A 144,179-nucleotide genomic window follows, 5' to 3' on the forward strand; every position below is an offset into this window, starting at 1 on the left:
GTCCCCAACCTGGGTCTTTGTTTAATAGAACAACTCTTTGTCCCCAACCTGGGTCTTTGTTTATTAGGACTAGGACAACACTTTGACCCCAACCTGGGTCTTTGTTTATTAGGACTAGAACAACACTTTGTCCCAACCTGGGTCTTTGAATATTAGGGCTAGAACAACACTTTGTCCCCAACCTGGGTCTTTGTTTATTAGGACTAGACCTACCCTTTGTCCCGAACCTGGGTCTTTGTTTAATAGGACTAGGACAACTCTTTGTCCCCAACCTGGGTCTTTGTTCAATAGAACAACTCTTTGTCCCCAACCTGGGTCTTTGTTTAATAGAACAACTCTTTGTCCCCAACCTGGGTCTTTGTTCAATAGAACAACTCTTTGTCCCCAACCTGGGTCTTTGTTTAATAGAACAACTCTTTGTCCCCAACCTGGGTCTTTGTTTATTAGGACTAGGACAACACTTTGACCCCAACCTGGGTCTTTGGTTATTAGGACTAGAACAACACTTTGTCCCAACCTGGGTCTTTGAATATTAGGGCTAGAACAACACTTTGTCCCCAACCTGGGTCTTTGTTTATTAGGACTAGACCTACCCTTTGTCCCGAACCTGGGTCTTTGTTTAATAGGACTAGGACAACTCTTTGTCCCCAACCTGGGTCTTTGTTCAATAGAACAACTCTTTGTCCCCAACCTGGGTCTTTGATTAATAGAACAACTCTTTGTCCCCAACCTGGGTCTTTGTTTATTAGGACTAGAACAACACTTTGTCCCCAACCTGGGTCTTTGTTTAATAGAACAACTCTTTGTCCCCAACCTGGGTCTTTGTTCAATAGAACAACTCTTTGTCCCCAACCTGGGTCTTTGTTTAATAGAACAACTCTTTGTCCCAACCTGGGTCTTTGTTATTAGGACTAGGACAACACTTTGACCCAACCTGGGTCTTTGTTTATTAGGACTAGAACAACACTTTGTCCCCAACCTGGGTCTTTGTTTAATAGAACAACTCTTTGTCCCCAACATGGGTCTTTGTTTATTAGGACTAGAACAACACTTTGTCCCCAACCTGGGTCTTTGTTTAATAGAACAACTCTTTGTCCCCAACCTGGGTCTTTGTTTAATAGAACAACTCTTTGTCCCCAACCTGGGTCTTTGTTTAATAGAACAACTCTTTGTCCCCAACCTGGGTCTTTGTTTATTAGGACTAGAACAACACTTTGTCCCCAACCTGGGTCTTTGTTTAATAGAACAACTCTTTGTCCCCAACCTGGGTCTTTGTTAATAGAACAACTCTTTGTCCCCAACCTGGGTCTTTGTTTAATAGAACAACTCTTTGTCCCCAACGTGGGTCTTTGTTTATTAGGACTAGAACAACACTTTGTCCCCAACCTGGGTCTTTGTTTAATAGAACAACTCTTTGTAACCAACCTGGGTCTTTGTTTAATAGAACAACTCTTTGTAACCAACCTGGGTCTTTGTTTAATAGAACAACTCTTTGACCCAACCTGGGACTTTGTTTATTAGGACTAGAACATCTCTTTGTCCCCAACCTGGGTCTTTGTTTATTAGGACTAGAACATCTCTTTGTCCCCAACCTGGGTCTTGTTAATTAGGACTAGAACATCTCTTTGTCCCCAACCTGGGTCTTTGTTTATTAGGACTAGAACATCTCTTTGTCCCCAACCTGGGTCTTTGTTAATTAGGACAACTCTTTGTCCCCAACCTGTTTCTTTGTCTAATTGGACTAGAACAACTCTTTGTCCCCAACCTGGGTCTTTGTTTATTAGAACAACTCTTAGACCCCAACCTGGGTCTTTGTTTATTAGGACTAGAACAACTCTTTGTCCCCAACCTGGGTCTTTGTTTATTAGGACTAGGACAACACTTTGTCCCCAACCTGGGTCTTTGTTTATTAGGACTAGGACAACTCTTTGTCCCCAACCTGGGTCTTTGTTTAATAGAACAACTCTTTGTCCCCAACCTGGGTCTTTGTTCAATAGAACAACTCTTTGTCCCCAACCTGGGTCTTTGTTTAATAGAACAACTCTTTGTCCCCAACCTGGGTCTTTGTTTATTAGGACTAGGACAACACTTTGACCCCAACCTGGGTCTTGTTTATTAGGACTAGAACAACACTTTGTCCCAACCTGGGTCTTTGAATATTAGGGCTAGAACAACACTTTGTCCCCAACCTGGGTCTTTGTTTATTAGGACTAGACCTACCCTTTGTCCCGAACCTGGGTCTTTGTTTAATAGGACTAGGACAACTCTTTGTCCCCAACCTGGGTCTTTGTTCAATAGAACAACTCTTTGTCCCCAACCTGGGTCTTTGTTTAATAGAACAACTCTTTGTCCCCAACCTGGGTCTTTGTTCAATAGAACAACTCTTTGTCCCCACCTGGGTCTTTGTTTAATAGAACAACTCTTGTCCCCAACCTGGGTCTTTGTTTATTAGGACTAGGACAACACTTTGACCCCAACCTGGGTCTTTGGTTATTAGGACTAGAACAACACTTTGTCCCAACCTGGGTCTTTGAATATTAGGGCTAGAACAACACTTTGTCCCCAACCTGGGTCTTTGTTTATTAGGACTAGACCTACCCTTTGTCCCGAACCTGGGTCTTTGTTTAATAGGACTAGGACAACTCTTTGTCCCCAACCTGGGTCTTTGTTCAATAGAACAACTCTTTGTCCCCAACCTGGGTCTTTGATTAATAGAACAACTCTTTGTAACCAACCTGGGTCTTTGTTTAATAGAACAACTCTTTGTCCCCAACCTGGGTCTTTGTTTATTAGGACTAGAACATCTCTTTGTCCCCAACCTGGGTCTTTGTTAATTAGGACAACTCTTTGTCCCCAACCTGTTTCTTTGTCTAATAGGACTAGAACAACTCTTTGTCCCCAACCTGGGTCTTTGTTTATTAGAACAACACTTAGACCCCAACCTGGGTCTTTGTTTATTAGGACTAGAACAACTCTTTGACCCCAACCTGGGTCTTTGTTTATTAGAACAACTCTTGGTCCCTAACCTGGGTCTTTGTTCAATAGGACTAGAACAACTCTTTGTCCCCAACCTGGGTCTTTGCTTATTAGGACTAGGACATAACTTTGTCCCCAACCTGGGTCTTTGTTTATTAGGACTAGGACAACTCTTTGTCCCCAACCTGGGTCTTTGTTTAATAGAACAACTCTTTGTCCCCAACCTGGGTCTTTGTTTATTAGGACTAGGACAACACTTTGACCCCAACCTGGGTCTTTGTTTATTAGGACTAGAACAACACTTTGTCCCAACCTGGGTCTTTGAATATTAGGGCTAGAACAACACTTTGTCCCCAACCTGGGTCTTTGTTTATTAGGACTACCCCTACCCTTTGTCCCGAACCTGGGTCTTTGTTTAATAGGACTAGGACAACTCTTTGTCCCCAACCTGGGTCTTTGTTCAATAGAACAACTCTTTGTCCCCAACCTGGGTCTTTGTTTAATAGAACAACTCTTTGTCCCCAACCTGGGTCTTTGTTCAATAGAACAACTCTTTGTCCCCAACCTGGGTCTTTGTTTAATAGAACAACTCTTTGTCCCAACCTGGGTCTTTGTTTATTAGGACTAGGACAACACTTTGACCCCAACCTGGGTCTTTGGTTATTAGGACTAGAACAACACTTTGTCCCAACCTGGGTCTTTGAATATTAGGGCTAGAACAACACTTTGTCCCCAACCTGGGTCTTTGTTTATTAGGACTAGACCTACCCTTTGTCCCGAACCTGGGTCTTTGTTTAATAGGACTAGGACAACTCTTTGTCCCCAACCTGGGTCTTTGTTCAATAGAACAACTCTTTGTCCCCAACCTGGGTCTTTTATTAATAGAACAACTCTTTGTCCCCAACCTGGGTCTTTGTTTATTAGGACTAGGACAACACTTTGACCCCAACCTGGGTCTTTGTTTATTAGGACTAGGACAACACTTTGACCCCAACCTGGGTCTTTGTTTAATAGAACAACACTTTGTCCCCAACCTGGGTCTTTGTTTAATAGAACAACTCTTTGTAACCAACCTGGGTCTTTGTTAATAGAACAACTCTTTGTCCCCAACCTGGGTCTTTGTTTATTAGGACTAGAACATCTCTTTGTCCCCAACCTGGGTCTTTGTTAATTAGGACAACTCTTTGTCCCCAACCTGTTTCTTTGTCTAATAGGACTAGAACAACTCTTTGTCCCCAACCTGGGTCTTTGTTTATTAGAACAACACTTAGACCCCAACCTGGGTCTTTGTTTATTAGGACTAGAACAACTCTTTGACCCCAACCTGGGTCTTTGTTTATTAGAACAACTCTTGGTCCCTAACCTGGGTCTTTGTTCAATAGGACTAGAACAACTCTTTGTCCCCAACCTGGGTCTTTGTTTATTAGGACTAGGACATAACTTTGTCCCCAACCTGGGTCTTTGTTTATTAGGACTAGGACAACTCTTTGTCCCCAACCTGGGTCTTTGTTTAATAGAACAACTCTTTGTCCCCAACCTGGGTCTTTGTTTATTAGGACTAGGACAACACTTTGACCCCAACCTGGGTCTTTGTTTATTAGGACTAGAACAACACTTTGTCCCAACCTGGGTCTTTGAATATTAGGGCTAGAACAACACTTTGTCCCCAACCTGGGTCTTTGTTTATTAGGACTAGACCTACCCTTTGTCCCGAACCTGGGTCTTTGTTTAATAGGACTAGGACAACTCTTTGTCCCCAACCTGGGTCTTTGTTCAATAGAACAACTCTTTGTCCCCAACCTGGGTCTTTGTTTAATAGAACAACTCTTTGTCCCCAACCTGGGTCTTTGTTCAATAGAACAACTCTTTGTCCCCAACCTGGGTCTTTGTTTAATAGAACAACTCTTTGTCCCCAACCTGGGTCTTTGTTTATTAGGACTAGGACAACACTTTGACCCCAACCTGGGTCTTTGGTTATTAGGACTAGAACAACACTTTGTCCCAACCTGGGTCTTTGAATATTAGGGCTAGAACAACACTTTGTCCCCAACCTGGGTCTTTGTTTATTAGGACTAGACCTACCCTTTGTCCCGAACCTGGGTCTTTGTTTAATAGGACTAGGACAACTCTTTGTCCCCAACCTGGGTCTTTGTTCAATAGAACAACTCTTTGTCCCCAACCTGGGTCTTTGATTAATAGAACAACTCTTTGTCCCCAACCTGGGTCTTTGTTTATTAGGACTAGAACAACACTTTGTCCCCAACCTGGGTCTTTGTTTAATAGAACAACTCTTTGTCCCCAACCTGGGTCTTTGTTCAATAGAACAACTCTTTGTCCCCAACCTGGGTCTTTGTTTAATAGAACAACTCTTTGTCCCCAACCTGGGTCTTTGTTTATTAGGACTAGGACAACACTTTGACCCCAACCTGGGTCTTTGTTTATTAGGACTAGAACAACACTTTGTCCCCAACCTGGGTCTTTGTTTAATAGAACAACTCTTTGTCCCCAACATGGGTCTTTGTTTATTAGGACTAGAACAACACTTTGTCCCCAACCTGGGTCTTTGTTTAATAGAACAACTCTTTGTCCCCAACCTGGGTCTTTGTTTAATAGAACAACTCTTTGTCCCCAACCTGGGTCTTTGTTTAATAGAACAACTCTTTGTCCCCAACCTGGGTCTTTGTTTATTAGGACTAGAACAACACTTTGTCCCCAACCTGGGTCTTTGTTTAATAGAACAACTCTTTGTCCCCAACCTGGGTCTTTGTTTAATAGAACAACTCTTTGTCCCCAACCTGGGTCTTTGTTTAATAGAACAACTCTTTGTCCCCAACGTGGGTCTTTGTTTATTAGGACTAGAACAACACTTTGTCCCCAACCTGGGTCTTTGTTTAATAGAACAACTCTTTGTAACCAACCTGGGTCTTTGTTTAATAGAACAACTCTTTGTAACCAACCTGGGTCTTTGTTTAATAGAACAACTCTTTGACCCCAACCTGGGACTTTGTTTATTAGGACTAGAACATCTCTTTGTCCCCAACCTGGGTCTTTGTTTATTAGGACTAGAACATCTCTTTGTCCCCAACCTGGGTCTTTGTTAATTAGGACTAGAACATCTCTTTGTCCCCAACCTGGGTCTTTGTTTATTAGGACTAGAACATCTCTTTGTCCCCAACCTGGGTCTTTGTTAATTAGGACAACTCTTTGTCCCCAACCTGTTTCTTTGTCTAATTGGACTAGAACAACTCTTTGTCCCCAACCTGGGTCTTTGTTTATTAGAACAACTCTTAGACCCCAACCTGGGTCTTTGTTTATTAGGACTAGAACAACTCTTTGTCCCCAACCTGGGTCTTTGTTTATTAGGACTAGGACAACACTTTGTCCCCAACCTGGGTCTTTGTTTATTAGGACTAGGACAACTCTTTGTCCCCAACCTGGGTCTTTGTTTAATAGAACAACTCTTTGTCCCCAACCTGGGTCTTTGTTCAATAGAACAACTCTTTGTCCCCAACCTGGGTCTTTGTTTAATAGAACAACTCTTTGTCCCCAACCTGGGTCTTTGTTTATTAGGACTAGGACAACACTTTGACCCCAACCTGGGTCTTTGTTTATTAGGACTAGAACAACACTTTGTCCCAACCTGGGTCTTTGAATATTAGGGCTAGAACAACACTTTGTCCCCAACCTGGGTCTTTGTTTATTAGGACTAGACCTACCCTTTGTCCCGAACCTGGGTCTTTGTTTAATAGGACTAGGACAACTCTTTGTCCCCAACCTGGGTCTTTGTTCAATAGAACAACTCTTTGTCCCCAACCTGGGTCTTTGTTTAATAGAACAACTCTTTGTCCCCAACCTGGGTCTTTGTTCAATAGAACAACTCTTTGTCCCCAACCTGGGTCTTTGTTTAATAGAACAACTCTTTGTCCCCAACCTGGGTCTTTGTTTATTAGGACTAGGACAACACTTTGACCCCAACCTGGGTCTTTGGTTATTAGGACTAGAACAACACTTTGTCCCAACCTGGGTCTTTGAATATTAGGGCTAGAACAACACTTTGTCCCCAACCTGGGTCTTTGTTTATTAGGACTAGACCTACCCTTTGTCCCGAACCTGGGTCTTTGTTTAATAGGACTAGGACAACTCTTTGTCCCCAACCTGGGTCTTTGTTCAATAGAACAACTCTTTGTCCCCAACCTGGGTCTTTGATTAATAGAACAACTCTTTGTAACCAACCTGGGTCTTTGTTTAATAGAACAACTCTTTGTCCCCAACCTGGGTCTTTGTTTATTAGGACTAGAACATCTCTTTGTCCCCAACCTGGGTCTTTGTTAATTAGGACAACTCTTTGTCCCCAACCTGTTTCTTTGTCTAATAGGACTAGAACAACTCTTTGTCCCCAACCTGGGTCTTTGTTTATTAGAACAACACTTAGACCCCAACCTGGGTCTTTGTTTATTAGGACTAGAACAACTCTTTGACCCCAACCTGGGTCTTTGTTTATTAGAACAACTCTTGGTCCCTAACCTGGGTCTTTGTTCAATAGGACTAGAACAACTCTTTGTCCCCAACCTGGGTCTTTGCTTATTAGGACTAGGACATAACTTTGTCCCCAACCTGGGTCTTTGTTTATTAGGACTAGGACAACTCTTTGTCCCCAACCTGGGTCTTTGTTTAATAGAACAACTCTTTGTCCCCAACCTGGGTCTTTGTTTATTAGGACTAGGACAACACTTTGACCCCAACCTGGGTCTTTGTTTATTAGGACTAGAACAACACTTTGTCCCAACCTGGGTCTTTGAATATTAGGGCTAGAACAACACTTTGTCCCCAACCTGGGTCTTTGTTTATTAGGACTACCCCTACCCTTTGTCCCGAACCTGGGTCTTTGTTTAATAGGACTAGGACAACTCTTTGTCCCCAACCTGGGTCTTTGTTCAATAGAACAACTCTTTGTCCCCAACCTGGGTCTTTGTTTAATAGAACAACTCTTTGTCCCCAACCTGGGTCTTTGTTCAATAGAACAACTCTTTGTCCCCAACCTGGGTCTTTGTTTAATAGAACAACTCTTTGTCCCCAACCTGGGTCTTTGTTTATTAGGACTAGGACAACACTTTGACCCCAACCTGGGTCTTTGGTTATTAGGACTAGAACAACACTTTGTCCCAACCTGGGTCTTTGAATATTAGGGCTAGAACAACACTTTGTCCCCAACCTGGGTCTTTGTTTATTAGGACTAGACCTACCCTTTGTCCCGAACCTGGGTCTTTGTTTAATAGGACTAGGACAACTCTTTGTCCCCAACCTGGGTCTTTGTTCAATAGAACAACTCTTTGTCCCCAACCTGGGTCTTTTATTAATAGAACAACTCTTTGTCCCCAACCTGGGTCTTTGTTTATTAGGACTAGGACAACACTTTGACCCCAACCTGGGTCTTTGTTTATTAGGACTAGGACAACACTTTGACCCCAACCTGGGTCTTTGTTTAATAGAACAACTCTTTGACCCCAAGCTGGGTCTTTGTTTAATAGAACAACCCTTTGTAACCAACCTGGGTCTTTGTTTAATAGAACATCTCTTAGACCCCAACCTGGGTCTTTGTTTATTAGGACTAGAACAACTCTTTGACCCCAACCTGGGTCTTTGTTTATTAGAACAACTCTTGGTCCCTAACCTGGGTCTTTGTTCAATAGGACTAGAACAACTCTTTGTCCCCAACCTGGGTCTTTGTTTATTAGGACTAGGACAACACTTTGTCCCCAACCTGGGTCTTTGTTTATTAGGACTAGGACAACTCTTTGTCCCCAACCTAGGTCTTTGTTTAATAGAACAACTCTTTGTCCCCAACCTGGTTCTTTGTTCAATAGAACAACTCTTTGTCCCCAACCTGGGTCTTTGTTTAATAGAACAACTCTTTGTCCCCAACCTGGGTCTTTGTTTATTAGGACTAGGACAACACTTTGACCCCAACCTGGGTCTTTGTTTATTAGGACTAGAACAACACTTTGTCCCCAACCTGGGTCTTTGAATATTAGGGCTAGAACAACACTTTGTCCCCAACCTGGGTCTTTGTTTATTAGGACTAGACCTACCCTTTGTCCCGAACCTGGGTCTTTGTTTAATAGAACAACTCTTTGTCCCCAACCTGGGTCTTTGTTTATTAGGACTAGAACAACTCTTTGTCCCCAACCTGGGTCTTTGTTTAATAGAACAACTCTTTGTCCCCAACCTGGGTCTTTGTTTATTAGGACTAGAACAACTCTTTGTCCCCAACCTGGGTCTTTGTTTATTAGGACTAGAACAACCCTTTGTCCCCAACCTGGGTCTTTGTTTATTAGGACTAGAACAACACTTTGTCCCCAACCTGGGTCTTTGTTTAACAGGACTAGGACAACTCTTTGTCCCCAACCTGGGTCTTTGTTCAATAGAACAACTCTTTGTCCCCAACCTGGGTCTTTGTTTAATAGATCAACTCTTTGTCCCCAACCTGGGTCTTTGTTTATTAGAACAACTCTTGGTCCCCAACCTGGGTCTTTGTTCAATAGGACTAGAACAACTCTTTGTCCCCAACCTGGGTCTTTGTTTATTAGGACTAGGACAACTTTTTGTCCCCAACCTGGGTCTTTGTTTATATAGGGCTAGAACAACACTTTGTCCCCAACCTGGGTCTTTGTTTATTAGGACTAGACCTACCCTTTGTCCCGAACCTGGGTCTTTGTTTAATAGGACTAGGACATAACTTTGTCCCCAACCTGGGTCTTTGTTTATTAGGACTAGGACAACTCTTTGTCCCCAACCTGGGTCTTTGTTTAATAGAACAACTCTTTGTCCCCAACCTGGGTCTTTGTTTATTAGGACTAGGACAACACTTTGACCCCAACCTGGGTCTTTGTTTATTAGGACTAGAACAACACTTTGTCCCAACCTGGGTCTTTGAATATTAGGGCTAGAACAACACTTTGTCCCCAACCTGGGTCTTTGTTTATTAGGACTACCCCTACCCTTTGTCCCGAACCTGGGTCTTTGTTTAATAGGACTAGGACAACTCTTTGTCCCCAACCTGGGTCTTTGTTCAATAGAACAACTCTTTGTCCCCAACCTGGGTCTTTGTTTAATAGAACAACTCTTTGTCCCCAACCTGGGTCTTTGTTCAATAGAACAACTCTTTGTCCCCAACCTGGGTCTTTGTTTAATAGAACAACTCTTTGTCCCCAACCTGGGTCTTTGTTTATTAGGACTAGGACAACACTTTGACCCCAACCTGGGTCTTTGGTTATTAGGACTAGAACAACACTTTGTCCCAACCTGGGTCTTTGAATATTAGGGCTAGAACAACACTTTGTCCCCAACCTGGGTCTTTGTTTATTAGGACTAGACCTACCCTTTGTCCCGAACCTGGGTCTTTGTTTAATAGGACTAGGACAACTCTTTGTCCCCAACCTGGGTCTTTGTTCAATAGAACAACTCTTTGTCCCCAACCTGGGTCTTTTATTAATAGAACAACTCTTTGTCCCCAACCTGGGTCTTTGTTTATTAGGACTAGGACAACACTTTGACCCCAACCTGGGTCTTTGTTTATTAGGACTAGGACAACACTTTGACCCCAACCTGGGTCTTTGTTTAATAGAACAACTCTTTGACCCCAAGCTGGGTCTTTGTTTAATAGAACAACCCTTTGTAACCAACCTGGGTCTTTGTTTAATAGAACATCTCTTAGACCCCAACCTGGGTCTTTGTTTATTAGGACTAGAACAACTCTTTGACCCCAACCTGGGTCTTTGTTTATTAGAACAACTCTTGGTCCCTAACCTGGGTCTTTGTTCAATAGGACTAGAACAACTCTTTGTCCCCAACCTGGGTCTTTGTTTATTAGGACTAGGACAACACTTTGTCCCCAACCTGGGTCTTTGTTTATTAGGACTAGGACAACTCTTTGTCCCCAACCTAGGTCTTTGTTTAATAGAACAACTCTTTGTCCCCAACCTGGTTCTTTGTTCAATAGAACAACTCTTTGTCCCCAACCTGGGTCTTTGTTTAATAGAACAACTCTTTGTCCCCAACCTGGGTCTTTGTTTATTAGGACTAGGACAACACTTTGACCCCAACCTGGGTCTTTGTTTATTAGGACTAGAACAACACTTTGTCCCCAACCTGGGTCTTTGAATATTAGGGCTAGAACAACACTTTGTCCCCAACCTGGGTCTTTGTTTATTAGGACTAGACCTACCCTTTGTCCCGAACCTGGGTCTTTGTTTAATAGAACAACTCTTTGTCCCCAACCTGGGTCTTTGTTTATTAGGACTAGAACAACTCTTTGTCCCCAACCTGGGTCTTTGTTTAATAGAACAACTCTTTGTCCCCAACCTGGGTCTTTGTTTATTAGGACTAGAACAACTCTTTGTCCCCAACCTGGGTCTTTGTTTATTAGGACTAGAACAACCCTTTGTCCCCAACCTGGGTCTTTGTTTATTAGGACTAGAACAACACTTTGTCCCCAACCTGGGTCTTTGTTTATTAGGACTAGGACAACTCTTTGTCCCCAACCTGGGTCTTTGTTCAATAGAACAACTCTTTGTCCCCAACCTGGGTCTTTGTTTAATAGATCAACTCTTTGTCCCCAACCTGGGTCTTTGTTTATTAGAACAACTCTTGGTCCCCAACCTGGGTCTTTGTTCAATAGGACTAGAACAACTCTTTGTCCCCAACCTGGGTCTTTGTTTATTAGGACTAGGACAACTTTTTGTCCCCAACCTGGGTCTTTGTTTATTAGGGCTAGAACAACACTTTGTCCCCAACCTGGGTCTTTGTTTATTAGGACTAGACCTACCCTTTGTCCCGAACCTGGGTCTTTGTTTAATAGGACTACGACAACTCTTTGTCCCCAACCTGGGTCTTTGTTCAATAGAACAACTCTTTGTCCCCAACCTGGGTCTTTTTTTAATAGAACAACTCTTTGTCCCCAACCTGGGTCTTTGTTCAATAGAACAACTCTTTGTCCCCAACCTGGGTCTTTGTTTAATAGAACAACTCTTTGTCCCCAACCTGGGTCTTTGAATATTAGGGCTAGAACAACTCTTTGTCCCCAACCTGGGTCTTTGTTTATTAGGACTAGGACAACACTTTGTCCCCAACCTGGGTCTTTGTTTATTAGGACAACTCTTTGTCCCCAACCTAGGTCTTTGTTTAATAGAACAACTCTTTGTCCCCAACCTGGTTCTTTGTTTAATAGAACAACTCTTTGTCCCCAACCTGGGTCTTTGAATATTAGGGCTAGAACAACTCTTTGTCCCCAACCTGGGTCTTTGTTTATTAGGACTAGAACAACACTTTGTCCCAACCTGGGTCTTTGAATATTAGGGCTAGAACAACTCTTTGTCCCCAACCTGGGTCTTTGTTTATTAGGACTAGGACAACACTTTGTCCCCAACCTGGGTCTTTGTTTATTAGGACTAGGACAACTCTTTGTCCCCAACCTAGGTCTTTGTTTAATAGAACAACTCTTTGTCCCCAACCTGGTTCTTTGTTCAATAGAACAACTCTTTGTCCCCAACCTGGGTCTTTGTTTAATAGAACAACTCTTTGTCCCCAACCTGGGTCTTTGTTTATTAGGACTAGGACAACACTTTGACCCCAACCTGGGTCTTTGTTTATTAGGACTAGAACAACACTTTGTCCCCAACCTGGGTCTTTGAATATTAGGGCTAGAACAACACTTTGTCCCCAACCTGGGTCTTTGTTTATTAGGACTAGACCTACCCTTTGTCCCGAACCTGGGTCTTTGTTTAATAGAACAACTCTTTGTCCCCAACCTGGGTCTTTGTTTATTAGGACTAGAACAACTCTTTGTCCCCAACCTGGGTCTTTGTTTAATAGAACAACTCTTTGTCCCCAACCTGGGTCTTTGTTTATTAGGACTAGAACAACTCTTTGTCCCCAACCTGGGTCTTTGTTTATTAGGACTAGAACAACCCTTTGTCCCCAACCTGGGTCTTTGTTTATTAGGACTAGAACAACACTTTGTCCCCAACCTGGGTCTTTGTTTATTAGGACTAGGACAACTCTTTGTCCCCAACCTGGGTCTTTGTTCAATAGAAAAACTCTTTGTCCCCAACCTGGGTCTTTGTTTAATAGATCAACTCTTTGTCCCCAACCTGGGTCTTTGTTTATTAGAACAACTCTTGGTCCCCAACCTGGGTCTTTGTTCAATAGGACTAGAACAACTCTTTGTCCCCAACCTGGGTCTTTGTTTATTAGGACTAGGACAACTTTTTGTCCCCAACCTGGGTCTTTGTTTATTAGGGCTAGAACAACACTTTGTCGCCAACCTGGGTCTTTGTTTATTAGGACTAGACCTACCCTTTGTCCCGAACCTGGGTCTTTGTTTAATAGGACTAGGACAACTCTTTGTCCCCAACCTGGGTCTTTGTTCAATAGAACAACTCTTTGTCCCCAACCTGGGTCTTTGTTTAATAGAACAACTCTTTGTCCCCAACCTGGGTCTTTTTTCAATAGAACAACTCTTTGTCCCCAACCTGGGTCTTTGTTTATTAGGACTAGGACAACACTTTGACCCCAACCTGGGTCTTTGTTTATTAGGACTAGAACAACACTTTGTCCCCAACCTGGGTCTTTGAATATTAGGGCTAGAACAACACTTTGTCCCCAACCTGGGTCTTTGTTTATTAGGACTAGACCTACCCTTTGTCCCGAACCTGGGTCTTTGTTTAATAGAACAACTCTTTGTCCCCAACCTGGGTCTTTGTTTATTAGGACTAGAACAACTCTTTGTCCCCAACCTGGGTCTTTGTTTAATAGGACTAGAACAACACTTTGTCCCCAACCTGGGTCTTTGAATATTAGGGCTAGAACAACACTTTGTCCCCAACCTGGGTCTTTGTTTATTAGGACTAGACCTACCCTTTGTCCCGAACCTGGGTCTTTGTTTAATAGAACAACTCTTTGTCCCCAACCTGGGTCTTTGTTTATTAGGACTAGAACAACTCTTTGTCCCCAACCTGGGTCTTTGTTTAATAGAACAACTCTTTGTCCCCAACCTGGGTCTTTGTTTATTAGGACTAGAACAACTCTTTGTCCCCAACCTGGGTCTTTGTTTATTAGGACTAGAACAACCCTTTGTCCCCAACCTGGGTCTTTGTTTATTAGGACTAGAACAACACTTTGTCCCCAACCTGGGTCTTTGTTTATTAGGACTAGGACAACTCTTTGTCCCCAACCTGGGTCTTTGTTCAATAGAACAACTCTTTGTCCCCAACCTGGGTCTTTGTTTAATAGATCAACTCTTTGTCCCCAACCTGGGTCTTTGTTTATTAGAACAACTCTTGGTCCCCAACCTGGGTCTTTGTTCAATAGGACTAGAACAACTCTTTGTCCCCAACCTGGGTCTTTGTTTATTAGGACTAGGACAACTTTTTGTCCCCAACCTGGGTCTTTGTTTATTAGGGCTAGAACAACACTTTGTCGCCAACCTGGGTCTTTGTTTATTAGGACTAGACCTACCCTTTGTCCCGAACCTGGGTCTTTGTTTAATAGGACTAGGACAACTCTTTGTCCCCAACCTGGGTCTTTGTTCAATAGAACAACTCTTTGTCCCCAACCTGGGTCTTTGTTTAATAGAACAACTCTTTGTCCCCAACCTGGGTCTTTTTTCAATAGAACAACTCTTTGTCCCCAACCTGGGTCTTTGTTTAATAGAACAACTCTTTGTCCCCAACCTGGGTCTTTGTTTATTAGGACTAGGACAACACTTTGACCCCAACCTGGGTCTTTGGTTATTAGGACTAGAACAACACTTTGTCCCAACCTGGGTCTTTGAATATTAGGGCTAGAACAACACTTTGTCCCCAACCTGGGTCTTTGTTTATTAGGACTAGACCTACCCTTTGTCCCGAACCTGGGTCTTTGTTTAATAGGACTAGGACAACTCTTTGTCCCCAACCTGGGTCTTTGTTCAATAGAACAACTCTTTGTCCCCAACCTGGGTCTTTGATTAATAGAACAACTCTTTGTCCCCAACCTGGGTCTTTGTTTATTAGGACTAGGACAACACTTTGACCCCAACCTGGGTCTTTGTTTATTAGGACTAGGACAACACTTTGACCCCAACCTGGGTCTTTGTTTAATAGAACAACTCTTTGTCCCCAACCTGGGTCTTTGTTTAATAGAACAACTCTTTGTCCCCAACCTGGGTCTTTGAATATTAGGGCTAGAACAACTCTTTGTCCCCAACCTGGGTCTTTGTTTATTAGGACTAGGACAACACTTTGTCCCCAACCTGGGTCTTTGTTTATTAGGACAACTCTTTGTCCCCAACCTAGGTCTTTGTTTAATAGAACAACTCTTTGTCCCCAACCTGGTTCTTTGTTTAATAGAACAACTCTTTGTCCCCAACCTGGGTCTTTGAATATTAGGGCTAGAACAACTCTTTGTCCCCAACCTGGGTCTTTGTTTATTAGGACTAGAACAACACTTTGTCCCAACCTGGGTCTTTGAATATTAGGGCTAGAACAACTCTTTGTCCCCAACCTGGGTCTTTGTTTATTAGGACTAGGACAACACTTTGTCCCCAACCTGGGTCTTTGTTTATTAGGACTAGGACAACTCTTTGTCCCCAACCTAGGTCTTTGTTTAATAGAACAACTCTTTGTCCCCAACCTGGTTCTTTGTTCAATAGAACAACTCTTTGTCCCCAACCTGGGTCTTTGTTTAATAGAACAACTCTTTGTCCCCAACCTGGGTCTTTGTTTATTAGGACTAGGACAACACTTTGACCCCAACCTGGGTCTTTGTTTATTAGGACTAGAACAACACTTTGTCCCCAACCTGGGTCTTTGAATATTAGGGCTAGAACAACACTTTGTCCCCAACCTGGGTCTTTGTTTATTAGGACTAGACCTACCCTTTGTCCCGAACCTGGGTCTTTGTTTAATAGAACAACTCTTTGTCCCCAACCTGGGTCTTTGTTTATTAGGACTAGAACAACTCTTTGTCCCCAACCTGGGTCTTTGTTTAATAGAACAACTCTTTGTCCCCAACCTGGGTCTTTGTTTATTAGGACTAGAACAACTCTTTGTCCCCAACCTGGGTCTTTGTTTATTAGGACTAGAACAACCCTTTGTCCCCAACCTGGGTCTTTGTTTATTAGGACTAGAACAACACTTTGTCCCCAACCTGGGTCTTTGTTTATTAGGACTAGGACAACTCTTTGTCCCCAACCTGGGTCTTTGTTCAATAGAACAACTCTTTGTCCCCAACCTGGGTCTTTGTTTAATAGATCAACTCTTTGTCCCCAACCTGGGTCTTTGTTTATTAGAACAACTCTTGGTCCCCAACCTGGGTCTTTGTTCAATAGGACTAGAACAACTCTTTGTCCCCAACCTGGGTCTTTGTTTATTAGGACTAGGACAACTTTTTGTCCCCAACCTGGGTCTTTGTTTATTAGGGCTAGAACAACACTTTGTCGCCAACCTGGGTCTTTGTTTATTAGGACTAGACCTACCCTTTGTCCCGAACCTGGGTCTTTGTTTAATAGGACTAGGACAACTCTTTGTCCCCAACCTGGGTCTTTGTTCAATAGAACAACTCTTTGTCCCCAACCTGGGTCTTTGTTTAATAGAACAACTCTTTGTCCCCAACCTGGGTCTTTTTTCAATAGAACAACTCTTTGTCCCCAACCTGGGTCTTTGTTTAATAGAACAACTCTTTGTCCCCAACCTGGGTCTTTGTTTATTAGGACTAGGACAACACTTTGACCCCAACCTGGGTCTTTGGTTATTAGGACTAGAACAACACTTTGTCCCAACCTGGGTCTTTGAATATTAGGGCTAGAACAACACTTTGTCCCCAACCTGGGTCTTTGTTTATTAGGACTAGACCTACCCTTTGTCCCGAACCTGGGTCTTTGTTTAATAGGACTAGGACAACTCTTTGTCCCCAACCTGGGTCTTTGTTCAATAGAACAACTCTTTGTCCCCAACCTGGGTCTTTGATTAATAGAACAACTCTTTGTCCCCAACCTGGGTCTTTGTTTATTAGGACTAGGACAACACTTTGACCCCAACCTGGGTCTTTGTTTATTAGGACTAGGACAACACTTTGACCCCAACCTGGGTCTTTGTTTAATAGAACAACTCTTTGACCCCAAGCTGGGTCTTTGTTTAATAGAACAACCCTTTGTAACCAACCTGGGTCTTTGTTTAATAGAACATCTCTTAGACCCCAACCTGGGTCTTTGTTTATTAGGACTAGAACAACTCTTTGACCCCAACCTGGGTCTTTGTTTATTAGAACAACTCTTGGTCCCTAACCTGGGTCTTTGTTCAATAGGACTAGAACAACTCTTTGTCCCCAACCTGGGTCTTTGTTTATTAGGACTAGGACAACACTTTGTCCCCAACCTGGGTCTTTGTTTATTAGGACTAGGACAACTCTTTGTCCCCAACCTAGGTCTTTGTTTAATAGAACAACTCTTTGTCCCCAACCTGGTTCTTTGTTCAATAGAACAACTCTTTGTCCCCAACCTGGGTCTTTGTTTAATAGAACAACTCTTTGTCCCCAACCTGGGTCTTTGTTTATTAGGACTAGGACAACACTTTGACCCCAACCTGGGTCTTTGTTTATTAGGACTAGAACAACACTTTGTCCCCAACCTGGGTCTTTGAATATTAGGGCTAGAACAACACTTTGTCCCCAACCTGGGTCTTTGTTTATTAGGACTAGACCTACCCTTTGTCCCGAACCTGGGTCTTTGTTTAATAGAACAACTCTTTGTCCCCAACCTGGGTCTTTGTTTATTAGGACTAGAACAACTCTTTGTCCCCAACCTGGGTCTTTGTTTAATAGAACAACTCTTTGTCCCCAACCTGGGTCTTTGTTTATTAGGACTAGAACAACTCTTTGTCCCCAACCTGGGTCTTTGTTTATTAGGACTAGAACAACCCTTTGTCCCCAACCTGGGTCTTTGTTTATTAGGACTAGAACAACACTTTGTCCCCAACCTGGGTCTTTGTTTATTAGGACTAGGACAACTCTTTGTCCCCAACCTGGGTCTTTGTTCAATAGAACAACTCTTTGTCCCCAACCTGGGTCTTTGTTTAATAGATCAACTCTTTGTCCCCAACCTGGGTCTTTGTTTATTAGAACAACTCTTGGTCCCCAACCTGGGTCTTTGTTCAATAGGACTAGAACAACTCTTGGTCCCCAACCTGGGTCTTTGTTTATTAGGACTAGGACAACACTTTGACCCCAACCTGGGTCTTTGTTTATTAGGACTAGGACAACACTTTTACCCCAACCTGGGTCTTTGTTTATTAGTACTAGAACAACACTTTGTCCCCAACCTGGGTCTTTGTTTATTAGGACTAGAACAACACTTTGTCCCCAACCTGGGTCTTTGTTTAATAGAACAACTCTTTGTCCCCAACCTGGGTCTTTGTTCAATAGAATAACTCTTTGTCCCCAACCTGGATCTTTGTTTAATAGAACAACTCTTTGTCCCCAACCTGGGTCTTTGTTTATTAGGACTAGGACAACACTTTGACCCCAACCTGGGTCTTTGTTTATTAGGACTAGAACAACACTTTGTCCCCAACCTGGGTCTTTGTTTATTAGGACTAGAACAACACTTTGTCCCCAACCTGGGTCTTTGTTTAATAGAACAACTCTTTGTCCCCAACCTGGGTCTTTGTTTATTAGGACTAGAACAACACTTTGTCCCCAACCTGGGTCTTTGTTTAATAGAACAACTCTTTGTTCCCAACCTGGGTCTTTGTTTAATAGAACAAATCTTTATCCCCAACCTGGGTCTTTGTTTAATAGAACAACTCTTTGTCCCCAACCTGGGTCTTTGTTTATTAGGACTAGAACAACACTTTGTCCCCAACCTGGGTCTTTGTTTAATAGAACAACTCTTGGTCCCCAACCTGGGTCTTTGTTTATTAGGACTAGAAAAACTCTGACCCCAACCTGGGTCTTTGTTTATTAGAACAACTCTTGGTCCCTAACCTGGGTCTTTGTTCAATAGGACTAGAACAACTCTTTGTCCCCAACCTGGGTCTTTGTTTATTAAGACTAGGACAACACTTTGTCCCCAACCTGGGTCTTTGTTTATTAGGACTAGGACAACTCTTTGTCCCCAACCTGGGTCTTTGTTTAATAGAACAACTCTTTGTCCCCAACCTGGGTCTTTGTTCAATAGAACAACTCTTTGTCCCCAACCTGGGTCTTTGTTTGATAGAACAACTCTTGGTCCCTAACCTGGGTCTTTGTTCAATAGGACTAGAACAACTCTTTGTCCCCAACCTGGGTCTTTGTTTATTAAGACTAGGACAACACTTTGTCCCCAACCTGGGTCTTTGTTTATTAGGACTAGGACAACTCTTTGTCCCCAACCTGGGTCTTTGTTTAATAGAACAACTCTTTGTCCCCAACCTGGGTCTTTGTTCAATAGAACAACTCTTTGTCCCCAACCTGGGTCTTTGTTTAATAGAACAACTCTTTGTCCCCAAGCTTGGTCTTTGTTTATTAGGACTAGAACAACACTTTGTCCCCAACCTGGGTCTTTGTTTAATAGAACAACTCTTTGTAACCAACCTGGGTCTTTGTTTAATAGAACAACTCTTTGACCAAAACCTGGGACTTTGTTTAATAGGACTAGAACAACTCTTTGTCCCCAACCTGGGTCTTTGTTTATTAGGACTAGGACAACACTTTGTCCCCAACCTGGGTCTTTGTTTATTAGGACTAGGACAACACTTTGTAACCAACCTGGGTCTTTGTTTATTAGAACATCTCTTAGACCCCAACCTGGGTCTTTGTTTATTAGGACTAGAACAACTCTTTGACCCCAACCTGGGTCTTTGTTTATTAGAACAACTCTTGGTCCCTAACCTGGGTCTTTGTTCAATAGGACTAGAACAACTCTTTGTCCCCAACCTGGGTCTTTGTTTATTAGGACTAGGACAACTCTTTGTCCCCAACCTGGGTCTTTGTTTATTAGGACTAGAACAACACTTTGTCCCCAACCTGGGTCTTTGTTTAATAGAACAACTCTTGGTCCCCAACCTGGGTCTTTGTTTATTAGGACTAGAACAACTCTGACCCCAACCTGGGTCTTTGTTTATTAGAACAACTCTTGGTCCCTAACCTGGGTCTTTGTTCAATAGGACTAGAACAACTCTTTGTCCCCAACCTGGGTCTTTGTTTATTAAGACTAGGACAACACTTTGTCCCCAACCTGGGTCTTTGTTTATTAGGACTAGGACAACTCTTTGTCCCCAACCTGGGTCTTTGTTTAATAGAACAACTCTTTGTCCCCAACCTGGGTCTTTGTTCAATAGAACAACTCTTTGTCCCCAACCTGGGTCTTTGTTTGATAGAACAACTCTTTGTCCCCAACCTGGGTCTTTGTTTATTAGGACTAGAACAACACTTTGTCCCCAACCTGGGTCTTTGTTTATTAGGACTAGAACAACACTTTGTCCCCAACCTGGGTCTTTGCTTAATAGAACAACTCTTTGTCCCCAACCTGGGTCTTTGTTCAATAGAACAACTCTTTGTCCCCAACCTGGGTCTTTGTTTAATAGAACAACTCTTTGTCACCAAGCTTGGTCTTTGTTATTAGGACTAGAACAACACTTTGTCCCCAACCTGGGTCTTTGTTTAATAGAACAACTCTTTGTAACCAACCTGGGTCTTTGTTTAATAGAACAACTCTTTGACCAAAACCTGGGACTTTGTTTAATAGGACTAGAACAACTCTTTGTCCCCAACCTGGGTCTTTGTTTATTAGGACTAGAACATCTCTTTGTCCCCAACCTGGGTCTTTGTTTATTAGGACAACTCTTTGTCCCCAACCTGTTTCTTTGTCTAATAGGACTAGAACAACTCTTTGACCCCAACCTGGGTCTTTGTTTATTAGGACTAGAACAACACTTTGTCCCCAACCTGGGTCTTTGTTTAATAGAACAACTCTTGGTCCCCAACCTGGGTCTTTGTTTATTAGGACTAGAACAACTCTGACCCCAACCTGGGTCTTTGTTTATTAGAACAACTCTTGGTCCCTAACCTGGGTCTTTGTTCAATAGGACTAGAACAACTCTTTGTCCCCAACCTGGGTCTTTGTTTATTAGGACTAGGACAACACTTTGACCCCAACCTGGGTCTTTGTTTATTAGGACTAGAACAACACTTTGTCCCCAACCTGGGTCTTTGTTTATTAGGACTAGAACAACACTTTGTCCCCAACCTGGGTCTTTGTTTAATAGAACAACTCTTTGTCCCCAACCTGGGTCTTGTTTATTAGGACTAGAACAACACTTTGTCCCCAACCTGGGTCTTTGTTTAATAGAACAACTCTTTGTTCCCAACCTGGGTCTTTGTTTAATAGAACAAATCTTTATCCCCAACCTGGGTCTTTGTTTAATAGAACAACTCTTTGTCCCCAACCTGGGTCTTTGTTTATTAGGACTAGAACAACACTTTGTCCCCAACCTGGGTCTTTGTTTAATAGAACAACTCTTGGTCCCCAACCTGGGTCTTTGTTTATTAGGACTAGAACAACTCTGACCCCAACCTGGGTCTTTGTTTATTAGAACAACTCTTGGTCCCTAACCTGGGTCTTGTTCAATAGGACTAGAACAACTCTTTGTCCCCAACCTGGGTCTTTGTTTATTAAGACTAGGACAACACTTTGTCCCCAACCTGGGTCTTTGTTTATTAGGACTAGGACAACTCTTTGTCCCCAACCTGGGTCTTTGTTTAATAGAACAACTCTTTGTCCCCAACCTGGGTCTTTGTTCAATAGAACAACTCTTTGTCCCCAACCTGGGTCTTTGTTTGATAGAACAACTCTTGGTCCCTAACCTGGGTCTTTGTTCAATAGGACTAGAACAACTCTTTGTCCCCAACCTGGGTCTTTGTTTATTAAGACTAGGACAACACTTTGTCCCCAACCTGGGTCTTTGTTTATTAGGACTAGGACAACTCTTTGTCCCCAACCTGGGTCTTTGTTTAATAGAACAACTCTTTGTCCCCAACCTGGGTCTTTGTTCAATAGAACAACTCTTTGTCCCCAACCTGGGTCTTTGTTTAATAGAACAACTCTTTGTCCCCAAGCTTGGTCTTTGTTTATTAGGACTAGAACAACACTTTGTCCCCAACCTGGGTCTTTGTTTAATAGAACAACTCTTTGTAACCAACCTGGGTCTTTGTTTAATAGAACAACTCTTTGACCAAACCTGGGACTTTGTTTAATAGGACTAGAACAACTCTTTGTCCCCAACCTGGGTCTTTGTTTATTAGGACTAGAACAACTCTTTGTCCCCAACCTGGGTCTTTGTTTATTAGGACTAGAACATCTCTTTGTCCCCAACCTGGGTCTTTGTTTATTAGGACAACTCTTTGTCCCCAACCTGTTTCTTTGTCTAATAGGACTAGAACAACTCTTTGACCCCAACCTGGGTCTTTGTTTATTAGGACTAGAACAACACTTTGTCCCCAACCTGGGTCTTTGTTTAATAGAACAACTCTTGGTCCCCAACCTGGGTCTTTGTTTATTAGGACTAGAACAACTCTGACCCCAACCTGGGTCTTTGTTTATTAGAACAACTCTTGGTCCCTAACCTGGGTCTTTGTTCAATAGGACTAGAACAACTCTTTGTCCCCAACCTGGGTCTTTGTTTATTAGGACTAGGACAACACTTTGACCCCAACCTGGGTCTTTGTTTATTAGGACTAGAACAACACTTTGTCCCCAACCTGGGTCTTTGTTTATTAGGACTAGAACAACACTTTGTCCCCAACCTGGGTCTTTGTTTAATAGAACAACTCTTTGTCCCCAACCTGGGTCTTTGTTTATTAGGACTAGAACAACACTTTGTCCCCAACCTGGGTCTTTGTTTAATAGAACAACTCTTTGTTCCCAACCTGGGTCTTTGTTTAATAGAACAAATCTTTATCCCCAACCTGGGTCTTTGTTTAATAGAACAACTCTTTGTCCCCAACCTGGGTCTTTGTTTATTAGGACTAGAACAACACTTTGTCCCCAACCTGGGTCTTTGTTTAATAGAACAACTCTTGGTCCCCAACCTGGGTCTTTGTTTATTAGAACAACTCTTGGTCCCTAACCTGGGTCTTTGTTCAATAGGACTAGAACAACTCTTTGTCCCCAACCTGGGTCTTTGTTTATTAAGACTAGGACAACACTTTGTCCCCAACCTGGGTCTTTGTTTATTAGGACTAGGACAACTCTTTGTCCCCAACCTGGGTCTTTGTTTAATAGAACAACTCTTTGTCCCCAACCTGGGTCTTTGTTCAATAGAACAACTCTTTGTCCCCAACCTGGGTCTTTGTTTGATAGAACAACTCTTGGTCCCTAACCTGGGTCTTTGTTCAATAGGACTAGAACAACTCTTTGTCCCCAACCTGGGTCTTTGTTTATTAAGACTAGGACAACACTTTGTCCCCAACCTGGGTCTTTGTTTATTAGGACTAGGACAACTCTTTGTCCCCAACCTGGGTCTTTGTTTAATAGAACAACTCTTTGTCCCCAACCTGGGTCTTTGTTCAATAGAACAACTCTTTGTCCCCAACCTGGGTCTTTGTTTAATAGAACAACTCTTTGTCCCCAAGCTTGGTCTTTGTTTATTAGGACTAGAACAACACTTTGTCCCCAACCTGGGTCTTTGTTTAATAGAACAACTCTTTGTAACCAACCTGGGTCTTTGTTTAATAGAACAACTCTTTGACCAAAACCTGGGACTTTGTTTAATAGGACTAGAACAACTCTTTGTCCCCAACCTGGGTCTTTGTTTATTAGGACTAGGACAACACTTTGTCCCCAACCTGGGTCTTTGTTTATTAGGACTAGGACAACACTTTGTAACCAACCTGGGTCTTTGTTTATTAGAACATCTCTTAGACCCCAACCTGGGTCTTTGTTTATTAGGACTAGAACAACTCTTTGACCCCAACCTGGGTCTTTGTTTATTAGAACAACTCTTGGTCCCTAACCTGGGTCTTTGTTCAATAGGACTAGAACAACTCTTTGTCCCCAACCTGGGTCTTTGTTTATTAGGACTAGGACAACTCTTTGTCCCCAACCTGGGTCTTTGTTTATTAGGACTAGAACAACACTTTGTCCCCAACCTGGGTCTTTGTTTAATAGAACAACTCTTGGTCCCCAACCTGGGTCTTTGTTTATTAGGACTAGAACAACTCTGACCCCAACCTGGGTCTTTGGTTATTAGAACAACTCTTGGTCCCTAACCTGGGTCTTTGTTCAATAGGACTAGAACAACTCTTTGTCCCCAACCTGGGTCTTTGTTTATTAAGACTAGGACAACACTTTGTCCCCAACCTGGGTCTTTGTTTATTAGGACTAGGACAACTCTTTGTCCCCAACCTGGGTCTTTGTTTAATAGAACAACTCTTTGTCCCCAACCTGGGTCTTTGTTCAATAGAACAACTCTTTGTCCCCAACCTGGGTCTTTGTTTGATAGAACAACTCTTTGTCCCCAACCTGGGTCTTTGTTTATTAGGACTAGAACAACACTTTGTCCCCAACCTGGGTCTTTGTTTATTAGGACTAGAACAACACTTTGTCCCCAACCTGGGTCTTTGTTTAATAGAACAACTCTTTGTAACCAACCTGGGTCTTTGTTTAATAGAACAACTCTTTGACCAAAACCTGGGACTTTGTTTAATAGGACTAGAACAACTCTTTGTCCCCAACCTGGGTCTTTGTTTATTAGGACTAGAACATCTCTTTGTCCCCAACCTGGGTCTTTGTTTATTAGGACAACTCTTTGTCCCCAACCTGTTTCTTTGTCTAATAGGACTAGAACAACTCTTTGACCCCAACCTGGGTCTTTGTTTATTAGGACTAGGACAACACTTTGTCCCCAACCTGGGTCTTTGTTTATTAGGACTAGGACAACACTTTGTAACCAACCTGGGTCTTTGTTTATTAGAACATCTCTTAGACCCCAACCTGGGTCTTTGTTTATTAGGACTAGAACAACTCTTTGACCCCAACCTGGGTCTTTGTTTATTAGAACAACTCTTGGTCCCTAACCTGGGTCTTTGTTCAATAGGACTAGAACAACTCTTTGTCCCCAACCTGGGTCTTTGTTTATTAGGACTAGGACAACACTTTGTCCCCAACCTGGGTCTTTGTTTATTAGGACTAGGACAACTCTTTGTCCCCAACCTGGGGTCTTTGTTTAATAGAACAACTCTTTGTCCCCAACCTGGGTCTTTGTTCAATAGAACAACTCTTTGTCCCCAACCTGGGTCTTTGTTTAATAGAACAACTCTTTGTCCCCAACCTGGGTCTTTGTTTATTAGGACTAGGACAACACTTTGACCCCAACCTGGGTCTTTGTTTATTAGGACTAGAACAACACTTTGTCCCCAACCTGGGTCTTGAATATTAGGGCTAGAACAACACTTTGTCCCCAACCTGGGTCTTTGTTTATTCGGACTAGACCTACCCTTTGTCCCGAACCTGGGTCTTTGTTTAATAGAACAACTCTTTGTCCCCAACCTGGGTCTTTGTTTATTAGGACTAGAACAACTCTTTGTCCCCAACCTGGGTCTTTGTTTAATAGAACAACTCTTTGTCCCCAACCTGGGTCTTTGTTTATTAGGACTAGAACAACTCTTTGTCCCCAACCTGGGTCTCTGTTTATTAGGACTAGAACAACACTTTGTCCCCAACCTGGGTCTTTGTTTATTAGGACTAGAACAACACTTTGTCCCCAACCTGGGTCTTTGTTATTAGGACTAGGACAACACTTTGACCCCAACATGGGTCTTTGTTTATTAGGATTAGGACAACACTTTGACACCAACCTGGGTCTTTGTTTAATAGAACAACTCTTTGTCCCCAACCTGGGTCTTTGTTTATTAGGACTAGGACAACACTTTGTCCCCAACCTGGGTCTTTGTTTAATAGAACAACTCTTTGTCCCCAACCTGGGTCTTTGTTTATTAGGACTAGAACAACTCTTTGTCCCCAACCTGGGTCTCTGTTTATTAGGACTAGAACAACACTTTGTCCCCAACCTGGGTCTTTGTTTATTAGGACTAGAACAACACTTTGTCCCCAACCTGGGTCTTTGTTTATTAGGACTAGGACAACACTTTGACCCCAACATGGTTCTTTGTTATTAGGACTAGGACAACACTTTGACCCCAACCTGGGTCTTTGATTATTAGGATTAGGACAACACTTTGACACCAACCTGGGTCTTTGTTTAATAGAACAACTCTTTGTCCCCAACCTGGGTCTTTGTTATTAGGACTAGGACAACACTTTGTCCCCAACCTGGGTCTTTGTTTATTAGGACTAGGACAACACTTTGACCCCAACCTGGGTCTTTGTTTATTAGGACTAGAACAACACTTTGTCCCCAACCTGGGTCTTTGTTTATTAGGACTAGAACAACACTTTGTCCCCAACCTGGGTCTTTGTTTATTAGGACTAGAACAACACTTTGTCCCCAACATGGGTCTTTGTTTAATAGAACAACTCTTTGTCCCCAACCTGGGTCTTGTTCAATAGAACAACTCTTTGTCCCAACCTGGGAATTTGTTTAATAGAACAACTCTTTGTCCCCAACCTGGGTCTTTGTTTATTAGGACTAGGACAACACTTTGACCCCAACCTGGGTCTTTGTTTATTAGGACTAGAACAACACTTTGTCCCCAACCTGGGTCTTTGTTTATTAGGACTAGAACAACACTTTGTCCCTAACCTGGGTCTTTGTTTAATATAACAACTCTTTGTCCCCATCCTGGGTCTTTGTTTATTAGGACTAGAACAACACTTTGTCCTCAACCTGGGTCTTTGTTTAATAGAAAAACAATTTGTCCCCAACCTGGGTCTTTGTTTAATAGAACAACTCTTTGTCCCCAACCTGGGTCTTTGTTTAATAGAACAACTCTTTGTCCCCAACATGGGTCTTTGTTTATTAGGACTAGAACAACACTTTGTCCCCAACCTGGGTCTTTGTTTAATAGAACAACTCTTTGTAACCAACCTGGGTCTTTGTTTAATAGAACAACTCTTTGTCCCCAACCTGGGTCTTTGTTTATTAGGACTAGAACATCTCTTTGTCCCCAACCTGGGTCTTTGTTAATTAGGACAACTCTTTGTCCCCAACCTGTTTCTTTGTCTAATAGGACTAGAACAACTCTTTGTCCCCAACCTGGGTCTTTGTTTATTAGAACAACACTTAGACCCCAACCTGGGTCTTTGTTTATTAGGACTAGAACAACTCTTTGACCCCAACCTGGGTCTTTGTTTATTAGGACTAGGACAACACTTGTCCCCAACCTGGGTCTTTGTTTATTAGGACTAGGACAACTCTTTGTCCCCAACCTGGGTCTTTGTTTAATAGAACAACTATTTGTCCCCAACCTGGGTCTTTGTTTATTAGGACTAGGACAACACTTTGACCCCAACCTGGGTCTTTGTTTATTAGGACTAGAACAACACTTTGTCCCAACCTGGGTCTTTGAATATTAGGGCTAGAACAACACTTTGTCCCCAACCTGGGTCTTTGTTTATTAGGACTAGACCTACCCTTTGTCCCGAACCTGGGTCTTTGTTTAATAGGACTAGGAACAACTCTTTGTCCCCAACCTGGGTCTTTGTTCAATAGAACAACTCTTTGTCCCCAACCTGGGTCTTTGTTTAATAGAACAACTCTTTGTCCCCAACCTGGGTCTTTGTTCAATAGAACAACTCTTTGTCCCCAACCTGGGTCTTTGTTTAATAGAACAACTCTTTGTCCCCACCTGGGTCTTTGTTTATTAGGACTAGGACAACACTTTGACCCCAACCTGGGTCTTTGGTTATTAGGACTAGAACAACACTTTGTCCCAACCTGGGTCTTTGAATATTAGGGCTAGAACAACACTTTGTCCCCAACCTGGGTCTTTGTTTATTAGGACTAGACCTACCCTTTGTCCCGAACCTGGGTCTTTGTTTAATAGGACTAGGACAACTCTTTGTCCCCAACCTGGGTCTTGTTCAATAGAACAACTCTTTGTCCCCAACCTGGGTCTTTGATTAATAGAACACTCTTTGTCCCCAACCTGGGTCTTTGTTTATTAGGACTAGGACAACACTTTGACCCCAACCTGGGTCTTTGTTTATTAGGACTAGGACAACACTTTGACCCCAACCTGGGTCTTTGTTTAATAGAACAACTCTTTGACCCCAAGCTGGGTCTTTGTTTATTAGGACTAGAACAACACTTTGTCCCCAACCTGGGTCTTTGTTTAATAGAACAACTCTTGTCCCCAACCTGGGTCTTTGTTCAATAGAACAACTCTTTGTCCCCAACCTGGGTCTTTGTTTAATAGAACAACTCTTTGTCCCCAACCTGGGTCTTTGTTTATTAGGACTAGAACAACTCTTTGTCCCCAACCTGGGTCTCTGTTTATTAGGACTAGAACAACACTTTGTCCCCAACCTGGGTCTTTGTTTATTAGGACTAGAACAACACTTTGTCCCCAACCTGGGTCTTTGTTTATTAGGACTAGGACAACACTTTGACCCCAACATGGGTCTTTGTTTATTAGGACTAGGACAACACTTTGACCCCAACCTGGGTCTTTGATTATTAGGATTAGGACAACACTTTGACACCAACCTGGGTCTTTGTTTAATAGAACAACTCTTTGTCCCAACCTGGGTCTTTGTTTATTAGGACTAGGACAACACTTTGTCCCCAACCTGGGTCTTTGTTTATTAGGACTAGGACAACACTTTGACCCCAACCTGGGTCTTTGTTTATTAGGACTAGAACAACACTTTGTCCCCAACCTGGGTCTTTGTTTATTAGGACTAGAACAACACTTTGTCCCCAACCTGGGTCTTTGTTTATTAGGACTAGAACAACACTTTGTCCCCAACATGGGTCTTTGTTTATAGAACAACTCTTTGTCCCCAACCTGGGTCTTTGTTCAATAGAACAACTCTTTGTCCCCAACCTGGGTCTTTGTTTAATAGAACAACTCTTTGTCCCCAACCTGGGTCTTTGTTTATTAGGACTAGGACAAACACTTTGACCCCAACCTGGGTCTTTGTTTATTAGGACTAGAACAACACTTGTCCTCAACCTGGGTCTTTGTTTAATAGAAAAACAATTTGTCCCCAACCTGGGTCTTTGTTTAATAGAACAACTCTTTGTCCCCAACCTGGGTCTTTGTTTAATAGAACAACTCTTTGTCCCCAACATGGGTCTTTGTTTATTAGGACTAGAACAACACTTTGTCCCCAACCTGGGTCTTTGTTTAATAGAACAACTCTTTGTAACCAACCTGGGTCTTGTTTAATAGAACAACTCTTTGTCCCCAACCTGGGTCTTTGTTTATTAGGACTAGAACATCTCTTTGTCCCCAACCTGGGTCTTTGTTAATTAGGACAACTCTTTGTCCCCAACCTGTTTCTTTGTCTAATAGGACTAGAACAACTCTTTGTCCCCAACCTGGGTCTTTGTTTATTAGAACAACACTTAGACCCCAACCTGGGTCTTTGTTTATTAGGACTAGAACAACTCTTTGACCCCAACCTGGGTCTTTGTTTATTAGAACAACTCTTGGTCCCTAACCTGGGTCTTTGTTCAATAGGACTAGAACAACTCTTTGTCCCCAACCTGGGTCTTTGTTTATTAGGACTAGGACAACACTTTGTCCCCAACCTGGGTCTTTGTTTATTAGGACTAGGACAACTCTTTGTCCCCAACCTGGGTCTTTGTTTAATAGAACAACTATTTGTCCCCAACCTGGGTCTTTGTTTATTAGGACTAGGACAACACTTTGACCCCAACCTGGGTCTTTGTTTATTAGGACTAGAACAACACTTTGTCCCAACCTGGGTCTTTGAATATTAGGGCTAGAACAACACTTTGTCCCCAACCTGGGTCTTTGTTTATTAGGACTAGACCTACCCTTTGTCCCGAACCTGGGTCTTTGTTTAATAGGACTAGGACAACTCTTTGTCCCCAACCTGGGTCTTTGTTCAATAGAACAACTCTTTGTCCCCAACCTGGGTCTTTGTTTAATAGAACAACTCTTTGTCCCCAACCTGGGTCTTTGTTCAATAGAACAACTCTTTGTCCCCAACCTGGGTCTTTGTTTAATAGAACAACTCTTTGTCCCCAACCTGGGTCTTTGGTTTATTAGGGACTAGGACAACACTTTGACCCCAACCTGGGTCTTTGGTTATTAGGACTAGAACAACACTTTGTCCCAACCTGGGTCTTTGAATATTAGGGCTAGAAAAACACTTTGTCCCCAACCTGGGTCTTTGTTTATTAGGACTAGACCTACCCTTTGTCCCGAACCTGGGTCTTTGTTTAATAGGACTAGGACACTCTTTGTCCCCAACCTGGGTCTTTGTTCAATAGAACAACTCTTTGTCCCCAACCTGGGTCTTTGATTAATAGAACAACTCTTTGTCCCCAACCTGGGTCTTTGTTTATTAGGGACTAGGACAACACTTTGACCCCAACCTGGGTCTTTGTTTATTAGGACTAGGACAACACTTTGACCCCAACCTGGGTCTTTGTTTAATAGAACAACTCTTTGACCCCAAGCTGGGTCTTTGTTTATTAGGACTAACAACTCTTTGTCCCCAACCTGGGTCTTTGTTTAATAGAACAACTCTTTGTCCCCAACCTGGGTCTTTGTTTATTAGGACTAGAACAACACTTTGTCCCCAACCTGGGTCTTTGTTTAATAGAACAACTCTTTGTCCCCAACCTGGGTCTTTGTTTAATAGAACAACTCTTTGTCCCCAACCTGGGTCTTTGTTTAATAGAACAACTCTTTGTCCCCAACCTGGGTCTTTGTTTATTAGGACTAGGACAACTCTTTGTCCCCAACCTGGGTCTTTGTTTATTAGGACTAGAACAACACTTTGTCCCCAACCTGGGTCTTTGTTTAATAGAACAACTCTTTGTCCCCAACCTGGGTCTTTGTTCAATAGAACAACTCTTTGTCCCCAACCTGGGTCTTTGTTTAATAGAACAACTCTTTGTCCCCAACCTGGGTCTTTGTTTATTAGGACTAGAACAACTCTTTGTCCCCAACCTGGGTCTTTGTTTATTAGGACTAGAACAACACTTTGTCCCCAACCTGGGTCTTTGTTTATTAGGACTAGAACAACACTTTGTCCCCAACCTGGGTCTTTGTTTATTAGGACTAGGACAACACTTTGACCCCAACATGGGTCTTTGTTTATTAGGACTAGGACAACACTTTGACCCCAACCTGGGTCTTTGATTATTAGGATTAGGACAACACTTTGACACCAACCTGGGTCTTTGTTTAATAGAACAACTCTTTGTCCCCAACCGGGGTCTTTGTTTATTAGGACTAGGACAACACTTTGTCCCCAACCTGGGTCTTTGTTTATTAGGACTAGGACAACACTTTGACCCCAACCTGGGTCTTTGTTTATTAGGACTAGAACAACACTTTGTCCCCAACCTGGGTCTTTGTTTATTAGGACTAGAACAACACTTTGTCCCCAACCTGGGTCTTTGTTTATTAGGACTAGAACAACACTTTGGTCCCCAACATGGGTCTTTGTTTAATAGAACAACTCTTTGTCCCCAACCTGGGTCTTGTTCAATAGAACAACTCTTTGTCCCCAACCTGGGTCTTTGTTTAATAGAACAACTCTTTGTCCCAACCTGGGTCTTTGTTTATTAGGACTAGGACAACACTTTGACCCCAACCTGGGTCTTTGTTTATTAGGACTAGAACAAACACTTTGTCCTCAACCTGGGTCTTTGTTTAATAGAAAAACAATTTGTCCCCACCTGGGTCTTTGTTTAATAGAACAACTCTTTGTCCCAACCTGGGTCTTTGTTTAATAGAACAACTCTTTGTCCCCAACATGGGTCTTTGTTTATTAGGACTAGAACAACACTTTGTCCCCAACCTGGGTCTTTGTTTAATAGAACAACTCTTTGTAACCAACCTGGGTCTTTGTTTAATAGAACAACTCTTTGTCCCCAACCTGGGTCTTTGTTTATTAGGACTAGAACATCTCTTTGTCCCCAACCTGGGTCTTTGTTAATTAGGACAACTCTTTGTCCCCAACCTGTTTCTTTGTCTAATAGGACTAGAACAACTCTTTGTCCCCAACCTGGGTCTTTGTTTATTAGAACAACACTTAGACCCCAACCTGGGTCTTTGTTTATTAGGACTAGAACAACTCTTTGACCCCAACCTGGGTCTTTGTTTATTAGAACAACTCTTGGTCCCTAACCTGGGTCTTTGTTCAATAGGACTAGAACAACTCTTTGTCCCCAACCTGGGTCTTTGTTTATTAGGACTAGGACAACACTTTGTCCCCAACCTGGGTCTTTGTTTATTAGGACTAGGACAACTCTTTGTCCCCAACCTGGGTCTTTGTTTAATAGAACAACTATTTGTCCCAACCTGGGTCTTTGTTTATTAGGACTAGGACAACACTTGAACCCCAACCTGGGTCTTTGTTTATTAGGACTAGAACAAACACTTTGTCCCAACCTGGGTCTTTGAATATTAGGGCTAGAACAACACTTTGTCCCCAACCTGGGTCTTTGTTTATTAGGACTAGACCTACCCTTTGTCCCGAACCTGGTCTTTGTTTAATAGGACTAGGACAACTCTTTGTCCCCAACCTGGGTCTTTGTTCAATAGAACAACTCTTTGTCCCCAACCTGGGTCTTTGTTTAATAGAACAACTCTTTGTCCCCAACCTGGGTCTTTGTTCAATAGAACAACTCTTTGTCCCCAACCTGGGTCTTTGTTTAATAGAACAACTCTTTGTCCCCAACCTGGGTCTTTGTTTATTAGGACTAGGACAACACTTTGACCCCAACCTGGGTCTTTGGTTATTAGGACTAGAACAACACTTGTCCCAACCTGGGTCTTTGAATATTAGGGCTAGAACAACACTTGTCCCCAACCTGGGTCTTTGTTTATTAGGACTAGACCTACCCTTTGTCCCGAACCTGGGTCTTTGTTTAATAGGACTAGGACAACTCTTTGTCCCCAACCTGGGTCTTTGTTCAATAGAACAACTCTTTGTCCCCAACCTGGGTCTTTGATTAATAGAACAACTCTTTGTCCCCCAACCTGGGTCTTTGTTTATTAGGACTAGGACAACACTTTGACCCCAACCTGGGTCTTTGTTTATTAGGACTAGGACAACACTTTGACCCCAACCTGGGTCTTTGTTAATAGAACAACTCTTTGACCCCAAGCTGGGTCTTTGTTTATTAGGACTAGAACAACACTTTGTCCCCAACCCGGGTCTTTGTTTAATAGAACAACTCTTTGTCCCCAACCTGGGTCTTTGTTTATTAGGACTAGAACAACACTTTGTCCCCAACCTGGGTCTTTGTTTAATAGAACAACTCTTTGTCCCCAACCTGGGTCTTTGTTTAATAGAACAACTCTTTGTCCCCAACCTGGGTCTTTGTTTAATAGAACAACTCTTTGTCCCCAACGTGGGTCTTTGTTTATTAGGACTAGAACAACACTTTGTCCCCAACCTGGGTCTTTGTTTAATAGAACAACTCTTTGTAACCAACCTGGGTCTTTGTTTAATAGAACAACTCTTTGTAACCAACCTGGGTCTTTGTTTAATAGAACAACTCTTTGACCCCAACCTGGGACTTTGTTTAATAGGACTAGAACAACTCTTTGTCCCCAACCTGGGTCTTTGTTTATTAGGACTAGAACATCTCTTTGTCCCCAACCTGGGTCTTTGTTTATTAGGACTAGAACATCTCTTTGTCCCCAACCTGGGTCTTTGTTTATTAGGACTAGAACATCTCTTTGTCCCCAACCTGGGTCTTTGTTAATTAGGACAACTCTTTGTCCCCAACCTGTTTCTTTGTCTAATAGGACTAGAACAACACTTTGTCCCAACCTGGGTCTTTGAATATTAGGGCTATAACAAACACTTTGTCCCCAACCTGGGTCTTTGTTTATTAGGACTAGACCTACCCTTTGTCCCGAACCTGGGTCTTTGTTTTAATAGGACTAGGACAACTCTTTGTCCCCAACCTGGGTCTTTGTTCAATAGAACAACTCTTTGTCCCCAACCTGGGTCTTTGATTAATAGAACAACTCTTTGTCCCCAACCTGGGTCTTTGTTATTAGACTAGGGACAACACTTTGACCCCAACCTGGGTCTTTGTTTATTAGGACTAGGACAACACTTTGACCCCAACCTGGGTCTTTGTTTAATAGAACAACTCTTTGACCCCAAGCTGGGTCTTTGTTTATTAGGACTAGAACAACACTTTGTCCCCAACCCGGGTCTTTGTTTAATAGAACAACTCTTTGTCCCCAACCTGGTCTTTGTTTATTAGGACTAGAACAACACTTTGTCCCCAACCTGGGTCTTTGTTTAATAGAACAACCTCTTTGTCCCCAACCTGGGTCTTTGTTTAATAGAACAACTCTTTGTCCCCAACCTGGGTCTTTGTTTAATAGAACAACTCTTTGTCCCCAACCTGGGTCTTTGTTTAATAGAACAACTCTTTGTCCCCAACGTGGGTCTTTGTTTATTAGGACTAGAACAACACTTTGTCCCCAACCTGGGTCTTTGTTTTAATAGAACAACTCTTTGTAACCAACCTGGGTCTTTGTTTAATAGAACAACTCTTTGTAACCAACCCTGGGTCTTTGTTTAATAGAACAACTCTTTGACCCCAACCTGGGACTTTGTTTAATAGGACTAGAACAACTCTTTGTCCCCAACCTGGGTCTTTGTTTATTAGGACTAGAACATCTCTTTGTCCCCAACCTGGGTCTTTGTTTATTAGGACTAGAACATCTCTTTGTCCCCAACCTGGGGTCTTTGTTTATTAGGACTAGAACATCTCTTTGTCCCCAACCTGGGTCTTTGTTAATTAGGACAACTCTTTGTCCCCAACCTGTTTCTTGTCTAATAGGACTAGAACAACTCTTTGTCCCCAACCTGGGTCTTTGTTTATTAGAACAACTCTTAGACCCCAACCTGGGTCTTTGTTATTAGGACTAGAACAACTCTTTGACCCCAACCTGGGTCTTTGTTTATTAGAACAACTCTTGGTCCCCTAACCTGGGTCTTTGTTCAATAGGACTAGAACAACTCTTTGTCCCCAACCTGGGTCTTTGTTTATTAGGACTAGGACAACACTTGTCCCCAACCTGGGTATTTGTTTATTAGGACTAGGACAACTCTTTGTCCCCAACCTGGGTCTTTGTTTAATAGAACAACTCTTTGTCCCCAACCTGGGTCTTTGTTCAATAGAACAACTCTTTGTCCCCAACCTGGGTCTTTGTTTAATAGAACAACTCTTTGTCCCCAACCTGGGTCTTTGTTTATTAGGACTAGGACAACACTTTGACCCCAACCTGGGTCTTTGTTTATTAGGACTAGAACAACACTTTGTCCCAACCTGGGTCTTTGAATATTAGGGCTAGAACAACACTTTGTCCCCAACCTGGGTCTTGTTTATTAGGACTAGACCTACCCTTTGTCCCGAACCTGGGTCTTTGTTTAATAGGACTAGGACAACTCTTTGTCCCCAACCTGGGTCTTTGTTCAATAGAACAACTCTTTGTCCCCAACCTGGGTCTTTGTTTAATAGAACAACTCTTTGTCCCCAACCTGGGTCTTTGTTCAATAGAACAACTCTTTGTCCCCAACCTGGGTCTTTGTTTAATAGAACAACTCTTTGTCCCCAACCTGGGTCTTTGTTTATTAGGACTAGGACAACACTTTGACCCCAACCTGGGTCTTTGGTTATTAGGACTAGAACAACACTTTGTCCCAACCTGGGTCTTTGAATATTAGGGCTAGAACAACACTTTGTCCCCAACCTGGGTCTTTGTTTATTAGGACTAGACCTACCCTTTGTCCCGAACCTGGGTCTTTGTTTAATAGGACTAGGACAACTCTTTGTCCCCAACCTGGGTCTTTGTTCAATAGAACAACTCTTTGTCCCCAACCTGGGTCTTGATTAATAGAACAACTCTTTGTCCCCAACCTGGGTCTTTGTTTATTAGGACTAGGACAACACTTTGACCCCAACCTGGGTCTTTGTTTATTAGGACTAGGACAACACTTTGACCCCAACCTGGGTCTTTGTTTAATAGAACAACTCTTTGACCCCAAGCTGGGTCTTTGTTTATTAGGACTAGAACAACACTTTGTCCCCAACCCGGGTCTTTGTTTAATAGAACAACTCTTTGTCCCCAACCTGGGTCTTTGTTTATTAGGACTAGAACAACACTTTGTCCCCAACCTGGGTCTTTGTTTAATAGAACAACTCTTTGTCCCCAACCTGGGTCTTTGTTTAATAGAACAACTCTTTGTCCCCAACCTGGGTCTTTGTTTAATAGAACAACTCTTTGTCCCCAACCTGGGTCTTTGTTTATTAGGACTAGAACAACACTTTGTCCCCAACCTGGGTCTTTGTTTAATAGAACAACTCTTTGTCCCCAACCTGGGTCTTTGTTTAATAGAACAACTCTTTGTCCCCAACCTGGGTCTTTGTTTAATAGAACAACTCTTTGTCCCCAACGTGGGTCTTTGTTTATTAGGACTAGAACAACACTTTGTCCCCAACCTGGGTCTTTGTTTAATAGAACAACTCTTTGTAACCAACCTGGGTCTTTGTTTAATAGAACAACTCTTTGTAACCAACCTGGGTCTTTGTTTAATAGAACAACTCTTTGACCCCAACCTGGGACTTTGTTTAATAGGACTAGAACAACTCTTTGTCCCCAACCTGGGTCTTTGTTTATTAGGACTAGAACATCTCTTTGTCCCCAACCTGGGTCTTTGTTTATTAGGACTAGAACATCTCTTTGTCCCCAACCTGGGTCTTTGTTTATTAGGACTAGAACATCTCTTTGTCCCCAACCTGGGTCTTTGTTAATTAGGACAACTCTTTGTCCCCAACCTGTTTCTTTGTCTAATAGGACTAGAACAACTCTTTGTCCCCAACCTGGGTCTTTGTTTATTAGAACAACTCTTAGACCCCAACCTGGGTCTTTGTTTATTAGGACTAGAACAACTCTTTGACCCCAACCTGGGTCTTTGTTTATTAGAACAACTCTTGGTCCCTAACCTGGGTCTTTGTTCAATAGGACTAGAACAACTCTTTGTCCCCAACCTGGGTCTTTGTTTATTAGGACTAGGACAACACTTTGTCCCCAACCTGGGTCTTTGTTTATTAGGACTAGGACAACTCTTTGTCCCCAACCTGGGTCTTTGTTTAATAGAACAACTCTTTGTCCCCAACCTGGGTCTTTGTTCAATAGAACAACTCTTTGTCCCCAACCTGGGTCTTTGTTTAATAGAACAACTCTTTGTCCCCAACCTGGGTCTTTGTTTATTAGGACTAGGACAACACTTTGACCCCAACCTGGGTCTTTGTTTATTAGGACTAGAACAACACTTTGTCCCAACCTGGGTCTTTGAATATTAGGGCTAGAACAACACTTTGTCCCCAACCTGGGTCTTGTTTATTAGGACTAGACCTACCCTTTGTCCCGAACCTGGGTCTTTGTTTAATAGGACTAGGACAACTCTTTGTCCCCAACCTGGGTCTTTGTTCAATAGAACAACTCTTTGTCCCCAACCTGGGTCTTTGTTTAATAGAACAACTCTTTGTCCCCAACCTGGGTCTTTGTTCAATAGAACAACTCTTTGTCCCCAACCTGGGTCTTTGTTTAATAGAACAACTCTTTGTCCCCAACCTGGGTCTTTGTTTATTAGGACTAGGACAACACTTTGACCCCAACCTGGGTCTTTGGTTATTAGGACTAGAACAACACTTTGTCCCAACCTGGGTCTTTGAATATTAGGGCTAGAACAACACTTTGTCCCCAACCTGGGTCTTTGTTTATTAGGACTAGACCTACCCTTTGTCCCGAACCTGGGTCTTTGTTTAATAGGACTAGGACAACTCTTTGTCCCCAACCTGGGTCTTTGTTCAATAGAACAACTCTTTGTCCCCAACCTGGGTCTTTGATTAATAGAACAACTCTTTGTCCCCAACCTGGGTCTTTGTTTATTAGGACTAGGACAACACTTTGACCCCAACCTGGGTCTTTGTTTATTAGGACTAGGACAACACTTTGACCCCAACCTGCGTCTTTGTTTAATAGAACAACTCTTTGACCCCAAGCTGGGTCTTTGTTTATTAGGACTAGAACAACACTTTGTCCCCAACCTGGGTCTTTGTTTAATAGAACAACTCTTTGTCCCCAACCTGGGTCTTTGTTCAATAGAACAACTCTTTGTCCCCAGCCTGGGTCTTTGTTTAATAGAACAACTCTTTGTCCCCAACCTGGGTCTTTGTTTATTAGGACTAGGACAACACTTTGACCCCAACCTGGGTCTTTGTTTATTAGGACTAGAACAACACTTTGTCCCCAACCTGGGTCTTTGTTTAATAGAACAACTCTTTGTCCCCAACCTGGGTCTTTGTTTATTAGGACTAGAACAACACTTTGTCCCCAACCTGGGTCTTTGTTTAATAGAACAACTCTTTGTCCCCAACCTGGGTCTTTGTTTAATAGAACAACTCTTTGTCCCCAACCTGGGTCTTTGTTTAATAGAACAACTCTTTGTCCCCAACCTGGGTCTTTGTTTATTAGGACTAGAACAACACTTTGTCCCCAACCTGGGTCTTTGTTTAATAGAACAACTCTTTGTCCCCAACCTGGGTCTTTGTTTAATAGAACAACTCTTTGTCCCCAACCTGGGTCTTTGTTTAATAGAACAACTCTTTGTCCCCAACGTGGGTCTTTGTTTATTAGGACTAGAACAACACTTTGTCCCCAACCTGGGTCTTTGTTTAATAGAACAACTCTTTGTAACCAACCTGGGTCATTGTTTAATAGAACAACTCTTTGTAACCAACCTGGGTCTTTGTTTAATAGGACTAGAACAACTCTTTGTCCCCAACCTGGGTCTTTGTTTATTAGGACTAGAACATCTCTTTGTCCCCAACCTGGGTCTTTGTTTATTAGGACAACTCTTTGTCCCCAACCTGTTTCTTTGTCTAATAGGACTAGAACAACTCTTTGTCCCCAACCTGGGTCTTTGTTTATTAGAACAACTCTTAGACCCCAACCTGGGTCTTTGTTTATTAGGACTAGAACAACTCTTTCACCCCAACCTGGGTCTTTGTTTATTAGGACTAGGACAACACTTTGTCCCCAACCTGGGTCTTTGTTTATTAGGACTAGGACAACTCTTTGTCCCCAACCTGGGTCTTTGTTTAATAGAACAACTCTTTGTCCCCAACCTGGGTCTTTGTTCAATAGAACAACTCTTTGTCCCCAACCTGGGTCTTTGTTTAATAGAACGTCTCTTTGTCCCCAACCTGGGTCTTTGTTTATTAGGACTAGGACAACACTTTGACCCCAACCTGGGTCTTTGTTTATTAGGACTAGAACAACACTTTGTCCCAACCTGGGTCTTTGAATATTAGAGCTAGAACAACACTTTGACCCCAACCTGGGTCTTTGTTTATTAGGACTAGACCTACCCTTTGTCCCGAACCTGGGTCTTTGTTTAATAGGACTAGGACAACTCTTTGTCCCCAACCTGGGTCTTTGTTCAATAGAACAACTCTTTGTCCCCAACCTGGGCCTTTGTTTAATAGAACAACTCTTTGTCCCCAACCTGGGTCTTTGTTCAAAGAACAACTCTTTGTCCCCAACCTGGGTCTTTGTTTAATAGAACAACTCTTTGTCCCCAACCTGGGTCTTTGTTTATTAGGACTAGAACAACACTTTGTCCCCAACCTGGGTCTTTGTTTAATAGAACAACTCTTTGTCCCCAACCTGGGTCTTTGTTTATTAGGACTAGAACAACACTTTGTCCCCAACCTGGGTCTTTGTTTAATAGAACAACTCTTTGTCCCCAACCTGGGTCTTTGTTTAATAGAACAACTCTTTGTCCCCAACCTGGGTCTTTGTTTAATAGAACAACTCTTTGTCCCCAACGTGGGTCTTTGTTTATTAGGACTAGAACAACACTTTGTCCCCAACCTGGGTCTTTGTTTAATAGAACAACTCTTTGTAACCAACCTGGGTCTTGTTTAATAGAACAACTCTTTGTAACCAACCTGGGTCTTTGTTTAATAGAACAACTCTTTGACCCCAACCTGGGACTTTGTTTAATAGGACTAGAACAACTCTTTGTCCCCAACCTGGGTCTTTGTTTATTAGGACTAGAACATCTCTTTGTCCCCAACCTGGGTCTTTGTTTATTAGGACTAGAACATCTCTTTGTCCCCAACCTGGGTCTTTGTTTATTAGGACTAGACCTACCCTTTGTCCCGAACCTGGGTCTTTGTTTAATAGGACTAGGACAACTCTTTGTCCCCAACCTGGGTCTTTGTTCAATAGAACAACTCTTTGTCCCCAACCTGGGCCTTTGTTTAATAGAACAACTCTTTGTCCCCAACCTGGGTCTTTGTTCAAAGAACAACTCTTTGTCCCCAACCTGGGTCTTTGTTTAATAGAACAACTCTTTGTCCCCAACCTGGGTCTTTGTTTATTAGGACTAGAACAACACTTTGTCCCCAACCTGGGTCTTTGTTTAATAGAACAACTCTTTGTCCCCAACCTGGGTCTTTGTTTATTAGGACTAGAACAACACTTTGTCCCCAACCTGGGTCTTTGTTTAATAGAACAACTCTTTGTCCCCAACCTGGGTCTTTGTTTAATAGAACAACTCTTTGTCCCCAACCTGGGTCTTTGTTTAATAGAACAACTCTTTGTCCCCAACGTGGGTCTTTGTTTATTAGGACTAGAACAACACTTTGTCCCCAACCTGGGTCTTTGTTTAATAGAACAACTCTTTGTAACCAACCTGGGTCTTGTTTAATAGAACAACTCTTTGTAACCAACCTGGGTCTTTGTTTAATAGAACAACTCTTTGACCCCAACCTGGGACTTTGTTTAATAGGACTAGAACAACTCTTTGTCCCCAACCTGGGTCTTTGTTTATTAGGACTAGAACATCTCTTTGTCCCCAACCTGGGTCTTTGTTTATTAGGACTAGAACATCTCTTTGTCCCCAACCTGGGTCTTTGTTTATTAGGACTAGAACATCTCTTTGTCCCCAACCTGGGTCTTTGTTAATTAGGACAACTCTTTGTCCCCAACCTGTTTCTTTGTCTAATAGGACTAGAACAACACTTTGTCCCAACCTGGGTCTTTGAATATTAGGGCTAGAACAACACTTTGTCCCCAACCTGGGTCTTTGTTTATTAGGACTAGACCTACTCTTTGTCCCGAACCTGGGTCTTTGTTTAATAGGACTAGGACAACTCTTTGTCCCCAACCTGGGTCTTTGTTCAATAGAACAACTCTTTGTCCCCAACCTGGGTCTTTGATTAATAGAACAACTCTTTGTCCCCAACCTGGGTCTTTGTTTATTAGGACTAGGACAACACTTTGACCCCAACCTGGGTCTTTGTTTATTAGGACTAGGACAACACTTTGACCCCAACCTGGGTCTTTGTTTAATAGAACAACTCTTTGACCCCAAGCTGGGTCTTTGTTTATTAGGACTAGAACAACACTTTGTCCCCAACCCGGGTCTTTGTTTAATAGAACAACTCTTTGTCCCCAACCTGGGTCTTTGTTTATTAGGACTAGAACAACACTTTGTCCCCAACCTGGGTCTTTGTTTAATAGAACAACTCTTTGTCCCCAACCTGGGTCTTTGTTTAATAGAACAACTCTTTGTCCCCAACCTGGGTCTTTGTTTAATAGAACAACTCTTTGTCCCCAACCTGGGTCTTTGTTTATTAGGACTAGAACAACACTTTGTCCCCAACCTGGGTCTTTGTTTAATAGAACAACTCTTTGTCCCCAACCTGGGTCTTTGTTTAATAGAACAACTCTTTGTCCCCAACCTGGGTCTTTGTTTAATAGAACAACTCTTTGTCCCCAACGTGGGTCTTTGTTTATTAGGACTAGAACAACACTTTGTCCCCAACCTGGGTCTTTGTTTAATAGAACAACTCTTTGTAACCAACCTGGGTCTTTGTTTAATAGAACAACTCTTTGTAACCAACCTGGGTCTTTGTTTAATAGAACAACTCTTTGACCCCAACCTGGGACTTTGTTTAATAGGACTAGAACAACTCTTTGTCCCCAACCTGGGTCTTTGTTTATTAGGACTAGAACATCTCTTTGTCCCCAACCTGGGTCTTTGTTTATTAGGACTAGAACATCTCTTTGTCCCCAACCTGGGTCTTTGTTTATTAGGACTAGAACATCTCTTTGTCCCCAACCTGGGTCTTTGTTAATTAGGACAACTCTTTGTCCCCAACCTGTTTCTTTGTCTAATAGGACTAGAACAACTCTTTGTCCCCAACCTGGGTCTTTGTTTATTAGAACAACTCTTAGACCCCAACCTGGGTCTTTGTTTATTAGGACTAGAACAACTCTTTGACCCCAACCTGGGTCTTTGTTTATTAGAACAACTCTTGGTCCCTAACCTGGGTCTTTGTTCAATAGGACTAGAACAACTCTTTGTCCCCAACCTGGGTCTTTGTTTATTAGGACTAGGACAACACTTTGTCCCCAACCTGGGTCTTTGTTTATTAGGACTAGGACAACTCTTTGTCCCCAACCTGGGTCTTTGTTTAATAGAACAACTCTTTGTCCCCAACCTGGGTCTTTGTTCAATAGAACAACTCTTTGTCCCCAACCTGGGTCTTTGTTTAATAGAACAACTCTTTGTCCCCAACCTGGGTCTTTGTTTATTAGGACTAGGACAACACTTTGACCCCAACCTGGGTCTTTGTTTATTAGGACTAGAACAACACTTTGTCCCAACCTGGGTCTTTGAATATTAGGGCTAGAACAACACTTTGTCCCCAACCTGGGTCTTGTTTATTAGGACTAGACCTACCCTTTGTCCCGAACCTGGGTCTTTGTTTAATAGGACTAGGACAACTCTTTGTCCCCAACCTGGGTCTTTGTTCAATAGAACAACTCTTTGTCCCCAACCTGGGTCTTTGTTTAATAGAACAACTCTTTGTCCCCAACCTGGGTCTTTGTTCAATAGAACAACTCTTTGTCCCCAACCTGGGTCTTTGTTTAATAGAACAACTCTTTGTCCCCAACCTGGGTCTTTGTTTATTAGGACTAGGACAACACTTTGACCCCAACCTGGGTCTTTGGTTATTAGGACTAGAACAACACTTTGTCCCAACCTGGGTCTTTGAATATTAGGGCTAGAACAACACTTTGTCCCCAACCTGGGTCTTTGTTTATTAGGACTAGACCTACCCTTTGTCCCGAACCTGGGTCTTTGTTTAATAGGACTAGGACAACTCTTTGTCCCCAACCTGGGTCTTTGTTCAATAGAACAACTCTTTGTCCCCAACCTGGGTCTTTGATTAATAGAACAACTCTTTGTCCCCAACCTGGGTCTTTGTTTATTAGGACTAGGACAACACTTTGACCCCAACCTGGGTCTTTGTTTATTAGGACTAGGACAACACTTTGACCCCAACCTGCGTCTTTGTTTAATAGAACAACTCTTTGACCCCAAGCTGGGTCTTTGTTTATTAGGACTAGAACAACACTTTGTCCCCAACCTGGGTCTTTGTTTAATAGAACAACTCTTTGTCCCCAACCTGGGTCTTTGTTCAATAGAACAACTCTTTGTCCCCAACCTGGGTCTTTGTTTAATAGAACAACTCTTTGTCCCCAACCTGGGTCTTTGTTTATTAGGACTAGGACAACACTTTGACCCCAACCTGGGTCTTTGTTTATTAGGACTAGAACAACACTTTGTCCCCAACCTGGGTCTTTGTTTAATAGAACAACTCTTTGTCCCCAACCTGGGTCTTTGTTTATTAGGACTAGAACAACACTTTGTCCCCAACCTGGGTCTTTGTTTAATAGAACAACTCTTTGTCCCCAACCTGGGTCTTTGTTTAATAGAACAACTCTTTGTCCCCAACCTGGGTCTTTGTTTATTAGGACTAGAACAACACTTTGTCCCCAACCTGGGTCTTTGTTTAATAGAACAACTCTTTGTCCCCAACCTGGGTCTTTGTTTAATAGAACAACTCTTTGTCCCCAACCTGGGTCTTTGTTTAATAGAACAACTCTTTGTCCCCAACCTGGGTCTTTGTTTATTAGGACTAGAACAACACTTTGTCCCCAACCTGGGTCTTTGTTTAATAGAACAACTCTTTGTCCCCAACCTGGGTCTTTGTTTAATAGAACAACTCTTTGTCCCCAACCTGGGTCTTTGTTTAATAGAACAACTCTTTGTCCCCAACGTGGGTCTTTGTTTATTAGGACTAGAACAACACTTTGTCCCCAACCTGGGTCTTTGTTTAATAGAACAACTCTTTGTAACCAACCTGGGTCATTGTTTAATAGAACAACTCTTTGTAACCAACCTGGGTCTTTGTTTAATAGAACAACTCTTTGACCCCAACCTGGGACTTTGTTTAATAGGACTAGAACAACTCTTTGTCCCCAACCTGGGTCTTTGTTTATTAGGACTAGAACATCTCTTTGTCCCCAACCTGGGTCTTTGTTTATTAGGACAACTCTTTGTCCCCAACCTGTTTCTTTGTCTAATAGGACTAGAACAACTCTTTGTCCCCAACCTGGGTCTTTGTTTATTAGAACAACTCTTAGAACCCAACCTGGGTCTTTGTTTATTAGGACTAGAACAACTCTTTGACCCCAACCTGGGTCTTTGTTTATTAGAACAACTCTTGGTCCCTAACCTGGGTCTTTGTTCAATAGGACTAGAACAACTCTTTGTCCCCAACCTGGGTCTTTGTTTATTAGGACTAGGACAACACTTTGTCCCCAACCTGGGTCTTTGTTTATTAGGACTAGGACAACTCTTTGTCCCCAACCTGGGTCTTTGTTTAATAGAACAACTCTTTGTCCCCAACCTGGGTCTTTGTTTAATAGAACGTCTCTTTGTCCCCAACCTGGGTCTTTGTTTATTAGGACTAGGACAACACTTTGACCCCAACCTGGGTCTTTGTTTATTAGGACTAGAACAACACTTTGTCCCAACCTGGGTCTTTGAATATTAGAGCTAGAACAACACTTTGACCCCAACCTGGGTCTTTGTTTATTAGGACTAGACCTACCCTTTGTCCCGAACCTGGGTCTTTGTTTAATAGGACTAGGACAACTCTTTGTCCCCAACCTGGGTCTTTGTTCAATAGAACAACTCTTTGTCCCCAACCTGGGCCTTTGTTTAATAGAACAACTCTTTGTCCCCAACCTGGGTCTTTGTTCAAAGAACAACTCTTTGTCCCCAACCTGGGTCTTTGTTTAATAGAACAACTCTTTGTCCCCAACCTGGGTCTTTGTTTATTAGGACTAGAACAACACTTTGTCCCCAACCTGGGTCTTTGTTTAATAGAACAACTCTTTGTCCCCAACCTGGGTCTTTGTTTAATAGAACAACTCTTTGTCCCCAACCTGGGTCTTTGTTTAATAGAACAACTCTTTGTCCCCAACCTGGGTCTTTGTTTATTAGGACTAGAACAACACTTTGTCCCCAACCTGGGTCTTTGTTTAATAGAACAACTCTTTGTCCCCAACCTGGGTCTTTGTTTAATAGAACAACTCTTTGTCCCCAACCTGGGTCTTTGTTTAATAGAACAACTCTTTGTCCCCAACGTGGGTCTTTGTTTATTAGGACTAGAACAACACTTTGTCCCCAACCTGGGTCTTTGTTTAATAGAACAACTCTTTGTAACCAACCTGGGTCTTTGTTTAATAGAACAACTCTTTGTAACCAACCTGGGTCTTTGTTTAATAGAACAACTCTTTGACCCCAACCTGGGACTTTGTTTAATAGGACTAGAACAACTCTTTGTCCCCAACCTGGGTCTTTGTTTATTAGGACTAGAACATCTCTTTGTCCCCAACCTGGGTCTTTGTTTATTAGGACAACTCTTTGTCCCCAACCTGTTTCTTTGTCTAATAGGACTAGAACAACTCTTTGTCCCCAACCTGGGTCTTTGTTTATTAGAACAACTCTTAGATCCCAACCTGGGTCTTTGTTTATTAGGACTAGAACAACTCTTTGTCCCCAACCTGGGTCTTTGTTTATTAGGACTAGGACAACACTTTGTCCCCAACCTGGGTCTTTGTTTATTAGGACTAGGACAACTCTTTGTCCCCAACCTGGGTCTTTGTTTAATAGAACAACTCTTTGTCCCCAACCTGGGTCTTTGTTCAATAGGACTAGAACAACTCTTTGTCCCCAACCTGGGTCTTTGTTTATTAGGACTAGGACAACACTTTGTCCCCAACCTGGGTCTTTGTTTATTAGGACTAGGACAACTCTTTGTCCCCAACCTGGGTCTTTGTTTATTAGGACTAGAACAACACTTTGTCCCCAACCTGGGTCTTTGTTTAATAGAACAACTCTTTGTCCCCAACCTGGGTCTTTGTTTAATAGAACAACTCTTTGTCCCCAACCTGGGTCTTTGTTTAATAGAACAACTCTTTGTCCCCAACGTGGGTCTTTGTTTATTAGGACTAGAACAACACTTTGTCCCCAACCTGGGTCTTTGTTTAATAGAACAACTCTTTGTAACCAACCTGGGTCTTTGTTTATTAGGACAACTCTTTGTCCCCAACCTGTTTCTTTGTCTAATAGGACTAGAACAACTCTTTGTCCCCAACCTGGGTCTTTGTTTATTAGAACAACTCTTAGACCCCAACCTGGGTCTTTGTTTATTAGGACTAGAACAACTCTTTGTCCCCAACCTGGGTCTTTGTTTATTAGGACTAGGACAACACTTTGTCCCCAACCTGGGTCTTTGTTTATTAGGACTAGGACAACACTTTGACCCCAACCTGGGTCTTTGTTTATTAGGACTAGAACAACACTTTGTCCCAACCTGGGTCTTTGAATATTAGAGCTAGAACAACACTTTGACCCCAACCTGGGTCTTTGTTTATTAGGACTAGACCTACCCTTTGTCCCGAACCTGGGTCTTTGTTTAATAGGACTAGGACAACTCTTTGTCCCCAACCTGGGTCTTTGTTCAATAGAACAACTCTTTGTCCCCAACCTGGGTCTTTGTTTAATAGAACAACTCTTTGTCCCCAACCTGGGTCTTTGTTCAAAGAACAACTCTTTGTCCCCAACCTGGGTCTTTGTTTAATAGAACAACTCTTTGTCCCCAACCTGGGTCTTTGTTTATTAGGACTAGAACAACTCTTTGTCCCCAACCTGGGTCTTTGTTTATTAGGACTAGAACAACACTTTGTCCCCAACCTGGGTCTTTGTTTATTAGGACTAGACCTACCCTTTGTCCCGAACCTGGGTCTTTGTTTAATAGGACTAGGACAACTCTTTGTCCCCAACCTGGGTCTTTGTTCAATAGAACAACTCTTTGTCCCCAACCTGGGTCTTTGTTTAATAGAACAACTCTTTGACCCCAACCTGGGTCTTTGTTTAATAGGACTAGGACAACTCTTTGACCCCAACCTGGGTCTTTGTTTAATAGGACTAGGACAACTCTTTGACCCCGACCTGGGTCTTTGTTTAATAGAACAACTCTTTGTCCCCAACCTGGGTCTTTTGTCTGGACAAATTTTTCACCAAGTGCAATTGAATAACGCATTTGCTTCCCGGGCATCAATTATTGAATGGTGTGATTTATAGCCATCTGTGACTCTATTGCTTACTGATATGTATCTGCAACTCATCATAATTCATGTCCTTTTGTGTGGGGCATTTACCACTAAAGGGCATTGTTTGTTAGTCATTTTTGATCCTGGGTTAGGGTTAGAGTTAGGGTTAGGGAACATTGTATAAGGTCACCGTTGTTAATGATTGGCTTGGTATTTGCGAATATACATCTTTCAAATGCCTTGGTTTGGACTGGGTTATCAATTACCTACCAAGGCCTTCCACTTTTAGAATGACTCAGTACAAGTTTTGTCTCTCAGGGGAGTCCTGTGAATGTCCACAGTGTGAACTTGCGGTCGACAGATGGAACACAGAGAATAAAAGTAAGAATTTGAGGTTGGTTCAGTACATAGCTTTTTCTTTTAAAATATTGTTTGGTTAATTAATCATGTCCATCATTTGTTTTAAGTAAATTACTTTTGGAAGCATTTATATGCTGAAGATGAAAAAAATAATTTGGTGCATTTTTTCCCCATCTCCCATCCAGTTCACTTTATTTGTATAATATATTACACTTGATCTTTCTTGAATAAGTTTCTCCATTTTGTTTTTCCTCTAACTTACTCTGAGCCTCTATGGTACAGTTTGTATTGCTATTGGACTGTTAGTCCCTCTAACTTACTCTGAGCCTCTATGGTACAGTTTGTATTGCTATTGGACTGTTAGTCCCTCTAACTTACTCTGAGCCTCTATGGTACAGTTTGTATTGCTATTGGACTGTTAGTCCCTCTAACTTACTCTGAGCCTCTATGGTACAGTTTGTATTGCTATTGGACTGTTAGTCCCTCTAACTTACTCTGAGCCTCTATGGTACAGTTTGTATTGCTATTGGACTGTTAGTCCCTCTAACTTACTCTGAGCCTCTATGGTACAGTTTGTATTGCTATTGGACTGTTAGTCCCTCTAACTTACTCTGAGCCTCTATGGTACAGTTTGTATTGCTATTGGACTGTTAGTCCCTCTAACTTACTCTGAGCCTCTATGGTACAGTTTGTATTGCTATTGGACTGTTAGTCCCTCTAACTTACTCTGAGCCTCTATGGCACAGTTTGTATTGCTATTGGACTGTTAGTCCCTCTAACTTACTCTGAGCCTCTATGGTACAGTTTGTATTGCTATTGGACTGTTAGTCCCTCTAACTTACTCTGAGCCTCTATGGTACAGTTTGTATTGCTATTGGACTGTTAGTCCCTCTAACTTACTCTGAGCCTCTATGGTACAGTTTGTATTGCTATTGGACTGTTAGTCCCTCTATTCCCTTACTCTGAGCCTCTATGGTACAGTTTGTATTGCTATTGGACTGTTAGTCCCTCTATTCCCTTACTCTGAGCCTCTATGGTACAGTTTGTATTGCTATTGGACTGTTAGTCCCTCTATTTCCTAACTCTGAGCCTCTATGGTACAGTTTGTATTGCTATTGGACTGTTAGTCCCTCTATTTCCTAACTCTGAGCCTCTATGGTACAGTTTGTATTGCTATTGGACTGTTAGTCCCTCTATTTCCTAACTCTGAGCCTCTATGGTACAGTTTGTATTGCTATTGGACTGTTAGTCCCTCTATTCCCTTACTCTGAGCCTATATGGTACAGTTTGTATTGCTATTGGACTGTTAGTCCCTCTATTTCCTAACTCTGAGCCTCTATGGTACAGTTTGTATTGCTATTGGACTGTTAGTCCCTCTATTTCCTAACTCTGAGCCTCTATGGTACAGTTTGTATTGCTATTGGACTGTTAGTCCCTCTATTTCCTAACTCTGAGCCTCTATGGTACAGTTTGTATTGCTATTGGACTGTTAGTCCCTCTATTTCCTAACTCTGAGCCTCTATGGTACAGTTTGTATTGCTATTGGACTGTTAGTCCCTCTAACTTACTCTGAGCCTCTATGGTACAGTTTGCATTGCTATTGGACTGTTAGTCCCTCTAACTTACTCTGAGCCTCTATGGTACAGTTTGTATTGCTATTGGACTGTTAGTCCCTCTAACTTACTCTGAGCCTCTATGGTACAGTTTGTATTGCTATTGGACTGTTAGTCCCTCTAACTTACTCTGAGCCTCTATGGTACAGTTTGTATTGCTATTGGACTGTTAGTCCCTCTATTTCCTTACTCTGAGCCTCTATGGTACAGTTTGTATTGCTATTGGACTGTTAGTCCCTCTATTCCCTTACTCTGAGCCTCTATGGTACAGTTTGTATTGCTATTGGACTGTTAGTCCCTCTATTTCCTTTGTTAATATCAATTATTTCAACTTAAATTGCTTTTGTTAATGAGTATTTAATTGCATGGCGTCTAAAGGCACATTTAAAAGCGTCCCATACAATAAGGGGATCTAATATAGCTGTAGCTATATTGTATGGGAAAAAGTCTGTTAGAAATTCTTCTGTCGAGGTTAAAAACAAGTTGTCATCCAAAATACTTGTATTAAATTTCCAATCACCTCGCCCACATGGAAATTCTGTTAGAGTAATATATATGCCAACTTTTTTGACTGTCCGACCGCATTCTGTCCCAGTTTTTTAACTTTTCATGCCAGCGACAAAGTAGTCAAGACGACTAGCTTGATTGAGCCTCCGCCATGTATATATCCAGTGGCTGTTCTAGCTTGTAAGGCTCCCTGGACTACCCCCCACCCCCTTCACCCCCCCCAACAACAAAAAAGCACCATTCTGCAATAACTGTCATTTTTATTCAGACATTTAGAACAATATAAATTAATAATCTTTACATTTAAAACTATACAAGAATATATACAAAATAAGACTCATAAATTTACAAAATAAATGATTAGAACAAATAGAAACAAATTGTAGAATAGAAATACAAATAAAAAATATAATTGAATTATTACCCTATTGCGAAACAAAAATCACACATATAAAACTACATTTCACTAATCATATTTCACACAAATAGAATAACGGATGTATAAAGTAGGGAACCTGATTATTACACACAAACTAAACTGCACAACAAACGTCACAACAATTAACCCACTGGGAATGTGATGAAATAAATCAAATCTGAAATAAATCGTTCTCTCTACTATTATTCTGACATTTCACATTCTTAAACACAAAGTGGTGATCTTAACTGAGCTAAGACAGGGAATTTTTACTAGGATTAAATGTCAAAAACGGTGAAACTGAGTTTAAATGTATTTGTCTAATGTGTATGTAAACTTCCGACTTCAACTGTACATAAACCTATTTTTTTTGTGCCAGCACCCCATGTCACCTATGCCTAAATCCACCACTGTTCACTAGGTCAGGATATTAAAACCTCAATATATCCACCAGATCCAAAAGATCTATGATATTTGTGATTTGAGGGTGATATTTTGCAGTGTGATTTCTTCTAAGTGCATGAGGATGATATTTTGCAGTGTGATTTCTTCTAAGTGCATGAGGATGATATTTTGCAGTGTGATTTCTTCTAAGTGCATGAGGATGATATTTTGCAGTGTGATTTCTTTACGCTCGATTGAGGTATTTAAAACCATACTATAATCTCCCACCATAAAAATAGAGTCTTGTATTGTTTGTAGGCTTGATAAATTATTATATATATTTTCAAAGAAGCGTTGATCATCATTATTTGGATCGTATTGATTCATATGTTTATGATCAAATAATAGATTTAAAATAATCTACCCTGTGGATCTGTTTAAACAATTTGCACATTCGGATTAAAATTGTTAATTGAAAACATTTTTTAGTTTCTTTGGGAGAAGTATATTTTTTTGCACCCTCAGTCCTTTTTCCACATATATAAAATATATATTTATACACATATATTAAAAACGTCATAAGATCCGAACATTTACCAAAAAAAATGTTTGCCTAAAATGAGATATCCAAATCTAACTGCCTGTAGCTCAGGACCTGAAGCAAGGATATGTATATTCTTGATACCTTTTGAAAGGAAACACTTTGAAGTTTGTGGAAATGTGAAATGAATGTAGGAGAATATAACACATGAGATCTGGTAGAAGATAATACAAAGATAAACCCATGCGTGTTTTGGGATTTTTTTTGTATCGTCATATTTGAAACGCAAGAGAAAGGCCATCATGTATTATTACAGCCCAAGTGTAATTTAGATTCTGGCCACTAGGTGGCAGCAGTGTATGTGCAAAGTTTTATACTGATCCAATGAACCATTGCATTTATGTTTAAAATTTTGTATCAAGACTGCCCAAATGTGCCTAATTGGTTTATTAATACATTTTCAAGTTAATAATTGTGTACTCTCCTTAAACAATAGCATGGTATTCTTTCACTGTAACAGCTACTGTAAATTGGACAGTGCAGTTAGATTCACACACATGTAAGCTTTCTGCCAATATCAGATATGTTTATGTCCTGGGAAATGTTCTTGTTACTTACAACCTCATGCTAATCGCATTAGCCTACGTTAGCTCAACCGTCCCATGGATGGGACACCCCGATTCTGTAGAGGTCTGAACATTTTGAAGGAGTTTCCCGTAAACAATATTATATTCCTTCTCTTTTTGCAGGTAAATACTGATCGTCTTTCTTATTATCTGCTAAGCCATTACATTTATAACTGGCTATACTTATTTCACCATTTACCATAATGAGATACAAGGTTCAAATCTATTTATAGTAATATGTGTTTGTAAACTTACCATTAAGAAGTACCATAATGATTAAGTGTCTATAAGGCTATACTGGATATTTGCATTGCTACTGCGTAAATGTTGTTCTCCACTATTCCACCTGCGAAAACCTTCTCCCATCCAAAATTGTCGTCCCAGTTACTGGCAGGCCGCGCCTGTCCACCTGTATCCTAGGGCCTTTAAGAGATTAGGACCCTTGCTTAAAAAGAAAGCCCTCACCTCGATTGCATTGTAAAAATATATATATATATATATATATAAAACAGAAATCTTTCATATCTTATTTTATTTCCACAAAGAACAATGAACTAATAAAATGCATAGTAATGTAGGCAGTTCATACAAAGGATTGTAACCTCTAACCAGGAGTGTTACCGCTAACCTCTAACCAGGAGTGTTACCTCTAACCAGGATGGTGACCTCTAACCAGGAGTGTTACCTCTAACCAGGATGGTGACCTCTAACCAGGAGTGTTACCTCGAACCAGGATGGTTACCTCTAACCAGGAGTGTTACCTCTAACCAGGAGTGTTACCTCTAACCAGAATGGTAACCTCTAACCAGGATGGTTACCTCTAACCAGGAGTGTTACCTCTAACCAGGAGTGTTACCTCTAACCAGAATGGTAACCTCTAACCAGGATGGTTACCTCTAACCAGGAGTGTTACCTCTAACCAGGAGTGTTACCTCTAACCAGGATGGTTACCTCTAACCAGGAGTGTTACCTCTAACCAGGAGTGTTACCTCTAACCAGAATGGTAACCTCTAACCAGGATGGTTACCTCTAACCAGGAGTGTTACCTCTAACCAGGAGTGTTACCTCTAACCAGGATGGTTACCTCTAACCAGGAGTGTTACCTCTAACCTCTAACCCGGAGTGTTACCTCTAACCTCTAACCAGGAGTGTTACCTCTAACATCTAACCAGGAGTGTTACCTCTAACCTCTAACCAGGAGTGTTACCTCTAACCAGGATTGCTACCTCTAACCAGGATGGTGACCTCTAACCAGGATGGTGACCTCTAACCAGGATTGCTACCTCTAACCAGGATGGTGACCTCTAACCAGGATGGTGACCTCTAACCAGGATGGTGACCTCTAACCAGGATGGTGACCTCTAACCAGGATGGTGATCTCTAACCAGGATGGTTACCTCTAACCGGAAGTGTTACCTCTAACCAGGATGGTTACCTCTAACCAGGAGTGTTACCTCTAACCAGGAGTGTTACATCTAACCAGGAGTGTTACCTCTAACCAGGAGTGTTACCTCTAACCAGGAGTGTTACCTCTAACCAGGATGGTTACCTCTAACCAGGAGTGTTACCTCTAACCAGGAGTGTTACCTCTAACCAGGATGGTGACCTCTAACCAGGATGGTGACCTCTAACAAGGATTGGCGTTACAAAATTACTTTTTTGGCAAACAATTATTATGATTCATCCTGTATTGTCACTAACATCATTACCCCAGAGCAACAGATGACACACACACACACACACACACACACACACACACACACACACACACACACACTCTCTCCCCACTGTTCCCCAACAAACAACCACAAGGTCAGATCTTCAATAGTTGTTCTATCCCTCCGACCCCAACTCAAGAGCAGACTTGATGTGAAAAGGTGAAATACAGTTGCAGCTGTTTGAGAAGGCCTGTGAACACTGAGAATGGGGAGATTTGATGAACCAACCTCACGTCCTAGGTGATAGAGATCAGATATGAGCCCCTTCCCTCTGAAACACACACACACACTGGTCCCCTGTTGTGATCGTTTCACCCAAGCCTCTCTGTACGGTCAGATCTTTTGATTATTTTGCGTTGCCAGGGCCACAATAATTTTCCCCCTCTCTGATTGTCTGAGTGTGACCTCCATCCCTGTGGGTTACTGCACTTAGTGTTGCCAGCACTGCCATTGCCTGGGTAAGGACACCACACCGGAATCCACCACACCGAAATCCACCACACCGGAATCTCCACCGGCTAGGTACAAGATCGGCAAGGTTCTCATTAGCAGCTTGGAAAAATTCCTTGTGTATTATTATGCTCAGCCAACCGGGGGCTTTAGCTTTTGTAGGACCAAACCTGCCAGGCATCTTTAGAAGGCAGTGCTGCTTTAGTGGGTCTCTGACCGTCTGTATCTCTCTGCCTCGACTGTGTATAGACTACTTGCACTAGGCCTATAAAATAGATAAGGACTTATCCTTAGTGTGTGGGCCGCTCAGGTGGGTGTCTAGGGTTTGGGACCTTTCCATCATGATAGGACTATAAATAAATAAACTATATTTAGCATTTATTTTAAATGTATATTCCATATTTGCCGAAAAGTTAAAAGCTCTGTCACAACTCCTGCTCGCAGACACATCTCTAGTTTTAAACTGACAGATTTATACTGTTTGTATTATGTTACTTAGAATCTAAGGGGATATTTATGAACTTTTCCCTCATTCCCTCTGTCCCTCTGTCCCTCTGTCCCTCATTCCCTCTGTCCCTCTGTCCCTCTGTCCCTCTGTCCCTCATTCCCTCTGTCCCTCATTCCCTCTGTCCCTCATTCCCTCTGTCCCTCATTCCCTCTGTCCCTCTGTCCCTCATTCCCTCTGTCCCTCTGTCCCTCTGTCCCTCTGTCCCTCTGTCCCTCTGTCCCTCTGTCCCTCATTCCCTCTGTCCCTCTGTCCCTCTGTCCCTCATTCCCTCTGTCCCTCTGTCCCTCATTCCCTCTGTCCCTCTGTCCCTCTGTCCCTCATTCCCTCTGTCCCTCATTCCCTCATTCCCTCTGTCCCTCTGTCCCTCATTCCCTCTGTCCCTCATTCCCTCTGTCCCTCTGTCCATCCTTCCCTCTCTCCCCTGCCCTCTCCCTCTGTCACATCAGAGGCTATCGCAGGCAGGGCAAGCGACAGGTCTAGGAGAAGATCACCAGCCCAAATGTCAGGCGCATTAATAAAGAATAATTAAAAGCTGCATCAGGTAGGCAGTTGGGCAGGCTGGTAGGCTCCAGGCTGCAGAGACCCGTGTCTCTGGTTCCGGCAGCAACTCAGGGTGCTGCTCTCGCTTGTCTGTCTGTCTGTCTGTTGTCTGAATGCCACATTGGTGAGAAAGGGCAATCGATAGTGCACGCCACGGCCAGCTAGCCCGCCAGCCAGTGCAGAGCAGACCAGACCACACCTGCTCACAATTCATCTTAGGTCACTTACAGATTTGGTTGCTGAAAAAAGTGGAGGTGGTGGAGTGGATGGGAGTGGAGGTGAGTGGAGGTAGTGGAGTGGAGTTGAGTGGAGGTAGTGGAGTGGAGTTGAGTGGAGGTAGTGGAGTGGATGGGAGTGGAGGTAGTGGAGTGGAGTTGAGTGGAGGTGGTGGAGTGGAGTTGAGTGGAGGTAGTGGAGTGGAGTTAGTGGAGTGGAGTTGAGTGGAGGTAGTGGAGTGGAGGTAGTGGAGTTGAGTGGAGGTGGTGGAGTGGAGTTGAGTGGAGGTGGTGGAGTGGAGTTGAGTGGAGGTAGTGTAGTGGAGTTGAGTGGAGGTAGTGGAGTGAAGGTAGTGGAGTGGAGGAGAGGGGAGTGGAAGGGAGTTTAGTAGAGGGATTGGAGTGGAGGTAGTGGAGTGGAGGTAGTGGAGTGGAGTGGAGTGGAGGTAGTGGAGTGGAGTGGAGGGGAGTGAGTGAGTGGAGGGGAGTAGAGTGGAAGGGAGTAGAGTGGAGGGGAGGGGAGGTAGTGGAGGGGAGTAGAGTGGAGGGGAGTGGAGGGTAGTGGAGTGGAGGAGAGGGGAGTGAGTGAGTGAGTGAGTGAGTGAGTGGAGGGGAGGGGAGGTAGTGGAGGGGAGTAGAGTGGAGGGGAGGGGAGTAGAGTGGAGGGGAGTGGAGGGTAGTGGAGTGGAGGAGAGGGGAGTGAGTGAGTGGAGGGGAGGGGAGGTAGTGGAGGGGAGTAGAGTGGAGGGGAGTAGAGGGGAGTAGAATGGAGGGAATAGAGTAGAGTGGAGGGGAGTAGAGGGGAGTAGAGTGGAGGGAGTAGAGTAGAGTGGAGTGGAGGGGAGTAGAGGGGAGTAGAGTGGAGGGGAGTAGAGTAGAGTAGAGTGGAGGGGAGGTAGTGGAGTGGAGGAGAGGAGAGGGGAGTGAGTGAGTGGAGGGAGTAGACTCCAAACACACAGAAAAGGCTCCTCTCCTTGATGTCACAAATAATCCTGAAAGCTATCAGTTTGGTGTTTTCTGTAGTGACCTTAGTGATAACTGTTTTACAGCATGCGATCGGAATGACTGCTCAGTTAAACGACCTGTCCTGATTTGTCAAAGATTGATTGCTTTAATTGGTATTAATAACAAGCACACCCAATAAAGAAAAGGACAATTAAAACAGGATTTAACAGGTTCAGTCCCTGCATCGACCGTGATCTGGCAGAGTTACTCCACCTAAAGAACTTCATTTGACAACTGTAATTTCCTTCTACTCTACAGTAAACTGCGTTTACTGTAAAGTGACGTTTCGTATGTAATGGATCTACCTTTGTGAGTGTTTAAGCCTGTCTTATTATTATAATTGACATATTCAGGCATGTTTTTTTTCTGTGTACTTTGTAGTTTCTATTGTATGTTTTGTTCTGAAAGTATTACTTAAGTATTTTATATTTTTGTAGGGGCATATGCATTCCTACAGCATGTTCCCATGTTATATTAAATGTATAAAATCACATGTGAAACATACCGTATTTCAAGCACTAAGAGCAATAAAAATGAATTTAAAAAATAACACCATTTGGACACCTGGGACAATCAGGGGAGCTTCAGGGGACCATAACAAAACGTCTCAACAACGTCCGAAAACCTTCCTTGGGGGACGTCCCCGGGACGAACTGGGAACTCGAAAATACCTCCAGTTGACCATGACATAACATCTCAAGAACGTTCTAAAAACGCTTTTTGGGGATGTTCCCGGGTCAAACCGGGAACTAGAAAATGTCCCCCAGAGACGCTTTGGGATCGTCACATGACGTTCTAAGAACTAGTCAAATAAAAGACCTGAGAAAGCCAGCTGTTCTCTCAGAGGTCATGTGATGACCAGTCTCACGGCATCAACCCTTTTCACTTCTCATTTGTTATTCCTGTGACTGAATAAAAAACTTTGCATTGTGTGGCTCCTTAACACAAAAACAGATCAGTATGGCAAAAATAATCTCTGCTAATAAGGCCTTAAAAATATTTTTTAGTGGAGAGAGAAGCTAGTGTGGTAGTAGAGTCTTCCAGTTTGGAAGATTAAGAATGTTCCGACTATGAGGATATTGTCTCTGAGTCTGACAGCGAGTTGGAAGAAGAGGATGAGATTGACCCTCAGCCAACCCCAGGACCAGGCCGTCAGCAACCAACCCCAGGACCAGCCCGTCAGCAACCAGCCCGTCAGCAACCAACCCCAGGACCAGCCCGTCAGCAACCAACCCCAGGACCAGCCCGTCAGCAACCAACCCCAGGACCAGCCCGTCAGCAACCAACCCCAGGACCAGGCCGTCAGCAACCAACCCCAGGACCAGCCCGTCAGCAACCAACCCCAGGACCAGCCCGTCAGCAACCAACCCCAGGACCAGCCCGTCAGCAACCAACCCCAGGACCAGCCCGTCAGCAACCAACCCCAGGACCAGCCCGTCAGCAACCAACCCCAGGACCAGCCCGTCAGCAACCAACCCCAGGACCAGCCCGTCAGCAACCAACCCCAGGACCAGCCCGTCAGCAACCAGCCCCAGGACCAGCAAGTCAGCAACCAACCCCAGGACCAGCCCGTCAGCAACCAACCCCAGGACCAGCCCGTCAGCAACCAACCCCAGGACCAGCCCGTCAGCAACCAACCCCAGGACCAGCCCGTCAGCAACCAACCCCAGGACCAGCCCGTCAGCAACCAACCCCAGGACCAGCCCGTCAGCAACCAACCCCAGGACCAGCCCGTCAGCAACCAACCCCAGGACCAGCCCGTCAGCAACCAAACCCAGGACCAGCCAGTCAGCAACCAAACCCAGGACCAGCCCGTCAGCAACCAACCCCAGGACCAGCCCGTCAGCAACCAACCCCAGGACCAGCCCGTCAGCAACCAACCCCAGGACCAGCCCGTCAGCAACCAACCCCAGGACCAGCCCGTCAGCAACCAACCCCAGGACCAGCCCGTCAGCAACCAAACCCAGGACCAGCCCGTCAGCAACCAACCCCAGGACCAGGCCATCAGCAACCAAACCCAGGACCAGCCCGTCAGCAACCAAACCCAGGACCAGCCCGTCAGCAACCAACCCCAGGACCAGGCCATCAGCAACCAGCTCATCAGCAGCCTACAGGAGGAGAAACATGGATGTAACAACCAGGGCCGGTTACTCATCCGGTTACTCATCTGCAGAACAGTCTTGTTTTGAACTGTTCATCCCAGACACCATCCAGAAAATCATTCTGGACTGCACTAATATGGAGGGAAGGCGTGTTTTTGGAGAGAGATGGAAGGAGATGGACCAAACTCTTTTACATGCTTACTTTGGAGTTATTTTCCTTGCAGGTGTTTTCAGATCCAATGGGGAATCCACGGAATCCTTGTGGGATGCAGAAACTGGCAGAGAACTTTTCCCTGCAACGTTTCTGGAAAAGTTCCACATTATTTCCACGATTATCCACTTCGATAACAAAGACACCAGACCAGCTCTGCATCAGAGAGACAAGCCAGCTGCAATCAGGTCAGTGTGGGACAAGTGGGTGGACCACCTTCCCCTGTTTTACAACCCTGTGCCCAACGTTACTGTTGATGAGCAGCTTATGCCATTTAGGGGCCGCTGCCCCTTCAGGCAGTACATACTGTCTAAACCTGCAAAATATGTAATGAAGATCTGGGCTGCCTGTGATGCTGCTTCATCATGTGAGTGGAACTTGCAATTGCATATCGGGAAGCGAGATGGAGGAACCCCTGAGCAGAACCAAGGGATGTGGGTTGTCCTGGTCATGACACAGGGACTCCGTGACCACAACAACACATGCAATAACTTTTTTTACATCGCACAAGCTGGGACAGGAGCTCCTCAAGAGTAACCTGATAATGGTAGGAACAGTACGAAAAAACAAGCAAGAGCTCCCACCTCAGCAGAGAGATTAAAGTAGATGTCACGTGTCAAAATTTTGATTGATGACCCTATGTGAACCTATGTGAACCCTATGTAGTGATGACGTGTGCATGTCTTCTGGTCAGGCAAGCCTGGTTAGGTGGGGGCTATGGGGTGAGTAAGGGTCCATTTGACAGGCCGTTAATGATTGATGACCCAAGCCTGATAGGCAAGCCTGGTTAGGTGGGGGCTATGGGGTGAGTAAGGGTCCATTTGACAGGCCGTTAATGATTGATGACCCAAGCCTGATTTATGACCCTATGTAATGATTTATGACCCTATGTCATGTAGAAGGGTGCATGCCCAGGGTTGAGTAAGTGACCATGTGTCAGGTCAACCTGTTACTGTTTCTCACGGTTTGGGTTGGTTAATGCCCCTTATAAAGCGCCTGAACAATTCCTGTTTAAGAGTGCACATGATAACCCCCCTGAATATTAAACAAAAATGACACCTATGCCAATTTTAGGGATGTTATGCTCGGCTTGTCATGAACCCAGTGACCAAAGCCTTGAAGAAGTTCTGTGTGAAGCTCCAGAATGTTTTAAAGGATTTTTGGGTACGAGTGAGGGCCACATGTCTTACATATTCCACCCGGAGGATTCTACGGTAAAGATATTCACAGACCGTGGACCCAAACCCCTTTATCCTGCAAAACCTGGGAGTTTTCCCCCGGCTCTGGGGATGAGAGAATGGCTAAACATCAGGCTGGCTCTTTGTAAAATTGAACAGGTCCTGAGTGTTACAAATGTGCCAGGATATGCGTTGGAAGAACAGGTCTGCGGCCGCAGTGATCTCAAGGCTCTAAGAATTGCTTCAATGGACTATAGCCCTGACAACAAAGTGACAATTTTAGCCTGTGACCTTTATGATAAGGCTAATGCTACAAAGTCTGTCAATTCTCCTGTAGCTTCCAGAGCACGCAAACATGTAAACTTTTTTATTCCTGTGTTTAGTTTTAAATGGGTGGATTATCCAATTTTCATAACACTTATGAATAAGCTGGACATTCTCTTCCAAAATGGGGAACAGTTAAAGCGCTGGGCGAGGCTTTCCTTGAGACAGAGTCAAGACCAAAAGGCCCGACGGAGGATCTACCCCTGGAGTGAAAACTTACCAAGTGTTGATGGACCTAGCAAGAGAGCCTTGCCTTTTGAGGGCGAACTCGACACGGACAATGGCGGTTGGTTGCATAAGCTCCCAGGATCTGTAAGAAAGGCATCGTAAAATACCTTAAGAATGTAAGGATATAAAATGTATGTACTAAATATTTTGAATGAAATAAATGGTTTTAAAATCAGAATCTCACCACGTTATGAACTCTCGCGTTTGTTCACTCTTAGCGCAGTCTGTCCCTGAGAAAAAACTTGCGGAAAAAGCCATGTGCGCGCGTATGTGCGTGAGGGAGTTTTCTGTAGTGGCTGTGTGTGTGTGTGTGTGTGTGTGTGTGTGTGTGTGTGTGTGTGTGTGTGTGTGTTTCAAAAACAGAAAAAGGGGGGGCGGGTTGTTTGTTAAAAAAATACCCTTGCATGCCTGGTGGGTCGTTTGAAACCAAGGTTTACACTAGCCTGCAAAACAGATGCCTACCCCCCAACAATAATATTGTGTCTTACGACTCCTAATCTTAAAGGCCTTTCATAAAACTATTTTTTTAGGTGGGCTAAAAAGTCATTCATCCCAGCGATGTCGAGACCAACCCACCCCCATGCATCTAGGTGCTAGCACCCCGGAGATTTTAGAAGCTCCAAAAGGATCCTAATGTTTAGACACACCCAATACCATGTGTTTGAAATGTGTCAAATATACCATGGGCGGGGGTAAAGCCCGAAAAAAACGACAAACCCCAAATGCTATGTAAAAAATCATTCAGGGGTTTTTCTCTAGGTCGTAGGGTACAAAAGCGCTAGAAACCATGGGCAATGTTAGCAGCGTTTTAGTTCCGATGCAAACAGCACCTCCAGAAACTCCAAGAATCGTTATCGGACTGAAGCGTTAAAAAAGATAATCGGGGAAAACAGTCTAATGGATCTATCGCAAGGTGAGTTCTTGAAATAAATCTTTATTAGATTTGGTTGTTGTGGGGAATTGTTTGAAAAGCGTGGGATGTTATAGAAATATTAAACAATCATATAGGATCAGTATGCTTACCGTCTAACAAGGCAATATTAGCTAAAGTGATTATAGCTTTAATATTGTCGAATGTTTTATAGATTCTGAAGCATTCACGCAGATACTCCGAGGTATAACTGAGCTCGAACCATCCAATGGGGCTCCGAAACAAAGTGCAGACAAACAAACGCCTGCCCTGAATTGTCAACGTAAGTAAGCTCCAAGAATTCCATACATAAAAATATTTATACCTTAAAAACAAAAAGTGTGGGCATCTTATATTAAAAGTTATTTTATATGTTTACAGAGGACCTAAAGCCTAGAAGGTTAAACGAGGCCCTATGGAGCCTGAACGGTTTCTGCGAAGCATATGACTACGAGACAATTCTGCCCTACTCCCAGGATGTATTTACACAAAAGCAGCGAACAGAGACTTTAAACGGCAGGTCAACTCCCCTTGGCCAGGACAACGTTGTCCCCCATATTTCTAAACACCAAAGGATAATTAGTGCTCAGATCCACAGTTCCGCTTCACCCGAACAATTCTACTTGGCCGATATTCACGAGACGTCGTTCCAAGGACTAGGTATGAATCAATTATATATTATTATTTATATATATTATTATTTTAATATTTATATATTTTTTTTATGCCGGAATATGTTAAAACAAGGCCTAATGCTGTTTTGTATGTATTATTTTTATTTCAGACTCCTCACCGGCTTATAAACACAACGCACAAACATCGGAGGATGCCCAGACAAGCATCCCCGAGGAGGCTCCAAAGACACCAGTCAAGAAAACAGCGAAACCTGATGATGTCAAAGATTTAAATGACATTTCTGAGGTAGACGATTTGATGTTCTGTGAAGCTGCCAACCTTCTTGAATCGGCCAATTCTGTGGGGGAAACAGCAGATTCTGAAATAGACCAAGAACGTTTTTTCAAAGCGTTTACCCTGGGTTTAAAATCACGAAAGGCTCTACTCCAGAGGCGCATGTGTATTCTACTCGAGCATCAATACAATCAGGATGTGTCATTCTGGCGTAGCGAGCTACCCCGTATGTTAAAAAACATTAGGGCTAAAACAAGCAAATACCGCCGTTAAAAAAACACACATGTAAACACACACACACACACACATCCTTAATTAGACAGATGGCGCCCCCTATAGACCAAAGTGAGACAATTGAAACCCTCTTAGCCAGGATCCCTACAGAGCTCCAAGATATAGTTAACCATATGAATGATTCGGGGGTAATTGACATAATGACAATAGATGAAAATCTATTATCCCAGATTCCCTCCGAACTCATAGACATTATTACACGTATGAATGAGTCAGGGCCTTCCGAGGAAAACATGTTAACACAGATTCCCGAAACCATCATATCTCTAATTACCCAGCTTAACGCGAGCCCTAGGTTTAATTCGGCCCCACAGACACCTCTAAGACAGCCTTTAACAACATTGTCCGAAGAGTCTGAAAGTCAATATGATGTTTTTGAACAGTTGGACAAATGTCTAGCAAATCTGGAGGGGGGCGGTCTTGAGATCAGTGTACAGAACGAGAGCGCTAGGTTTAATTCAGCACCCCAGACACCTATAAATCAGCCTTTAACACCAATGTCCGAAGAGTCTGAAACCCAATACGATGTTTTTGAACAGTTGGACAATTGCCTAGCAAATCTGGAGGGGGGAGGTCTTGATCGAAGTGTACATGTTTTGCGTCGAAATAAATTCAACAATATTGAGGTTCGCCAGTTTTTCAATTTCGCATGGGGGGGTCAGATTCGGGAATATGCTGTGTTTTACGTAATGCTTATGGACACTTTGAATGAACTGTTAGCGAGGATTAGAGATTATAGCGAACCTAGGGATCTCTTACAGTTGGAAATTTGTGGAGACAGTCTACAGAGCAAGGTATCGCTTATTTTACAGAATGGTGAAGCAGAGCTTGAACAATTTGTTAAACTGCTAGAACGCCTTGTTCAGTCAAATTTAAACGTGCTAGCAGATAGGACCCTCGAACTTGTAGTACAATTAGTACGACAACCACAAGGGGGCGGGGGTCAGAGACGAAAGCTCGAGAGTTTAATGCAGTCCGAAATCATAAGCAATAAAAGGGCCTATCTCATAAACGTTCACAATCCAGGTAATAAGCTATGTTTTGCCATAGGTTTGGCCCACTTACTCAGCCCAGGATGTACTGATCAAGCCGCGTTACAAAAAGCTCGAGAGCTACAAACTGCGGTGGGTCTCGGTATACAGGATGCTGTGGCTTTCTCAGACATAGTCAAATTTGAAAACTTTCTGAACATCAAGATTGTGGTTTTGTACCACAGTAGGGCTAATGACGCTCTCCTCAAGTTCCAAAATATACCCGAACCACATCCTAAGACTATGTACTTTTATGTGCAAAATGAGCATTACTATGCCGTAACTAACATCACAGCCTTTTTAGGCGCGCCATATGTCTGTCCAGCCTGTCATACCGGCTACACACGCATGGGGGGGCACTCGTGCCGTTACAACTGTTCAGTATGTCTGGATAAACATTGCCCTATGCAGCCGCTAAACTTGACCCCCTGTGCGGATTGTCACCGCACATGTCGTTCGGCCTACTGTTACGAAAAACACAAAACTGAAACATGGCATCCCAAGGCATGTAAATCTGTAAGCAGTTGTGACATTAACAAGAAATGTCCAAAATGTCATTGCAATTACAACCTTAAAATAGATAGCCCTAAACCTCATGTTTGTGGAATTATACACTGCCCAATCTGTAAAGGTCCTTTGAAAAGCAGAGACGCGGAAGCGGTTCAAGAAGTAACACATGAGTGTTACATTCAGCCCTTGGCTGAAGATGAACATACAGAGAAATATGTGTTTTATGATTTTGAGACAAATCAGCAATCAGGGGTTCATTTGCCTATTTTTGTGTCAACCATGACTTTCAAGGGTGAAAAATGGTCGGCCGAGGGACCCAATTGTGCCCGGCTCTTTCTAAAACATTTTAGAAAAGCCCAGTACAGAAACTTCACGTTTATAGCTCACAATGCTAGGGCCTATGACTCCTATCTGCTTCTGAACCCTTTGATACAGCAAGGCGTGGCACCCAGTGTCATAGCTCAAGGGAGTAAAATATTATGCTTTGTTGACCCCGCCTTCAAACAGAGATACATTGACAGCTTAAGCTTCTTACCCATGAGATTGGCTCAAATGCCAGAGGCCTTGGGTTTTGAAAACTCTGTCAAAGGCTATTTCCCTCATTTCTTCACATCTGAGGAGAATCTACATTATATAGGATCTTATCCAGCCCCCGAAATGTACGGGTGTGATCAAATGTCTCCCAAAGAGCGTGAGAGATTCATGACATGGTACGAGACCGTAAGACATGGCACTTTTGATTTCCATAAAGAGATGGAATCATACTGTGACAATGACGTTGTTATACTTCGTGAAGGATGCCTCAGATTCAGAGAAGAGGTAATCAAAGATGCGGGCATTGACCCCTGGAGCTGTACAACTATTGCATCAGCGTGCATGAAAACCTATCGTACACACTATCTAACTCCTGAATCTATAGCTATCCCATCGCCAGACAACTACCGACGCCAATTCAAGGCCTACTCTAGTGGTTCCATTCAATGGTTGGAGTACTTGGCCCAGGATAAAGATATTTTTATCCAACATGCTTTGAATCGGGGGGAGAAGGCTTTTGGGCCTTACCATGTAGATGGATACACACAGATTGACGGGGTTGAGACAGTGTATGAGTACAACGGTTGTTTCTTCCACAGTTGTAAATTATGCTTTGTCCCCCAGACCATGTGTGTCCTAACCCAAAAGACTTTTGGGGAAATGTACCAAGAGTTTCAAGACAAACTGAATTCTTTAAAGGCTACTTACGGGTTAAAAGTTGTGGTTTTGTGGGAGCACGAATGGACAGCCCTCAAAAAGGCAGATCCTAGTGTTAAGGCCTTCCTTACCCATTATGACCCTCCAGAGCCCCTGGAACCGCGACAGGCCTTGTTTGGAGGCCGGACCAATGCTTTGACATTGCGTTATGTAGCTCAACCCGACGAGACAATAGGCTATGTAGATTTTACATCCCTATATCCTCATGTAATGAGTTCCTCATTCTATCCTATAGGGCATCCTGAAATTATTCACAGCGACTTTGACGAACCCCAAAATTATTTTGGTTTAATCAAAGCGACTGTCTACCCTCCTAGGGGGCTGTTTATACCTGTGTTGCCTTACAAGGGTCCTAAAGGAAAACTTTTCTTTCCCCTTTGTCGCACATGCTGTGAAAACCACAACCAGGAAAACCCCTGTGATCACACAGATCAAGAAAGAGCCCTGACCGGTGTATGGGTCACTGTAGAATTCTCTAAGGCTTTAGAGAAGGGGTATCGTGTGGCCAAAATCTTTGAAGTGTGGAACTTTTCCAGGAAATCAGACACACTTTTTAAAGAGTACATCAAAACCTTCTTGAGATGCAAGCAGATGGCTTCAGGCTATCCTGCATCGGTCACAGATCAAGAAAGTAAAGACCAGTACATTCAAGACTACCATGACAGAGAAGGCATACTTCTTGACCCTGACAGAATAGAGGTCAACAAAACCAAAAGAAATGTGTCGAAATTGTACTTGAACTCCCTTTGGGGGAAATTAGCGCAGAGATGCAATATGCTAACAACTTCGATCATTAAAGACCCCGAAGAATTTTTGGAATTTGTTTTTTCGGACCAATACGAAATTTCACATTTTTCCTTCTTGAGTCAAGACATTGCCTTGGTGCAATGGAGGCGCCACCAAAAGTGGGTTCTACCCCCGGGTAATGTAAATGTGTTTCTTGCAGCATTTACCACAGCCTATGGCCGCCTTGAACTGTACACCCTCATGGAACAGCTTCAGAGGCGGGTTCTTTACCACGACACAGACTCTGTGGTCTATGTAAGCAAACCGGGGGATTGGACCCCCCCACTTAGCAACTATCTTGGGGGTTTAACGAGTGAACTCGAAGAGGGTGACCATATTACAGAATGGTCCTCATGTGGTCCAAAAAGCTATGCTTTTAGGACTAAAGCCAATCACGTGGTGTTGAAAGCCAAAGGCGTGACTCAAAACTATGAAAATGCACCGCGTGTAAACTTGGAATCAATCACGCGCTTGGTCGAGGGGTTCGTAAAGGACAAGAATAGTGACTTGGAGATTTTGAGCTCCTACAACAAAATAGTGAGGGATAAAAAGGGGTTCCATCTAAGAAACGCACCACTCACTAAAAGATTCAGGGTAGTCTATGACAAGAGACAGCTATTGCCTGACGGTACCACATTGCCCTTTGGCTACTGACTTATGCTACAAGCCCCAGTGTGTCTTAAAGCTTAAGATATTATGACTGCTGTCGAGGGTTTTGACCCCCGGCTACAATTGCCTTTTTCAGCATTAATTGCAGGCCCTTCAAACAGTGGTAAAACTTTTTTTGTAAAAAGTATTTTAGAGAATTCTGAACATGTGTTATCTCAAAAGCCTGACAATATTGTATGGTGTTATTCATGTTACCAACCTCTGTATGATGAATTATTGAAGACAATAAAAATCAAGTTTGTTGAAGGAATACCCGATTCTCTGTCTGATGATGAACTTCTCCCCCCACATGTAAATAATCTGCTGGTTTTGGACGATATGCTATTTGCTGGTAGCGAACACCCTGAAATTGCACGAGCTTTTACCCAATATACTCATCATAGAAACCTGTCCGTGCTTTACTTGGTCCAGAATGTGTTTCACCAAGGTAAAAATAGTCGGACCATTAGCTTGAATGCCAACTACATGGTATTGTTTAAAAATCCTAGAGACAAACTGCAAATTAGCACTCTAGCTCAGCAGATGTACCCTGGACGGAAATCATACTTTATGGAGAGCTATGAGGACGCTACCAAAGAGCCATTTTCTTATTTAATCGTGGATTTAAAAGCAAATACTCCAGAACACCTTAGGCTACGTACAGGGCTGTTTCCGGGGGAGAGGCCTGCTGTATACCTTCCTAAAAAGTAAACGCTATGTCTCTGCGTTTAAAAAGAAACCTCCCCCTCTTGAGAAGGCTAGTAGGTTCTACAGCTAAAGAACGGAAGGCCATCTTGGGTCGCTGTTCTTCAGATCTCATATTAGCCCTATGTGAGATTGCTTTGAATCTTCTCAAAGGACGCATTCCACTCACCCTGAACCAATTGAAAAAATTAAGGAGACAAAAGACAGCGATCAAACTCTTTGCCAATAAAAGGGCCAGTCTTCAAAAGAAAAGACATAGTATACAACAGTCTGGGGGTTTTCTTCTACCTTTACTCAGTATAGCCGTGCCCTTCATCACCAGCCTTATTGCGGCCAGACGTGGGGGTTGAACACGTGGTGTGATGGCCACTAAAATGTACTTGGTGCCTCAACAAGAGTTGGATAGACTTAAAAAACAAATGCAGGGTCCTGAAGATATCAGACAAACAGCGTAAATGATTTGGATACGGCCATGAAGGATGTTTTGAACCGAAAAGGATTGAACCCCTATGATAAGATTAAAAAATACACAAACCTAATGCAAAGGTATTTGACTCGGGTAAAGCAAGGGGAGAGAGAGACTAACCATTTAACCCTTTCCCTACCGGACCCTTTAACAGATGTCGAACCTAACGATAGCCATGCCCCTGTAAGGCCTGTACCGTCGATCTTACCTAGTGGAGATAATATGTCAGGTGAAGCTCAAATGCCATTTGAAGATAAAGTTATGCATGACCTACTGACACATGTGCCTTTACGTAACAGGAAGAATGTTAAATACATTATGAACAAGATAAAAGACTCAAAGGGGATAGCTGCTTGGAACGACTCTGGAGAGTTTATCCTTCAGGGCTCTGTGGTTAGGGGGTCCCATATGCAGGACTTGCTTAAAAGTACCACGGCTGCCCACAAGGTTGCTGATGACCGAAGGCCTCCCGGCTGGCGTCAGTTTCTTAAGGCCCTGGCAATCCTCAACATCCCCCTCTCCGGTGTACCCAACCATAAGCTTCGTCAACAGATTCAAGCTTTAAAACAAAAGCCTTCAACGAGATACAGCACCCCTAAAGATGCCCCAACGACACCGTCCCCCTATGAAAGCGATGATGCTAACTCATTTACTCCCATGAACGTCTCAGGACCTTTTCCTAAACCCGATCTCTCGGCGTGGTTAGACTTTTGAAAATGACTTTTGAATGACTATGATTAAATTCAATACATTTTTTATTTGAAAAATAAGCAAGTTAACATTTGTGGCATTCTTGAAACATATGACGTGAGCATACGCCTTGATTACGCGTTCTTAAAGGACACACATTTGAACACTTTTGATATTTTCTAACAAAACAAGATACAAGGTTATCATTACTTCTTAAATCATCCTTATAAAGAGACATAACATCTTCAAAAGAAACTCCCCGGGCTCTTTGGCACAGGTAAAATACACAGTGGTGACCGCATGTAGTGGAAAGGTTATCTTGCACTTGTTTGATGTTGTAGTAGATCTTTGTACCGTTTAGGGTCAAAAAATCTTTAATAGATTTAGGGAAATGTGAAAAACCGGGGGGAAAGCCATAGGAATCAAAAAAAGTTGAGATTTTTCGTCCACCTTCCTGTTCTAATGTCATAGCTAGCCAATGTTCACCAGGCATGTGTTTAGGATGGGTATTGACAATAAACATTGCAGGCCTCTCAGACCATATCTCAATAGGTAATTCATCACAAGCCAACACTCCACAAAATTGTTTTCCAATCAAGCGGCTCATGAGCCCGTCCAACTCTTGGGTATTCATGTCTTTGTTCAAAGGTCCTTAATAATAATCCACTAAGACCTGTCTTCGGGCATTCACTTCCAAGATTGAATCAGAGCATGCGTAAACAATCATGCTAACTGTACAGGCTAAAGGTGTACGGAAACGCATTTCCAGCCTGAGGTTACCTTGGGACACCACAGACAGATTTCCTGAGGTGTCATCATCAGGTGATAAATTGAAAGCATACAATGTGTAACCCTCTGCAAAATCATTTCTGTCAATAGGTAAAGAGAGATCTTTTAGATGTCGCCCTGTAGCCAGGAATAGATTGTAAAATTCTCGCACAGATATGTTGTTATTAAATTGTGGTTGGAAAGCCTTCGCCGGAACCTGACGTCCGTCCTGACAGAGCGCTACATACTCTGCATTGAAGTGCTGAAAATTAAAGGGGTTTTTATCTAAACTGCCCGTATTAGAGGCGTGATCAACCAGACCTATAACCACATATCTAGGTAAAGGGCCTAGAAATAGGTTTTCTTGACTGCAGATTCTACTGCCCACAGGTATGCTAAAGGTTTTCATGGTAATTCTTTGGAGAGGGTAAAGGGCATTTCCTTTCATCAAAGCATGTGAGTGACCCAGGCGCACGGCCGGAGATACAGATACTTTTTTAATAAAAAGGGTTGCCCCCAACACTTTCAAACTAAAATCCCCGTCTTGGGGAGACATCAGGCAAAAATCATCCTTGGCCCTGGTTAATTTTAATCTTAAATCAACCGAATTTAAGAGTAACCGTTCTTGAAAGAAAATGTCAGAGTGTATAGGGCCTAGCAAATGAAACTCTCGAGATTCGGCGCAGTAGCGAGCTCGTGCCGCTAGTCCTTTGTTTGCACCGGTGGAAGGGTCTGTCGATTCCATAGAGGCTCCTGCAGTATCCTTGCTAAACAGCCCGGCGCTAAATTGGGTTTTGAGAGTGTCTTCGGAGTAGTTTAGTAAACACTCCATGATGGCTCTATAAGGGTATGTAGCGCTGCTTTGACTGATTAGGCGTTCACCCAAAGTCACATCAACTTGGGAGAAAATGGTGGCCAAGGGGTAATTAATGAGACTCACTTTGGCATCGTCTGCAATATTAGACCCATCTCTTTTGGTCACTTTTAGACGTAAATGCACCAAGGTGTTGTTGAGGTCCAGATAGTTGTCACCATGGCCTGGTATGAAAAATTCGATAGGCCCGTTATCGGTAATAGCAGAGAGAGGGGCTATCTCCACATAACTGGATCTATCTATTGAATGCTGCGTTAACGGTGCCGTGAAAAGATCAAGTTCTGTCTTTATAGCTTCAGAGGACATTCGATGTAAAAGAGCCATGTCACTTATTCTTTTAGAAAATACTTCCTAGTATTCTTTTAGCCTGTTTTGGTACAGACCTCCTCACTTTACCCCGTCTTTGACTTACTGAGGTTCTTTTAACAGTTAACCGCCGCTTTTTAGGTGCCGGCCTACGCCTTAAACCAGGGGGTCTCTTTTTTGGCCTTCGAGACAATATCATAAGCCCCGAGCCTTCTTGATGCTCCACCTCTGGTGACGCCCTTCGGGTCATAGCATTGGCTACAACCTCACTTACTATATTTTTAGCCGCTGATTTTAAATGTGGTTTGGCTATGCTGAAGCCTCTCTTCATAAACGGTAAAACCATCCTGAAGAGGTTACGGAATATACCTCCTATCCCCGAACCATACATTGTCGGCGCTCCATGATATCCTGGTAGTCCATTACCCACTTGATCCACATAGTATGAAACATAACGGTTAGGGTCGAGCTGATGGTGCTCCATAACACTTTTATTTGTATTATGTTTATAAATATAATACAGCTATTATATATGTAGAGAGGTTTTGGTGGGTCTAAAGTGGAGTTTTACAATCGTTTTACCATAAGTAAATTCAATGTTTTCGTTCTGATCCGTTTTAAGCTCAACCAGAATGTTTTCAATATAGTTCTTGCTGACATGTACGTAGTGCGGCTTGTCATAATTGACAGTGACGATGTCCCCATCCTTGCCGTCTATATGAACTGTTCGCAGGAGGGGCACACAGCTGTCTCCGACCCTTTGATAGGTTATGATGTCGGTATAGACAAATATGTTGTAAAAGCCTGCATGTATATCCGCAGGGAATGGGAATAATTTATCGTTCACATACGTCCATTTATTGGGACCCATCCCCAACATGTAGGATAAATTACCGCTGGTCTTTATACCTCCGTTAGCAGGCCCTGAGATTTGTATCCTTTTATGGATTGGATTGTAGAATAGGAATATTTCCATCTTGTTCAGGGTTAGGTGTTCATTCAACTCTGAGACGATCCTGTCGACGGTTCTATAGAAACCTTTTTTAAGCTTAATAAGTATCGCAGGTTCCGAGAACCTTTTGCAATAAAAATCACGGTCCTTAGCTTTGATATTATACCAACTATGGGGGTATGTAATCTCACTGAGACCTACTTCCCAAGCCTCTGATAACTCTATAGGCTTTGGAAAATTGGTTGTATACTTCGAACTCTGATTATTACGATATATCTGTGCCGACGCATTACTGGGGAGAGTCAGGTAGAAGCCGCTGTGTTCCATGATGCCCAACTGTGTACACGCGAATGATGCGCTAGTTATCATGACTAGGGGTTTAAATTAAGCCCCGTTGCCTCCACCACATCCTGCTCCAATACCCAACTGTTGAACTTTTGAGGCCAGTTTTTCCAGCGGACCAGTAACCATTTTTTACCCTTTTCTCTCTTCTGATCTAGAATCTCCTCCACGTGAAAGACTTTGTCTTTACCCAACTGGACCTTCTGTAATTCCTTCTCATAAAAAGATCCCTCTATAAGATCCCCGTCATAATCTTTTAATTTGTAGACCGGCGGAATGCGTGGCAGACATTCGGTAACGGTAAACAACTCCGAGCTAAAGCCTTGTTCGTATTTTTTGTCGAAAACACCCCTCAACTTTGATATACGCACCAAGTCACCCACTAGGAATTTAAAAGTCATTTTTTTCTTACGGCGAAGTGGGAACAAACCATACATATTTTTAAAGACTTGAAAAGAGTTTTCCGAAGAGACCTCCGAGGGCTTCATACGTATAGTCTTATGGTAGCTGTGGTTGTACCCGTTTACTAAATCCTGAACTATGTCTGTATATCGGTTGGTGTTGTGAGCTGTAAAATAGCGCCACATCCGCTCTTTCAAAGTCCTATTAAAGCGTTCCACAACCGAAGCTTTCAAATCAGAGCCTGTAGCAAAATGTACTATATTATACTTATTCATTAGCTTCTGAAATGTTTTATTAAAAAATTCTTTTCCGCCATCCGTCTGCACTTTCTTGGGGGCGCCTCCTGCCTTCAAGATCGATTCAAAGGCCCTGGTCACCTCTGCCCCGCTCTTATTTTTTAACACCCTTACATAGGCTAATTTAGAGAAAATATCTATAACCGTTAGCATGTAGCGATTTCCATCATTTTTATCGGCAAGGGACTGCATGTCACATAGATCCGCCTGAAATTGGGATAATGGATGCGTAGAAAAAACTCTATTTCTTGGAAAATGTTTTCTTACAGGTTTATGTAGAGTGTAGGCATCTTGCTCTGATAACCATTCATTCACTTTAGCATCGCTTAACAGACTACCTGTTTCTTCGACTATAGCTCTCTGTAAACGCTCTTTACCCCCATAAGACCCGGGGTTAGAGGGATTATAATATATGTTTTTCAACAGCTGCTCAGCCATCCTTCTTGCCTCTCTGAGGTACAATAACTGTAATGAGCCACTTTCATATAACGACAACATTTCAGTTTGTGAATTTTTATTTTAAGAATGCAACAATTATTACGTATACAGACAATTCAGGATTTGTTGCAAGATACAAGTCCCCGTTTTCTCAACAATCACAGCATGCAACACCCTGTATATATTGTTTAGATTTACAGGTTTGTTTCGCTGAATTTTTAAAACACACACGTCTGATATATAAGTATATAAACAACAAATATGATACACATTCACATTAAAGGGTGGTTCAAACAAATAATGTAAAATCTTAGCCAAAGTTATTTCTAGTTCTTCAGAATCCTCAACAAGCCTTGATACCATATGTGACCATTGTAAACTCTCGCCCGTATGTCGGACATGTTTCATGATTTGCTCCATTTTTAACACACGCTCTACAATAACCCCTGTATTGTGGGTTGTGTAGAACTTTACATTGTTCACTTTATTTTCAATAATCTGATGCATAACATTTGTAAGGTCTCTCAAAAGAAAAAATGTATTTATTCGCTCAAACATCGTAGACACATAGTTACCCATAGCTCTAAATAAACAAAATGTCACTCGGTCTCTTGGGATTTATTGAGCCAGAAAAGCATCACATCAGCCACCACAGCTTCCCTGTATTTGTTGTCGTCCACCAGGGTGTGTCGGATTTCTTTGAGTTTCTCATGGATGAAGATGGCCTCCTTCAGTTCATGTAGGAAGGCTTCGGTTACCCCGTAAACTCTAGGGATAGACGGCGCAATACCCATAGACTCCAGGGCGATGACCAGCGCTGGTATAAAACGGCAGGACCACAGTCTTTTCACCAGCTCCTCAAAATGATTGAAAAAGTAGTATCTAGGAGGGTCGTAGAGGCAAGGATGACGACGCTGGCTGGGATGATTGATCTCACAGCCGATGCATTTTTCTCGTATATATTCGCCAATCACCACGTTTAAAAGTGTAGCTACAGAGGCCTTGATTGTATCCACAAAAATAGTACTGGCCACCCCATCAAACACATCCTCAGGCTGGGTAAATGTCGGGGGTGTCACGGGTCTTGCCAGGGGTGCGTAGAGTGTAGGGCTTCGTGGCATAGAGTCTTTAGTGTCGGGCCCCCATGACGTAGTGGCTTCCTCGTAGATGGTCTGGAGATCCATGGTGTATGCTGAAATGAAGAACTGGCTGCTTTTTTTCTTTTTATTGTAGAACAAGGCCATTGGGTATCTGGGGGGCGGGGTTAAAGCATCCGCTTACTTAGTTTTCTTCTGACGCTGTATCTTCTTGAGGCTCTTTTGCATCGTAATCTTTACGATTCGTATATATTATGCACTTCTTTAAATGAACAAGGCTCTGACGCTGTTGGCTCTGTACAAAGAGAGCATCCAACGGTTGCAACATTTTCAATTCCAGTACATCCCAACTCTTAAAAGGAATAAGCAGACGCAGTCGGGTATCCCCAGTCAGGCCACCACCCCTAAGGTTGTGGTTTCGGATTGCCTCGGTGCCGATATAGAACTCCACGCTGCCGCACGGTCGGCCATTCTTTCTTTGTATTTTCACCCTGTGAAATATTTGTCCTGAGGAGTCCGGGGTACCTTCCCAACGGGTCTCGTGGCCCGTGAACACACTATACCCCTTGGTGATAAGGCTCAGTTCAGGACACACAACCTTGCGAAAAACCGACCAGTCTTCAACACCATATTCCAAGCCTACAGTCTGGTCTGTATATTCTTCTCCTTCATCTACCGTATAGAGGGTCACTCTACAGGCCAGGTAATCAAACCGATACCCCCACTGCTGGCCATTAGACATCAACACTTGATCTGTCAGAGCATTTGCTGGCGGTATTTGGGTTCTATACACATTTAAAAAACGTTTTTTTGGCGCATCATATATTGCTGGTTGATACTTTGCCCTTGCTCTATGGGCAACCCGAGGGCCTGCTTCAGTTGTTACCGTCATCACTTGTTTGGTACCGATCCCAAATTCCATGGTTATTCTTAAGATCTTGTGCACTCTTAAACAGGTATTGTTCAGGCGCTTTATAAGGGGCATTAACCAACCCAAACCGTGAGAAACAGTAACAGGTTGACCTGACACATGGTCACTTACTCAACCCTGGGCATGCACCCTTCTACATGACATAGGGTCATAAATCATTACATAGGGTCATAAATCAGGCTTGGGTCATCAATCATTAACGGCCTGTCAAATGGACCCTTACTCACCCCATAGCCCCCACCTAACCAGGCTTGCCTATCAGGCTTGGGTCATCAATCATTAACGGCCTGTCAAATGGACCCTTACTCACCCCATAGCCCCCACCTAACCAGGCTTGCCTGACCAGAAGACATGCACACGTCATCACTACATAGGGTTCACATAGAGTTCACATAGGTTCACATAGGGTCATCAATCAAAATTTTGACACGTGACATCTACTTTAATCTCTCTCTCAGCTGTTGTATACACGGAACAGGCCTATCAATTCCTAAGTTTGTGTTCACGGCCAACACATCTCTAGTGTCCTATGTGCCAAAGAAAGGCAAAAATGTGGTACTCATGAGTACGCTGCAAAGGAATGGGAGAATCTGTAGCCAGGAACATCAAAAAACAGAAATTATAATGGATTACAATGCCACAAAAGGAGGGTTGGACAATTTAGACAAACTGGTGACTGGCTACAACTGCAAAAGAAGAACCCTACGCTGGACACTTGTGATATTCTTCAACATGTTGGACATCTCGGCGTACAACGCGTTAGTCATCTAGATGGTGTTGAACCCAGATTGGAACAGAGAGAAGCTCCAGAGGAGACGGCTCTTTCTCGAGGAGCTGGGTAAGGCATTGGTAAGACCTCACATCCAGAGGAGATGGCTCTTTCTCGAGGTGCTGGGTAAGGCATTGGTAAGACCTCACATCCAGAGGAGATGGCTCTTTCTCGAGGAGCTGGGTAAGGCATTGGTAAGACCTCAAATCCAGAGGAGATGGCTCTTTCTCAAGGAGCTGGGTAAGGCATTGGTAAGACCTCAAATCCAGAGGAGATGGCTCTTTCTCGAGGTGCTGGGTAAGGCATTGGTAAGACCTCAAATCCAGAGGAGATGGCTCTTTCTCGAGGAGCTGGGCAAGGCATTGGTAAGACCTCAAATCCAAAGGAGATGGCTCTTTCTCGAGGAGCTGGGTAAGGCATTGGTAAGACCTCAAATCCAGAGGAGATGGCTCTTTCTTGAGGAGCTGGGTAAGGCATTGGTAAGACCTCAAATCCAGAGGAGATGGCTCTTTCTTGAGGAGCTGGGTAAGGCATTGGTAAGACCTCAAATCCAGAGGAGATGGCTCTTTCTTGAGGAGCTGGGTAAGGCATTGGTAAGACCTCAAATCCAGCGGAGATGGCTCTTTCTTGAGGAGCTGGGTAAGGCATTGGTAAGACCTCAAATCCAGCGGAGGCAACATATCCCAACAAGACCCCGGCTTCTGCAGCCATCGTGAGGAGGATTCAGGAGGAGGATGCTTTGCCCCATCCTCCTGACCCACAGAACCAACAACTCCAATACCGAAAGTAAGTGTGAGTGATGTTATTGCATGTGTGTGTCTGACTTTCCTACCTTTGGCCTGCTGTAACTATATTTGTGAGTGAGATGTTAGTAAAATTCCTGAACTAAGAGTTTTCATCATTCTAGATTGCAGCCCGAAAGCAACAAGAAGAAATGCATCAGTGTGTGGACCCAAAAAGGACAGGAAGACACAGTACACATGCATCAAGTGCAAGAAACTCATTTGCAACACACACACAGGAAAACGTTGTCTCGTGTGGTGTATAGAACAGCCTTAATATGTGTTCAATTGGACTCATTACTTCCATAAAATACTGTATGTAAAATGTGTCCTTCCAATTTGTTCAGTTCAAAGCAATAAACATCAAAAGTGATGAAAACCTTCTTTAATTTATATTTGTTCAAGATAAAGATGATTTATTCCACCCGTGTCTTGATTATAATTGATTTTTGTTGACAAAAATCACATTTATATAAAAATAAAAAACCGAATAGAGCTTTTATTGATAAATGTGATGTAGCAGAGGTATGCTGTCTATATTGCTTGAAATTGATATAAGTCAGTATCTAACTATGAAGTATTTTTATGTAAATTGTTATGGCTGTATTTTTTTAAATAACAAATAATTTTGTGGGTCCACAAGACCCGTGAATGTCATGTTCTGACCATCGTTCGTATGTGTTTTCCTTGTTTTAGTGTTGGTCAGGACGTGAGCTGGGTGGGCATTCTATGTTGTGTGTCTGGTTTGTCTATTTCTATGTTTGGCCTGATATGGTTCTCAATCAGAGGCAGGTGTTAGTCATTGTCTCTGTGGACTAACCCTCAGCTAGACTCTACAATACGATCAGGGGTTTAAACAGTGGACTAACCCTCAGCTAGACTCTACAATATGATCAGGGGTTTAATAAACAGTGGACTAACCCTCAGCTAGACTCTACAATATGATCAGGGGTATAAACAGTGGACTAACCCTCAGCTAGACTCTACAATGTGATCAGGTTTCAACAGTGGACCATCCCTCAGCTAGACTCTACAATATGATCAGGGGTTTAAACAGTGGACTAACCCTCAGCTAGTCTCTACAATGTGATCAGGGGTTTAAACAGTGGACTAACCCTCAGCTAGACTCTACAATATGATCAGGGGTTTCAGCAGTGGACTAACCCTCAGCTAGACTCTACAATATGATCAGGGGTTTCAACAGTGGACTAACCCTCAACTAAACTCTACAATACGATCAGGGGTTTTAACAGTGGACTAACCCTCAGCTAGACTCTACAATACGATCAGGGGTTTAAACAGTGGACTAACCCTCAGCTAGACTCTACAATATGATCAGGGGTTTCAACAGTGGGCTAACCCTCAGCTAGACTCTCAATATGACCAGGGGTTTAAACAGTGGACTAACCCTTTCAGCTCTGCTCTACAAAGTGATCTCTGGTGGTGAGGGTCAAATGTCTTGGTTCTTTGATTTCTCTGGTGTATGACAACATTTTGGTGTTTTTAAAAAGTTTACATTGGAGAGACAACAGATGTTCTGAGTATTACTGAACATCTCAAAGGACGGACGAACTAACAGTCCATTGATTGGATAGGCTTGAAAGGAATCTTGGAAGAAATATGTTGATGTTAAGATAAAACAAGCCATAGAAGTGGACTTATTTTGAATGGTTAAAAAGGGTTCTGTAAATTCAGGGATGTCAACGTCAGATGGTGAATTAGTAGACTCGATGGTACTAATCAGAGACGTCAACTTCTGTCACACCCTGATCTGTTTCACCTGTCCGTGTTATTGTCTCCACCCCCTCCAAATTTTTTCCCCAGTGTATTCATCCCTGTGTTTCCGGTCTCTCTGTGCAAGTTCGTCTTGTTTGTCCCAGTCAACCAGCTGTTTTCCCAGTTCTCCAGCTTTTGCTATTCTCCTTTTTCTAGTCCTCCCGGTTTTGACCCTTGCCTGTTTCTGGTCTCTTCACCCGCCTGCCTGACCATCCTGTACCTCCTGGACTCTGAACTGGTTTTGACCCTTGCCTGTTTCTGGACTCTGCACCCGCCTGCCTGACCATCCTGTACTTCCTGGACTCTGAACTGGTTTTGACCCTTGCCTGTTACTGGACTCTTCACCCGCCTGCCTGACCATCCTGTACCTCCTGGACTCTGAACTGGATTTGACCTTTTGCCTTTTTCCACGACCATTCTCTTGCCTACTCCTTTATGGATCATTAAACATCTAAGACTCCAACAATCTGCCTCCTGTGTCTGCATCTGGGTCTCGCCTTGAGTTATCTCAGGTTGTTGGATTAGTAGTATTATATATTATATATACTTGGATTAGTAGTATTATATATTATATATACTTGGATTAGTAGTATTATATATTATATATACTATATTAATAGTACTTGCCGGTACAGATCAGGGACAGATTTCCAGCTGGAAGTCAACATCACGTTGTGTCAATCAATCAATCAATCAATCAATACACATCAGAAGGAAAACGTGACATGAGTTTCATTGTTATTAATAACAGTTGATTTAATTATATATATGTTGATGTACAGTAAACTTTTGTTATTGACCAAATACTTATTTTCCACCATAATTTGCAAATAAATTCATAAAAAATCCTACAATGTGATTTTCTGGATGTTTTTTTCTCAATTTGTCTGTCATAGTGTACCTATGATGAAAATTACAGGCCTCTCTCATCTGTTTAAGTGGGAGAACTTGCACATTTGGTGGCTGACTAAGTACTTTTTTGTTTTACATAACCCATAGCCCAATACATTTAAACTAAGTTTTTCACAATTCCTGACATTTAATCCTAGTAAAAATTCCCTGTCTTAGGTCAGTTAGGATCACCCTGTGGGTCTGTAACGGCTGTCGTCGGGAGAAGGAGAAGAGGACCAAGGTGCAGCATGGTAAGTATTCATAATACCTTTAATAAATACGAACACTTGAACAAAAACAACAAATGAACAGTTCTGCAAGGTGCAATACACATAACAGAAAACAACTACCCACCAAACCCATGTGGGCAAGAGCTACCTAAGTATGGTTCTCAATCAGAGACATCGACAGACAGCTGTCCCTGATTGAGAACCATACTGCCAAAAGAAATACAAAAACATAGAAAAAGGAGTCTCCCACATATACTGAGCAGTTGTTGGGTGATTGTGGAGGCCAGGTCATCTGATGCAGACCTCCCTCACTCTCATTCTTGGTAAAATAGCCCTTACATAGCCTGGAGGTGTGTTGGGTCATTGTCCGGTGGATAAACAAATGATAGTCGCACTTAGCGCAAACCAGATGGGATAACGTATCTCTACAGAATGCTGTGGTAGCCATGCTGGTTAAGTGTGCCTTGAATTCTAAATATATCACAGACCGTGTCACCAGCAAAGCACCCCCACACCATAACACCGCCTAATCCGTTCTTCACGGCGGGAACCACACACCGCATCTCACAAAGACGTGGCAGTTGGAACCAAAAATATCAAATTTGGCCCAAGCAAGCCTCTTCTTATTATTGGTTTCCTTTAGTAATGGTTTGTTTTCAGCATATGACCATGAAGGCCTGATTCACACAGTCTCCTCTTAACTTCTTTGGGACTGGGGGGCAGTATCGAGTAGCTTGGATAAAAAGATGCCCAGAGTAAACTGCCTGCTACTCATGCCTAAAAGCTAGAATATGCATAGTATATTTGGATAGAAAACACTCTGAAGTTTCTAAAACTGCTTGAATGATGTCTGTGAGTATAACAGAAATCATATGGCAGGCAAAAAAACGGAGAAAAAATCCACCAGGAAGTGGGAAATCTGAGGTTTGTAGTTTTTCAAGTCATTGCCTATCGAATATACAGTGTCTATGGGGTCATATTGTACTTCCTACGGCTTCCACAAGATGTCAACAGTCTTTAGAACCTTGTTTGAGGCTTCTACTGTGAACGGGGAGAGAAAGAGAGCTGTTTCAACCAGGTGTCATGCCATGAGCTAATCACGCACGGAATTTTCCGGTTGGTACATTATTGGAGTTTTATGTTAAAAACATCCTAACGATTGATTCTATACATTGTTTGACATGTTTATACGAACTGTAGCAGAACGGGTTGACTTTTCGTCTGGACCTAAACGCGCAAACAAAAAGGAGGTACTTGGAGATAAATGATGGACTTTATCGAACAAAACAAACATTTATTGTGGAACGGGAATTCCTGGGAGTGCATTCTGATGAAGATCATCAAAGGTAAGTGAATATTTATAATGCTATTTCTGACTTCTGTTGACTCCACAACATGGTGGGTATCTGTATCTTGTTTTTGTGTCTGAGCGCTGTACTCAGATTATTGCATGGCGTGCTTTTTCTGTTAAAAAAAATTGAAATCTGACACAGCGGTTGCATTAACCTCTCTAAGGTATGTTCTGGCCAACATCCAGAGAGATTGCAGAGTGCCAAATTGAAAAACAGAGATACTCATTATACAAAATAAGAAAACAAAACATATTTTACATAGATTTAAAGATGAACTTCTTGTGAATCCAACGACGGTGTCAGATTTTAAAAATGGTTTACGGCGAAAGCATACCTTATGATTATTTGAGAACATAGCCCAGTTGACAATTATTACAAACAGTAACCAGCCAAGCAGAAGCGTTACAAAACTCAGAAACAGAGATAAAATTAATCCCTTACCTTTGATGATATTCATATGGTGGCAATCAGAAGACATTAATTTACTCAATAAATGTTCCTTTTGTTCGATAAAGTCTCTTTACATCCAAAACCTCCGTTTTGTTCACGCGTTTTCTTCAGTAATCCACAGGCTCAAACGCAGTCAAAACAGGCAGTCAAAAAAAATCAAAATTGCATCCGTAAAGTTCATAGAAACATGTCAAACGATGTTTATATTCAATCCTCAGGTTATTTTTAGTCTAAATGATCTATAACATTTCAACCGGACAATAACGTTGTCAATATAAAAGGTAAACAAGAAATGCACTCTCTCGGGATTGCACATGAAAAAGCTCTGTGACACGTCAGGGTCATTCAGACTGGTCTTACTCCCTCATTTATAAGAAACAAAAACAAAAAACAAGCCTGAAACTATTTCTAAAGACTGTTGACATCTAGTGGAAGGCATAGGAACTGCAAATTGAGTCCTAAGTCAATGGATACTGTGATGGCATTGAATAGAAAACTACAAAACCAACAACAAAAAATACTTCCTGAATGGATTTTTCTCAGGTTTTCGCCTGCCAAATCAGTTCTGTTCTATTATACTCACAGACACTAGTTTCTATCCAAATCTACCAGTTATATGCATATCATATCTTCTGGGCCCGAGTAGCAGGCCGTTTAATTTGGGCATGCTTTTCATCCAAAATTCTGAATGCTGCCTCCTACCCTAGAGAAGTTAAGGTGAAGTGGATCCAAAATTCCATGCATAACACTTGTATCTTTTAGCAATGTTTATTATGAGTATTTCTGTAAATTGATGTGGCTCTCCGCAAAATCACCAGATGTTTTGGAACTACTGAACATAACACGCCAATGTAAACTGAGATTTTTGGATATAAATATGAAGTTTATCGAACAAAACATACATGTATTGTGTTACATGAAGTCCTGTGAGTGTCATGTGATGAAGATCATCGAAGGTTAGTGATTCATTTTCTCTCTTTCTGCTTTTTGTAACTCCTCTCTCTGGCTGGAAAAATGTCTGTGTTTTTCTGTGACTAGGTGCTGACTTGCTTTCGTCGTAAAGCCTTTTTGAAATCGGACACTGTGGCTGGATTTACAACAAATGTATCTTTAAAATGGTGTAAAATACTTGTATGTTTGAGGAATTTTAATTGTGGGATTTCTGTTGTTTTGAATTTGGCGCCCTGCAATTTCACTGGCTGTTGGCGAGGTGGGACGCTACCGTCCCACATATCCCAGAGCGGCTTACAGTTGATGTTGAGATGTGTCTGTTACTTGAACTCATTTATTTTGGCTGCAATTTCTGAGGCTGGTGACTCTATTGAACTTGTCCTCTGCAGCAGAGGTAACTCTCGGTCTTCCATTCCCATGACGAACCTCATAAGAGCCACTTTCATCATAGCGCTTGATGGTTTTTGCAACTGCACTTGAAGAAACTTTCAAAGTTCTTGAAATTTTCCGTATTGACTGACCTTCATGTCTTAAAGTAATGATGGACTGTCATTTCTCTTTGCTTGTTTGAGCTGTTCTTGCCATAATATGGACTTGGTCTTTTACCAAATAGGGATATCTTCTGTATACCACCCCTACCTTATCACAACACAACTGATTGGCTCAAAAGCATTAAGAAGGAAAGAAATTCCAACAAATTAACTTTTTAAGAAGGCACACCTGTTAATTGAAATGCATTCCAGGTGACTACCTCATGAAGCTGGTTGAGAGAATGCCAAGAGTGTGCAAGCTGTCATCAAGACAAAGGGTGGCTACTTTGAAGAATCTCAAATATAAAATATATTTTTATTTGTTTAATACTTTTTTGGTTACTACATGATTCCATATGTGTTATTTAATAGTGTTGATTGTCTTCACTATTATTCTACAATGTAGAAAAAATAAAGAAAAAACGTTGACTGAGTATATTAAACTTCTTATAGTATAGGGGACGCTTGCCAGAGAAAAGCGACAAATTCAAATAAAATGATATAAAAATCCAACTTTCATTAAATCACACATGTAAGATACTAAATTAAAGCTGCACTTGTTGTGAATCCGGCCAACATGTCAGAATTTAAAAAAGGCTTTTTGGCAAAGCATAATAAACGATTATCTGATGATAGCACAACAGTAAACAAAGAGAGTAGCATATTTCAACCCTGCAGGAGCTACACAAAACGCAGAAATAAAATATAAAACATGCCTTAGCTTTGACAAGCTTCTTTTGTTGGCACTCCAATATGTCCCATAAACATCAAAATTTGTCCTTTTGTTTGATTAATTCCGTCCATATATATCCAAAATGTCAATTTATTTGGTACGTTTGATCCAGAACAAAACAGCTTCCAAATTGCACAACGTCACTACAAAATATCTCAAAAGTTGCCTGTAAACTTTGCCAAAACATTTCAAACTACTTTTGTAATACAACTTTAGGTATTTTTAAATGTTAATAATCGATCAAATTGAAGACTGTTCTATCTGTTTTCAATAGAGGACGAGAGGAAACTAACGCTACTTTTCACGTCTTGCACACTCTCAACAGCGTTACCCTTTTACCAAGATGGCCGTACTTCTTCATTGCACAAATGAATAACCTCAACCAAATTCCAAAGACTGGTGACATCCAGTGGAAGCGGTAGGAACTGAAAACAGGTGCTTAAGAAATATCGTTTCCCAATGAGAAATCACTGAACAGACAGACTTCAAAAAAAAGAAAAACTTATATTTTTCCTCAGGGTTCTGCCTGCTACATAAGTTCTGTTATACTCACAGACATGATTCAAACTGTTTTAGAAAGTGTTTTCTATCCAAATCCACTAATAACATGCATATCTTATATTCTTGGCATGAGTAGCAGGAAGTTGAAATTGGGCACGCTATTTATCCAAAAGTGAAAATGCTGCCCCCTATACCTTAAGAAGTTAATTTGATATATTTATTACTACCACTTTTTATCTTTTGAAATGGTAGGCTTACCTTATGTCTGTCGAACATAAGGCCTATTTTAGTACCGGTGTCTTCCATAAGGCGTGGCGGCCATGTTCTCTGTCTGGACATGTCCCTTTCTCCCAGTGACAAGGTTAATGGATCCCAGGACAGAGGGCAGTTATGGCTTCAGAGGTCTTTATGTTAAATCTTAATGTACTTAGTGTGCTGTTGCATCATTTAACACTCTGCCCTTGGTGCGTGTTCATCTATACACAATTCATAAGGGTTAAAGGTCATGGACTGACTGCACAGTGAATGAAAGTCATTGTGAGAGCGACTGCGAGAAAGAGAGAGATGGCGAGAGAGAGCAGACCAAGCGCTCCCCTCCTCCACCTTCTTCTTCTTCCTTACTTTTTGGTCTTTCTCCTTCTCTCTCTCTCTCTCTGTCTCTCTCCCTCTCCTTCTCTCGCTCCCTTTCCATCTCCATCTCTCTCTGTCTCTCTCCATCTCCATCTCGGTCTCTCTCCATCTCTTTGTCTGTCTCTATCCTTCTCTCTCTCTGTCTCTCTCCCTCTCCTTCTCTCTCTCCCTTTCCAACTTCATCTCTTATCTATCTATCTCCATCTCCTTCTCTCTCTCCCTTTCCATCTCCATCTCTCTCTGTCTCTCTCCCTCTCCTTCTCTCTCTCTCTCTCTGTCTCTCTCCCTCTCCTTCTCTCTCTCTGTCTCTCTCCCTCTCCTTCTCTCTCTCCCTTTCCATCTCCATCTCTCTCTGTCTTTCTCCCTCTCCTTCTCTCTCTCTCTGTCTCTCTCCCTCTCCTTCACTCTCTCTCTCTGTCTCTCTCCCTCTCCTTCTCTCTCTCCCTTTCCATCTCCATCTCTCTCTGTCTCTCTCCCTCTCCTTCTCTCTCTCCCTTTCCATCTCCATCTCTCTCTGTCTTTCTCCCTCTCCTTCTCTCTCTCTCTGTCTCTCTCCCTTTCCTTCACTCTCTCTCTCTGTCTCTCTCCCTCTCCTTCTCTCTCTCCCTTTCCATCTCCATCTCCATCTCGGTCTCTCTCCATATCTTTGTCTGTCTCTATCCTTCTCTCTCTCAATTCAATTCAATTCAATTCAAGGGCTTTATTGGCATCGGAAACATGTGTTAACATTGCCAAAGCAAGTGAGGTAGATAATATATAAAGTGAGTATATAAAGTGAAATAAACAATAACAATTAACAGTAAACATTACACATACAGAAGTTTCAAAACAATAAAGACATTACAAATGTCATATTATATATAATGTTTTAACAATGTACAAATGGTAAAGGACACAAGATAAAATAAATGAGCATAAATATGGGTTGTATTTACAATGGTGTGTGTTCTTCACTGGTTTCCCTTTTCTCGTGGCAACAGGTCACAAATCTTGCTGCTGTGATGGCACACTGTGGAATTTCACCCAGTAGATATGGGAGTTTATCAAAATTGGATTTGTTTTCGCTTTCTTTGTGGATCTGTGTAATCTGAGGGAAATATGTCTCTCTAATATGGTCATACATTGGGCAGGAGGTTAGGAAGTGCAGCTCAGTTTCCACCTCATTTTGTGGGCAGTGAGCACATAGCCTGTCTTCTCTTGAGAGCCATGTCTGCCTACGGTGGCCTTTCTCAATAGCAAGGCTATGCTCACTGAGTCTGTACATAGTCAAAGCTTTCCTTAATTTTGGGTCAGTCACAGTGGTCAGGTATTCTGCCGCTGTGTAATCTCTGTGTAGGGCCAAATAGCATTCTAGTTTACTCTGTTGTTTTGTTAATTCTTTCCAATGTGTCAAGTAATTATCTTTTTGTTTTCTCATGATTTGGTTGGGTCTAACTGTGCTGCTGTCCTGGGGCTCTGTAGGGTGTGTTTGTGTTTGTGAACAGAGCCCCAGGACCAGCTTGCTTAGGGGACTCTTCTCCAGGTTCATCTCTCTGTAGGTGATGGCTTTGTTGTGGAAGGTTTGGGAATCGCTTCCTTTTAAGTGGTTATAGAATTTAACGGCTCTTCTCTGGATTTTGATAATTAGTGGGTATCGGCCTAATTCTGCTCTGCATGCATTATTTGGTGCTCTACGTTGTACACTGAGGATATTTTTGCAGAATTCTGCGTGCAGAGTCTCAATTTGGTGTTTGTCCCATTTTGTGAAGTTTTGGTTGGTGAGTGGACCCCAGACCTCACAACCATAAAGGGCAATGGGCTCTATGACTGATTCAAGTATTTTTAGCCAAATCCTAATTGGTATGTTGAAATTTATGTTTCTTTTGATGGCATAGAATGCCCTTCTTGCCTTGTCTCTCAGATCGTTCACAGCTTTGTGGAAGTTACCTGTGGCGCTGATGTTTAGGCCAAGGTATGTATCGTTTTTTGTGTGCTCTAGGGCAACAGTGTCTAGATGGAATTTGTATTTGTGGCCCTGGTGACTGGACCTTTTTTGGAACACCATTATTTTGGTCTTACTGAGATTTACTGTTAGGGCCCGGGTCTGACAGAATCTGTGCATAAGATCTAGGTGCTGCTGTAGGCCCTCCTTGGTTGGTGACAGAAGCACCAGATCATCAGCAAACAGCAGACATTTTACTTCGGATTCTAGTAGGGTGAGGCCGGGTGCTGCAGACTTTTCTAGTGCCCGCGCCAATTCGTTGATCAAATCAAATCAAATGTATTTATATAGCCCTTCGTACATCAGCTGATATCTCAAAGTGCTGTACAGAAACCCAGCCTAAAACCCCAAACAGCAAGCAATGCAGGTGTAGAAGCACGGTGGCTAGGAAAAACTCCCTAAAAGGCCAAAACCTAGGAAGAAACCTAGAGAGGAAACAGGCTATGTGGGGTGGCCAGTCCTCTTCTGGCTGTGCCGGGTGGAGATTATAACAGAACATGGCCAAGATGTTCAAATGTTCATAAATGACCAGCATGGTCGTATAATAATAAGGCAGAACAGTTGAAACTGGAGCAGCAGCACGGTCAGATGGACTGGGGACAGCAAGGAGTCATCATGTCAGGTAGTCCTGGGGCATGGTCCTAGGGCTCAGGTCCTCCGAGAGAGAGAAAAAAAGAGAAAATTAGAGAGAGCATATGTGGGGTGGCCATTCCTCTTCTGGCTGTGCCGGGTGGAGATTATAACAGAACATGGCCAAGATGTTCAAATGTTCATAAATGACCAGCATGTTCGAATAATAACAAGGCAGAACAGTTGAAACTGGAGCAGCAGCACGGCCAGGTGGACTGGGGACAGCAAGGAGTCATCATGTCAGGTAATCCTGGGGCATGGTCCTAGGGCTCAGGTCCTCCGAGAGAGAGAAAGAAAGAGAGAAGGAGAGAATTAGAGAACGCACACTTAGATTCACACAGGACACCGAATAGGACAGGAGAAGTACTCCAGATATAACAAACTGACCCTAGCCCCCCGACACATAAACTACTGCAGCATAAATACTGGAGGCTGAGACAGGAGGGGTCAGGAGACACTGTGGACCCATCCGAGGACACCCCCGGACAGGGCCAAACAGGAAGGATATAACCCCACCCACTTTGCCAAAGCACAGCCCCCACACCACTAGAGGGATATCTTCAACCACCAACTTACCATCCTGAGACAGGGCCGAGTATAGCCCACAAAGATCTCCGTTATGGCACAACCCAAGGGGGGGGCGCCAACCCAGACAGGATGACCACATCAGTGAATCAACCCACTCAGGTGACGCACCCCTTCCAGGGACGGCATGAGAGAGCCCCAGTAAGCCAGTGACTCAGCCCCTGTAATAGGGTTAGAGGCAGAGAATCCCAGTGGAAAGAGGGGAACCGGCCAGGCAGAGACAGCAAGGGCGGTTCGTTGCTCCAGAGCCTTTCCGTTCACCTTCCCACTCCTGGGCCAGACTACACTCAATCATATGACCCACTGAAGAGATGAGTCTTCAGTAAAGACTTAAAGGTTGAGACTGAGTTTGCGTCTCTGACATGGGTAGGCAGACCGTTCCATAAAAATGGAGCTCTATAGGAGAAAGCCCTGCCTCCAGCTGTTTGCTTAGAAATTCTAGGGACAATTAGGAGGCCTGCATCTTGTGACCGTAGCGTACGTGTAGGTATGTACGGCAGGACCAAATCAGAGAGATAGGTAGGAGCAAGCCCATGTAATGCTTTGTAGGTTAGCAGTAAAACCTTGAAATCAGCCCTTGCTTTGACAGGAAGCCAGTGTAGAGAGTCTAGCACTGGAGTAATATGATCAAATTTTTTGGTTCTAGTCAGGATTCTAGCAGCCTTATTTAGCACCAACTGAAGTTTATTTAGTGCTTTATCCGGGTAGCCGGAAAGTAGAGCATTGCAGTAGTCTAACCTAGAAGTGACAAAAGCATGGATAAATTTTTCTGCATCATTTTTGGACAGAAAGTTTCTGATTTTTGCAATGTTACGTAGATGGAAAAAAGCTGTCCTTGAAATGGTCTTGATATGTTCTTCAAAAGAGAGATCAGGGTCCAAAGTAACGCCGAGGTCCTTCACAGTTTTATTTTAGACGACTGTACAACCATTAAGATTAATTGTCAGATTCAACAGAAGATCTCTTTGTTTCTTGGGACCTAGAATAAGCATCTCTGTTTTGTCCGAGTTTAAAAGTAGAACGTTTGCAGCCATCCACTTCCTTATGTCTGAAACACATGCTTCTAGCAAGGGCAATTTTGGGGCTTCACCATGTTTCATTAAAATGTACAGCTGTGTGTCATCCGCATAGCAGTGAAAGTTAACATTATGTTTTCGAATAACATCCCCAAGAGGTAAAATATATAGTGAAAACAATAGTGGTCCTAAAACGGAACCTTGAGGAACACCGAAATTTACAGTTGATTTGTCAGAAAACAAACCATTCACAGAGACAAACTGATATCTTTCCGACAGATAAGATCTAAACCAGGCCAGAACTTGTCCGTGTAGACCAATTTGGGTTTCCAATCTCTCCAAAAGAATGTGGTGATCGATGGTATCAAAAGCAGCACTAAGGTCTAGGAGCACGAGGACAGATGAAGAGCCTCGGTCCGATGCCATTAAAATGTAATTTACCACCTTCACAAGTGCCGTCTCAGTGCTATGATGGGGTCTAAAACCAGACTGAATCATTTCGTATACATTGTTTGTCTTCAGGAAGGCAGTAAGTTGCTGCGCAACAGCCTTTTCTAAAATTTTTGAGAGGAATGGAAGATTCGATATAGGCCGATAGTTTTTTATATTTTCTGGATCAAGGTTTGGCTTTTTCAAGAGAGGCTTTATTACTGCCACTTTTAGTGAGTGTGGTACACATCCGGTGGATAGAGAGCCGTTTATTATGTTCAACATAGGAGGGCCAAGCACAGGAAGCAGCTCTTTCAGTAGTTTAGTTGGAATAGGGTCCAGTATGCAGCTTGAAGGTTTAGAGGCCATGATTATTTTCATCATTGTGTCAAGAGATATATTACTAAAACACTTGAGCGTCTCTCTTGATCCTAGGTCCTGGGAGAGTTGTGCAGACTCAGGACAACTGAGCTTTGAAGGAATACGCAGATTTAAAGAGGAGTCCGTAATTTGCTTTCTAATAATCATAATCTTTTCCTCAAAGAAGTTCATGAATTTATCACTGCTAAAGTGAAAGTCATCCTCTCTTGGGGAATGCTGCTTTTTAGTTAGCTTTGCAGTATCAACAAGGAATTTCAGTATCAAAAAGGAATTTCAGATTGTTCTTATTTTCCTCAATTAAGTTAGAAAAATAAAATGATCGAGCAGAAGTAAGGGCTCTTCGGTACTGCACGGTACTGTCCTTCCAAGCTAGTCGGAAGACTTCCAGTTTGGTGTGGCGCCATTTCTGTTCCAACTTTCTGGAAGCTTGCTTCAGAGCTCGGGTATTTTCTGTGTACCAGGGAGCTAGTTTCTTATGAGAAATGTTTTAAGTTTTTAGGGGTGCAACTGCATCTAGGGTATTGCGCACGGTTAAATTGAGTTCCTCAGTTAGGTGGTTAACTGATTTTTGTCCTCTGGCGTCCTTGGGTAGACAGAGGGAATCTGGAAGGACATCAAAGAATCTTTGTGTAGTCTGTGAATTTATAGGACGACTTTTGATGTTCCTTGGTTGGGGTCTGAGCAGATTATTTGTTGCGATTGCAAACGTAATAAAATGGTGGTCCGATAGTCCAGGATTATGAGGAAAAACATTAAGATCCACAACATTTATTCCATGGGACAAAACTAGGTCCAGCGTATGACTGTGACAGTGAGTGGGTCCAGAGACATGTTGGACAAAACCCACTGAGTCGATGATGGCTCCGAAAGCCTTTTGGAGTGGGTCTGTGGACTTTTCCATGTGAATATTAAAGTCACCAAAGATTAGAATATTATCTGCTATGACTACAAGGTCCGATAGGAATTCAGGGAACTCAGTGAGGAACGCTGTATATGGCCCAGGAGGCCTGTAAACAGTATCTATAAAAAGTGATTGAGTAGGCTGCATAGATTTCATGACTAGAAGCTCAAAAGACGAAAACGTCCTTTTTTTTTTGTAAATGTAAATTTGCTATCGTAAATGTTAGCAACACCTCCGCCTTTGCGGGATGCACGGGGGATATGGTCACTAGTGTAGCCAGGAGGTGAGGCCTCATTTAACACAGTAAATTCATCAGGCTTAAGCCATGTTTCAGTCAGGCCAATCACATCAAGATTATGATCAGTGATTAGTTCATTGACTATAATTGCCTTTGAAGTAAGGGATCTAACATTAAGTAGCCCTATTTTGAGATGTGAGGTATCATGATCTCTTTCAATACTGACAGGAATGGAGGTGGTCTTTATCCTAGTGAGATTGCTAAGGCGAACACCGCCATGTTTAGTTTTGCCCAACCCAGGTCGAGGCACAGACACGGTCTCAATGGTGATAGCTGAGCTGACTACACTGACTGTGCTAGTGGCAGACTCCGCTATGCTGGCAGGCTGGCTAACAGCCTGCTGCCTGGCCTGCACCCTATTTCATTGTGGAGCTAGAGGAGTTAGAGCCCTGTCTATGTTGTTAGATAAGATGAGAGCACCCCTCCAGCTAGGATGGAGTCCGTCACTCCTCAGCAGGTCAGGCTTGGTCCTGTTTGTGGGTGAGTCCCAGAAAGAGGGCCAATTATCTACAAATTCTATCTTTTGGGAGGGGCAGAAAACAGTTTTCAACCAGCGATTGAGTTGTGAGACTTTGCTGTAGAGCTCATCACTCCCCCTAACTGGGAGGGGGCCAGAGACAATTACTCAATGCCGACACATCTTTCTAGCTGATTTACACGCAGAAGCTATGTTGCGCTTGGTGATCTCTGACTGTTTCATCCTAACATCGTTGGTGCCGACGTGGATAACAATATCTCTATCTCTCTACACTCGCCAGTTTTAGCTTTAGCCAGCACCATCTTCAGATTAGCCTTAACGTCGGTAGCCCTGCCCCCCAGTAAACAGTGTATGATTGCTGGATGATTCGTTTTAAGTCTAATACTGCGGCTAATGGATTCGCCAATGACTAGACCTTTCAATTTGTCAGAGCTAATGGTGGGAAGCTTCGGCGTCTCAGACCCCGTAACGAGAGGAGGAGAGACCAGAGAAGACTCGGCCTCTGACGCCGACTCGATGCTTAATGGGGAAAACCGGTTGAAAGTTTCTGTCCGCTGAATGAGCGACACCGGTTGAGCGTTCCTACAGCATTTCCTTCCAGAAACCGTGAGAAAGTTGTCCGGCTGCGGGGACTGTGCCAGGGGATTTATACTACTATCTGTACTTACTGGTGGCACAGACGCTGTTTCATCCTTTCCTACACTGAAATCACCCTTGCCTAACGATTGCGTCTGAAGCTGGGCTTGCAGCACAACTATCCTCGCCGTAAGGCGAGTACAGCGACTGCAATTAGAAGGCATCATGTTAATGTTACTACTTAGCTTTGGCTGTTGGAGGTCCTGATGAATCGTGTCCAGATAAAGCGTCCTTAGTGAAAAACTTGAGGGGAAAAAAACAAAAATATAAACGGTAATTAAAAAGTAAAAACCGTAAAGTTGTCAGGTAGCAAAATAGGTTGGCAACAAAACACACAGCAACTCAAAAACAAGTCTACAAGTTGTGACCGGAAATGACGGATATATGTTGAAGAGGGTGGGGCTTAAGCTGCATCCCTGTCTCATCCCACGACCCTGTGTGAAGAAATGTGTGTGTTTTTTGCCAATTTTAACCGCACACTTGTTGTTTGTGTACATGGATTTTATAATGTCGTATGTTGTACCCCCAACACCACTTTCCATCAGTTTGTATAGCAGACCCTCATGCCAAATTGAGTCGAAGGCTATTTTGAAATCAACAAAGCAAGAGAAGACTTTGCCTTTGTTTTGGTTTGTTTGGTTGTCAATTAGGGTGTGCAGGGTGAATACATGGTCTGTTGTACGGTAATTTGGTAAAAAGCCAATTTGACATTTGCTCAGTACATTGTTTTCATTGAGGAAATGTACGAGTCTGCTGTTAATGATAATGCAGCGGATTTTCCCAAGGTTACTGTTGACGCATATTCCACGGTAGTTATTGGGGTCAAATTTGTCTCCACTTTTGTGGATTGGGCTGATCAATCCTTGGTTCCAAATATTGGGGAAGATGCCAGAGCTAAGGATGATGTTAAAGAGTTTTAGTATAGCCAATTGGAATTTGTTGTCTGTATATTTGATCATTTCATTGAGGATACCATCAACACCACAGGCCTTTTTGGGTTGGAGGGTTTTTATTTAGTCCTGTAACTCATTCAATGTAACTGGAGAATCCAGGGGGTTCTGGTAGTCTTTAATAGTTGATTCTAAGATCTGTATTTGATCATGTATATGTTTTTGCTCTTTATTCTTTGTTATAGAGCCAAAAAGATTGGAGAAGTGGTTTACCCATACATCTCCATTTTGGATAGATAATTCTTCGTTCTTCTCTCTCTCTCTCTCTCTCTCTCTGTCTCTCTCCCTCTCCTTCTCTCTCTCCCTTTCCATCTCCATCTCACTCTGTCTCTCTCCATCTCCATCTCGGTCTCTCTCCATCTCTTTGTCTGTCTCTATCCTTCTCTCTCTCTCTCTCTCTCTTTCTCTCTCCCTCTCTCTCTGTGTCTCTCTCCCTTTCCATCTCTCCCTCTGTGTCGCTCTCCATCTCTCTCTGTGTCTCCATCTCTCTCTCTCTCCCTCTCCAACCCAACTACATTATCCCCTCATCATTATTTTTTTGTGGCTCTTTTTTCACCCCATTGTCTCTACTTGCACCTCATCATCTGCACATCTATCACTCTAGTGTTAATGCTAAATCGTAATTATTTCGCCCCTATGGCCTATTTATTGCCTTTCCTCCCTAATCTACTACATTTGCACACACTGCACATAGATTTTTCTATTGTGTTATTGACTGTACGTTTGTTCATCCCATATGTAACTCTGTGTTGTTGTTTTTGTCACACTGCTTTGTTTTATCTTTGGCCAGGTCACAGTTGTAAATGAGAGCTTGTTCTCAACCTCCTTACCTGATTAAATAAAGGTGAAATAAAAACATTTAAAAAATAAATCTCCCTCTCTCTCTCCATCTCGCTCTGTCACTCTCCATTTCTCTCTCTCTCTCTCTCTCTCTCTCTCATTTGATGGTAACTGACATGACAGAGAATGAAAACATCTGCAACAGATGACTTATTATACAGCATATCATATTAAATTATTCTATATTGTAAATGGTTCACTCAATGTACATGGACGGCCTGCCAACGGAGACGAAATGGAGAGCGAGAAAGAGAGGAAGGTAGAGAGATAGTTTCAGGAATCAGAGAGTCAGATGCAGGAATCAGAGAGTCAGATGCAGGAATCAGAGAGTCAGATGGAGACACGTTGAACAATGGTTTAATAGTCCAAGGGGCAAGAGACCGGTCAAGCTAGGCAGGGGTCAATAACCCAGAGAAGAGGCAAGGGTACAGGTTGGCAGGCAGGCTCAGGGTCAGGGGCAGGCTCAGGGTCAGGGTCAGGGGCAGGCTCAGGGGCAGGCTAAGGCTCAGGGTCAGGGGCAGGCTCAGGGTCAGGGGCAGGCTCAGGGTCAGGGGCAGGCTCAGGGTCATGGTCAGGGGCAAGCAGGCTCAGGGTCAGGGGCAGGCTCAGGGTCAGGGGCAGGCTCAGGGTTAGGGGCAGGGGCAGGCTCAGGGGCAGGGGCAGGGGCAGGGGCAAGGTCATGGGCAGGGTCAGGGTCAGGGTCAAGGGCAGGCTAAGGCTCAGGGTCAGGGGCAGGCTCAGGGTCAGGCAGGTGGGTACAGAGACGGGACAGGCGAGGGTCAAAACCAGGCGGGCGAGAAAAAAAAGTGAGGCTGGGATAAAACAGGAGCTGACAAGGCAAACACTGGTAAGTTTGACAAACAAGACGACTTGTGAACAGACAGAGAACACCAGAATATACACACAGGATAATGGGGAAGATGAGTGACACCTGGAGGGAGGTGGAGACAATCACAAAGACAGGTGAAACAGATCAAGGTGTGACAGATAGATAGGGAGAGAGAACAAAGAGAGAACAAGAGAGAATGAGAGAGAGGGAGAGAGAGGGAGAGAAAACAAAGAGAACAAGAGAGAACGAGAGAGAGGGAGAGAAAACAAAGAGAACAAGAGAGAACGAGAGAGAGGGAGAGAAAACTAAGAGAACAAGAGAGAACGAGAGAGGGAGAGAGAACAAAGAGAAGGAGAGAGAACAAGAGAGAACAAGAGAGAGGGAGAGAAAACAAAGAGAACAAGAGAGAACGAGAGAGAGGGAGAGAGAACAAAGAGAAGGAGAGAGAACAACGAGAGGGAGAGAGAACAAGAGAGAACAAGAGAGAACGAGAGAGAGGGAGAGAGAACAAAGAGAACAAGAGAGAACAAGAGAGAACGAGAGAGAGGGAGAGAAAACAAAGAGAACAAGAGAGAACGAGAGAGAGGGAGAGAGAACAACGAGAGGGAGAGAGAACAAGAGAGAATGAGAGAGAGGGAGAGAGAACAAAGAGAACAAGAGTGAACGAGAGAGAGGGAGAGAGAACAAAGAGAAGGAGAGAGAACAACGAGAGGGAGAGAGAACAAGAGAGAACAAGAGAGAACAACGAGAGGGAGAGAGAACAACGAGAGGGAGAGAGAACAACGAGAGGGAGAGAGAACAACGAGAGGGAGAGAGAACAACGAGAGGGAGAGAGAACGAGAGAGAACGAGAGAGAACGAGAGAACAAAGAGAACAAGAGAGAACAACGTGAGGGAGAGTGAACAACGAGATGGAGAGAGAACAACGAGAGGGAGAGAGAACAAGAGAGAACAAGAGAGAACGAGAGAGAACGAGGGAGAGGGAGAGAGAACGAGAGAGAACGAGAGAGGAGAGAGAACAAGAGAGAACGAGAGAGAACAACGAGAGGGAGAGAGAACAAAGAGAACGAGAGAACAAGAGAGAACGAGAGAGAGGGAGAGAGAACAAAGAGAAGGAGAGAGAACGAGAGAACAAGAGAGAATGAGAGAGAACGAGAGAGAGGGAGAGAGAACAAGAGAGAGAGAGAGGAGAAAGGAAATTAGATTAAATATGTGACAAATGGAGCCGCATTACTTACAATGTAGTTAGAGGGTAGAGAGTGTTATTGTTAAAATCCACTTTGTCATGATCGTCTACTGAGGGTACTGATGATTTGTTGTTCACGCAAGCCAAGTCAACAAACAGGTCACTGACCATCTCGAATCCCACCGTACCTTCTCCGCTGTGCAATCTGGTTTCCGAGCCGGTCATGGGTGCACCTCAGCCACACTCAAGGTACTAAACGATATCATAACCGCCATCGATAAAAGACAGTACTGTGCAGCCGTCTTCATCGACCTTGCCAAGGCTTTCGACTCTGTCAATCACCATATTCTTATCGGCAGACTCAGTAGCCTCGGTTTTTCGGATGACTGCCTTGCCTGGTTCACCAATTACTTTGCAGACAGAGTTCAGTGTGTCAAATCGGAGGGCATGCTGTCCGGTCCTCTGGCAGTCTCTATGGGGGTGCCACAGGGTTCAATTCTCGGGCCGACTCTTTTCTCTGTGTATATCAATGATGTTGCTCTTGCTGCGGGCGATTCCCTGATCCACCTCTACGCAGACGACACCATTCTATATACTTTCGGCCCGTCTTTGGACACTGTGCTATCTAACCTCCAAACAAGCTTCAATGCCATACAACACTCCTTCCGTGGCCTCCAACTGCTCTTAAACGCTAGTTAAACCAAATGCATGCTTTTCAACCGGTCGCTGCCTGCACCTGCATGCCCGACTAGCATCACCACCCTGGATGGTTCCGACCTAGAATATGTGGACGTCTATAAGTACCTAGGTGTCTGGCTAGACTGCAAACTCTCCTTCCAGACTCATATCAAACTACTCCAATCGAAAATCAAATCAAGAGTCGGCTTTCTATTCCGCAACAAAGCCTCCTTCACTCACGCCGCCAAGCTTACCCTAGTAAAACTGACTATCCTACCGATCCTCGACTTCGGCGATGTCATCTACAAAATGGCTTCCAACACTCTACTCAGCAAACTGGATGCAGTCTATCACAGTGCCATCCGTTTTGTCACTAAAGCACCTTATACCACCCACCACTGCGACTTGTATGCTCTAGTCGGCTGGCCCTCGCTACATATTCGTCGCCAGACCCACTGGCTCCAGGTCATCTACAAGTCTATGCTAGGTAAAGCTCCGCCTTATCTCAGCTCACTGGTCACGATGGCAACACCCATCCGTAGCACGCGCTCCAGCAGGTGTATCTCACTGATCATCCCTAAAGCCAACACCTCATTTGGCCGCCTTTCGTTCCAGTACTCTGCTGCCTGTGACTGGAACGAATTGCAAAAATCGCTGAAGTTGGAGACTTTTATCTCCCTCACCAACTTCAAACATCAGCTATCTGAGCAGCTAACCGATCGCTGCAGCTGTACATAGTCTATTGGTAAATAGCCCACCCTTTTCACCTACCTCATCCCCATACTGTTTTTATTTATTTACTTTTCTGCTCTTCTGCACACCAATATCTCTACCTGTACATGACCATCTGATCATTTATCACTCCAGTGTTAATCTGCAAAATTGTAATTATTTGCCTACCTCCTCATGCCTTTTGCACACATTGTACATACACCCCCCCTTTGTTTTCTACTGTGTTATTGACTTGTTAATTGTTTACTCCATGTGTAACTCTTTGTTGTATGCTCACACTGCTATGCTTTATCTTGGCCAGGTCGCAGTTGCAAATGAGAACTTGTTCTCAACTAGCCTACCTGGTTAAATAAAGGTGTTCTCAACTAGCCTACCTGGTTAAATAAAGGTGTTCTCAACTAGCCTACCTGTTTAAATAAAGGTGTTCTCAACTAGCCTACCTGGTTAAATAAAGGTGTTCTCAACTAGCCTACCTGGTTAAATAAAGGTGTTCTCAACTAGCCTACCTGGTTAAATAAAGGTGTTCTCAACTAGCCTACCTGGTTAAATAAAGGTGTTCTCAACTAGCCTACCTGGTTAAATAAAGGTGTTCTCAACTGGCCTACCTGGTTAAATAAAGGTGTTCTCAACTAGCCTACCTGGTTAAATAAAGGTGTTCTCAACTGGTCTACCTGGTTAAATAAAGGTGTTCTCAACTAGCCTACCTGGTTAAATAAAGGTGTTCTCAACTAGCCTACCTGGTTAAATAAAGGTGTTCTCAACTAGCCTACCTGGTTAAATAAAGGTGAAATAAAAATAATAAAAAATAAAAATAAAAACTAATGCTGACTACGCAGTCTGGTAGAGTACCAGAAAGGTGCATGTAGAAGACAGTCTAATCCCAGAGCAATGGTAATGTTTCGTAACTTCACTTTACAAAAACACATCACTGTTGTTGTTGCTGTTTAGTTGCATACAGTCGGAACGTTGTGAATAACGGTGTTTATAATGTTTTCTTCTAGATCTTTTTGACAACAAATGCTATTTTGTTTGTTTGGCACATATAGAAATGCTTCAATTGTGTTAATACTAAAGATGTTTCATGTTTTTATAGTTAAACTGTTAAACAGTTAATACTGTATGTTGTCAGTATCAGAGCAGTTCCCACAGTGTAATACTGTATGTTGTCAGTATCAGAGCAGTTCCCAGAGTGTAATACTGTATGTTGTCTGTATCAGAGCAGTTCCCAGAGTGTAATACTGTATGTTGTCAGTGTCAGAGCAGTTACCAGAGTATAATTTTTCTGGATTGCTACTGCTGTACTGACCTATATGTTTTAACATAAAAGCCTTCTCCTAGTAATGAGGGCCACTACTCACGGTGTCGTAGTGAAAATGTCTCCATTGTGTTTATATACCCCTGTTAGAAAACCGCTCTGCTCGTGTCACAATATAACCTCCCAGTTTGCCATTACTTAACAGTTTATATACAGGTTTAATGAGCTCTCGGCCGTGGTGTGCAGTACTATCTCCATTATGAGCCATACCAGCGGTGTTACCATTGACACAGGAGCAACATAGCACCGGATCATATCTATCTAAAAGCTGGCGAGTTCACGGCTCAAAATGAAACATTTTACTAAGCTATGATACACTAGACGGCAGAATTAAATATGCATTACAAAAAAGCGGGCTAATATACATCGGAATAAATGTTACAATATTTCTCCAAAAGTTGTTTTGCTATATGATGTCAGGTTGTATCACTTTCATATTCTCCTCAGTGGCTGTGCTTACACAGGCAGCTCTACTCTGATCTTTTTCCCAATTATGGGAAAAAGAGCTGATCTGATTGGTCAATAATCCCCACCCTCTAAATCCTAAAAACAAAATATCAATTAGCATAAGAAAATATTTGTTTAAAGGCAGCCAACGAGTATCAGTTTGTGCTATTGTGTTAGATCTGAGCCTTGTTCGCATCAATGTGCCCTGTCATTGTGTTAGATCTGATCTGAGCCTTCTTCCATTGTGTTAGACCTCATCTGAGCCCTGTTCTATTGAGTGAGATCTGATCTGAGCCCTGATCTATTGTGTTAGACCTAATCTGAGCCCTGATCTATTGAGTGAGATCTGATCTGAGCCTTCTTCCATTGTGTTAGACCTCATCTGAGCCCTGTTCTATTGAGTGAGATCTGATCTGAGCCCTGTTCTATTGAGTGAGATCTGATCTGAGCCCTGATCTATTGTGTTAGACCTAATCTGAGCCCTGATCTATTGAGTGAGATCTGATCTGAGCCTTCTTCCATTGTGTTAGACCTCATCTGAGCCCTGTTCTATTGAGTGAGATCTGATCTGAGCCCTGTTCTATTGAGTGAGATCTGATCTGAGCCCTGTTCTATTGAGTGAGATCTGATCTGAGCCCTGTTCTATTGAGTGATATCTGATCTGAGCCCTGTTCTATTGAGTGAGATCTGATCTGAGCCCTGTTCTATTGAGTGAGATCTGATCTGAGCCATGATCTATTGTGTTATACCTAATCTGAGCCTTGTTCCATTGTTTTAGACCTAATCTGAGCCATGATCTATTGTGTTAGACCTAATCTGAGCCTTGTTCCATTGTTTTAATCTGATGCGAAGGGAGACATGGACATGGTCGATAGAGTACTATGTGCAGCACAGAGAGGGTTTGGCTGGAGTAATAGCACTAACAAAGTTGGGACCTGGAATCTTTTTAACAAGATAAATGATTGTGCAATTTTGTCATAGTCAGGTGAGAGGATAATGGAATTATTTTGAGCACAAAAATCATGTGATGAAGAAAACCGTTTTAGAAATACATAGATATCATTATCTTATTAATCTGAACAGCTTTTGTAGTTTGTAAACCACGCACTACTAGATCATGAGCTGCACTTGTATGTGTTCTCCAGTGGAGGCTCCTCAGAGGAGGAAGGGGAGGACCATCCTCCTCAATGAATTTAATAAAAATGTAAATAGTGAAACATTTTCGTCTTTTTTGAAATATCCAATAAATGTCGTTCCACTTCATGATTGTGTCCCACTTGTTGTTGTTTCTTCACAAAAAAATACAGTTTTATATCTTTATGTTTGAAGCCTGAAATGTGGCAAAAGGTCGCAAAGTTCAAGGGGGCCGAATACTTTCACAAGGCACTGTAGCTAGCATTGCAGTGCCTAAAATGTGATGACTAGTTGACTCAAAGAGAGATAAAGACAATAGTTGAATAGTTTTGAACAAATTAATTTCTTTAAAAAATGAAGGAGAAACAAGAAAGAAAGAGAGAGAGAGAGACAGAGAGAGAGAGAGACAGAGAGAGAGAGAGACAGAGAGAGAGAGACAGAGAGAGAGAGAGACAGAGAGAGAGAGAGAGACAGAGAGAGAGAGAGAGAGCTATTATTTCATATTTTTTTCCACTTTCGTTTACTTAGCTAGCGAATACAGGTAGCTAGTTTAGCCTACTCAAATACCCAGCTCAAACAGAGAGGCTAGCTGGCTATGGCTATCAAACAGAGAGGGATGCTATGTTAGCTAGCTGGCTATGGCTATCCAACAGAGAGGGATGCTATGTTAGCTAGCTGGCTATGGCTATCCAACAGAGAGGGATGCTATGTTAGCTAGCTGGCTATGGCTATCCAACAGAGAGGTATGCTATGTTAGCTAGCTGGCTATGGCTATCAAACAGAGATGGATGTTATGTTAGCTAGCTGGCTATGGCTATCCAACACTGGAACTCTTTTAAGTCAAGGTTAACCTTTGATTTTATAAATGTGTTGCCTCCTTGGCCCACCGGTGTAACTGCTAAACTACTTTCTGACTGTACACTGTACTGTGTGATTGTAATGGGTTTACTAACGCGTTCTAGTAGCTATGTTGACTATGATGTTAGCTAATATGGTGACAACGATTTAGGCTGTATGTAGCGGTTAGCGGTTATGATATGAAGGCTTCAAAATTATTTTCCGTCTGGTCACAGACAGCTGATATGTTGTGCACTGAAGTCCACAAGCAAAGGGAAAGGGTGAGGAGGAGGAGAGCACATTGATGCGAGAAGGAATTGTCCAACTATCTAGCTGTTTTTATGTGAATGCTATGAAAGTGAACTGTGTTTTCGTGTGATCATTCCACCGTTGCTTTTGAAAAACTCTTCTAAAACAGAATAAAACGGGTTATAAACATACCTGAATTTGTCCAATAGAAACTCTTGTTTGCAACTGGACTAATTGTTACACGCTAGATCAGCTAGATGCAGGCAAGATTGTGCAAGGCAGTTTTGAATGTGTCACTGTCTGTCACCTTGATTACTCTAATTTCTCTCGACCTGTAAACTTTCATTCACAGGCTAGGTTGTAGCAGCCTCATGATGGGTATAGGAAAAATCTGAATAACATGTAGTAGCCTAATCCAAATTAGAGTATCATGTAGTAGTCTAAACCTATCGATGTTACATTGAACTGGGTGAATGGAATATGAATGTCAGGGATCCAATATGCTGTAATAGAAATAAGGCCCTGCTCATATAGAAATTGTCCTCCCTCATCTTGAATGTCACCAACCGCCACTGGTGTACTGCATGTGTTTATTTAGTAAGATCAAGATCTCCAAATGAACAATGAATCATCAGATTGTACCTCCTTTTCCCTCTGCTCCTTTAGGAATGTGCTTCTGCAAGGCACGGTGATCGTGCTGGGTGCAGGAGACAACGCTGCGGTGCCTAGCGGGTCTACCATGTCTTCAAAGGAGAGAGGAAGGATATCATAGACAGCACTGTTTCTTTTTTTTTGACTGTTCCTTCAAAGGACATCCCTGCATTTGAAGCACGACATTGACTCACGTACTCCGTTCAGTCTTGAATCGTATCAACTTTTGATGTAATAGACCTTCAGTTAAAGTAACACTTGACGTTAAGTTACATTATTCAACTGCTTTATATTAGTTATGATTGTGAGTGTAATTAAAAGTTTAAGGTGTCTTTCTGTTGATGCTATTCTAGTTGACAGAACAGCACGTTCTGGAGTCCTTGTCCAACGGCAACTTTAGTCACCCATCGTGTCAGAGCTCACCTTGTGCTGCCATAACTACGCCCAAAAATAAGCTCTAAGGAAATGTGGAAAAAACAAGGTAATTATCAAGAGCTGTTTTCCTTTTTCCCGCTGAAACCGACAGTTAAGCTGCTAGAATTTCATCTCACTGATGAAGTTTGTTTCTAAAGTATATTGAGTTAAGGCCTCTTTTAGGCGGAAGTAAACCTTCACATCAAAAAACTCTGTATTGTGTGAAGCGTGAGCATTGATGTCAACTGAGACAATTTCAGGAAACTGTGTGAGAAAAGGATGCCCCCCCCCCTCCTCTCCAGGATTGGAAATGTAATTTGAATGACTTTTCTGACATTTTTTTTTTCTTCATGAATTCATATGAAATTAAAGGTCTTTGAACATAGCAGGAAAACTTCCTAGTGTCTTCTATTTTGTGTCAATGTGATGTGTGAGACAAAATACATCTTCCAGTTCTGTCCAACCACATTATGTTTTCCCTAAGGCTTGATAATTAGACATGTTTCTGTTCAGTTTCATATCACATTTACTTTTGCATTTCATGAAAAATATTGTGATAAAAAATGTGTACTCTCTGATACTTTACTTCAAATACTTCAACATAAATTTATGCTACAATTACAAAATATGGTCTCACTACCTAGTGGTCATTTCACATGTCAATGACCCCTCACCCTTGACCTCTGTATCTACCCCCCCCCCCCACCCCCACCCCTCCTCTACCTACATAGATGAGACCAAAGACAGTACAGTATTTAGAAAGGCAGAAACTCCTTCTCCAATAGAAATTGCTGATCACACTTGTAGGTGATGTCATGACGACGTTGGCTAGCTAAGCTCCTGCGTAGTCCTTAATACATTGGCTCGAATCTATGTTGTTTAAGCCTTTAGATTTCAAGAAAATTATCAACTCCGGTAGAATTTTTTCACTTCTCTCACTGACTTCTCTAACCCCAACCCCGGCCTGGTCTGCTTGGTGCCTGGTCTGCAAACTGCCTGGTCTGCTTGGTGCCTGGTCTGCAAACTGCCTGGTCTGCTTGGTGTGTTTCTCAAGTGTTCCCGGGAAGTCTTGCGATGTTGTGCCTCTGGGTTTAGAAACTCTGTTGATGGAACTGGCCAAGGAGGAAAAGTGTGAGTGACCCTCGTGATAGTCATCATGAATGCGGGTCACGTTGGCAGGCATGGAGTTCTGTCATACGGAGCAAAGGTGATTGGACGGAGGAACCAGGATCAGATCTATGCTGAGCCATCCCAAAGGTATCATTCAAAGGTGATTGGATGGAGGAACGAGGATCAGATCTATGCTGAGCCATCCCAAAGGTATCATTCAAAATCGAACTGTATTTGAAAATCGCATAGAACATCAGAACCATTTTTTTTTGTCCGATTGTTGTATGTGACAGCTTTATAAACATGTTCTACAGTAAGTAAAGGTGTCATGTGACCATTGATTAAGCATCTCAGTAGTCTAACTTGTGGCAGGGTAGCAGGGTAGCCTAGTGGTTAGAGAGTTGGACTAGTAACCGGAAGGTTGCAAGTTCAAACCCCCGAGCTGACCAGGTACAAATCTGTCCTTCTGCCCCTGAACAGGCAGTTAACCCACTGTTCCTAGGCTGTCATTGAAGATAAGAATTTGTTCTTAACTGACTTGCCTGGTTAAATAAAGGTTAAAAAAGAAATCTCGGTAGTGCAACTTTTCATACACAGTAATACTTTCACTCTGAATGGAACCAGAGTTATGACTCTTTAAACAGCACGGCCCACTATTACGGACTACTCGTAGTCGATGAATCACCACTGAGCTCTTTGTTTAATGTACTCTGAGTGTTTCTCTGAAGTGTCTGTGTTGAATATTGTCGATAGCTTTAAAAGCAGCGTGACGAGATTATCCTTGAGCTGCAGTGAACAGACAGACAGAGAGAAAGGGAACAGACGCCGTCTCGTTACTCCTGGAGATGTTGTCATTATATACTGCAAAGACGGGAGTTTGGATGACACTGTCCCACTAATCTTCATTTAGCACATTTAGGATTTAAGACGATACTCATCCCATTGTTTTCCTCATCATCTAGGCACAATATGCCTTGTTGTGTTGCGGCTGTAATTTAGGTGAATAACAGTGGCGAGAACTCTGTGTACTTGGGTTTTGAGGCTCAGGGGTACGTTTGTGTGTGTGTGTGTGTGTGTGTGGACGTAGACGTGTATACCTGTATGTGTGTGTGTGTGTGTGTGTGTGTGTGTGTGTGTGTGTGTGTGTGTGTGTGTGTGTGTGTGTGTGTGTGTGTGTGTGTGGACGTAGACGTGTATACCTGTATGCGTGTGTGTGGGGGAACGTAGACGTGTATACCTGTGTGTGTGTGTGTGTGGCCGTAGACGTGTATACCTGTATGTGTGTGTGTGTGTGTGTGTGTGTGGACGTAGACGTGTATACCTGTATGCATGTGTGTGGGGGCACGTAGACGTGTATACCTGTGTGTGTGCGTGTGGCCGTAGACGTGTATACCTGTGTGTGTGTGTGTGTGTGTGTGTGTGTGTGTGTGTGGACGTAGACGTGTATACCTGTATGCGTGTGTGTGGAGGGACGTAGACGTGTATGTGTGTGTGTGTGTGTGTGTGTGTGTGTGTGTTAGTGTTGCTACAGCACCTTGTGTTATTAATCCCATCATAATGACCTGCCCTGCATTCTCCTACACAGGACGACATGTTTAAAAAATAATAACAATCTTGCTGACAAGACAACACCTGTCTTTGTCTGTGACACTGTAACCAATTATATTGCATTGAGAAAAGGTCATACCTGCTATGATTCTCAATTAGGCTGCTATTGAATAAACAGAGGTGGTTGTCACAGACTGTCTAGAGTCACCCAACGATCATATGGAATTACTGTAATGGGTTTAATGGTACAGACCACCACCCGGCGACCACACACACATACACACACACACACACACACACAAACAAATGCAAACACTCTCTCACATTCATAGACACACACACACACAGATCAGCAACAGAGCTTTACAACTGGCTACCCAGCTAGTGCAGCCGTTAGCCAGCTAGTGCAGCCGTTAGCCAACTAGTGCAGCCGTTAGAGTAACTAGTACAGCCGTTAGCCGACTAGTGCAGCCGTTAGCCAACTAGTGCAGCCGTTAGCCAACTAGTGCAGCCATTAGAGTAACTAGTACAGCCGTTAGCCAACTAGTGCAGCCGTTAGCCAACTAGTGCAGCCGTTAGAGTAACTAGTACAGCCGTTAGCCAACTAGTGCAGCCGTTAGCCAACTAGTGCAGCCGTTAGAGTAACTAGTACATAGTTGGGGCTACCTAAGCAAGCAGAAACTGAACATGTTTTACAGGCTTTCGTAATCGTCAATGACGATGAAATACACATCTACTCAGCCATGTAATTAAGATAGAGAGTGAGGCTGTGCAAGCACAACTCAGTGTAGACTGAGACAATCTAGGCATGTTTCCATCAATATTCTATCTATCACGTTCTGACCATAGTTCTGTTGTTTTATCTTTGTTTTAGCATGGTCAGGGCGTGAGTTGGGTGGGAGGTCTATGTTTGTTTTTCTATGTTGGTTTTTGAGTTCGGCCTAGTATGGTTCTCAATCAGAGGCAGCTGTCAATTGTTGTCCCTGATTGAGAATCATACTTAGGTAGCCTGGGTTTCAGTTTTGGGTTGTGGGTGTTTGTCTTCCGTGTCAGTGTTTGTCGCCACACGGGACAGTTTCGTTCATTTCAAGTATATTGTTTTGTATTTCGTAGTGTTCAGTTTATGTTTTAAAATAAACATTATGGACACTTACAACGCTGCGTTTTGGTCCTCCGATCCTTCTCGCTTCTCCTCCTCAGAAGAGGAGGACGAGGTTTGATACACTAGCCTGACTGTGTCTATCTGACTGTGTCTACCTGACTGTGTCTATCTGACTGTGTCTACCTGACTGTGTCTATCTGACTGTGTCTACCTGACTGTGTCTATCTGACTGTGTCTATCTGACTGTGTCTATCTGACTGTGTCTACCTGACTGTGTCTACCTGACTGTGTCTACCTGACTGTGTCTATCTGACTGTGTCTACCTGACTGTGTCTATCTGACTGTGTCTACCTGACTGTGTCTACCTGACTGTGTCTATCTGACTGTGTCTACCTGACTGTGTCTATCTGACTGTGTCTACCTGACTGTGTCTATCTGACTGTGTCTATCTGACTGTGTCTACCTGACTGTGTCTACCTGACTGTGTCTATCTGACTGTGTCTTAATGATGTCATAGTAAAGGCTTTGATTGACTGATTGACATGGTATTCTGCTACACTAATTTGGTGTACCCACTTCCTCCTCTTCACAGCTCAAATTGGTTTTATGAACCATTTTGTTACTATTTTGTCTTGTCCACAATATTCTCTTTATTTTTATTTTTAAATTTGCCCTTTTTATTTAACCAGGTAGGCCAGTCGAGAACAAGTTCTCATTTACAACTGCGACCTGGCCAAGATAAAGCAACGCGTTCGACACGTAAAACAACACATACAGGCAATAATAAGTCTATATACAATGTGAGCAAATGAGGTGAGATAAGGGAGGTAAAGGCAATAAATAGGCCATGGTGGCGAAGTAAATACAATATAGCAATTAAAACACTGGAATGGTAGATTTGACAGTAGATGAGTGTGCAAAGTAGAAATACTGGGGTGCAAAGGAGCAAAATAAATAAATAAATACAGTAGGGGAGAGGTAGTTATTAGGGCTATTTATAGATGGGCAATGTAGAGGTGCAGTGATCTGTGAGCTGCTCTGACACCTGGTGCTTAAAGCTAGTGAGGGAGATAAGTGTTTCCAGTTTCAGAGATTTTTGTAGCTCGTTCCCGTCATTGGCAGCAGAGAACTGTAAGGAAAGGTGGCCAAAGGAGGAATTGGCTTTGGGGGTGACAAGTGAGATATACCTGCTGGAGCGCGTGCTACGGGTGGGTGCAGCTATGGTGACCAGCGAGCAGAGATAAGGCGGGGCTTTATCTAGCAGAGACCTAATAGATGACCTGGATCCAATGGGTTTGGCGACGAATATGAAGCGAGGGCCAGCCAACGAGAACATACAGGTCACAGTGGTGGGTAGTATATGGGGCTTTGGTGACAAAACGGATTGTTATAGACTGCATCCAATTTGTTGAGTAGAGTGTTGGAGGCTATTTTGTAAATGACATCGCCGACGTCGAGGATTGGTAAGATGGTCAGTTTTACGAGTGTATGTTTGGCAGCATGAGTGAAGGATGCTTTGTTGCGAAATAGGAAGCCAATTGTAGATTTAACTTTGGATTGGAGATGTTTGATGTGAGTCTGGAAGGAAAGTTTACAGTCTAACCAGACACCTAGGTATTTGTAGTTGTCCACATATTCTAAGTCAGAACTGTCCAGAGTAGTGATGCTGGACGTGCGGGCAGGTGTGGGCAGCAATCAGTTGAAGAGCATGCATTTAATTTTACTTGTATTTAAGAGCAGTTGGAGGCCACGGAAGGAGAGTTGTATGGCATTGAAACTCGTCTGGAGGGTTGTTAACACAGTGTCCAAAGAAGGGCCAGAAGTATACAGAATGGTGTTTTAAAGTGCACTGCTTTTGACCAGGGCCCATTGAGCTCTGGTGAAAAGTAATATACGCTATATAAGGAGGGTGGCATTAGGGACGCACACAGTCACTCTTTTTTCCTCCCCTCTGCTTATACTTTTAACCTGTTGTTAAAGAAACATTCTTAGAACTGTCACGCCTTGGTCATAGTATTATGTGTTTTCGTTATATATTTGGTCAGGCCAGGGTGTGACATGGGTTTATTTTGTTGTGTTTCATATTGGGGTTTTGTAGGCATTGGGATTGCGGCTGAGTAGGGGTGTAGCATAGGTTTGGCTGCCTGAGGCGGTTCTCAATCAGAGTCAGGTGATTCTCGTTGTCTCTGATTGGGAACCATATTTAGGTAGCCGGGGTTTCACTGTGTATTTTGTGGGTGATTGTTCCTGTCTTTGTGTTTGCACCAGATAGGACTGTTTCGGTTTTCACATGACGTTTATTGTTTTTGTAAGTTCGTGTTTCTTTATTATTTAATAAACATGGATTGCAAATAGCCACGCTGCATTTTGGTCCGATCCTTGTTACACCTCCTCGTCCGAGGAGGAGATAGAAGAAAGCCGTTACAAGAACCTGTTGTTAAAGAAACATTCTTAGAACCTGTTGTTAAAGAAACATTCTTAGAACCTGTTGTTAGAGAAACATTCTTAGAACCTGTTGTTAGAGAAACATTCTTAGAACCTGTTGTTAAAGAAACATTCTTAGAACCTGTTGTTAAAGAAACATTCTTAGAACCTGTTGTTAAAGAAACATTCTTAGAACCTGTTGTTAAAGAAACATTCTTAGAACCTGTTGTTAAAGAAACATTCTTAGAACCTGCTCCACATCCCCAAAGGTGCAGTGGGGAGTTAAGGATACTATTGTTATGATTAACAATAAGTCACCAAGGTTAATTAAAACATGAGCAATTGCTGATAAGAGCTGGAAATAAAAATGGGATGCATGACTGCGAGAAAACTAGTTTAATTTGATAGGATGATATTTCTGCTTAACCTGATTGCCTACATATTTATGCTGACTTGAACAGTGCCTTGGCTTTCTTGTGTGAGCGTGTGTTTTGTGTGTGTGTTTTGTGTGTGTGTTTTGTGTGTGTGTGTGTGTGTGTGTCTCCGTGTGTTTGTTTTAGGATAAAAGAAACATGGTAGAGGCACAGGCAAAACGTGGTTCAGTCTGCTTTCCACCAGACACTGGGATACAAATTCACCTTTCAGAAGGACAATAACCTAAAACACGCTGGAGTTGCTTACCAAGACAACATTTCATGTTTCTGAGTAGCCTAGTTACAGTTGTGACTTAAATTGGTTTGAAAATCTATGGTAAGACTTGAAAATGGTTGAGTAGCAATGATCAACAACCAGCTTGACAGAGCTTGAAGAGTTTTTGAAATAATAATATGGAAATACTGAATAATCCAGGTGTGAAAAGCTTTTAGAGACGTACCCAGAAAGACTCACAGCTGTAATCACAGCCAACAACAGTGATTCTAACATATATCACTTACGTAAATTATATATTTCTTAATTTCATTTTCAATTTCATTTTTTTTCTTCGAAAAACATGTTTTCACTTTCTCATTACGGGGTATTGTGTGTGTAGGTGTCTTTTTTTGTATTCAGCAAATCCACCGTCCCTGCTGTTAGATGCAGGCCATCTTCCCTGCTGTTAGATCCAGGCCATCGTCCCTGCTGTTAGATCCAGGCCATCTTCCCTGCTGTTAGATCCAGGCCATCTTCCCTGCTGTTAGATCCAGGCCATCTTCCCTGCTGTTAGATGCAGGCCATCTTCCCTGCTGTTAGATGCCGGCCATCTTCCCTGCTGTTAGATGCAGGCCATCTTCCCTGCTGTTAGATGCCGGCCATCGTCCCTACTGTTAGATGCAGGCCATCGTCCCTACTGTTAGATGCAGGCCATCGTCCCTGCTGTTAGATGCAGGCCATCGTCCCTACTGTTAGATGCAGGCCATCGTCCCTGCTGTTAGATCCAGGCCATCGTCCCTACTGTTAGATGCAGGCCATCGTCCCTGCTGTTAGATCCAGGCCATCGTCCCTACTGTTAGATGCAGGCCATCGTCCCTACTGTTAGATACAGGCCATCTTCCCTACTGTTAGATGCAGGCCATCTTCCCTACTGTTAGATGCAGGCCATCTTCCCTACTGTTAGATACAGGCCATCTTCCCTACTGTTAGATGCAGGCCATCTTCCCTACTGTTAGATACAGGCCATCGTCCCTACTGTTAGATGCAGGCCATCGTCCCTGCTGTTAGATCCAGGCCATCGTCCCTACTGTTAGATGCAGGCCATCGTCCCTGCTGTTAGATGCAGGCCATCGTCCCTACTGTTAGATGCAGGCCATCTTCCCTGCTGTTAGATGCAGGCCATCTTCCCTGCTGTTAGATGTAGGCCATCTTCCCTACTGTTAGATGCAGGCCATCTTCCCTACTGTTAGATGCAGGCCATCTTCCCTGCTGTTAGATGTAGGCCATCTTCCCTACTGTTAGATGCAGGCCATCTTCCCTACTGTTAGATACAGGCCATCGTCCCTACTGTTAGATGCAGGCCATCGTCCCTGCTGTTAGATCCAGGCCATCGTCCCTACTGTTAGATGCAGGCCATCGTCCCTGCTGTTAGATGCAGGCCATCGTCCCTACTGTTAGATGCAGGCCATCTTCCCTGCTGTTAGATGCAGGCCATCTTCCCTGCTGTTAGATCCAGGCCATCGTCCCTGCTGTTAGATCCAGGCCATCGTCCCTGCTGTTAGATCCAGGCCATCTTCCCTGCTGTTAGATCCAGGCCATCTTCCCTGCTGTTAGATCCAGGCCATCTTCCCTGCTGTTAGATCCAGGCCATCGTCCCTGCTGTTAGATGCCGGCCATCTTCCCTGCTGTTAGATGCAGGCCATCGTCCCTGCTGTTAGATGCAGGCCATCTTCCCTGCTGTTAGATGCAGGCCATCGTCCCTGCTGTTAGATGCAGGCCATCTTCCCTGCTGTTAGATGCAGGCCATCGTCCCTGCTGTTAGATGCAGGTCATCTGTACTGAGTTATTTGCAACGGTTGTTTTACCTGCATTATAAAGCATTGTATTGCTACTTAATTAAACACAGAGCACATTCGGAGGTAGAGGGAGGTAGAGAGAGAGAGAGAGAGGTAGAGAGGTGGAGGGAGGTAGAGAGAGAGAGAGGTAGAGGGAGGTAGAGAGAGAGGTAGAGGGAGTTCGAGGGAGGTAGAGAGAGAGAGAGAGAGGTAGAGAGAGGTAGAGGGAGGTAGAGAGAGAGAGAGAGAGAAGTAGAGGGAGGTAGAGAGAGAGAGAGAGAGGTAGAGAGAGGTAGAGGGAGGTAGAGAGAGAGAGAGGTAGAGGGAGGTAGAGAGAGAGAGAGAGAGGTAGAGGGAGGTTGAGAGAGAGAGAGAGGTAGAGGGAGGTAGAGAGAGAGAGAGAGAGAGAGAGGTAGAGGGAGGTAGAGAGAGAGAGGTAGAGAGAAGTAGAGGGAGGTAGAGAGAGAGAGAGAGAGGTAGAGAGAGGTAGAGGGAGGTAGAGAGAGAGAGAGGTAGAGGGAGGTTGAGAGAGAGAGAGGTAGAGGGAGGTAGAGGGAGGTAGAGAGAGAGAGAGGTAGAGGGAGGTAGAGGGAGGTAGAGAGAGAGAGGTAGAGAGAGGTAGAGGGAGGTAGAGAGACAGAGAGAGAGGTAGAGGGAGGTAGAGAGAGAGAGAGAGGTAGAGGGAGGTAGAGGGAAGTAGAGAGAGAGAGAGGTAGAGGGAGGTAGAGAGAGAGAGAGGTAGAGAGAGGTAGAGGGAGGTAGAGAGAGAGAGAGAGAGGTAGAGAGAGGTAGAGGGAGGTAGAGAGAGAGAGAGGTAGAGAGAGGTAGAGGGAGGTAAAGAGAGAGAGAGGTAGAGAGAGGTAGAGGGAGGTAAAGAGAGAGAGAGAGGTAGAGAGAGGTAGAGGGAGGTAGAGAGAGAGAGAGAGGTAGAGGGAGGTAGAGAGAGAGAGAGAGGTAGAGAGAGGTAGAGGGAGGTAGAGAGAGAGAGAGAGAGGTAGAGAGAGGTAGAGGGAGGTAGAGAGAGAGAGAGGTAGAGGGAGGTAAAGAGAGAGAGAGAGAGGTAGAGGGAGGTAGAGAGAGAGGTAGAGGGAGTTCGAGGGAGGTAGAGAGAGAGAGAGAGGTAGAGAGAGGTAGAGGGAGGTAGAGAGAGAGAGAGAGAGAAGTAGAGGGAGGTAGAGAGAGAGAGAGAGAGAGGTAGAGAGAGGTAGAGGGAGGTAGAGAGAGAGAGAGGTAGAGGGAGGTTGAGGGAGAGAGAGAGGTAGAGGGAGGTAGAGAGAGAGAGAGAGAGAGAGGTAGAGGGAGGTAGAGAGAGAGAGGTAGAGAGAAGTAGAGGGAGGTAGAGAGAGAGAGAGAGAGAGAGAGAGGTAGAGAGAGGTAGAGGGAGGTAGAGAGAGAGAGAGGTAGAGGGAGGTTGAGAGAGAGAGAGAGGTAGAGGGAGGTAGAGGGAGGTAGAGAGAGAGAGAGGTAGAGGGAGGTAGAGGGAGGTAGAGAGAGAGAGGTAGAGAGAGGTAGAGGGAGGTAGAGGGAGGTAGAGAGAGAGAGAGGTAGAGGGAGGTTGAGAGAGAGAGAGAGGTAGAGGGAGGTAGAGGGAGGTAGAGAGAGAGAGAGGTAGAGGGAGGTAGAGGGAGGTAGAGAGAGAGAGGTAGAGAGAGGTAGAGGGAGGTAGAGAGACAGAGAGAGAGGTAGAGGGAGGTAGAGAGAGAGAGGTAGAGGGAGGTAGAGGGAAGTAGAGAGAGAGAGAGGTAGAGGGAGGTAGAGAGAGAGAGAGGTAGAGAGAGGTAGAGGGAGGTAGAGAGAGAGAGAGGTAGAGAGAGGTAGAGGGAGGTAAAGAGAGAGAGAGGTAGAGAGAGGTAGAGGGAGGTAAAGAGAGAGAGAGAGGTAGAGAGAGGTAGAGGGAGGTAGAGAGAGAGAGAGAGGTAGAGGGAGATAGAGAGAGAGAGAGGTAGAGAGAGGTAGAGGGAGGTAAAGAGAGAGAGAGAGGTAGAGGGAGGTAGAGAGAGAGAGAGAGAGAGGTCGATGGAGGTAGAGAGAGAGAGAGAGAGAGAGAGAGAGAGAGAAAGAAAGAAAGAAAGAGGTAGGTAGGTAGAAAAAGCTAATGAAAGCTGGAGGCTTTAGAGAAAGTTCATGGCCGTGTCTTGTCTACTATTTACTAAAACCACATACTGTGTACTACTCACATAATTTTCTTTAGAACATGTTGTTTTGCAGAAATGTAAGCAGCAAGCATCAAATATCAACATGCTAGGCTAACCTACATATACTGTGAATGCTTCATCTGATGTGCAATTGCATTGTGCTGCACCATTCATTAATTTTGCTACAGTGCCCTTGTCTAATTATCATCTGATTATCAGCTGTCGTCAAACACAGGTGGATCTGAAAACACTATTCTCTTCTTCAATAGTGTGCAGAAAATTATACTGGATTAAAAAACCTCTTAAGGATCTTTATAGATCAGTGTCTCAACCATGGGATGGTTGAGCTAACGTAGGCTAATGTGATTAGCATGAGGTTGTAAATAACATGAACATTTCCCAGGACAAAGACATATCTGATATTGGCAGAAAAATGCAATTATTGTTAATTTAACTACACTGTTCAATTTACAGTAGCTATTACAGTGAAACAATACCCTGCTATTGTTTGAGGAGAGTGCACAATTATTAACTTGAAAAGTTATTAATAAACCAATTAGGCACATTTGGGCTGAATTTTGAACAGAAACACAATGGTTCATTGGATTCAGTCTAAAACTCTAAATCTTTTACCAGATCTAATGTGTTTTATTCTCCTACATTCCTTTCACATTTCCACAAACTCCAAAGTGTTTCCTTTCAAATGGTGTCAAGAATAGGCATATCTGTGTTTCAGGGCCTAGGCCACAGGCAGATAGATTTGGGTATGTCATATTTAGGCGAAATTGAAAAAAAGGGGAGAACATGTGACATCCTGGCATTTAAAGTGACTAAATTTGAGATATTCCGCATATTTTGAAACTTTCATATTTCACTTACACAAAAAGCCTACTATTTTAAGAACACAGGTATTGGTATACGGACATCGACAATATTTCATTGACAATCAACAATAGCCTCATATTTTGAGAGAGACTATATCACTATATCAGTATGACTTTTGAACACTCTTTTCATCTTGCTTAGACGTTCATTTATTTATTTTTCCAATTAAACAGCATCGTTGCAATATAGATTCCCGAAATGAACCAAGACAATTACATGACTTCTCAATTAGCAGAATATGTCAATATCTCCATGAATTATTAAGTATTGAAGTAGTCGAATACGATATGAGTGATTTCCTGTCTGTTGGACAAGGAAGTGGAAAGGAAAGGAAGCCAAAACGATACATCATTATCATGACCTGTTCACTTTGAGCTAACACTCAGGATGTATAATCTACTGTACCACACAAAGCACTTACTGTGGTAAACTCTGTGTGAATTGACTCAAAGTGCACTACGCCTGTAATAAGGCTTTACTGCTCCCTCGTGTAATAACAGAGACAGCGGTCGACTCCCAGTCTCCCATCCTCCCAGCCTAGCGGTTAAGAGTTTTGGGCCAGTAACTAAAAGGTCAGGAATTCTAGAATCCTCCAATCAGGAAACCCTGGGAATTTTGGGAAAGTTTCTGCAACCTTATTCCTGTGGTTATCTCCCAGTACTGTCTCTATCCGTATGTTCTGTCCTTCCTGTGGCTATCTCCCAGTACTGTCTGTAACCGTATGTTCTGTTCTTCCTGTGGCTATCTCCCAGTACTGTCTGTAACCGTATGTTCTGTCCTTCCTGTGGCTATCTCCCAGTACTGTGTGTAACCGTATGTTCTGTCCTTCCTGTGGTTATCTCCCAGTACTGTCTCTTACCGTATGTTCTGCCCTTCCTGTGGCTATCTCCCAGTACTGTCTCTAACCGTATGGTCTGTCCTTCCTGTGATTATCTCCCAGTACTGTGTGTAACCGTATGTTCTGTCCTTCCTGTGATTATCTCCCAGTACTGTGTGTAACCGTATGTTCTGTCCTTCCTGTGATTATCTCCCAGTACTGTCTGTAACCGTATGTTCTGTCCTTCCTGTGATTATCTCCCAGTACTGTGTGTAACCGTATGTTCTGTCCTTCCTGTGGTTATCTCCCAGTACTGTGTGTCCTGTCTGTAACTGGGTGGTTCGAGCCCTGAATGCTGATCCGCTGACAACCATGGTATATCAGACCCTATACCACGAGTATGACAAAATATTTACATTTACGTTGGTAAACCGTTTGTAATAGCATTAAGGCACTTCGAGGCATTATGGAATAGGCCAATATACAACGGCTACGAGCTGTATCCAGGCACTCCGCGTTGTGTCGTGCTTTATAACAGACCTTAAACGTGGTATATTAACCATATACTGTGCATTCGGAACATATTCAGACCCCTTGAATTTTCCACATTTTGTTACATTACAGCCTTGATTAAACATATTTGTTTAATTTCCCCATCAATCTACACACAATACATCACATTGACAAGCCAAAAACAGGATTTAGAATATCACATTTACATAAATATTCAAACCCTTTACTCAGTACATTGTTGAAACACCTTTGGCAGCGATTACAGCCTTGAGTCTCCTTGGTTATGACGCTACAAGCTTGGCATACCTGTATCCAGGTCGCAATTGTAAATTAGAACTTGTTCTCAACTTGCCTACCTGGTTAAATAAAGGTGAAATAAAAATAAAAAAAATATTTGGAGAGTGTCCCCCATTCTTCTCTGCAGATCATCTCAAGCTCTGTCAAGTTGAATGGGGAGCGTCACTGCATAGCTATTTTCAGGTCTCTCCAGAGATGTTCGATCGGGTTCAAGTCCGGACTCTGGCTGGGCCACGGAAGAATATTCAGAGACTTGCCCCGAAGCCACTCCAGCGTTGTCTTGGCTGTGTTCTTAGGGCTGTTGTCCTGTTGAAATGTGAACCTTCACCCAGTCTGTGGTCCTGTGCGCTCTGGAGCAGGTTTTCATCAAAGATCTCTCCGTTTATCTTTCCCTCGATCCTGACTAGTCTCCCAGTCCCTGCCGCTGAAAGACATCCCCACAGCATGACGCTGCCATCACCATGCTTCACCGTAGGGATGGAGCCAGGTTTCCTCCAGACGTGACTCTTGGTATTCAAGCCAAAGAGTTCAATATTGGTTTCATCAGACCAGAGAATCTTGTTTCTCGTGGTCTGAGAGTCCTTTAGGTACTTTTTGTGCCCTTTACTGAGGAGGGGCTTCCGTCTGGCAACTCTACCATAAAGGCCTGATTGGTGGAGTGCTGCAGAGATGGATGTCCTTCTGGAATGTTCTCCCATATCCGCAGAGGATTCTTGGAGCTCTGTCAAACTGACCATCGAGTTCTTGGTCACCTCCCTGACCAAGGCCCTTCTCCCCCGATTGCTCAGTTGACAGAGGCCACTGGGTTCTTGGGGACCTTCTGTGCTGCGGAAATGTTTTGGTACCGTTCCTGTCTCTGAGATCTATGGACAATTCCTTAAACCTCACGGCTTGGTTTTTGCTCTGACATGCACGGTCAACTTTTGGACGTCATGTTCAATCAATTGAATATTATCACAGGTGGACTCCAATCAAGTTGTAGAAACATCTCAAGGATGATCAGTGGAAACAGGATGCACCTGAGCTCAATTTCGCATCCAAAGGGTCTGAATACTTATGTAAATACGTTTTTATTTATTTATTAAAAAAATTATGTTTTCCCTTCGTCATCATGGGGTATTGTGTGTAGCTTGATGAGGAAAATGATTTAATCCATTAGAGTATATGGCTGTAAGGTAACAACATGTGGAAATTGGGAAGGTGTCTGAATGCTTTCCGAGAGAGAGAGAGACACACTGAAGAGATGGGTATGCTACCGTTGTGTGAAAAACTACAGTTTCACCACTGCTAGCTTTTGAATTAAAATAACCAACCTTGCTGGACTTACCAAGGGAGATGGAAGAGAAACCACGGTTAACCTGGGTAAATGCCACCTGTCTAGGTGTTTTTATGTCTATTGTTGCCTAGATTGGTTCTCAATCAGAGGCATCTGTTTATCGTTGTATCTGATTGGGGACCATATTTAGGTAGCCATATGCCTTGGATAGTTTGTGGGTTATTGTCTATGTGTAGTTACATGTCAGCACTAGTTGTTTATAGCTTCACGGTCATTTTGTTGTTTTGTTAGTTGGTTTAATAAGTGTTCTTCGTTTTAATAAAAGAAGAATGTATTCCAATCACGCTGCGCCTTGGTCTCCTCGTTACGACGACCGTGACATTTATTATCATGTATCCCTAGGATCAGTCTCAGAATAGGAGTAGTCTCAGAATAGGAGCAGTCTCAGAATAGGAGCAGTCTCAGAATAGGAGCAGTCTCAGAATAGGAGCAGTCTCAGAATAGGAGCAGTCTCAGAATAGGAGCAGTCTCAGAATAGGAGCAGTCTCAGAAGAGGAGCAGTCTCAGAATATGTTTATGTAAACTCTTGTCTTTTTAGGGATTTTAGCAACATCTCTCCTCCCCTTTCACCAGTTCCCTCGTTCCCTTTTCTCTTGACGTTTGTACATGCCAGAATGGGGTCTAATACAACGATGCAGCTATTGGCTGTAGCACTGATATGACCTTAAACAAAAAACATATTCTTTTTTAATTGTATTATTACTATCAGAACGTTCAGGGTTATTTCTTTATGGAGAGAGACAAATAAGTTTGCAATGTCAACATGAACGAAACAAGCGGCTCTACGATTCTAGGGGGTTAACGTCTCGCATTCACTAGTGCTGTTCGCTGCTGGCTGTTCCTATCATGACATTGCCATGCGTTGCCATTAATAGCGGTCTGAGATGCACAGTGGATTGCTGGGTGGATACGAGAATCTTCATCCTGGCTGTATCTAGTGTAAAATGGAAAATAACGTGATGTGAATGTTTAATTAGTTTTCATAAGGCCCGTCATGAAGGAAAGAAAGGGCATATAACAACGCTGGAGGTGCAAGCCAGGCTCTACCGTTAAATAGAATGAATGAACTGTGTCACAGTATGAAAAACGTGCGTTGTGGCCTCCTCTTCCTCTCTGTAAACTGTGAGAGCCCTGTCTGAAACAAGGGGGAGCACGGAGACCCAGCGGGCCCCTGCCTCTGTCTCAAGTCCCTGATCGATAGCTCCGTTTGTCTCCTCAGGAGTGACGAGCACATTTTGTACCGATTACCCAGCTGTTAGATCCATGTGGCTGATAACATGGTGCTATGTTTCAGAGGCTAATTAGCACATCGCTAGACGGAGGTTAGTAACATGACACACACACGTGCACACGAGCGCACACACACACATAGACACACAGACAAAAACACACACATGAGATGGTTACAGTGGGAAGGTTTACCATTCACAGATTCAGACCATACGTTAACCCTAAGTGGTACAGGAACTGCCTGGTCCTAAACATGGCACATGTTCGGTTGAACCGTTGTACCACGGTACATCAACGCTAACAGGATGTTCAGGCAACATGTCACATCCTGTCTTCAGGTTGACCCGTCGTACCACGGTACATCAACGCTAACAGGATGTACAGGCAACACGTCACATCCTGTCTTCAGGTTGAACCGTCGTACCACGATACATCAACGCTAACAGGATGTATAGGCAACACGTCACATCCTGTCTTCAGGTTGAACCGTCGTACCACTGTAAGTCAACGCTAACAGGATGTACAGACAACACGTCACATCCTGTCTTCAGGTTGAACCGTTGTACCACGGTACATCAACGCTAACAGGATGTTCAGGCAACACGTCACATTCTGTCTTCAGGTTGAACCGTCGTACCACGGTAAGTCAACGCTAACAGGATGTACAGACAACACGTCACATCCTGTCTTCAGGTTGAACCGTCGTACCACGGTAAGTCAACGCTAACAGGATGTACAGACAACACGTCACATCCTGTCTTCAGGTTGAACCGTTGTACCACGGTAAGTCAACGCTAACAGGATGTTCAGGCAACACGTCACATCCTGTCTTCAGGTTGAACCGTTGTACCACGGTACATCAACGCTAACAGGATGTTCAGGCAACACGTCACATTCTGTATTCAGGTTGAACCGTCGTACAACGGTAAGTCAACGCTAACAGGATGTACAGACAACACGTCACATCCTGTCTTCAGGTTGAACCGTCGTACCACGGTAAGTCAACGCTAACAGGATGTACAGACAACACGTCACATCCTGTCTTCAGGTTGAACCGTTGTACCACGGTACATCAACTCTAACAGGATGTTCAGGCAACACGTCACATCCTGTCTTCAGGTTGAACCGTTGTACCACGGTACATCAACTCTAACAGGATGTTCAGGCAACACGTCACATCCTGTCTTCAGGTTGAACCGTCGTACCACGGTAAGTCAACGCTAACAGGATGTACAGGCAACACGTCACATCCTGTCTTCAGGTTGAACCGTTGTACCACGGTACATCAACGCTAACAGGATAGACAGGCAACACGTCACAGGTTCAGGTGATAGCGATGATGTTTCAATTGTCCTTCAAGAGGAAACACAAGTTGCAGGTTTCCTGTACTTTTGCTTTAGAGAAATAAAACGTTTCATGTAACTGTGGACTTTGTGGAGGATGGATGATTCCAACAAACGTAATCAACTTCCTCCCAACAATCAGAGTTTAGATCAACGGAACTATGTTTTGCATATATTTGTGTGTTTGTTCTTTGTTGTAATGTTTTTTTTTCGGAACAATACAAGACATATACATACAAGCAACAACATACAGGCACAAACATCCAAATTACCCACCACAACATCAGCCCTGTCCAGACCCACCACAACATCAGCCCTCTCCAGACCCACCACAACATCAGCCCTCTCCAGACCCACCACAACATCAGCCCTCTCCAGACCCACCACAACATCAGCCTTGTCCAGACCCACCACAACATCAGCCCTGTCCAGACCCACCACAACATCAGCCCTCTCCAGACCCACCACAACATCAGCCCTCTCCAGACCCACCACAACATCAGCCCTGTCCAGACCCACCACAACATCAGCCCTGTCCAGACCCACCACAACATCAGCCCTCTCCAGACCCACGACAACATCAGCCCTGTCCAGACCCACCACAACATCAGCCCTCTCCAGACCCACCACAACATCAGCCCTCTCCAGACCCACCACAACATCAGCCCTCTCCAGACCCACAACAACATCAGCCTTGTCCAGACCCACCACAACATCAGCCCTCTCCAGACCCACCACAACATCAGCCCTCTCCAGACCCACCACAACATCAGCCCTCTCCAGACCCACCACAACATCAGCCCTCTCCAGACCCACCACAACATCAGCCCTCTCCAGACCCACCACAACATCAGCCCTCTCCAGACCCACCAAAAGTATACACCTCACGCAAAAGGTTTTGGGATTCAAAACAATTCACCTGAACCATGTCAGATATAGAGTTGAAATGTTTTCCATTTTAAGGATACATCCCAATATTACTCTTTACATACATGACAGAAGACGGAAATATAACAAAACAGTTTGTTTTCTTGTTTTCTTTTTAATAATGTTTATATCCATGGTAAAATTAACACTGTTAACACACATTCCTATGCCCTGACTTTGACGCACGCACGCACACACACACACACGCGCAAACAGTTCCGCAGGCCTCGACTCGAATCGAAGGAGAAGAGCGTGAAGGCCAATTATTCTGTAATAATTGGTGAATGTTTTCTTGTAATTTACTGTATATATCAGGATGACACTGACGACTAAGAAGTGAAGGAACAAGTAAATACCGCTTTTTCCCCCCAAAAGAAATCAAGCGAAACAAGATGCCAAAGATATGTACTGATTCGTGGTATCAGGCCAAGTGACACTCAGCTGAATTGACGGCTCTGGAGTTGAAGGCTCTCGAAAGAAGGATGAGTTTGATCAAATTAGGAGACAAAGCTCCTCTGCCCTCTCAGTCGTGCAAGAGGTAGTCATCCTTCCTTTGATAGCCCAATTAAATTAGACATTTTAGAAACGGTAAACATGTAAATGCAGCTAATTAGGCTTTAGTAGTTAGCTCATCTGTTTTCTCTCTCCCTCTGCTCTCGTTCAGGAAGTATACCAATTCTACTTCCTGTATCATTAGCTTGTTAAATAAGTGCAAACTGCTGGAGTGTGACTGTACAGTGCATTGCAGTGCCAGATCTGTTGTACTCTTTTGATATTTACTACTCCACATCATCGATTTTCAGATCGGTAGTAAAATAAACAGGTCCTAAGGCAGGGAGGGAGGGTGGAGAGGGAGGGGGGGAGGGTGGAGAGGGAGGGAGGTAGAGAGGGAGGGAGGCTAGAGAGGGAGGGAGGGAGGGTGGAGAGGGAGGGTGGGAGGGATGGAGGGAGGGAGGGAGGTGGAGAGGGAGGGAGGCTAGAGAGGGAGGGAGGGAGGGAGGGTGGAGAGGGAGGGAGGGAGGGAGGGAGGGAGGGAGGGAGGAGGGAGGGAGGGAGGGAGGGAGGGAGGGAGGGAGGGAGGGAGGGAGGGAGGGAGGGAGGGAGGGAGGGAGGGAGGAGAGAGGGAGGAGAGGGGAGGGAGGGGAGGGGTGGAGAGGGAGGGAGGCTAGAGAGGGAGGGAGGGAGGGTGGAGAGGGAGGGAGGGAGGGAGGGAGGAGAGGGAGGGAGGGGAGTGGAGAGGGAGGGAGGGAGGCTAGAGAGGGAGGGAGGGTGGAGAGGGAGGGTGGGAGGGAGGGAGGGAGGGTTGGAGAGGGAGGGAGGGAGGGAGTGGGAGAGGGAGGGAGGGAGGCTAGAGAGGAGGGTGGAGAGGGAGGGAGGGAGGGTGGTGAGAGGGAGGAGGGAGGCTAGAGAGGGAGGGAGTCGAGAGTAGAGGAGGAGGAGGGAGGGAGGGAGGGAGGGGGGAGGGAGGGAGGGGGGGAGGGAGGGAGGGAGGGAGGGAGGGAGGGAGGGGAGGGAGGGAGGGGAGGAGGGAAGGGAGGGTGGAGGGTGAGGGAGGGAAGGGTGGGAGGGAGGGAGGGCAAGGAGAGGGAGGGAGAGAGGGAGGGTAAGAGAGGTTGGAGAGGAAGGGAGTCCTGAGAGGAGGGGAGGGAGGAGATGGAGGAGGGAGGGAGGGAGGGGAGGTCGGAGGAGGAGAGGGAGGGAGGGAGGTGGAGAGGGGGGGCCTAGAGAGGGAGGGAAGGAGGGCTGAGAGGGAGGGTGGGAGGCGATGGAGGGAGGGAGGGAGGGAGGGTGATGAGGGAGGGAGGGAGGGAGGTGGAGAGGGAGGGAGGCCTAGAGGAGGGAGGGAGGGGTTGGAGAGGGAGGGAGGGAGGATGGAGGAGGGTGGAGAGGAGGGAGGGAGGGAGGAGAGGGAGGGAGGGGGAGGTGAGGAGGGAGGAGGGAGGCCTAAGAGAGGGAGTGAGGGGTGGAGAGGGAGGGTGGGAGGAGGGAGGTGGAGAGGGAGGGAGGGAGGTGGAGAGGGATGGGAGGGAGGCTAGAGAGGGAAGGGTGGAGAAGGGAGGGAGGGAGGGTGGGTGAGAGGGGAGGGAGGGAGGGAGGGAGGATTAGAGAGGGAGGGAGGGTGGGAGGGAGGGAGGCTTAGAGAGGGAGGGAGGAAGGAGGGAGGGAGGGAGGGAGGGTGGAAGGGAGGGAGGGAGGGTGGAGGGAGGGAGGGTGGAGAGGAGGGAGGAGAGGGAGGGAGGTGGATGAGGGAGGGAGGCTAGAGAGGGAGGGAGGAGGGTGGAAGAGGGAGGGAGGGAGGGAGGGAGGAGAGGAGAGGGAGGGTGGGAGGGGAGGTGGAGAGGGAGGGAGGAGGCTAGAGAGGGAGGGAGGGTGGAGAGGAGGGTGGGAGGGAGGAGGGTGGAGAGGGAGGGAGGAGGGAGGGAGGTGGAGAGGAGGGAGGGAGGGAGGGTGGAGAGGAGGGAGGAGGCTAGAGAGGGAGGGTGGAGAGGGAGGGAGGGAGGGTGGTGGAGAGGGAGGGAGGGAGGAGGAGGGAGGGAGGGAGGGAGGGAGGGAGGGAGGGAGGGAGGAGGGAGGGAGGGAGGGAGGGAGGGAGGGAGCTAATGTCTCCAGCTCTACTCATTATTGTTCACATCTAATCTTCAGAAGAGGTTCAGCTGCAAGATGTTGACTACTGACGACAGGCTATGAATGATGCTTACTGTAAAGAACGTGGACCTCAGTGTATTTCTCTCTCACTGTCTCTCTCTCTTGCACACACACACACACACACACACACACACACACACACACACACACCACACACACACACACACACCAACCCCCAAAAAGCTTCCTTCTACAAGACTGCTGTGCAAGCTGGGAGGGAGGGAGGGAGGGAGGGTGGAGAGGGAGGGAGGGAGGAGAGGGAGGGAGGGAGGTGGAGAGGGAGGGAGGGAGGCTAGAGAGGGAGGGAGGTGGAGAGGGAGGGTGGGAGGAGGAGGGTGGAGAGGGAGGAGGGAGTGGAGAGGGAGGGAGGGAGGCTAGAGAGGGAGGGTGGAGAGGGTGGAAGGGGAGGGTGGAGAGGAGAGAGGGAGGGTGGGGGGAGGTGAGGGTGGAGAGGGGGGAGGAGAGGGAGGAGGTGTGAGAGGGAGGGAGGCTAGAGAGGGAGGGAGGGAGGGTGGAGAGGGAGGGAGGGAGGAGGAGAGGGAGGGAGGGAGGTGGAGAGGGAGGGAGGAGGTAGAGAGGGGGAGGGTGGAGGGAGGGAGGGAGGGTGGAGAGGGAGGGAGGGAGGGAGGGAGGGAGGGAGGGAGGGAGGGAGGGAGGGAGGGAGGGAGGAGGGAGGGAGGGAGGGTGGAGAGGGAGGGAGGGAGGGAGGAGGAGGGAGGAGGTGGAGAGGGAGGGAGGGAGGCTAGAGAGGGAGGGAGGGTGGAGAGGGAGGGTGGGAGGGAGGGAGGGTGGAGAGGGAGGGAGGGAGGTGGAGAGGGAGGGAGGGAGGCTAGAGAGGGGAGGGTGGGAGAGGGAGGGAGGGAGGGAGGGTGGTGAGAGGAGGGAGGGAGGATAGAGAGGGAGGGAGGGTGGGAGGGAGGGAGGCTAGAGAGGGAGGGAGGAGAGGGAGGAGGGAGGGAGGGAGGGAGGGAGGGAGGGAGGGAGGGAGGAGGGAGGAGGGGAGGGAGGGAGGGAGGGAGGGTGGAGAGGGAGGGAGGGAGGAGGGTGGGAGGGAGGGAGGGTGGAGAGGGAGGGAGGAGAGGGAGGGAGGTGGAGAGGGAGGAGGCTAGAGAGGGAGGGAGGGAGGGTGGAGAGGGAGGGAGGGAGGAGGAGAGGAGGGAGGGAGGTGGAGAGGGAGGGAGGGAGGCTAGAGAGGGAGGGAGGGTGGAGAGGGAGGTGGGAGGGAGGAGGGTGGAGAGGGGGGAGGGAGGGAGGTGGAGAGGAGGGAGGAGGGAGGTGGAGAGGGAGGGAGGGAGGCTAGAGAGGGAGGGTGGAGAGGGAGGGAGGGAGGGTGGTGGAGAGGGAGGGAGGGAGGAGGGTGGGAGGGAGGCTAGAGAGGGAGGGAGGGTGGAGAGGGAGGGAGGGAGGGAGGGAGGGAGGAGGGAGGGAGGGAGGGGAGGGAGGAGGGAGGGAGGGAGGGAGGGAGGGAGGGAGGAGGGAGGGAGGGAGGGAGGGAGGGAGGGAGCTAATGTCTCCAGCTCTACTCATTATTGTTCACATCTAATCTTCAGAAGAGGTTCAGCTGCAAGATGTTGACTACTGACGACAGGCTATGAATGATGCTTACTGTAAAGAACGTGGACCTCAGTGTATTTCTCTCTCACTGTCTCTCTCTCTTGCACACACACACACACACACACACACACACACACACACACACACACACACACACACACCAACCCCAAAAAGCTTCCTTCTACAAGACTGCTGTGCAAGCTGACCCTAATAACCGTCGTCTTAACTAGACAATTTACTGTGTAATTAGCAAGCAGTTAGTTACCACCTCTTAGATCTCACTGACTGTTTGACAGCNGGGTGGGAGGGAGGTGGAGAGGGAGGGAGGGAGGCTAGAGAGGGAGGGAGGGTGGAGAGGGAGGGTGGGAGGGAGGGAGGGTGGAGAGGGAGGGAGGGGAGGGAGGGAGGGAGCGGGAGGGAGGGAGGGACGGTGGAGAGGGAGGAGGGAGGCTAGAGAGGGAGGGTGGAGAGGGAGGGAGGAGGGTGGTGGGAGGAGAGGGAGGGAGGGAGGGAGGCGGAGGGAGGGAGGGAGGGAGGGAGGGAGGGAGGGCGGGAGGAGGAGGGAGGGAGGGAGGGAGGGAGGGATGCTAATGTCTCCAGCTCTACTCATTATTGTTCAAATCTAATCTTCAGAAGAGGTTCAGCTGCAAAGATGTTGACTACTGACGACCAGGCTATGAATGATTGCTTACTGTAAAGAACGTGGACCTCAGTTGTATTTCTCTCTCACTGTCTCTCTCTCTTGCACACACACACACACACACACACACACACACACACACACACACAACACACACACACACACACACCAACCCCCAAAAAGCTTCCTTCTACAAGACTGCTGTGCAAGCTGGGAGGGAGGGAGGGAGGGAGGGTGGAGAGGGAGGGAGGAGGGAGGAGAGGGAGGGAGGGAGGTGGCGAGGGAGGGAGGGAGGCTAGAGTAGGGAGGAGGGTGGAGAGGGAGGGTGGGAGGGAGGGAGGTGGAGAGTGGAGGAGGGAGGTGGAGAGGGAGGGAGGGAGGGCTAGAGAGGGAGGGTGGTGGAGAGGGTGGAAGGGAGGGTGGAGAGGGAGAGAGGGAGGGTGGGAGGGAGGGAGGGTGGAGAGGGAGGAGGAGAGGGAGGGAGGGTGGAGAGGGAGGGAGGCTAGAGAGGGAGGGAGGGAGGGTGGAGAGGGAGGGAGGGAGGGAGGGAGAGGGCAGGGAGGGAGGTGGGAGCAGGGAGGGAGGGAGGCTAGAGAGGGAGGGAGGGTGGGAGGGAGGGAGGGAGGGTGGAGAGGGAGGGAGGGAGGGAGGGAGGGAGGGAGGGAGGGAGGGACGGGAGGGAGGGAGGGAGGGAGGGAGGGAGGGAGGGAGGGAGGGTGGAGAGGGAGGGAGGGGAGGGAGGAGGAGAGGGAGGGAGGGAGGTGGAGAGGGAGGAGGGAGGCTAGAGAGGGAGGGAGGGTGGAGAGGGAGGGTGGGAGGGAGGGAGGGTGGAGAGGGAGGGAGGGAGGTGGAGAGGGAGGGAGGGAGGCTAGAGAGGGAGGGTGGAGAGGGAGGGAGGGAGGGAGGGTGGTGAGAGGGAGGGAGGGAGGATAGAGAGGGAGGGAGGGTGGGAGGGAGGGGAGGCTAGAGAGGGAGGGAGGAGAGGGAGGGAGGGAGGGAGGGAGGGAGGGAGGGAGGGAGGGAGGGAGGGAGGGAGGGAGGGAGGGAGGGAGGAGGGAGGGAGGTGGAGAGGGAGGGAGGGAGGGAGGGTGGGAGGGAGGGAGGGTGGAGAGGGAGGGAGGAGAGGGAGGGAGGTGGAGAGGGAGGGAGGCTAGAGAGGAGGGAGGGAGGGTGGAGAGGGAGGGAGGGAGGGAGGAGAGGGAGGGAGGGAGGTGGAGAGGGAGGGAGGGAGGCTAGAGAGGGAGGGAGGGTGGAGAGGGAGGGTGGGAGGGAGGGAGGGTGGAGAGGGGGGGAGGGAGGGAGGTGGAGAGGGAGGGAGGGAGGGAGGTGGAGAGGGAGGGAGGGAGGCTAGAGAGGGAGGGTGGAGAGGGAGGGAGGGAGGGTGGTGGAGAGGGAGGGAGGGAGGGAGGGTGGGAGGGAGGCTAGAGAGGGAGGGAGGGTGGAGAGGGAGGGAGGGAGGGAGGGAGGGAGGGAGGGAGGGAGGGAGGGAGGGAGGGAGGGAGGGAGGGAGGGAGGGAGGGAGGGAGGGAGGGAGGGAGGGAGGGAGGAGGGAGGGAGGGAGGGAGCTAATGTCTCCAGCTCTACTCATTATTGTTCACATCTAATCTTCAGAAGAGGTTCAGCTGCAAGATGTTGACTACTGACGACAGGCTATGAATGATGCTTACTGTAAAGAACGTGGACCTCAGTGTATTTCTCTCTCACTGTCTCTCTCTCTTGCACACACACACACACACACACACACACACACACACACACACACACACACACACACACCAACCCCCAAAAAGCTTCCTTCTACAAGACTGCTGTGCAAGCTGACCCTAATAACCGTCGTCTTAACTAGACAATTTACTGTGTAATTAGCAAGCAGTTAGTTACCACCTCTTAGATCTCACTGACTGTTTGACAGCCATGTTTCTCCAATTATTCTCGTCAAAATCAAACGTTCAAATTGATTTATTTAAATTTTAATGTGAAACAACTTGTGCAATATCTTTAAGCAATTATTACTGATCACGCAGGACATGTTAGCAGATGCGTTGACACATGGAAGAAAGGTCGATGTGGTGTGAAGTCTTCGTTATCCCTGGACCAACAGCCGTTTGAGTGAGCTGGATTTACATTGCTGATGCCATGAAAGTGTGTTGAAGCCAGACTATAACTCTAACTGTACAGTGAGACAACTGGTGGGCGGGAGAGTGTTAATGATCGGCTGTCCAAATCTAAAACCAGACCAAGGGAAAATAAAAACATGGTTACAAGTATTCAAAAACATATAACTTGTAATCTCTGAGACATCTGATGGATGATATGTGACTGACTGACAGTGTCACACAGATGTCGCAGTAAAACAATCCTTCAGTTTTAGGATTTGAACACTTTGGTCCGTTTCATGTTTGGTCCGCAGATGTAATGTTTGTTTGATTGGTGGTTTTACATTTTAGTCATTTAGCTCTTATTTAGCGACTAGGGTTAAGTGCCTTGCTCAGGGGCACATTGACAGATTTTTTTTTTACCTTGTCAGCTTCGGGGATTCGGACCAGCAACCTTTTCAGCAGCCCTACCTGCCGTGGCTATCTTACCTACCTGATTAGGCTATTAGCTAGTCAGCCCTACCTGCCGTGGCTATCTACCTACCTAGTTAGGCTATTAGCTAGTCAGCCCTACCTGCCGTGGCTATCTACCTACCTAGTTAGGCTATTAGCTAGTCAGCCCTACCTGCCGTGGCTATCTTACCTACCTGATTAGGCTGGTCACAATTAGGGATACAGGAAAAGTGCAATGCTGTTAATATAACTGTGTGTTAGGCTGGTCACAATTAGGGATACAGGAAAAGTGCAATGCTGTTAATATAACTGTGTGTTAGGCTGGTCACAATTAGGGATACAGGAAAAGTGCAATGCTGTTAATATAACTGTGTGTTAGGCTGGTCACAATTAGGGATACAGGAAAAGTGCAATGCTGTTAATATAACTGTGTGTTAGGCTGGTCACAATTAGGGATACAGGAAAAGTGCAATGCTGTTAATATAACTGTGTGTTAGGCTGGTCACAATTAGGGATACAGGAAAAGTGCAATGCTGTTAATATAACTGTGTGTTAGGCTGGTCACAATTAGGGATACAGGAAAAGTGCAATGCTGTTAATATAACTGTGCATGGTATTGCTGTTTCTGTTTCATTGACAGATTTCTTGTACAACTAAATGTGTAAAGGAGATGGAATGGCGTGGCACCACGTCTTAAACCCTTAAATGGTTGAGTTTTTGCGATGTCCTTTGGTCTGTTTTGACATGTTGTCACTGCCAGTTTTGGAAACCTTTGTTGAGGCCTCTAGAAGTACACGTGATAGAAATAAAACACCAAAGATGAATCTATTGTTAATTAAAGGCCTCTAGAAGTACACGTGAAATACAACTCCAACGTGTGTTATTTTATATCACTTGCATTTCTAGAGGCCTTAAACAAAGCCTTCCAAACTGACATTCATTGATATGCTGTAATGTTACAACACATTACCTGGCAACCAACCTGCTTGCAGCAATCCCATGCAATAACGGTAAAATACTGTAAAATACAAACCCCATCTCAACGCAATGAATGTAATTAATTAAGTCATTTGTTGCAATCACCATAAACAGATTACAGTAATGCACTGTATTGTTATTTTTACGGTAACTTACAGGCAGCCAATTGCCTATAGGTTAAGGTAAATAAAACAGTGAAAAGACTACAGTAGCAGTATTGGATAATGTAAAATAAGGTACGGTAATACCCTGTATTTTTTTTTTTTTTTACAGTAATCTACAGGCAACTGGCTGCCTGTAGGTTACTGTGAAAACAACAGGAAAGATTTTACGGTGTAGAGTTCGAAGGGAATGGGGAGATGTTCTCCTCAAGAATGAACTTGATATGTAAGTCATTCACATCATATCAATGTCTATGGGGAAACTCAATACTACTGTGACATCATAGTTAATGGTTACATAGATATGAGTTATGGTTGATATTAATGTAAGATGTGTTAGATTTGTAGCAGTAGCAGTCTGTGTGCTTTAGCCTTTTTAGCGGGACTATAAGGGGACGATTGAGGGAGGGAAATAGCAGAGAAGGAGTGGCTGAGTGAGGGAGGGAAATAGCAGAGGAGTGGCTAAGTGAGGGAAATAGCAGAGGAGTGGCTGAGTGAGGGAAGGAAATAGCAGAGAAGGAGTGGCTGAGCGAGGGAGGGAAATAGCAGAGGAGTGGCTGAGTGAGGGAAGGTAAAAGCAGAGAAGGAGTGGCTGAGTGAGGGAACGTAATAGCAGAGGAGTGGCTGAGTGAGGGAAGGAAATAGCAGAGAAGGAGTGACTGAGCGAGGGAGGGAAATAGCAGAGGAGTGGCTGAGTGAGGGAGGTAATATCACAGAAGGAGTGGCTGAGTGAGGGAGGGAAATAGCAGAGGAGTGGCTGAGTGAGGGAGGGAAATAGCAGAGAAGGAGTGGCTGAGTGAGGGAGGGAAATAGCAGAGGAGTGGCTGAGTGAGGGAGGGAAATAGCAGAGAAGGAGTGACTGAGTGAGGGAGGGAAATAGCAGAGGAGTGGCTGAGTGAGGGAAGGTAATAGCAGAGAAGGAGTGGCTGAGTGAGGGAAGGTAATAGCAGAGAAGGAGTGGCTGAATGAGGGAGGGAAATAGCAGAGGAGTGGCTGAGTGAGGGAAGGTAATAGCAGAGAAGGAGTGGCTGAGTGAGGGAAGGTAATAGCAGAGAAGGAGTGGCTGAGTGAGGGAAGGTAATAGCAGAGAAGGAATGACTAGTGAAAGATATTAATAATGACCAAACTGACAGACAATATCAGAGGGCCATCAGAGGGCCATCAGAGGACCATCAATCCAATCCCATAGAATATGTTATGGAATTATATGTTAAATATTGAATTATTATAGAAATATATGTTATAGAATGAAATGTTAAATAAATAATTATTTGTTATAGAATAATATGTTATAGAATGATGATTTATTATAGAATGATTTGAAAAATTATGATTTGTTATAGAATGATGATTTTTTTGTAGAACGATTTGAAAAATAATTATTTGTTATAGAATAATGATTTATTGTAGAATGATTTGAAAAACAATTCTTTGTTATAGAATGCTAGCTGGATGATGGCGACAGGGCCACCATGCTTCTAGTCCTTAGGACTTTGCAGTATTTAGTTATTTTATGTATTATTTCTTACATTGTTAGCCCAGAAAACATTAAGAGTTATTACATACATCCGGGAAGAACAATTGGATATCAGAGCAACGTCAACTTACCACATGGATAATGACTTTCCCGAAGTGGATCCTGTCCAAACCACCCAGGACATTTGAACTGATTAGAGAGAATGACCCAAAACCATGCTGCCGGAGAAGAGGCAGACGGAGCGTGTCTTCTGGTCAGACTTCAGAGGCGCAAACCCCAGTCACCGCTTCCAAGTATATTACTCGTAAATATCCAGTATCTAGATAACAAGGTAGACAAAATTAGGGCACGGGTTGCTTTGCAGAGAGGCATGTTTTGGTCTGTGTTTAAATCGCAACCATTTCAATGTGTAACCACCACTCCACGTTTTCAGGTCTAATGTAAATTTTGTTAGGAGTCCTTGGAAAAAGGGGTGTTCCATCCTTTTTTTGGCATAATGTGCTCATGTGGGCGTAGTTACTGATTGGGTAAAACTTTACATGAAAAACAATTATCTAATTTAGAAGGCTAAAATCACATTTAATCTTCTAACAAATAGTTTCATATTTAATTATATAAGATTTACAACATTCAGATGTAACTCTGACAAATACATTGTGAAAGCTCTTAATAAAGTTACAACATTTTCGTTATAACGTCTTCAATGATATCACCAAATAACAAATTATCTGTCATTATTGTTATTTATGTCCCACCCTACCATTTCCCACATTCTTTGTGGTAGGAGTATTGTTTCATTATCCACTTTTGGATGTTGTAGTTTTGGCGGGAAGAATCACCTTGAAACAAAAGGGTTATTTTCCCTCAATACTGCCTGGCTAGGGAGAGACAGCTCCTGCAATGTATTTACGACTGTCATAAAACTGGCCAACTCCCCCAGGAGAGGGGGTGGGGGGTATTGAAACTATTGGTTAGCTGGCACCTTTAATCTTTATCTAGAAGAAGTCAAGACACATTGTTCATCCATATATTATATGTACACTACCTTTCAAAAGTTTGGGGTCACTTAGACATGTCCTTGTTTTTATTTGTCAATTTGTTAGTCCATTATACAATTGATCAGAAATACAGTGTAAACAATGTTAATGTTGTAAATTACTTTTATAGCTGGAAACAACAGATTATTTTATAGAATATCTACAAAGGCGTATAGGCCCATTATCAGAAACCCTAATTTCTGTGTTCCAATGGCACGTTGTGTTAGCTAATCCAAGTTTATAATTTTAAAAGGCTAATTGATCATTAGAAAACCCTTTTGCAATTATGTTAGCACAGCTGAAAACGGTTGTGATGATTAAAGAAGCAATAAAACTGGCGTTCTTTAGACTAGTTGAGTATCTGGAACATCAGCATTTGTGTGTTCAATTACAGGCTCAAAGTGGCCAGAAACAAAGACCTTGCTTCTGAAATGCGTCAATCTATTATTGTTTTGAGAAATGAAGGCTATTCCATGTGAGAAATTACCAAGAAACTGAATCTGGTACAACACTGTTGTTACAACGTCTAACAATGGTGAGTGGAGGAGTCAAGTGCAGAGAGCAGGTAATTCTGTACGTGGATATTTTATTCCATAGACTGTGGAGCCACGGACATGCAAAACACAAGGGTGCATGAAACAACCCGTCCCAAAATACAACGGACTAAAACTGTCCGGAAAAATATAGATGACACTCATACACCAGATAACAGGGAACAAGCCCGCACAAATACCCAGCGGGCCTAGTGCCCTTAAATAGCCTACAAACAAACACTAACTCAAAACAGGTGTACCCAATTAAACTCAATAAACAGAAACAAACGGAAAGGGAATCGATGGCAGCTAATAGGCCGGCGACGACGACCGCCGAGCGCCGCCCGAAGAGGAAGAGGCACCATCTTCGGCGAGATTTGTGACAGCCGTGTATTACTCCCTTCACAGAACAGAGCAAACTGGCCCTAACTAGAATAGAAAGAGGAGTGGGAGGCCCCGGTGCACAACTGAGCAAGAGGACAAGTACATTAGAGTGTCTAGTTTGAGAAACAGACGCCTTACAATTCCTCAACTAGCAGCGTCATTGAATAGTACCCGCAAAGCACCAGTCTCAACGTCAACAGTAAAGAGGCGACTCTGGGATGCTGGCCTTCTAGGCAGAGTTCCTCTGTCCAGGTTCTGTGTTATTTTGCCCAACTTAATATTTTCTTAAAGTCCATCATTACTTTAAGACATGAAGGTCAGTCAATCTGGAAAAAGCATCAAGCGCTATGAAGAAACGTATTAATCTCATGAGGACCGCCACAGGAAAGGAAGACCCAGAGTGTGCCAAACGGTCATCAAGGCAAAAGTGGCTACTTTGAAGAATCTAAAATCAAATATATAGATTTATTTATATTGATTTCTTTAACACTTTTTTTGGTCACTACATGATTCTACTAACTGACGGTCCTGGCAACAGACATTACGCACACCTGGCAACCATCATTACGCACACCTGGAAACCATCATTTCTTAGACCTGGCAACCATCATTACGCACACCTGGCAACCATCATTACGCACACCTGGAAACCATCATTTCTTAGACCTGGCAACCATCATTACGCACACCTGGCAACCATCATTTCTCACACCTGGCAATCATCATTACTCACACCTGGCAATCATCATTACGCCCACCTGGCAATCATCATTACTCACACCTGGCAATCATCATTACGCCCATCTGGCAACCATAATTTCTCACACCTTGCAACCATCATTACGCCCACCTGGCAACCATCATTTCTCACACCTGGCAACCATCATTACACACACCTGGGCATCATCATTACCTTGATTACTTCCCCTTTATTTAGCCCTCAGTAACCTCAACCTTCAGGAAGTATGGGTTTTGTTCATGTTCAGTAACCTTCTCCTGTTTTGTTAATCTGCCTATTCTCATTATTAAACTCACCTTCTACACCTGCTTCCTGACTCCCTGCGTATACGTTACAAGGATAAAGCAATGAGGTCCATATTTCCCTGTAAATAAGTTTCTCCTGTGATGTGTTTCATGTTAACACAAAGGGGCCATGGGGGTCCTATGGCTGTGTGTGTGAATGCGTTAGCGCGTGAGCTTTTGCAATGTGACTATGGTGACGGGGGAATGGTTGTCGACGGTATGGTGACGGGGGAATGGTTGTCGTGTGTCAAGAAAGATTATTCTCATTGTTGCTTTTGTCAAGGAGATGGGAACACCAGGGTCACTGTGCTTATACAACACGCAAGTGTATGCAAGCACACACACACACACACACACACCAATCCGCTCCTCCAGTCTGACCCATGCAGACACACAAACAGGATGAGGCTTTTTGTCTGACAAAAGCACAGTGCACCAAATGAAATACTGGGTTATTTGCCATTCAAATTACCCCAATAGCATCCAGGTTTTTAGGTCAGAGCATTCTTAACTAATAGCCCTGATTGTGGTGCCATCCACCAAGCTTCAAAATGTGTTCTCATTATCGCTAGTGGTGCTAATGGAGTGGAGTTAAGGATAGATGGAGAGGTGAAGAGAAGGAAGGTGGAGGGGTGGAGAGATAGGTGGAGGGAGAGGAGGAGGGAGAGATGGAGGGAAGGAGAGGTGGAGGGAAGGAGAGGTGGAGGGAAGGAGAGGTGGAGGGAAGGAGAGGTGGAGGGAAAGAGAGGTGGAGGGAAAGAGAGGTGGAGGGAAGGAGAGGTGGAGGGTGGAGAGAAGGAGAGGTGGAGAGAGGTGGAGAGGAGGAGTAGAGGAGGAGGGAGAGATGGAGGGAAGGAGAGTTGGAGGGAAAGAGAGGTGGAGGGAAGGAGAGATGGAGGGAAGGAGAGGTGGAGAGATGGAGAGGTGGCGGGAATGAGAGGTGGAGAGAAGGAAGGTGGAGACAAGGAAGGTGGAGACAAGGAAGGTGGAGACAAGGAAGGTGGAGAGAGAGAGGTGGAGAGAGAGAGGTGGAAGGAAGGAGAGGTGGAGGGAAAGAGAGGTGGTGAGAAGGAGAGGTGGGAGGGAAGGAGAGGTGGAGATGTGGAGGGGTGGGGAGATGGAGAGGTGGAGGGAAGGAGAGGTGGACAGAAGGAGAGGTGGGAGGGAGAGGTGGAGATGTGGAGGGGTGGAGAGATAGAAGGGAGGTGGAGAGGTGGAGGGAGAGGTGGAGATGTGGAGGGGTGGAGAGATAGAAAGGAGGTGGAGGGAGAGATGGAGTGAAGGCTTGATTTTATTAGGATCTTTTTAGTCCTTAAACATTAAAATACAATTTATAATACATTCACATTTTCACATAAAACACATTGTTACAAACAGACATAATACACTGACATATTGACTAGATAAATAGTCCAACAGTCTATAAAGATAGATTGATTCTTCATCTGTCATAGTCCAGCATAACTTTCCTGTATTATATTTAGACGCTTTTAAAGTACCGTTTGAATTTACATATTGAAAGGTTTCTGGTTTCATCAGTTAAATAATTCAATTTCTTTATTGCTCTGAAACTAAATGTTATTTTGCTTATTTCTGTTTTCTGTCTGGATAACACATAGATGGTGGACAATCTATTCCTAGTATTTAGTAAATGTCTGTCTCTTACCAACTGAATACTGCTGTAACGACGGTTAGTGGAAGAAGGTGAGGACCAAGATGGTAAGTGTTCATCATTTTAATGGTAAAACTGAACACTATCAAACAAGCAACAAAAGAACAACCGAAACAGCTTCGTTCAGGTGCAAAACAGAAAATAACAACCCACAACCCATAGTGGGAAAACAGGCTGCCTAAGTATGGTTCTAAATCAGAGACAACGATTGACAGCTGCCTCTGATCGGGAACCATACCAGGCCAAACACCTAGAAATATAACACACAGAACAAAACATAGAATGCCCACCCCAACTCACGCCCTGACCAAACTAAAATAAAGACGAAAAAAGAGGAACTAAGGTCAGGATGTGACATGAAAAGTGGTGTATATAAATGGTGTATATTATGAAGGGAAAAAAAAGCATGATTTTTTTCAATGATCTTGTTGATTGATGACCAACCAGGAGCATTGTGGGTGACGACACCAGAAGAACCATATCTCCACTTTAAAACAATCCTTGTTGGAGATACGTGGACTGAAGGATTATTGTCATGGATGGTTTTCTTGAAGGAGAGGGGAACACCAGGGTCACTTTGCCCTCCTCTAGAACACACCGACACACACACTGACACACACACACACCGATACACACTGACACACACTGACACACACACCGATACACACTGACACACACCGACACACACACTGACACACACACACACACACACCGATATACACTGACACACACTGACACACACTCCGATACACACTGACACACACCGACACACACACCGATACACACTGACACACACTGAGACACACTGAGACACACACACACACACACACCAATCCGCTCCTCACGTCTGACCCATGCAGACACACACAAACAGGACGAGGCTTTTTGTCTGACAAAAGCACAGTGCACCAAATGAAATACTGGGTTATTTGCCATTCAAATCACACACACACACACACACACACACACACACACACACACACACACACACACACACACACACACACACACACACACACACACACACACACACACACACACACACACACCGATACACACTGACACACACTGACACACACCGATATACACGGACACACACACACACACACTGACACACACACACACAAGGGAACACCAGGGTCACTGTGCACTTCTCTAGAACACACCGACACACACACTGAGACACACACACACACACACTCACTGATACACACTGACACACACTGACACACACACCGACACACACACTGACAAACACACACACACACACACACACACAAATAGACAGACAGACACACACACACACACACACACACACACACACACACACACACACACAGAAAGACACACAGACACACACATACATTCTGCCAGAGTATCAGTCTGCTCATCCAGTCTGACCCATGCAGCACAAACAGGACGAGGCTTTTTGTCTGACAAAAGCACAGTGCACCCTGATCGTGGTGCCATTCGCCAAGAGCCAAATGTCTTCTCATTATCCCTAGTGGTGCTAATGGAGTGGAGTTAAGGAGAGATGCAGGGGTGGAGAGGTGGAGGGAAGGAGAGATGGAGGGGTGGAGAGGTGGAGGGAAGGAGAGGTGGAGGGTTGGAGGGAAGGAGAGGTGGAGGGAAGGAGAGGTGGAGGGGTGGAGGGGTGGAGGGAAGGAGAGGTGGAGGGAAGGAGAGGTGGAGGGGTGGAGGGGTGGAGGGAAGGAGAGGTGGAGAGGTGGAGAGGCGGAAAGGTGGAGGAGTGGAGAGAAGGAGAGGTGGAGGGAAGGAGAGGTGGAGGGAAGGAGAGGTAGAGGGAAGGAGAGGTGGAGGGAAGGAGTGGTGGAGGGAACGAGAGGTGGAGAGGTGGTGGGAAGGAGGGAAGGAGAGTTGGAGAGAAGGAGGGGTGGAGGGAAGGAGAGGTGGAGAGAAGGAGAGGTGGAGAGGTGGTGGGAAGGAGAGATGGAGAGTTGGAGAGAAGGAGGGGTGGAGGGAAGGAGAGGTGGAGAGGTGCTGAGAAGGAGAGGTGGAGGGAAGGAGGGAAGCAGAGGTGGAGGGAACGAGAGGTGGAGAGTTGGAGAGAAGGAGGGGTGGAGGGAAGGAGAGGTGGAGAGAAGGAGAGGTGGAGAGGTGGTGGGAAGGAGAGGTGGAGGGAAGGAGAGATGGAGAGTTGGAGAGAAGGAGGGGTGGAGGGAAGGAGAGGTGGAGAGAAGGAGAGGTGGAGAGGTGGTGGGAAGGAGAGGTGGAGGGAAGGAGAGATGGAGAGTTGGAGAGAAGGAGGGGTGGAGGGAAGGAGAGGTGGACAGAAGGAGAGGTGGAGAGGTGCTGAGAAGGAGAGGTGGAGGGAAGGAGGGAAGCAGAGGTGGAGGGAAGGAGAGGAGGAGAGTTGGAGAGAAGGAGGGGTGGAGGGAAGGAGAGGTGGAGGGAAGGAGAGGTGGAGAGGTGCTGAGAAGGAGAGGTGGAGGGAAGGAGGGAAGCAGAGGTGGAGGGAAGGAGAGGAGGAGAGTTGGAGAGAAGGAGGGGTGGAGGGAAGGAGAGGTGGAGAGAAGGAGAGATGGGGGAAGGAGGGAAGGAGAGGTGGAGGGAAGGAGAGGTGGAGAGAATGAGAGGTGGAGGGGTGGTGGGAAGGAGAGGTGGAGGGAAGGAGAGATGGAGAGTTGGAGAGAAGGAGGGGTGGAGGGAAGGAGAGGTGGAGAGGTGCTGAGAAGGAGGGGTGGAGGGAAGGAGGGAAGCAGAGGTGGAGGCAAGGAGAGGAGGAGAGTTGGAGAGAAGGAGGGGTGGAGGGAAGGAGAAGTGGAGAGAATGAGAGGTGGAGGGAAGGAGAGGTGGAGAGGTGGAGAGCTGGACAGGTGGAGAGATGGAGAGAATGAGAGGGGTGGAGAGGTGGAGAGGTGGAGGGAAGGAGAGGTGGAGGGAAGGAGAGGGGTGGAGAGGTGGAGAGGTGGAGGGAAGGACAGGTGGAGGGAAGGAGGGAAGGAGAGGTGGAGGGAAGGAGAGGTGGAGGGGTGGAGGGGTGGAGGGAAGGAGAGGTGGAGGGAAGGAGAGGTGGAGGGGTGGAGGGGTGGAGGGAAGGAGAGGTGGAGAGGTGGAGAGGCGGAAAGGTGGAGGAGTGGAGAGAAGGAGAGGTGGAGGGAAGGAGAGGTGGAGGGAAGGAGAGGTGGAGGGAAGGAGAGGTGGAGGGAAGGAGTGGTGGAGGGAACGAGAGGTGGAGAGGTGGTGGGAAGGAGGGAAGGAGAGTTGGAGAGAAGGAGGGGTGGAGGGAAGGAGAGGTGGAGAGAAGGAGAGGTGGAGAGGTGGTGGGAAGGAGAGATGGAGAGTTGGAGAGAAGGAGGGGTGGAGGGAAGGAGAGGTGGAGAGGTGCTGAGAAGGAGAGGAGGAGGGAAGGAGGGAAGCAGAGGTGGAGGGAACGAGAGGTGGAGAGTTGGAGAGAAGGAGGGGTGGAGGGAAGGAGAGGTGGAGAGAAGGAGAGGTGGAGAGGTGGTGGGAAGGAGAGGTGGAGGGAAGGAGAGATGGAGAGTTGGAGAGAAGGAGGGGTGGAGGGAAGGAGAGGTGGAGAGAAGGAGAGGTGGAGAGGTGGTGGGAAGGAGAGGTGGAGGGAAGGAGAGATGGAGAGTTGGAGAGAAGGAGGGGTGGAGGGAAGGAGAGGTGGACAGAAGGAGAGGTGGAGAGGTGCTGAGAAGGAGAGGTGGAGGGAAGGAGGGAAGCAGAGGTGGAGGGAAGGAGAGGAGGAGAGTTGGAGAGAAGGAGGGGTGGAGGGAAGGAGAGGTGGAGGGAAGGAGAGGTGGAGAGGTGCTGAGAAGGAGAGGTGGAGGGAAGGAGGGAAGCAGAGGTGGAGGGAAGGAGAGGAGGAGAGTTGGAGAGAAGGAGGGGTGGAGGGAAGGAGAGGTGGAGAGAAGGAGAGATGGAGGGAAGGAGGGAAGGAGAGGTGGAGGGAAGGAGAGGTGGAGAGAATGAGAGGTGGAGGGGTGGTGGGAAGGAGAGGTGGAGGGAAGGAGAAATGGAGAGTTGGAGAGAAGGAGGGGTGGAGGGAAGGAGAGGTGGAGAGGTGCTGAGAAGGAGGGGTGGAGGGAAGGAGGGAAGCAGAGGTGGAGGCAAGGAGAGGAGGAGAGTTGGAGAGAAGGAGGGGTGGAGGGAAGGAGAAGTGGAGAGAATGAGAGGTGGAGGGAAGGAGAGGTGGAGAGGTGGAGAGCTGGACAGGTGGAGAGATGGAGAGAATGAGAGGGGTGGAGAGGTGGAGAGGTGGAGGGAAGGAGAGGTGGAGGGAAGGAGAGGGGTGGAGAGGTGGAGAGGTGGAGGGAAGGACAGGTGGAGGGAAGGAGAGGTGGAGAGGTGGAGAGGTCGAAAGGTGGAGGTGTGGAGAGAAGGAGAGGTGGGGGGAAGGAGAGGTGGAGGGGTGGAGAGGTGGAATTAAAGAGAAACGGAGGTAACGAGAGGTGGAGGGGTGGAGGGAAGGAGAGATGGAGGGAAAGGGAGATCGACAAGTGGAAGGGTGGAGCGATGGAGATAAGGGGAGGTGGATGAAAGATGGGTGGAGAGGGAAGAAGACATTTGGAAGAAGACATTTGGTGAAGGAGGGAAGGAGAGATGGACATGTGGAGAGCAGAGAGGTTGAGGGAAGGTGGGGTCGAGGGAAAGAAAGGTGGGCGAAGGACCGGTGGAGAGAAGAACAGGTGGAGAGGTGGAGGGAAGGAAAGATGGAATGGTGGAGGGGTGGAGAGGTAGAGGGAAGGAGAGATGGAGAGATAGAAAGGTGAAGGGAAGGAGAGAAGGAGAGGTGGAGGGGTGGAGAGGTGGATTTAAAGAGAAAAGGAGTGAAGGAGTGGTGGAATTAAAGAGAGAATGAGTGAAGGAGAGGTGGAGGGAAAGGTGGAGGGAAGGAGAGGTGACGGGAAGGAGAGATGGAGTGAAGGAGAGGTGAAGGGAAGGAGAGAAGGAGAGATGGAGGGTTGGAGAGGTGGATTTAAAGAGAAAATAAGTGAAGGAGTGGTGGAATTAAAGAGAGAATGAGTGAAGGAGAGGTGGAGGGAAAGGTGGAGGGAAGGAGAGGTGACGGGAAGGAGAGGTGGAGTGAAGGAGAGGTGGAATTCAGGAGATTTTGAGGGATGTAAAAGAGGAGGGGTGGAGAGGTAGAGGGAATGAGAGGACAAGGGAAGGATAGGTGGAGAGATGGAGGGAATGAGAGTTAGAGAGATTGAGGGAATGAGAGGTGGAGAGATTGAGGGAATGAGAGTTAGAGAGATGGAGGGAATGAGAGTTAGAGAGATGGAGGGAATAAGAGTTAGAGAGATTGAGGGAATTTTTTAAATATTTTTTTTATTTTACCTTTATTTAACCAGGTAGGCAAGTTGAGAACAAGTTCTCATTTACAATTGCGACCTGGCCAAGATAAAGCAAAGCAGTTTGACAGATACAACGACACAGAGTTACACATGGAGTAAAACAAACATACAGTCAATAATACAGTATAAACAAGTCTATATACAATGTGAGCAAATGAGGTGAGAAGGGAGGTAAAGGCAAAAAAGGCCATGGTGGCAAAGTAAATACAATATAGCAAGTAAAACACTGGAATGGTAGTTTTGCAATGGAAGAATGTGCAAAGTAGAAATAAAAATAATGGGGTGCAAAAAAGGAGAGTTGTATGGCATTGAAGCTTGCCTGGAGGGTTGTTAACACAGTGTCCAAAGAAGGGCCGGAAGTATACAGAATGGTGTCGTCTGCGTAGAGGTGGATCAGAGACTCACCAGCAGCAAGAGCGACCTCATTGATGTATACAGAGAAGAGAGTCGGTCCAAGAATTGAACCCTGTGGCACCCCCATAGAGACTGCCAGAGGTCCGGACATCAGACCCTCCGATTTGACACACTGAACTCTATCAGAGAAGTAGTTGGTGAACCAGGCAAGGCAATCATTTGAGAAACCAAGGCTGTCAAGTCTGCCGATGAGGATGTGGTGATTGACAGAGTCGAATGCCTTGGCCAGATCAATGAATACGGCTGCACAGTAATGTTTCTTATCGATGGCGGTTAAGATATCGTTTAGGACCTTGAGCGTGGCTGAGGTGCACCCTCAGAGTGAGAGGTGGAGGGAAGGAGAGGAGAGGACAAGGGAAGGAGGGGGATCTCTCAGCCATCGGCAGATTGGGCTTCTGGATGACAGGTTCTAGGTGATGTCCGGTAGCTTTGTTGGCAGTAATGGGGTAGAAGTCATTTCTGTAGCGTATAGCTTAGGGCTTCCTGGCTCTACGGCTAAGAGTACAATAACAAGATGATACACACACACCACACACACACACACACACACACACACCACACACACACACACACACACACACACACACACACACACACACACACACACACACACACACACACACACACACACACACACACACACACACACACACACACACACACACACACACACACACACACACACACACACACACACACACACACACACACACACACACACACACACACACACACACACACACACACACACACACACACACACACACACACACACACACAAACACACACACACACACACACACACACACACACACCACAAACACACACACACACACACACACACACCACACACACACACACACACACACATCAGAAGGATTATAGTGGATAGACTGTAACTTGTTTAGACCACGAAATACCTTTGGTACTGGGTTAATTGCAATTCCCACCAGAGAGAGAGAGAGAGAGTTCACTTTGTGCTGCTAGGTCCAAAGGAAGAGTTTAGGCAGTCAAGGTAAAATACAGTATAGAGATATAGCTATAAAATTGTACATTTTGCTCAATTTTAACGTCTCCGTGTATTCGGTTCATCACTTGTTTCCACACGAGGAGAAACTAGCGTAGCCTTCGCATCGTTCACCTTCATGATATAACCTGTGGAAGTCTATGATCCCTGTATACAGAGAGCTCCAAAATTACTGATATGTCAAGCAGCGACTCTATATTGGTTATGGTAAATGTCAAGGGGTCTTGGATAGCTTTCACTTTATTTGCACAGTATCATCTAGGTCTATTTAAACCTCCATTAAAGCACAGTTGGGCTGGAGTTGTCTCTCTCTCTGTATGTGTGTGTGTCGTTTGGGGAACCTTCACACACCTGGCTAGAGGGAGATTTATATCCAACAAATGTTTGTTGCTGGAGGGGTTCAGTCTCTCCATTTAATACCCTCCCCTGGATCCTGCTGTTGGAAGGAGTAATATTTACTGTCTTTTACAACTTTAATGTGATAATGGCTGCCATTTTACGGGCTCCTAACCAGCTGTGCTATTTTGTTAGGTTTTCTTTTTGCGTTATTTGTAACTTATTTTGTACATAATCTTGCTGCCACCGTCTCTTATGACCGAAAAGAGCTTCTGGACATCAGAACAGAGATTACTCACCTCGAACTGGGTGAGGATAATTTTTTATTATTATTTTTTGTCGAAAAGGATATACTGCTTTGTCGAGACAAGGCCCAAATCCCAGTCAAAAGACTGAAAGAAAAGGGGAGGGCGGAGGGGTGCCTTGTAAGAGTTACACCACCATTACCCTACGCATTTTTTGGCCAACGTGCAATGATTGGAAAACAAATTGGACGATCTGAGATTAAGACTGATCCTACCAATGGGACATTAAAAACTGCAATATCTTATGTTTCACTGAGACGTGGCAAAATTGACAACAGGGAAAATATAGAGCTGTCTGACTTCTCCGTGCATCGGCAGGACAGAGCAGCAACGAGGTTGTGTTTCTATTTGTCACTAACGGCTGCTGTGTGATGTCTAATATTTAAAGAAGTCTTGAGGTTTTGCTCACCTGAGGTAGAGTACCACATGATAAGCTGTAGACCACACTATCTACCAAGAGAGTTCTCATCTGTATTATATGTAGCCATATGTATGAGGCCACTCAACCAGCTGTATAAGGCCACTCAACCAGCTGTATGAGGCCACTCAACCAGCTGTATGAGGCCACTCAACCAGCTGTATGAGGCCACTCAACCAGCTGTATGAGGCCACTCAACCAGCTGTATGAGGCCACTCAACCAGCTGTATGAGGCCACTCAACCAGCTGTATGAGGCCACTCAACCAGCTGTATGAGGCCACTCAACCAGCTGTATGAGGCCACTCAACCAGCTGTATGAGGCCACTCAACCAGCTGTATGAGGCCACTCAACCAGCTGTATGAGGCCACTCAACCAGCTGTATGAGGCCACTCAACCAGCTGTATGAGGCCCCTAAACCAGCTGTATGAGGCCACTCAACCAGCTGTATAAGGCCACTCAACCAGCTGTATGAGGCCACTCAACCAGCTGTATAAGGCCCCTAAACCAGCTGTATAAGGCCCCTAAACCAGCTGTATAAGGCCACTCAACCAGCTGTATGAGGCCACTCAACCAGCTGTATAAGGCCCCTAACCAGCTGTATGAGGCCACTCAACCAGCTGTATGAGGCCACTCAACCAGCTGTATGAGGCCACTCAACCAGCTGTATTAGGCCACTCAACCAGCTGTATGAGGCCACTCAACCAGCTGTATGAGGCCACTCAACCAGCTGTATGAGGCCACTCAACGAGCTGTATGAGGCCACTCAACGAGCTGTATGAGGCCACTCAACGAGCTGTATGAGGCCACTCAACGAGCTGTATGAGGCCACTCAACCAGCTGTATGAGGCCACTCAACCAGCTGTATGAGGCCACTCAACCAGCTGTATAAGGCCCCTAAACCAGCTGTTTAAGGCCACTCAACCAGCTGTATAAGGCCCCTAAACCAGCTGTATAAGGCCACTCAACCAGCTGTATAAGGCCCCTAAACCAGCTGTATGAGGCCACTCAACCAGCTGTATAAGGCCCCTAAACCAGCTGTATGAGGCCACTCAACCAGCTGTATGAGGCCACTCAACCAGCTGTGTGAGGCCACTCAACCAGCTGTATAAGGCCACTCAACCAGCTGTATGAGGCCACTCAACCAGCTGTATGAGGCCACTCAA

The sequence above is a fragment of the Oncorhynchus kisutch genome, linkage group LG11 (genome assembly GCF_002021735.2).
Source record: "Oncorhynchus kisutch isolate 150728-3 linkage group LG11, Okis_V2, whole genome shotgun sequence".
Lineage (NCBI taxonomy): Eukaryota > Metazoa > Chordata > Actinopteri > Salmoniformes > Salmonidae > Oncorhynchus > Oncorhynchus kisutch.